The sequence below is a fragment of the Pecten maximus genome, chromosome 4 (genome assembly GCF_902652985.1).
Source record: "Pecten maximus chromosome 4, xPecMax1.1, whole genome shotgun sequence".
Lineage (NCBI taxonomy): Eukaryota > Metazoa > Mollusca > Bivalvia > Pectinida > Pectinidae > Pecten > Pecten maximus.
This window is the reverse complement of record NC_047018.1, coordinates 23,839,608-23,958,325: the sequence shown is the minus strand read 5'-3', so window position 1 is coordinate 23,958,325 and position 118,718 is coordinate 23,839,608. Positions and strand designations below refer to the sequence as shown.

Sequence of the window (118,718 nt, the reverse complement as noted above, 5' to 3'; positions counted from 1 at the left end):
GCGTGTTGTACATTGTGTTAATATCTGATAATTGTGAAAATCAAGCATGGATGCCTCCTACCTTGACTTGCAATGTAAACACTAGTTGTAGCCACACCCTGCAAATTTAATAAATTAGTTTCTATAAAATCAATCAAATCATTAAATACACACAGTCTATTTTAGAAATTATGTGCAATAAGTTGAATTCGATATATAGAAGGCTGAAATATCAAATGTATTCTAATGACATAAAACGGCAAGCAGTTTGATATATCATTTCAATATTCGTGAATATCTCAACCGGTATACTTACATCAATATAATTAGCGTTAATGTAGTCGGAATCGATATCGCCATCAGCTGTGTCCAGTACAATTCTTGAATGGTCATCTGCAGTTAAATATTGTCAAAGACCTAAGGCAATTGTTGATTTTCTTGCCAGAATAAACTTCTTGCAATCTGCATTCGCTTCGTGATATAAATAAATGTGTTTATAGCAATTACTGCGTTGTTCGCTAAGTTTGCAGCATCCCTAGGTCTAAGGAATATTTTATATTGGAACTCGAGATTTAAGGATATATATTATGTGTATCAGGAAGCATAGTAACTAAAATTAATTTCCTTATTTTAATAATTAGCAAAACATTAATTGAGGTTAGCTCAATATTTGATCAAATAGGAAACTAGCGTTAGCTTTACTTACAAGGTAGAGTGTTCTTGAACCTGTTCTTAATTTTGTTGGCTGCCCTTTTGCTCGCCTCATGAGGATATACCGTTCCCGTTGGGAATGTCTGCAATGCTTTAATGCGTAATATAAACAGGCAAGAGACATATTTTTATATAAAGTATTAAGTTTGAGATTTGTAAAACTTGATTGGAAAAGAAAAGAAAATGCTGCATCTGCATAAGAGAGGGGTCAAAGAACCCACATGCATGTCAATGTAAATTAATACACTTGAATTATGGCTTTCTTATTGATACATATTGGCCTTTCTTAAGATTTAGTTCTGGATCTTAGACAATACAGGTTCGTATACTTGAATCACAATAGGCGACATATTCATGAATGAAAATTAGATTACTACCTACAATGCAAGGGAAATAATTGTATATATAACTATTTAACATACCACGTACGTATTTTACAAGATGTACTCTACATCTCTATGATTCTTCCAAACTTAAGAAAAAAATGCTTCAAAATACCTGTCGTACAGTGCGATAATCATGCTGGCCTTGGTTATGAAATCAATATTTATGAAATTTAATATCATACATAACCTTGTTAACACGATACCAATACCTTAAATTCCTCCTGAAAAGCTGCAGCATCATTCGCCATCTTGCTGTCAACGATAGACTTGAATTCTTGTATAGATATACCGGATAAGTTGTGGGACGCGAGTTCGTCTTTGGTTTTTATAATGTCATTCGTGTTCATATACGCGAGCTCATCCTCATTCGTTGCAGCTGTTAATTAGGTCATTTAAAACAAACGGTAGAAATATTGTTATATAGGTAATTTCGTAAAAAAATTATAACGATGCATGTTACAGAATATATAGAAAATATGAACAATGTTTAACTTAATGATTATATTAATATATCAACAACAATATGTGTTTATTGTTTGATCCTGAAACATGCAATATCATGTCCAATAAATGTAACAAATTGTATGACGTAATCTCACGAGTTATACATAAGATATCAAAATTTTGTAATACAGGCGAACCTCACTATCTCAAAGGCAGTATACCTAGTAGTCGGGGTAACGAAGTATATCATATATACAGGAATTTTGAGTAATAAAAGTTCGAGTTAACACAGTTTGTCTGAATTAAATTAGGTTTTTTCCAGAATTGGTATTTTGTACCTAAATACAGAAAGATATTGAAAATTTTGATCTTCATTTGATTTCAAAAACTTTTGGACAAAATCCTGTATCATGCAAGTTCTCGTCAATTTCATTTAGCTATATCTAGCTTTGTTATGCTCTTCAGGATTGATTGTAGCGACAATGTCATTTTAGACACCTTCTCATGACCTCGTTTACAAGTTAAAATGGGAGATGGTTCTTACAGACAATATGGCACCTGCCCTGCAGGTAGGGCGTAAGAATTGTACCTGCTGCGCCCATTGCATGATCGTAACAGGCGACTGAATTTGGGATCTGATATTTTCTCTTCTTTCTTACAAACTTTCTTCTTCCTAATGTCTCCCTTGACAATGCCTCACTTTTGGCCTTTAGTTGAGCGTTCTCCCCTGTGAGAAAGGTTTTGGGTTCTGTCCTCTGGCCGAGGCATACCAGAGTCTATAAAAATGGTAATTGCTACTCCTGCTTAGCGCTCAGCATATAAGAAGTGGGACGACTGGTTCGCCCGTTGTCGGTATAATGTGACCGGGTGGAGTGTCCTGCTGAGTGTATTCGGCAGATTGCTTCAGTGAGGTAGCACTATAAATCGGCAAATGTTCCGGCCTACCAAAAGGAGACTTAACACAAACTTACCGCAGCCTCCCAAAACACACATACGCACTCACCACACGCATGCATGTCGCACGCACGGGAGGCTGTCCTTAACTGGCCTTACCTGTTAATAGGACGTTAAACAAAATAAACCAAACAATATGGTACAAGTGTAATATTATAATAAACTATAAGCATACTAAAGGGACAAAACTCTGGCCCTATCAGAAGCGACTTATCTTATTCTCAATGTTATTGTCAATACATGTTAACCCCATCTATCTTTTAACTTATCAAGGGAATACATACAATTTAAAAATCACTGAAGATACTAGACACTTACCATCGTGTGTTGTTCCCCTCGTTTGTGGAATGTTTATCGCCGGTTTTTCTACAACAGCTGGTGTCATTTCCACATTTTCATTTGGATTGTCGAGGATTTCAGGAGGATTTTTTGTGTAGGATGATACTCTTCTCCTTATAGAAATATTGAGTAATTATGGATACAATGTATTAACTGAAGTTTTCGTCTAAACCTTTAGGTATGGTATAAAGCTTAATGGTCTCTTATGTTAAAAAAAACACGATGATAATGTATGTAACTCTTAATCATTTAAGATAAAGTTGATGTTATGAAAAATACAAAGCTTCAACGTCTCTACCTTCTGAGAACGATGAAAATCACAACCAGAATCAGAGTAATCGCTACAACAGCTCCTATACCAGCCCCGGCATATGTCCAAGTGTGGTCCTGTGGGTTAGCAACCACTGCCGTTTCTAAAAAAGGAAAGTAAACAATCATACATATGGTAAACGCGCTCGTTCCGAATGAGTTTTGGTAACGATTTCAATTAATAGGTAATATACATCATAATTATATGGTGCGAGATATTAAACAGACATCAAACACTACATATATGATTTACATTATTGTATATAACTATCTTTACATCAACATATGTGTGTAAATATGTATTTACTTGTATTGCAGGTTAATCCTTCCCAGCCCTCGTTACACTCACACGTCCCGTCTGCAATATTACACACTCCACTACGGCATTGACCACATATTTCCTGGCAATCGTGTCCGAAATATCCAGATATACAAGCTGGGGGAAATATGTAATAATTTGATAACATTCAACATTAATCACTACCTATTTGTGAAATATCACATCACATAAGAACACCTCGTAGCTTAGGTGTTACACACAATCGGCTCGAGCAATTAGATGATACTTTATAGTGTGTACAGGACGTACATGTATACAAGAGACTACAAAAAGCAAGCATAAACAAATGAATTTTAACATCCTTCTTGAATTTTAAATTCCATCTTTCTGGTAGCAGATGGTTAGATGTTCCACAAAGTGGCCGCTACATTTCATAGGCACAAGTTATCATAAATCATAGTTCGATAGTTTGAAACGCACTGCAAGGATTTTGTTTCCGATCATAGTGATCGTGACAACTGGTAGAGAGCGATACAATTTCTGTTAATACTCCGTTCAATTTATTGCCTGATGTGTACATCAAAATCTTTCACTGTGACCTAAAACACAGATAGTCAATGATATGAATAAGGCACTGGTGTGATGGCTCCCTCTTTCGAGTACGCGAAATCGCAGGGTTCTTGACCAACTTAAGGCGGCTAATCAATGCATCAGATACATGGAAATACAAAGCATTACCATGGTCTAATCAAGTAACAAGTGAATGTACAGGTGTCTTACAGCAATCTGTGGTGATGAATTGCCGGATACACCCGACGTCTGTGATTCGGTAATAACAGGAACTTATGATAGCGTTTACCGGATTTTCCACGTCCTAAGTTATATCAAAGTGTAAAGCTCTATCTTTTCCTGTTTTAACTTTAGCATATTTGAGTCCATCCAAGCACTTATATCACTTTTAGGTTTCTAGACTTGGTGTTATTGTGTCCGATCTGTTTTGACTTTCTGATAATCATGTTGATTTTCCTGCCATCATTATGATCATGGTACTGAAGGATACGACGAAGGGATCTCCCCGATTTATTTAAGATAATGACAGTGTTTTCCTTATCCCAGTATGGACTCCCGAGAAACCCCAAGAAGATTTTTTTTGTCCGAAACAGTTGATTAAATGACCACGCACTTGTTATCCAGGACGGCAGCTATAACACCGAAGACACGAAACATAATGGGATTTTTGACTCAGCTGATGATTCTTTTTTCAAGATCAAGGTTAAAAGGGGAGCAGTGATCCGAGACAATGATTAAATAAAACTATGGAAAGCATACACCGTTTATAATGATTTTTTAAAATCATTTATCACCCATTGAAACAAATAAATCCATATATATACATTCGGGTATCATTAGAAGCATTTTGGAAATCTTCTTAGTTCAATATCCAGATGCTGTGGCAGGGAAAGCAGTAGTACTTATCGAATAAAAACGATGCTTGCTTTGTGTTGAGCGTTATTGGAGTCACCGCACTACTCAGATAAATTTGACGATAATGAAAAAATGAAGCCGCTCTTATACAACCGAATATGCCCTAATCTAGGGTTGTGTTTTGTCCTTCAGATACAGTTAGTCTCATATGATGTTTGGATAGTTCCAAGCATACACTATAAAACAGACATATTAAAAAAAAAAGAATAAAAAAAATAAGTCAGTGAAAATTTCAAAAAGTTAATTATTTAATAAATATCGATAATATGGCGAAAGTTTAATTTGAAACACTGCTTTTCCTTCTAACAAACTACAACTGATACTTCGAAATTAAACATATGCTCAAAACTGTACCTACATCCTGTACATATCTATATTAATACCTATACCTCTGTACCTGTACACAATCCAGTTTCCTGTCCGCACCCGTCACTACTACAATGTGCAGGACACTGAATGTTACAATACACTCCGTAGATCCCTTCTTCACATTCTGCAATACAAGTAACATACGTCAAATATACTGAAACTACCACATTAGGAGGCTTGTATTACAAATCATTTGAGAATATTATTTGTCTGAATATATCACCTACGGCAAACAAAATTTGATAAGGAATGGATTTATGTAATAGCCGTTATAATAAGTAATTGAATGTCATTGAAGAAGTCAAAAACCATATATTTCCGTACACATGTGTTTAAAGTTTAATAAAATTATGCGGTATTCCTTGCACCAGAACGATAGTTTTTCAATCAATTATGAAAGTAAATTTTAAAAAACGAAGTTCCAACCGTTACAGTAGCCGTTCAGTCTACTGCATATCCCGTCTTTACACTCGGCTGGACAGTCGTGCTCACATAGTGACCCATGTGATCCAGTATTGCATTCTACATAAAATACATCATCATAGATCTTGTAATCGTATGAAAAATAAATAATTATCATTTAAGTATACCGACATATTGGTATATTGACTTTTTAATATTCATACATTATATGATATACGTTCAATATAATGTTCAATCTGTTAAGGAAAAAGAACAACATATTTTATTACCAATCGACAAATTGTATAATAGAGTTTTTTTCTCTTCTTACCTCTATTGAAAAAAGTAAATGGCGCGAAGAAAACGTGACTTTACAATACCGGCCATGGACGTTGCATATTAATTTGTTCAAGATAATTCCTTGTTGAATAATAAATTGTGCATAAAACGTGTTTTAAATTTAAAATCAAGTTTCAGAAATTAATTTTAGCACCTGTGTCAATATTTGTTTAGTTTCATCTTGTATAAAGATACAAAATATAATATATATATATATATTTATATATATAAACAAAATGAAAACATTTGTAAGAAATTATAAAATTTGAAAACCAGTCTTTTCACAACCCTATAAAACTAAATAATGTTTACATCCATACTTGAATGAATGATTTTCGGTATAAATGAATTTTAATTAGTACACTTACCTTGACATTCCCCACTAGTTTTGTCACACAATGACTCCTTACAATTGGTAGGGCAAATCTTGTCGCAGCCAGTGTCATAGAAACCGGGGTCACACTCTAAAATATGGAATTGTAAAATTTACATGAATTTGCAGATCCTTTAATTGCTATCTATAAAATAATTTCGAATATAATTATGAATACATTATTGCTTGCATTTGACCTCTACGTGTCTCTTTCGATTGATATAAACATTTACTTTAGTTCTGTTGTAAGACTTTTCATTATATGTATATAAACAAAATAGAATATTTTTACCCCCTGTTATTCAATCGTCTAAATGAATACAATCAAGGTAAGACATATTTTGATAAACTGTAACTGTATTTACATCTTATCAGAATTACCTGTACATAATCCGTTCAGCTGATCACAGATGCTATCCTTACAGCTAGTAGGACATACTTGATTGCATGCACTGCCGTAAAATCCCGAAACGCAAGCTGTAAGATAAAAGTGAACCACAGTATTGAACCGTTCAGTGTAAATATTAGAAGTTACAAAATGTATAGCAAAAAACAGGCAATAGGCAACACAATAACGATTCGTGCAGAAGCACTGTTTAATAGTTGTTCATACAAAGAACATTTCCATATATGGTGTATTTATATCATGCTTAAATATTTTGCCCATATGTTTTGTTATCAGTTGAGTACTTAAATTCTTGCTTTCAAGGAGACTGTTGAAAAAATTCAAAGTACAGGAAGCGAAATTTGAAAATGATTCATATCTTTATATTCATATATAAAACGATGTAGCTAAAACAGCATCGTTGGATCAATAACGTGTACGTGATAAAGATGAGAATATATGTCAGCATTGGAAAGAAAAGATAAGATGAAACAATTACTACATTAGGTGTTTATTCATTTGGATACTTAAAGATATATGATTAAATGCAGTTATAGTTTTCGAAAATGTCTGGTGTAGGCAAAAGGCAGTTAAATCCTTGGGCTAATGAATATATTTTTGTATCTATTATAATACGTACCAGTACATAATCCGTCCAGCTGATTACATGAGGAGGTTTCGCAATTAGTAGAACATAATTGATTGCATGTACTGCCGTAATATCCCGAAACACAAGCTGTAAGATACAAAATTACCACAGTATCATTCCTGACCGTTTCAATATTGCAATAATATATCAAGACACCGGCAATTAGCAATACAGTAAAGATTTACGTTAGAGCATTGACTAATTATTTAAATGATTGATTATACGTTCAGAAACAAAATACAGATAAGACTACTTATACCATGCTTCGATTAATTAAAATATCGCGTATACAGATTTAAGACAATAAGTCATGTGATAACAGTTTTGTAGCTATTACGATACCTACCAGTACATAATCCGTCAAGCTGATTACATGAGGAATTTTCGCAGTTGGTAGGACATAATTGATTGCATGTACTTCCGTAGTATCCCGAAACACAAGCTGTAAGATACAATATTACCACAGTATTAAACCTGACCTTTTCAATATTGAACAAAGAATATTCAGAAACCGGCAATAAGTAATACAGTAAAGATAAAGCCTAGATCACTGCCTAATTATGTTAATGATACAGATAAGACTATTAATACCGTGCTGCAGTCATTTCAACTAACGCGTATATATATTTCAGACTAAAAGTCATTTAATAACGAAATTGTAGCTATAACGATACCCACCAGTACATGATCCGTCAAGCTGATTACATGAGGAACTTTCGCAGTTGGTAGGACATAATTGATTGCATGTACTTCCGTAGTATCCCGAAACACAAGCTGTAAGATACAATATTACCACAGTATTAACCTGGCCGTTTCAATATTGCGAAAATATATTAGGAAACCGGCAATACGCATTACGGTAAAGATTTACGCTAGATCAATGCCTAATTATTAAAATGATTGATTAAATGTGGAGAAAGAAAATACGGATAAGGCGTACATTGTATTTATATCATGGTTCCATTATTTCAATTATCGTGTATATACATTTAAGACAATAAGTAATGTAATAAAAGTGTGTAGCTTTTACGATACCTACCAGTACATAAACCGTCAAGCTGATTACATGAGGTATTTTCGCAGTTGGTAGGACATACTTGATTGCACAGATTGCCATGATATCCCGAAATGCATGCTGTAAGATACAAAATCGACACATCCAGGGTAAAACTCAAATAAAGAGTGATCACATTTGTTTTGTTAATATTCCCAAGTCCTGTGGAATTAAAATAGATAGGTATACATTTGCAATTCCATGGTACACAATCATACTCAAAAATAAAATCATACAGTTTTGACGATGCTAACCTTCACATTTTCTATAATAACAACGGGAGCAGGATGTACTTATATAACAATGGATGATAATACAATGTAGTTTTAAAAGCGACATCACTCCCGAATGAAATTATGCTCATAGTGAATGTTTCTCATTGACTGTAAGAGAGGAATGATTTTAGTTTCCCTTTATACATGTAAAACAATTAAAACATTGCTACATCATATCCTATTTTGGCTAAGATAGGGTTACGAGATCGTTCAATGAATACTGTGGTATATGAATATGCGAATTAGGAAAGTACTCAAACTCATTATGATAATAAATACAAAATTGATAAATACTTACGGCTACAATAACCGGTAGTTTTGTCGCAGGTAATAGCACCACACCCAGCCGAGCATGCATAGCAGTATTCACCGTAGTAGCCATCATTGCAATCTTATAATGTATACAAAGATAAATGTGGTCATTCATCAGTTAAGTGTTACTCAGATGAATTAAGAATTAATTGATTTATTCCTGAGTATTTCTTTATAATGTTTTACATGCGAACTATGTCTCAATTTAATGAGAAAAATATTATTTCACAATATGTCGTACATTACACCAATTCTGAAGTTTTAATCCTAGTGCCCAAAACTCACTTTCACACTTCCCGTTTTCTTGAATACATATGTTATCTTTACAGCCAAACGGGCACGATTGATCACAGAAGCTGCCATGGAAACCAGCGAGACAAGCTTAAAAACACGATACATTTTGGTATTAGGTAAATGAAGATATACAGGGATCAATCAAAGCATACGACCTTAATGTTTTTAACACGGAATGTCCTAGTTAGTGAACCTCACACTATGTATACAATATTGAACATGATAACGCACTTTTTTGCACATATTTGTTAGATTACTCGAATTGATCAATACAAGTATGTTGGTTATGGCAATTTTTATTGATTAAGAAAGACGCATCTATGACCATTGGCTCCTTTTGATGGGCTACAGCTACTAACTTCAATTCCAAACTAACTAACTATACACAGAAAAAGTTGTTTCTGGCTCATATGACTATTACAACAGGAAACACCCACTATATATATACACATGTCTTATACCTGTGGTGATGATATGTTCATGTACATATGAGTGTTTAACTAGTAGAAAAAAAAACAAAAAACAAAAAACAAAAAAAAGACAAAAACAAAAACAAAAAAAAAACAACAACAAAAAACAACAGAAGCAATATCATATGGTTGTAAGGTCTACTAATTCAGAGACATTACATCAACACCTAGGATCATATATAGTTGTACAAATGAATACTTGTAACAATGGCAGCTTTAATAGGAGTTCCAACACGAATTTTAATAAATGATAAATATCTCGTTTAATGTAAGATAGTGTTTATTAAATTACCAAACATATTACACTACGAACCTGTGCATTCACCGGTTTCTACACTGCAAGTGTTGTCGACGCAGTTTGTTGGACAAGGGCTACAAATAAGACTCGATTTATAGTATCCATCAGCGCAGTCTGTAAGAGAAGGACAGTCCACTTGTTAAAAGTCTATGTTGACGACTAGTTCTTTTATTTTGTCGATGAGAATAAGGTTAATGAATTATATATTCTATATAACAATATATTTTATCCAGACTAACATTATCGGCTTATCATATCTACTAAATCTTCTCGGATTAACATAGTCAATATTTTATGAATGCATCTCCCTTGTTATAGACAATTATAGAACATAGCACAGCAATTTCATATGAACATTGACGTACGCAGGTGGAAATGTATCCTCTGTACGCATATAATCCATGGTAAAGATATGTTTTACTTACATTTACAATCTCCCGTCGATGGGTCACAAAGGCTGTTAGCACAGGTTGCATCACAATCCAGATCACAATTATCAACACCATATTTACCCACTGGACAACCTAACATACAAAAAGAGGACAAATGCAATTATGCTCTAAGAAAGTTACTGATAATCAAAGATAAATAGAAAAATAAAAATAAATAAGTATACTACACTTACCTTGACCGTAAATGACAACTAATAAAATACAGCGTTTAAACATGTGTCGTTTATCATGTAGATAGGAAGCACACATTTGTATTAGTTTACAGTTCATGTACTGTGGCAACTGTGACCCATGTTAAAATCGTGGATATGCAAGCATGAAATCAGCCTTTGAATCTTAAAAAAATAATATAATTTCATCTTTCTACTAATTTTGTATGCTATACATCAATATGTTTTATTTTACTTGATGGTCAATAACCACAATTACACACAAGCATGTACGAGTTACATACTGTAATCTAGAACTGTTGCTGTCCTGTACCCGAATCTGTCCTGATACCTACTCCGCCAAAACGTATTTGTTTATTCAGATACTGGTAAGAAGCACATATACAAATCATTACATCCATATGCATACGTTAAGGGACATAACGTATGTGTGATTCCTAACAACAAACATACATGTAAATCTCTGCAGATGCACAACTTCAGTATGCATGTGTACCGACTAAAAAATGTAGGCAAAAACTTTCTGGTGAAAGCTTAATAAATAGTTCGGGGCAAGGTTATGTAAACAAACAAAAGAAAGGGAGCATAGCTTCATCCAAAAAGTATGCTTCAGATCTTATATGCACAACTTAACTGCATCTCCCAACTGTAATATTAAAACAAAAACCATAGGATGGGTTGTTCGGACAAGATTGTCTACAAAGGTAAACGAATCGTTGGATATACCAAGTTGAATGCGATACATGTTTTTTTTTTTCTTTTTCTTTGCTTGGGGTAAAAAAGAATGAATGAAAGAAAAAAAAAAGCTGTGGCTTCCGTCTTTACAGTACATCATTATGTGACCCGATATACAAAACGTATAATTTGTCCTTTTACATACTTGCCATGTTATAACAACATAAAAAGGTGGTCACTCCACACGCAAATGCTATAATGTGAGCAAATATGAAGAAGGTAACAACTAAAGACCTTCATAATATAGTTTAAGGTATCAGAAAGAAAACAGATCACCCTTAATAATGACAGGAGCAGTTATTCATGCCGAACTCAAACACATTCTTCTCTTTTTTTTCTAGGGGCACTGGAAAAACTGTTTATGCTTAAAAATTAAGTCCTATATCATGTTCCCTGAGTGGTGATCATCTTAACGTTATATGGTTTTACATACTTACCGTATACTAAGACCTCACATAATTCCATTATAGCTTCCGAAGAGTACCAAGGGTAGGCAGGGGTCCGTCGGTCCAGATATATGAGCAGGTATCGAGTAGTATCTGTACATGTTGTGATCAATGGAGCCAAGTCCATAGCATTTATTGATGATGTCACGTCTTGATAACAAGGTAATGTACTTGCAAATGTAGCTGATGAATTAGAAATAAGTATTTGAAAGCCAGCGAATCGTTTTTTCTGCTCTGCAATACTCTCATCTGAAGGAGAAAAAAATTAAAATAAAATGTAAGCAACACAAGACAAAACTGCAATTTCTTTTTTCATGATGTTCGTTACATTTTGTTAGTAAAACTTACGGAAAATCTTCATAATTTGACACTTTTGAGCTAAGCCGTTACTTAAAGTTGAAATCATTAATAGTTCATACTGGGTTCATTTTACACCATATAGTTATCTACAACTTCTGAAATAGTAGTTTCAAATCGATAAAGAGATCAATCTATTTTTGTGTTATGTGACATTTACTTATGTTTTACATTTCAATGTTTTTGATTTAATACCAGTTGTGTGAATATCTACGAATGAATATTTAGTAAGGTTGGATAGATTCTATAGAATTGAAGGGTTACAATAACTCTATTCTGTGGTCCCTAGCGCGATAATAAATCCTAAAGAGCAGTGTGCGTCGTTTATTGGTCTATATGTTAAAAATACAGTAGGATTGGTAAAGCTCTGCAGAGTCATAGTGCATGCTGAACAAATAAGAATATTTTCGTTAAAAGGTAACTTATTTAATAACGGAATATTTTTTCTATGTTCATATTTTCTCAGCAAAGAAATGACAGTATTATATCAATTTAATTTGTCGTTGGCTAGATAGCTAAATTGTGTAATGGTTAAATATCACAGGCTGCTGTTGATTCCCTTGTCAACGCGTTCAAACCAATTATACATTATATTTTCAGTGCTGAAACCATGAAATTTAAAGTAAGTATTTCTTGCAGTAATCTCTGATTCCAGGTTTAGATTCATGAAGATATATTCATTAACAGACATTTGATCAGGAGTAGCACCCAGAGTGGAATGAAAGACCCTTTAGCTGTAAGTTTCGATGTACTTTTTCGATGGATATTGCATAGGATACTATCTTTATATGTATACAGCTGTATTTATAGAAATACGTACCTCTATAGTAAATCTTGATTGTTTCTATAATGATCTCATCATTGAAATCAACCAGCCACCATGCTTCAAGATCCCCGTTTACTGATGTATGCATGCAACATGAAGAAGAGTATCTTTGGTTACTACAACCGTCTACCGCTTTCTCACTATAAGTATCAACATTTAGGCTAGAGCTTTGATATGTCGTTTTCACTGTAGGTTCGCGGCACGTGTTGACTGCAAAAGAAAATACGTATTTGTCATTGTAATGAATGTAAACAAAAAATCTATTTAGGCTGAGTGGTGTAATATGTCATTTTTGTTTTATTTGGCAATATTAAAAATAATAGTTATTGCACTTTGTTTTCAGTGTGCATATTACACGGACCTGGGCAAGCGTTTGTTCACCTTAGTCTTCGGTCTCGATGAAGATACTATTGACAAGATCCGTATAGTCTCGTTACACCTCAACAAATGTCAAAACATGTATATTGTTAATCTTTAGCTTTCTATACACCAAACGATAATGGTACTCAATTATTTCATATACACTATACAACTATGGTACTCACTTACCGTTTATACAATACAATTTATTGGTTCGCTATTGCCTTGTATAAACCATATTTAAGGTATGCTATATAGCTATCGCCTTATATTCACTATACTTTTTTGGATCTGCATCTCCTAATATAGACCATACTGTAATGGTATTATAAATCTTGATATAACCTTTAAGTAAACGGTACTCATCTTGTTACATACATCTCATTCCAATGGTATCCAATCCCCTTCTTTTGCACTATACATGAACGATACCATATCTCTTGATATACACCAGTACCCGGCCTTTCATTAAAGACTCAAATGAAGTAAATGTTGTTTTTTTGTAAGTTCAATATCAACTAAGGGCTTAATTTAGCTGCATACATCTCTAGTTTAGTAAGCTAGGGCGTAACATAGCTAACATACAAAATGTACATCACTATTCTAGTAAGCTTTGGCCTAACATTCATCAGTATCTTAGTAAGCTAGGGACTAACATAGCTAACATACATCACTATCTTAGTTAGTTAAGGACTAACATAGGCTAACATACATCACTATCTTAGTTAGTTAAGGACTAACACAGCTAACATACATCACTATCTTAGTTAGCTAAGGACTAACACAGCTAACATGCATCACTATCTTAGTAAGCTAGGGACTAGCAAAGCTAACATATATCACTATTCTAGTAAGATAGGGACTAGCATAGCTAACATACATCACTATCTTAGTAAGCTAGGGACTAACACAGCTAACATACATCACTATCTTAGTAAGCTAGGGACTAACATAGCTAACATACATCAGTTTCTAAGTAAGCTAGGGACTAACACAGCTAACATACATCTCTATCTTAGTTAGCTAGGGACTAACATAGCTAACATACATCAGTTTCTAAGTAAGCTAGGGACTAAGATAGCTAACATACATCTCTATCTTAGTTAGCTAGGGACTAACATACCTAACATACGTCACTATCTTAGTAAACTAGGGACTAACACAGCTTACATACATCACTATTTTAGTTAGCTAGGGACTAACACAGCTAACATACATCACTATCTTAGTAAGCTAGGGACTAACAAGGCTAACATACATCACTATCTTAGTTAGTTAGGGACTAACATACCTAACATACGTCACTATCTTAGTAAGCTAGGGACTAACACAGCTAACATACGTCACTATCTTAGTAAGCTAGGGACTAACACAGCTTACATACATCACTATTTTAGTAAGCTAGGGACTAGCATAGCTAACATACATCACTATCTTAGTTAGTTAAGGACTAACACAGCTAACATACATCACTATCTTAGTTAGCTAAGGACTAACAAGGCTAACATACATCACTATCTTAGTTAGTTAAGGACTAACACAGCTAACATACATCACTATCTTAGTTAGCTAGGGACTAACATAGCTAACATACATCACTATCTTAGTTAGCTAAGGACTAACAAGGCTAACATACATCACTATCTTAGTTAGTTAAGGACTAACACAGCTAACATACATCACTATCTTAGTTAGCTAAGGACTAACACAGCTAACATACATCACTATCTTAGTAAGCTAGGGACTAGCATAGCTAACATACATCACTATCTTAGTAAGCTAGGGACTAACACAGCTTACATACATCAGTTTCTAAGTAAGCTAGGGACTAAGATAGCTAACATACATCTCTATCTTAGTTAGCTAGGGACTAACACAGCTAACATACATCACTATCTTAGTAAGCTAGGGACTAACACAGCTTACATACATCAGTTTCTAAGTAAGCTAGGGACTAAGATAGCTAACATACATCTCTATCTTAGTTAGCTAGGGACTAACATAGCTAACATACATCAGTTTCTAAGTTAGCTAGGGACTAACACAGCTTACATACATCACTATCTTAGTAAGCTAGGGACTAACACAGCTTACATACATCACTATCTTAGTAAGCTAGGGACTAACACAGTTAACATACATCACTATCTTGATAAGCTAGGGACTAACATAGCTAACATACATCAGTTTCTAAGTAAGCTAGGGACTAACACAGCTAACATACATCAGTAACTTAGTTAGTTAAGGCAGAATAAATATAACATACATTACTATACAAGTAAGCTAGTGATTTAGATATATAACATACATCACTATCTTAATAAGCTAAGGCAGAATATATATAACATACATCACTATACAAGTAAGCTAGTGATTTAGATATATAACATACATCACTATCTTGGTCCGATAGGGCCTAACATAAACTATCTTCGTTAAAAACGTAATAACCACGGAATTATGTAACCATTATAGAATTATAAAAATATATGTCCTCTATCAGCTACAGTTGTTATTATATACTCATATTTCTACCACAATACCCTGTGTTATTCAACTCTCAGACCATCAGTTAATCATTACAGCCGTTGATTAACAATCTGTTTATACCACACGTGGTATAAACTCTGTACGCATTTCGATTGGCTGACACGCTGAACTTTGACCCAAGCTGCAATTGTTATTGACGTCATCAATAATCTAATGACGTCACATCACCGGGTCCCGGACGTCACCGGTACACTTTATTTGCATACGCGAAATTATACTTGGCCACGTTTCCCTTTGATTCAAGCAGATATTATTGTGGTAGAAACAGGTCACACGACTCGAAATTGTTGGATATGGAATTTATTTCACACTCGTAAGTTATTTTTTAAAAGTTGCAAAAAACACTCGCTAAAGCTCGTGTCTTTTGTAACTTTTAAAAAATAACTTACTCGTGTGAAATAAATTCCATATCCAACAACCACTCGTTGTGTAACCTCTATATATACAACGTCTGAGTGATTAATATGGATACGTCGGATGTTAACTGTCCTCCACTTCTTGTACGTATTATGCATTTTCATTTATACACGTTAGCTGGAACATACAGATAATTCTGCATCATACGTTTGCATGTTTGTGTGTAAACTAGTGCATGAAAAGCTGTCCTGTTTAGAATATCATTATATAAACGTTAACATAGAATTCTATTTCATCAGTGAATGCAAATTGTCTATTTAACAAACCTTGTAACATGATTGACAGTGCTCCACGGTGGAAAATGTAAAAATGGATGTTTTAATATATAATTGAAAATCTAGATCAAATCAATTGATGTATACAAAAACTGTTTTAGTTATCTTCACTAACCAATGATGCACAACAGCTCGTGCATTTTCTGCTCAGGTCAGGTCTTCAAACTTTTTCGATATAAGTGATATGTTTTTCGTTTTCAGTTAAGCCATAGTTTTCCGATACAAATTATATATATATGTGTGTGTGTGTGTGTGTGTGTGTGTGTGTGCGTAATCATGTTGATGTATGTAGTTCCATTGATTAGATATCTGAAGAACGTTAGGTGTCGAAGATATGCATGTATATTAATATATCTTCCCCACTGCTCAAATCGAGAAAACTAGAAGTTTACTGAGGGTAAAAGAGTTCCCTTTTCATTAGAATCAGTGACAACGATTCCATACATTTTGCTGACGTCCCTGTAGAATTAAGGTTGCCATGAACCGGTCATTTACAGTAATATTATATTCTGACGTCACCGTGTACTGAGGAGGATTTGAAATGTATTGCTGTATATTTCCATTTGTCTGGCATTGTCACTATAAAGTCTGTTTGAGAGCTCTGGCAATGATGTACGTTTAAATGCCATCCATCACGCGCTACACTTATCAGCGTATCAATACAACACAAACGGGAACTACAATATCCAAGATGATTAAGTTTAACGACTAATTATTTTGTTTACATTATTTGTTTTTAAAAGATATATGCCATTTGCGCATTACGTTGATAATAAAATGATAAACAGTTAAATAATACAAGTGTAGTAAATAGTTATGTTTTTTGTTGGATCAAAATATTCAATTTTAAAAGGAAAGAAGTGTGTAAGGACACGTTTAAAATGTATTTCGCGCATTTGAACGCAGCTTTACCAAACACTTCGTTGTATCTGTGTTTTTGTTTTAATCTAAATTACCATTCAAACGGTGTTTTGGTCTTTTATATGATGGTAATGCACTCGCAGACATTGTAGTTATTACATAGCTATAAACATTATCTGCGTTGTAACAATCGCGGTAAGGTTACCTCAACACATCCTTGTTGACCATCATAAGTCTTATGTGGTTTTATCAGGAGGCCAGAACACCGAGAAACCTCAAGATGACCCCCAAATCTTGACATGTCCGATCGGGGAATCGAACCCCAATCGCCTGGATTCACAGCATGAAAGATGGAAGGTTACCGCTCCATCACCCTACCATCTCGAAGTCATCTACTATAATATGGCAATGCGTCATGTTTCATTATAATAACCATGGACATCCCAGTTATACTCAGCTGTATGATTAACATCATGAAAGATATTATAACATTTTACATATTGAATACCGTATATTGTTAAATATTACCTGAGGTGTTGGAAACATTCAGTGTCGATACGATGTAAATACATCCCAACCAGACGCTATAAAGATCCATTTTCTGCAATGCTTAAGTCTCAAGTTTGATCAGGACATTAACTTGTGGATTGTTGTATGAATACCGACAAACAGGAAATGGACACAGTTCCTGTACGCCTTGCTATATCAGTAAGTGTATAAGATTAAAACCTATGATAAACCAATCTACCTAAGGATATGACATTTAAAGCAAACAACATACTGTCAGTATTATCAACTAGTCATATGTAAAATTAATATTCATACAAGATATTCCTACAATCACGTTTTTGACCATTCTTGTTTTTTTTTTGTCCAAGCATATGCCCTTTATATATACCTCCATATGACAAAGTAGTCAAATACAGGCATTAAAGCTGAAAAAAGGAGCGCAGCGGGATATTGAATTAAAGTGGCATAAAGTCCCATACTATACACTGGACATAATGTTGCTGGACTTTCAAACCAATAATGTATTTAATTTTAAATTAAAATCAACAATGTTTTAGATAAAATGAGATTAAAAGGATTAAATAAGTAAATACGATAACCAAACTACAGAGATGACACAAGGCATACATTGAGATTTATGTCAGAAATATACTATATCTTAAATGACGTTTATAGCACTAGAGTAAGATAACATTATTTTGTAAGAAATTGGTTTAATTAAGTAATAGAACAACGCATAGATATAGCAATATTTGTAAAAAAAATCTAAGGACGTGTTATCGTAGACCATACTTACAAAAGGGATATAACTCCAATGAACTTCAGTTAAAATTAAACTCCCTTCTTCATGCTGCTTGTAATTTGGTCTGGGACAAGGATGCATTGCTTTACTTACAACTGGTATGTAAGGAGATTAAGGTCGTAATTGGCGGCGCTATCAATTAGCTTCTTTCAACAAACGCACGCACACAAGCACAAGTGTATATATGTATTATTTCCATGACTATTTGAATAACTTTGAGGAAATAAAGTCCTATATATCTGATATGAAAATCCATTGGTTCAATGTGCAAGTCCATATCTCTTACAATGTGAAAAGTCACTGATGTAATCATAGTTACACCGACAAAGCAAAAATTGATGTTAAATGCGGACAGTTATTGGTGTCTGGCATAGGCTGACATTTAATGTTTAATATCTCTAATTTTAACTTAGTTAGAAATACTGTTGATCAACACAATATACAGTCTGCATGTCAGCCACTTTTGATCAAAAAGGGGCACGCAGGTAAGACCTGATCATTCTGTTGACATAAAGACCATTATAGTCATTTGCTTCTTACTTATACATAATCATCATTTGGTGCCGTTTTAGGAAAAATACTAAAAAAAACAAAGAATATGTGAAAGGTCGTTAAAAGCTTTTTATTGTTACTATAGCAAATAGACATGGTTTTATCAAACAGCATAGAATTTCATATAATCACATATGTTTTGTATTTTGTTACCTCCATGGATCATATATGTGTCTCTTCAACTAAAGAAACAATTGGTGGCCGGACTACTCAGAAGGGGAAGCAAACAAACAACAACAACAGAAAAAAAAATAATCATAAACATGTCAATTTTGATAGAGCAAAATAACATTCCATTTAATTTGACAGTTAGCTGAAATCTAGGCGAGCTCATTTTTTATTATTTCCAAGGCACACCTGTTCCAACATCACTCCTATGAAAAGGAATACAGAATGCATACTCGAACGATCTTACATTTATGGTGCTTTAAGCAATTTTGTTTGGCATTTCCTCTATTACGTATTATATTTTTAAAAAATAACATGATTTGTATCATGGTTTGGAAGCTTTCAACATTAGATTTTGATCAAATTGTCATGGTTCATAAATCATCTCGGCATTAAATTGATGGCATGACGTACACATCATCTTGTTAAAACTCAGTCGTTTGAGTACTGTAGGTTAAAAGTATGTCACGGATAAAATCTTATATTTTGTTCTGTCTAAATATTTATACATACAGGCATGAAGTATACATTGGTAAAACAAATGTTCTTAACTGGAGACGATTCAATTTGCACTACAGATGATATAAGTTTTACATTTGTCTTTTGTAGTTGTAAGATTGACGAAGAAATGTATGACCATTTGTGTCATTAATAACAAATATCACATCTCAAAACATATTCCCTATACATGAACATACATTAAAATATCTCACAAAGTAAAATGAAGAAAAAGAACATGATATGTCCATATTTTGAATCCACTTATATGAAAATGTTATATTTAAGCACACATAAAAAAAATTGGCGTTTTCACCATTTGAAGCTGCTCTTAGGCAAAACTGTAACACTATCTACGGTCTTGTGTCTAGGTTTTCGTCACTTGTGTTGGTCCTGGATCTGCCGTTAATGTGTTAACATTGTTGTGAAAGATGAGTATAATACGTCCTAATACGAGCTTGACCAAATAAAGACAACCCCGATGGTTTAAACTAGTCTAACCGCTCTATAGGGCGTCAACTCTTGGACAAGTTGTCTTTTGATATCTCAAATATCACACCAAGGGAAGTCAAGTCGTCACATACATTCACAACAATATGATTTTCACACCTTAGTTCATGTAAGAATTGCACAGCTATTTCAATGGATAGTTTGTCCAGCATTTCCTTCATATAGACCAGTAAAATGATAAACAGTATAATCTAGATACGATGTAAAATTATGAACGTTTGCAAAAATAAGACAAAGATAAAAGTTTAAAATATCCAAAGTAGCATGCTGATTCGCTTCAGTTGATGTACACGTCAGTTGAATCCAGGTATTGTCCCAGGATATCGTAGCAGTACTGGTATTGTTTCTGAAATATTACGGGAAAATGTAATCATAATAGATAGAACAAGGGAAATATCTTCCAGGAATATAAACATTCTATTTGTAGCGAGATATTTCAGAAAAAATTCTGAACACAAATGCAATAAATCATGATCACAAACATCAATAACAATTAATGTTGAGTTATAGCTTACAACATCCTCCAGCGCCTCTGGTCGTCGCTTTTTTAATATCCTTGCCGTTTGGAATATGTCTACTTCCTCGTCTATCTTCATTTGGTCTCTGACGTTTGATATACAACAGAACAGTCCACTCTGTGTACATCCGTCCCTGTAGCAGAATGGAGATAAGGTACTGTTTTTGGTATATTTATATATTATTGCAATGCCCTATATAAAATATATCATTTAAAATAGTTTGTCATTCTTAAAAGATAAAATATAACAAAATGTGAAGTAGATGGTAATGTAAGACGTGTATAAGTAATTTTCTCAATAACTTGTTAAGTCAAAATAAAGCAATTTAATTATAAGATGATCGATATTCTGCATATGCATTTTAGCAATTAGTTAAACATACGGTGTTGTATTTGGGCACATTATTTCTTTATGCTGAAGAATTTGATTTTCTTTTTAAATACTGTCGTTTCTGGTTTATTTGTTATTCAGCAATGTAACTGAAATCGTTTAACCTCTAAACCCCGATGTCTATAATCACAGTTACGTTCTTATCCACAGACACAAATTCTTGGTCAAAACGTTGTGCGTTGATTCTTTGATAAAGTATTCGAGTTTTACATTATTTTTTACAACCTTTGAGAGTTTATGTTGGAAAAGCTTCATATCAAATACTGCAATGGCGCGTATCTTGTTAGCTTTTTCAGTGCCGAATGCATTCCGCTAACTAATAATCGTGCTTACTGCAATTGTTATGTAATACTTTAGAGAAAAGTAACGTAAATGCGTATATTCATCATTATGCTGCTGTTTAAAATGTAACAATTGCTAAAATTAGTCGCAAAAGAACATCTATATCATAACGTTACCCTGTTGTTTTTTCCTTGGAAAAAATTGTTTAAAGCATTTATCTTACCGACACATGACGACCACAGGCTTCGTATTGTCGGAACGTCGACGACTGTCAACTTGTTCTAGAAGTACCAGAACAGAAGAATCGGAGGGCGGTAGTAAGGAGTCGGATGGCCAAGTCGTCAGTGTGAAGATCCTTACTGTTGTGTCCCTGCTGTTTCTCTGGGATTGTATGTGAAAGGTTAGGGCAGAAACAATGTAAATTTCTACAGGTTTATTTAATAAATTTACACGAAACAAAGAACTATTCTATAACAGTTTACACTGATACTTTTGGTTTAACACAAGCAATCGCTTCTTTATATAATCTATACAATGTATTATTTGATATGTCGCATCAGGACTCGTTAGTGATACTAAAAGCCTAGGAGTGTTGACACATTGGAGACAATGGCATTTATAATTAGCAAACAATACATTTACTACGGAAATCATATAAATAGTTAATAAATGCACCAGGTACGTTCCTAGTTGAAGTTACCTGGTTGGCTTAAAGAAATGGAGGCGAACGCTTTCCATAAGAACATAATTTCCATAATTACATGAAGAAGCATCAAATGAATTTTTTACCTGAGTGGAATATCCCTTTAATCGATCTTTTTTTTATGATTAATCATATACGCCGCATTTCTAGTATGGGTTAAACAAAAACATATGATCAACTAAGATTAAGAGCAATGCTCAATGTTCTTATGAAATATCCCATATGTGATGTAATTAGTAAAACACGGAAAAGATCTTAACTTTGATATAAGCCCTTAATCTAATTCAACCAGTAGAACTTGATAGACTGATCTTTTTTAAGCAACAGTTAAATAAATACGATTGAGTAAATGGCTTTATCTATACTAACCTCTTCAGTTACGTGGTAATCTGCAGTGGTCAAATCAGCATTAACAGATCGTTCGTTCAACTTTTTAAAGGTGAAATCTGTTGATGTTTTTGACTCGTCTTCTTCTAACCAACATACCTTAAATTCAAACCCAATTTCAGATTCGTTTTTAAAGAATTTTCAACTTTGACATAACGCAATAGCAATTATGCCTTATAATCAATATTTAGTGTTAGGATAATTGTATGGACAAAACACTAATTTCTTATTTACTTACGTCGGTCGGATGTCCTAAAACCACAAGGCTCTCGCAGCTGCAGTCAAATATCATGGTCCAGAAGTCACCCAGCGTGTTCTCAAGAGGAAACTGTGTGACAATGTACCCGGACTTTGATGTGTATGACTGAAATGATTATGACATGCATTTAGAAATGTCTTATGGAATTTTGGCATTAATTTTTAGGTTTTAATTTTGGTTCTTATTTGGATGATTAAGATGGAAATTTCAACATATCAATATTTATTTATACGATGAGAGTATTAAATTTGCATCATTACCTGTACAATGATTGCGTTGATATAATCCGTCCTATTTGCTGACTGCGACTGAAGGAAAACTCTGAATTGGTCAGCTTAAATATACAGTGCAACTTCCGAAAACCGAACCTTCTAAAAACCGAACACCTCTGAATACCGAACGAATTGTCATTGTACGGAATTGGTCCTTCTTTATTATAGTATTAAAAAACTTCCAAATACCGATCCCTCTGAATTCCGAACACCGGACTGATTTTGTGTCCGGTTCCTGTTAAAATATACCAAAAATTACTTCTGAAAACCGGCCTTACCTGAGCGATTATGACACGATGTCAGGCCAGTCAACCGTGAAACAACAACTGTGACGGGTATTGTGTGAAGCCTTATTGTCTCGGGACCTAAGTAGATGATTTGTACCGGTATCCAATATATACCCCAAGGGGGCATTATGACGGAAGGCCTAGTGTATAATCAACACGACAATTATGAAACAATGCCACACTTCATTGAAGCGCGTCGGTTCGTTTATCTTCTCAATGCAAGTAGAGCTAGAAGTCTGAGTTTCGCATTTAATTTAAATGAGGCCCAAAAGGGGTTGTTTTCGTAAAGAAGCCCGTGATGTTTTTTAGACAACAGCGATGTCGGAAATACGACCAGTATCATCTGATCAATTGTAATTGATATTGAAACAAAACATCTTCACACCCTTTGATATTATTTGATATGTTCTGTATTGGACTATCGGCCCCATCCACATGACGAAGCTTCACCGGATGTAACATAATGTAGGCCGATCGTAAAGTGTAGTTGTACATGTGAAAATGCTGTTTAAAACTATTGTTAAAGTCATTTGCCTTTCTTATATATTCTGCAATATATACATTGATTAACTTTCATAAAATGCATATTATTCAGACAATCCAAATTGTCTAAGTATGTACGTGCCGTTTTGTAATCGGGTGCATTCTAATAAAACAAACATCGTCCAACCAATTATATCCCGAATTTGACCGGTCATTTTTCGACCAACTTCTCCAAACCGAACCCTCTATAAACCGAACAAATAGTCATGTCCCATGCATGTTCGGTTTATAGAGGTTCCACTGTATCAAAAGAAAGAACCTAATCAAAACAGGTTTTGTAAACATTTATATGCAAATGTCATAAATATTTCACTTTCCCTATTTCATCTTTCTAGGCATTTCTTATCATCTTTAGTATTTTTTCCGCCCTTTCAAAGACAGTAGAGTTGAAAAAAAAACTTACCAGGTAGGATGTTCATGTTCCTGTTCTTGTCCTTATTTACTTTCAGCATTGCTGTTTTAAAGCAGCTCGGAGAGTAACTTGGGCTGAAGTCTCGTAATGCCTGTACAGGAATATATGTTTCTCCATATACAAGTGAAACATACGACCATTTCTTCTGTTAAATTCGTTGTAATAATAATCTCTTTTTGCTACAATTAATAAATCAACTGTCATTTTCATTTTTTACCTTGAATTCATGATGAATCTTTGTCTGATTTGCAGGTTTACTTGCCGGATGCATTGTGGCCAGAACAACTTGAAATTCCGCTCGGGAAATGTGTGATTCTTGTAAGTTGAAACCTTCAACCAATAACTCGTGCAGGGCAATGTATTGTTCCTAAAATAAAAACAAGATGCTAAGGCAAATTATTCATGTTAACAACCTATTATCATTAATAATGATCGAAGTATAAGAATTGTAACGCTAATCGTATGTTAACTTTCACCTACATAGGTTTGGATCATGTTCATTCTGTCCTTCCGCATGGTCGTCACATATCTTGGAATATCAACCCGTCCTGTTTCCTTGCCATGAGTCAGAAGTGCATCCAACGCAATGAAGGTTCCAGTTCTTCCTAGACCCGCACTGTCATATAATTACAAACGATCATTTATTTTTTGTACATTGCTTTCCTTTGTCAACCGGTGAACGGATTTCATCGAAATCCTTATAATCTAACAAGATCATCCGTGTTAACATTTCACATTACATAAAGATTGAAACCGAAATTTATGTATGTTTCCAATAGCTTAGGAAATAAATCAGATTTGCTTATCAATGTATATATTCATGATACATAACAAATTTTCGGCTATCAATATGTACTAAAAGAGATTAGTTAGCTTGTCATGTGACTACCTGCAATGTACCACCATCTGTCCAGTCAGTTCTGTCAGGATTGATTTTACACGGAGATGAAAGAGAACAAGTTCCAAGGTGTCAGGGATACCATGGTCTGGCCATGTAGTGAAATGAAACTGTTGTACCTGTCTCTTCTCATTCGTCTGTCCGGAATGAGAAGATCGTTATTATATTACTCAATAAGATTAATTAATTATAGTATAAATGCATAGAGACCTCGAAAGATATATCATCATATTGATACGTGAAGTAATAATTACAAAGCACCTGCATAATGCAGATGGTATAAAATGCTAATATATAGCGAACAACGAACAAACAGCACATGCTGTTAACCATTTATAATCATTTGGTGATCGCTTAGGTGTTAAGATGCTTGCAATTTTGATAATACCTTCTTTTGGGCAACAGAAATATCACGAATGACGTAGAAGGCGTATGTCATCTCTCGATCAAGTGTAAGATGAAATGTCGGTGTAGAAAGTGGTTCACCTTCATCTGGCCAATATTTGTAGCATTTATTCTGCATAATAATACGGCGAATAAGTATGAATGATTCAAGTAAAAAATGCATACCTGTTAAAACTCTAGCTAAATGTGGTGATTATAATATACATAGTAATTGATTTAATAGTCATAAAATATGATATAATTAATGAAAAACAGGTAAACGTACAATGCCTCCCTCAATTAGGTTTGTCAGCATTACAATCTTTCCGGAGCTGACTTGCCACACCATCCTCCAGAAGTCATCTACGGTATTGGGCTTTGGTCCTGTGTGTTTTAAAGTCAATTTGAAAATAAATTAATACATATTCTTATATTGGAAATCAATTTAAAAGGATCAATCTTTAGTTAAAGCAGCTTGCAGCAGTTTGCACCAAATAATGATCGACAAAGATGCACCGAGAAGCACTTAATGATTCATGCAAGTCGTTCTGAAAATATTGTTTTTTTTTCTAATTAAACAGACTTTCATGTTCATGTAAATATGCAGAAATAGCAGGCAAATTTATATAATGGGTCATCATTGATAAAACAGATATATTTGTATACGAACTTAATTGTGAAAATAGTTCTGATAATAAAGCTTTTTGACACCATCACTTCTATTCATCCCTTAAGATTTACTCGGAACTAATTTACTTTGCAAACATGTCTGTGAAATAACTGTTTATCAGCGTCTTATCACATTTCCATACACAGAAAGTACCGATTCAAATAGGACACATTGAAATCAAAACCTATTTGTATGTTACTACTAAGGATAGGAAAACGTTCAAAGTAACCAACAATACAAAAACTTTACTTTGTCTTTGAATTGCGGTTATTGTAGTTTGTGGTAAATACTAAAATATTAACAAAGTGCAAACAAGTATATAATGGCTGCTCTATAGTTGGTAGTGTTTGCTGGGCGTTTGATTTCCATACAAAAACTCAACTAATGATATATACAATAATGTGTAGAGGTGTTCACTGCAGAAGTACAAAGAGTTGTCCGATACGTAACACCCATGATCAGGGCAACCGCGAACTGTTAGGCATATAAAATTGATCAACTGAACAGTATATGTTAACATATCAGTAATGTATATCAGATAGCCGAATATATCTCATAATATCACCTATCACCCATCTATAAATGATATCCGAATATATCCACAGATATTACATATCTTAAATTCATACATGATAGCCGTATATATCTCCTAATATAACCTGTCACCGATCTATACAATTGTCATGATAACCAAATGTGTCTCCTAATATCACCTGTTACCGACATATACACGGTAACAAATATATCTACCGATATAACATATCACAAATCTATACAATGATACTATATGTGTTACCTTGACTGGCAATGTACATTTTGCTTGTCTCCACGCTCTGAAATATACATGGTTGTAATCAGGAACATATGAACGAGCAACGAAATTATGCACAATTAATAAAACGTAGAAGAATATTTTACATCAGAATGTCAATGCATGGACCGTGTACATAAACCGAGCAGAAAAAGCTGATGGATAACTTTAACATTTAGAAATTTTATGCGGACAGTACTTTATCGATTGCTAGAATATTATTTAGAAAACTAACTCCTGGATAGATGTGACTGGACAGTTTCGATATAATGTATACATTCGTACATTTATATTCCCATATGAAGACCAAATAAGGTAAAAAATATTAATTTTATACTGAACAGAATGGCATTAATACAACGGAGTATACGTACATCAATGTAATTTGCATTGATATAGGTCGTTTTGTTGTCATTTTCAATCCTTTCCAATATGATCCTCGAATGGTCATCTACAATGGCAATTGATTTTACATACTGTAGACTAACACAGTATATGCAATGGTTTACAATTTACTAACACCTATTTGATTGAAACATATAATTGAGAACGCCATTTCTTTGTAAGTTTATCGACGATCAAAAAAAATTTCAATTATCACAATTTTTTTTCATCCGACATTGTTTTACAAGAATGGAAAGTTGATTCATGACATAAAATAGTTAAAGACCAATAACATCTTAAAGCAAGAATTTGCCGTTGCATTGAGTTAAACATTCCCAAAAGTTGCATATTGTTTTCTTTATCATTTTTATGATTCCATGTGCATACATATTTAAGAAGAAATTATTTCGTACTTATTTGTTTATTTCTGTCTTATAAGCATGTTTTTCGAGAACGCTGTTGTTTCATTTGTAGAAGGCAATTATATGTTATATTTACAATATATGATAGTTGCGATTGTATACAATCATCCGGTGAACAATTTAAACTGTGTCAGAGCTGAAACATCATTAATCGAGTTCTAAAAGTAATATTTAATTTGGAATAGTAATAAGGGCATGTGCATACAAGAGGGTTGTGTTTTCAATATACAGTAGATAGTCATGAATGTGAAGAAATATACTGACAACAGCAAAGTTAAAAAAACAACTCAAATTTTAAAAAGGAACTCTTCTTGCTAAGGCAAAGATAATTTCGCAAAAGAGATATATAAGATGATATTACCTCTTAATATAAAGTAAATGCAAATCGTAATATTGAATTAACTCCTTCTCGATTTTGATGCAGTTTTGTGAGTATATGTCTTCAACAATGAGTCTGAAAAACTCTCTTAAAGGGACGCAACTACGACATACATAATCCAAAACCGTATGTACTGTAGGCTGCTATTCAGGTCATAGTTCATGTCTGTAAATCGTAGTATTAAACACATTTCAATTTCAAAGAGCATTATTACTTTAGCCACAAGAGTTCTAGTAAGTTTGCTATTGAATACAAAGTAGAGTTTTGCAATTTTGACAATACTCAAAATCACAATGAGCTTGGAATCTTCTTTAATTTCCGTTGTCGTACTTACAAGGGAATGTTGTTTTGAATCTGTTTCGAGCCTTATTTTTTGGATTTTTGCCAGCCTCATGGGGAAGTACCGCTCCCCATGGAAACCTCTACAAGCATAATGAAACGCAATCCAATCTTGGGATCTTAATTTCAAATAAAGAATATCCATACTTAAAGCCCCAATATTTGCATCAATTGACAAATCATCGTGATTTAGAAGGTTTCTAAGAAAAAATTCACTCGATAAAAAATAAATAAATAAATAAATTAATAAATTAAAATATATCATGAAACACTATGGAACATAATCATAATAAAAAATAAACCGATGCGATTCGGAGTTTCGAAAGTTGCCTCCCCCCCCCCCCCCCCCCCCCCCCCTAAAAAAGATTTAGAATAGGGGATGGGACAATGAGGTGAAAGATGCTACAAACGTAAATGATTTTCAAATCGTCTCGTAAACATGTCAATATGCACGCGAAATCTCATCATGTTACGAAAACGTCCAAAGGATTTGTTGACTTCAGTTTGTCACCAATCATAAACCGAGACACATTTACATAGTGTGAATATCTACCGCTATTATCTCAACTCTACCTAAATCTATATCAATAGATTATCTTTTCTTTTTCTCCTCCATGTTTGTAGTGAAACTTGCATACATTAGGACTAAAGATTAACAATTCCTCTGTGAGCTCGCTTGACAATAATTTAGTTCACGCTTACAATAATGACCCTATATGGAACTAACGGTACATTCATACCTTAAATTCTTCCTGAAATGCTATAGCTTTATTTGCCATTTTTCTGTCGATGATAGACCGCAGTTCATGTATAGGAGTCCCGATGGCTTCAGCATTGCTGTATGTAACATCTCCCTCCTCCGTAGTCAAACTTATGTCGTGCATGTTGACGTAAACAAGTCCATTCTCATTCACAATAGCTTTTTTAAGAGAAGAAGTAATATAGTTAATATGAACATTAGTGCCTCCTAGATTGTTAAAATATGTTGTTCAAACAAGATTGATGCACCTTTTTCCATTCGAACGTTATATTTACATATCTCCTTTCTTCTGCTTATTAAACACTTACTGCGAATACATTATTAGCATATACGCGGTGAACAAAAAAGCTAAGCGGATTCATAAGTCCGGGAATCGGTTTCAAAATCATGACGTCGCCTCTTTGTGACGTTACCGGAACGTCACCTAGACGGTGCCATTTTGAAACTACTGATCAACACAATTTCAGCGTTTTTCTTCTGGTACCCGATGGTCCCTATTAAAAAACTAACGTCAAATGAGCATTTTGTCAAATTGAATATTGAAGAAATGTGTGCATATTTAACTTCTCCACGAGTTAGGCTAACAATAAATGACTGAAGCGTACAGCTCCAAGAACATCCGACCACGTCACTACTAATTCTGTGTCAATACACGCTGTGCTTGACAACCATAGTTAATCCGAAACGGAAATTGTGGATTGTAAAAATATCAATTATTTAAAAACGTAAAAGGCATTAAAGAAATATTGATCAGATTCATTTAATTTTATTAACAATAATGGTGTCTTCACGTAGATTGACTGGAACTATGTTATCTTAGCAACAACAGCTACCGATTCGAAGTTATCAACATCGCAACACATCCTGACTTTTATTATCATCGTTAGGTATTTCAACGATTTGTTTGATGTAAACATATGCATTGAACTGCGTTTTTATTTCGTTTACGGGGCTATGAACGCAATGTAATGCAAACATATTCTTTAACGCACTATACATGTATATTAAATATGTCTTTATCCCATTGCGTTCATACCCCTGTAATGCAATAAAAACAAGGTTCAATCATTTATTATTTACACCAAGTACGCTTAAGTGTATTGGCGACAATTGTATTCCTTTTCCATAACAACATTAGTATCATCACTGTGGTAGTAATGCCGGGAACAGCGTTACCATATAGAACTTTCCGCCCTCGATATTTTTTTCTCCTTCCGACGTCACTCCGAGGTAAAAACATGAAAAAAGGCATAGATGAAATAATGTTAAAAAAATAATAATTATAAAAAAAAACATAGTGCAAGGAATGCATGCGTCCCATGATGTGAAGACACACCATACCAAATAAAGTACCTGTATTCTTTGTTTCCTTAGATGACTCATGACCTTCTAGTTTTTGTTGAGACGTTCCTGGCGATGGGCTGACATTGCTATATGTTGCTGAAATGTTACTGCCTGTTGCGACCTGGCCCTCTTTTTTGGATGATAACCGTTTTCTAAAAAAAGTGTGATAAAAGAAAATGAAATATGAATCCGTAACTACAATTATGTCAATATCTCAAATAAAATTAGAAAAATATACATAATTGTAGGCAGGAATGGGAAGAATATTAGTATGAAAGCAAACACATACAGTATCCATGAAGAAATACATCGGACACCAAAGAGTAAGACATGTAATTTATTGTACCTTCTAAGAATGACGATAGACGCTATAACAAGAAGAACGACGCCAATAACTGCTCCTACACCAACACCAGCGTACATCCCCGTATGGTCTTCAGTTGCTGACAGCGTAGCTTTTCCTGAAAAGTATGAATATTGACGTATGTGTTAGACTATAATTTGAAATTGAATTATCGATGCGAATTTTATCAGGTTTTGGGAGAAACATGATACCATCGATAGTTAAGTAAGCTTTCAAGGCCACATCGGTATGTTGGCAAGACATTAATTAACATTTTCAGGGACCAGTACAAGAAGTATAACACCGGTCTTTCGAGAAAGATTAGCGCCTCCTTCTCCAGCGACGATTACGACCTTGGAAGACAAATGAAGTGAATACATAAATAATGGACGGGATCCGTGGGGATAAGCCTGAAACAACCATGCACCTTAATATGTCATATGTCATACTGCCCAAAGAAATAGAATACAAACTCCCCGAAGTCTCCTTGAAACTCTCACACTACCATAAGAAATATAATACAAATTCCATGAAGTCTATTTTAACCTGTCATACTGTCAAAGGAAATATGATACAAATTTTCCGAAGTCTGCTTTAACCTGTCATATGTCATACTGTTTAAAAAAAAATAGAATATAACGTGACGTCTCCTTTAACCTATCACACTGCTCATAGAAATATCATACAATTTTCATACGCCATACGGTCCAAACGAATATAATAAAAAAAATCGCGAAGTCACCATTAACATGTCATATGTCATACTGCCCAAAGAAATAAAATAAAACGCGAAGGTCTCCTTTAACCTGTCAAACTGTCAAAAGAAATACATTTAAAATTCCCCGAAGACTGCTCTAAGCTGTCATATGTCATACAATCGAAAGAATATATTATTTCGTTTCGAGTGAAATATCATTGCGTGGGAACAAAATACTATTGCGCGTGTACTTTTATATATCATTTGAGAATGTTTGGCAGATTTGATGTTCATGCTTGTACTACATATTTATTTGAAATGCACTTGAAACAAAGGGAAATGGTGTCGTTACTGAAAGTCACGGTATTTATAATATCAGAGAGATACCTTCGGCGTTTGCTTGCTCAAAATTGCCTTGGGGGAAGGAACAAAATTATTCGGATAGGTTTTTAATAACAAACTTTATTCATGTGCAATTACAAGCATCAAGTAAACTACACGGGTATCGCTGGATGTATGAGAAACTACGAAATAACGGCTTCAATGTTCGGAAAGAGGATGTGCGAAAAATACAATTATTGACCCAGTAAGATGCATGAATAAAACACATTCGACATTTCTATTCAAGTCTTGATTAGATATCTCTAAATTGAGCCGTCGCCACTTCTGTATACGGTGGAATCAACAGTCATACATATTGATATTGCTGTCACTGAAGGCAAACTAAATATTCGTACAGAAACACTATTCTCATAGCTAAAATTTACGTTATACTTGAAAGTTATTTTGTACTACAAACAGGAGGAACAAATATATAGAGGATATCTAACAGTGTCTTCAGTAATACCAAATATATTTCACGAGTGGGGCTAATATTTTGATATTTTTCACGAGTGCGCAGCTCGTGAAAAATATCAAAATATTAGCCACACGAGTGAAATATATTTGGTATTACTGAAGACACTGTTAGATATTCTGTTTATTACATTTTTTATTAACGAAAAACCTACCCCGTATGCTAACTAGGCCTACAGCGAAAGTTTGCATACAAAAAAAGTAGTTCCCCCTGTCCAGCTGCTGACATATATGTCGGGCTTTCTGATTGGTCAATTATTTTGGTATTTTCTAATAATCATTTTGATTGGTCAAATCAGCAAAAGTGATATTTTTTTCTTCAAAATATCACTTTTATAGAATGAATGATTTTTGATATTTCACTGGTAAAAATGTAATAAATATGTATTCACTTTATTTTAACGACATTGTCTAACATATATCGTTTACCTGTTCATTCAGTAGTTGAATGGTTGTCTGTTTAGGATTTACTACCGCCGTGTAATAAGGTAACCACAATCTAATTTTAAGGAAATGTCATATATCCGATATAAAATGTCCGTTTATCAGTTCAACAGTTTAAAATTTGCAATTGTGCATTCTGTTTGTCGGCAATCTTAAAAAGAAAGTTATGTGTCGTCTATATTGTATCTAAATACCTTATTAACCGGTTAAGCAGCTAGGAGGTCATAGGCTATAATACAGTTTTGATGACTCCTACAAAAATCAGTACCTATGATAATTTCTATGAAAATAACATTCTCTGTCAAACATATACATTTGCAGAAATGATTCGGCTGGGATTCGTGTACTCCAGCAGTATACGCCTATTGATAAATATCTGTACGCCTACAGTAAGTTCTCGCTGATAAAATATATAAAAGCACGGTGTTCTATGTGTTATATCTCCTACCAAGTCTACGCAATAGTATACTTCGCACACAAAAATATTTTGTTCCCACGTAATAATATTTCGTTCCCAGGCAATAATATGTCCTTCAAACGTAATATTTCGTTCTCGACCAGTAATATTCCGTTCAAACGTAGCGATTTTTCTTACCCACGCAATACTATTTCGTTCAAAGGTAATGCTATTTCGTTCAAACGAATATTTCGTTCCTGACCAGTAACATTTCGTTCGAACGCAATAATATTTCGTTCCCACGCAACAATACTGTTTTATATAATGTCGAGTCCAAGCCACTGTACCTGTATATACTGTGTCAAATTTCTTCATTCATCGAGGAAATCGTTATATGGGACGAACACTTCGGTACAAAATATAACATAATGCCAACAGAATGAATTAGCAAGAATTATGTTACTATCGGAATTAAAGAAATGAATGATTTCAACCAATATAAATGTTAATGGTAGGTTGTCTTTAGCGTTATTTTGTATATAAGCGGTTGATGAGGGCGATCCTTTTTAATTGGTTTGAAATTTAATCGATGTCGTTACTACATTTCATGTTTGACATATATATTAGTACATGTATTATAAATTCATTTACTAGTAACACAAGTGTCCCCCTCCCAGCCATCACTGCATTCACATGTCCCGTTTGGCATGCTGCATGACGAACTTCTACATTGGCCACATATCTCCAGGCATTTCATCCCGTAGTAACCACTCTTACAAGCTGAAAGTATAGCATGACTTATGGAAAATGTAGTTGAAAATAGTATACCATATAATGCAGATTTTAGCTTCATTGTTATTGGTGTTTAAGCTATTTGCTCAACACTGTTTCTTTGATTTTTTATGAAACTGATTTGTATTGAAATATATTTAGATGTTTGACATTAGAGAGCAATATTTTTGCTTCGCCTTTGACAATGTAAACAGACATTTAAACGTCCTCTCATTTTGTATTAAACGAAAATTTATGATAAGCGCATATGTGTTTGACAATAAACACCGCTATCGAGGGTAAAATAGCGAACCGATCATACCCACTGACATTTTGAAGCAGTCAGCAGGTAATATCAGCTATAGCTATATTAAATTGTTAGTTAGATCCCATACCAAAGAAACCAGCAAAATGCCAACAATTTAAAATATTACTGCATTTGAGGCAGTTGGGATATACATAATTCTCTACCAAACTCTTCTACATTTACAAACATTACCTAAAAACTCATTTTGCATTTTGAAATGTTTTAGGACATACCTGGACAATCTCCACTAATTCGGTCACAACTTGATTCTCTACAGTTGATAGGACAGGACTGGTTGCATTCAGTGGTGAAATATCCCAGTGTGCATTCTAATGAATGAAAAACACTGTTTCTTTTGTTTTGATAGTGCAAAAGTTTTGTCTGTTTAATAACTGCATGTTACGGTCAATGATGCTATTGTTTCGAAGACACGTATACCCGTTTGCATTTCCCCCAAAGATACAGTATATAAAGAGTGTTTTACCTACCAACGCATTGACCATTTCTCTGGTTACACGTGCTGCCCAAGCAATTTTGTGAACAATTGCCATCGCACTTATCGCCATGATGACCAGTTTTACAAGCTAGCAGAAACAACATAAACATGTCATTAAGGCTTACACGGTTAATTTCCCTGTATTGCAGTTCGTGCCTTCACTATTTTCATAATGCTTTTCTACACAGTTTATTTTATTGATGATGAACCACGTCAATATTTTGATGATACATACGCGATCATAAGAACTTAGATCTTAAGTATTAGTGGTAGTGGTACATACTGATATATTTAGCATTGCTTTCACATCTGTCATATCACATGATAGCTTCTTTATTAGACAAGAAGCGATGTTTAACCGCTATATAAGCAATCTGAATGCAGATTTTCCCAATTACAAAAGTACATTTGTACAGAGATAAAGTTGAATATTTGTTTGTGCCTGAAAATGTATTTAGCACGACGATACCATCTTATTAAGATATGAGACGCTATTAGTAAATTCCATATTGCGGTGACATCACAATTTTAAGTTGGTATAATAACTGCATTACTCCAGTAATAAAATGCAACGAAAAATGCATAACTGTTTTAGAATGGGTTTTTTTTAAGCAAAAACCAAGTTATTCACCACCTAAAACAATTGAACATATATTTACGGATCTGTGCTAATCGTAAATTAACAGATCTTGCAGAATATACCTGAGCAATTTCCACTACTTCGATCACATTTTAATTCTTTGCAGTTGGGAGGACAGGACTCGTTACACGCAGCGCTATAATACCCAGCATCACAGTCTAAAATATAATTCATTGTTGGTTATTTGATACGCCTACAATTAAGTGATGTTGTTAAAGTTTTCAATGGAACAATGATGGTTACAATGTCTGCAAATAAACTTCAAAATTTGTATCTTTAATATCTTACATACCTATGCATAGACCACTCGTTTGATTACATACGTTGTGTAAGCAATTTGATGTACAGTTTTTGTCGCACGTGTCACCATAAGATCCCGGTTCACATTCTAGCGGATATAAAATTAGACAAATTGATCAGATTGATCAAAACATTGATAATTCAATGAAGCATTCGCAAAATATACTATTCTTATATAACAATGGTTGTTACACGGAATTTATATACCCGTCAGAAACACGCAACCTCAAAATGACCTTAATCTTGACCTTAACCTCAGCGTACAGATGCGGACATGATATGAAATGTGCAATATTGTAAATTTTATTTCTAAGAACATAAAATGTATATCTAGCGCTTTGACAATATAATGAGATAGTTGTTGCAAGCGTGGTCGTATCGTATATGCTAGTAAACTCCTGTGTGATAAACAGCAACTTTAAAGTGTATAGGATGTTCATTTTCAGTACTACTTATGATCATATCATGTCAAATTAAAAATTCATCAAGCCAACCAGTTGACGTTATTATTCATAAAGACAGGGGAATCTCAACCAGAGGGGAAGATTCTTAAATTGCCAAACACCTTGTTTGCCGAGTGTTTGACAATTTAATTATCTTACCCCGAGGGTTTAGATTCAACTGTCTCACTTCCATGGGGGCGAATTATTATTTTTCTCTTATTCTGTTTACCCTTATGTATCGAATTTTGACGTTACATCAATGCAAGGAAATGTTGACGTGACGTGATTGAATTGTCGACGTGACGTCATTTTACTGTTCCCGTGACGTCATGGTATTGCTGACGTGACGAAATGATTGAGAACGTGAAAAGGGCACGTTAGCTTGTCTTTTCCCTTGGGTGAAATGAGAACCCCCCGCTAAAACTGCTGATACCCCTGTCAAGGGCAAGAGAGATAATAGTTCCTACCTTCACAGAGTCCAGTTTTCTGATCACACGAGGTGTCTTTACATCCAGATGGGCATGATTGGTTGCAAGTGTTGCCATAGTATCCTGAATTACATCCTAAAAGCATCGATCATGAACTTAAGTTAATATAATCCATTTCGAAATACATATACAGTGCATTCTAACGTGACGTATCATACCGGCTATTATAAAAAAGATACTTTGTAGCTACCTACAAACCATGTAGACATTTGAATGTGCATTCCTTTAAAGAAAAATTAAACTTTAAAAAAAGTTTAAAAATATGGCTAATAAAAAATACTAGATAAATAAAAATAGAAGAATCTATTATCGTATTGACAACATATTATTCAAGCGCGAGCTTGTCTACGGCATCTTGTTTTCAATAATATATCTGAGGAGATGCAGACAAAAACAATCAATCTTGATGGGAAGTAGAAAAGATTGATCAGTTCCATAGAATGCAAATAAAATATGTCTATTCCAAACTATCAAAATACAAAATGTCAGAATTGATTTCATTTCCAAAAACATATTTATTCTACTATTATCAATGAACACATATACATTCACATGCACCAGAATAACTTATCATAATGTAACATTACAACTTTCCATACCTAAACATTCCCCATCTGTTTGGTTACAGGTGTTGTTTGCACAGTTCAATGGACACGACTTGTTGCATCGAATGCCATAGTAGCCATTCTTGCATGCTTTAATAGAAAAGTAATAAGAAATAAAATTCGTCTATGGATAATAGAAAAGGGATAGTGTAAATTACATTAGAAACAAAATATCCCATTAAAGATAGATATTCTTATTACTAATTAATAACGTTGATTAAAAAATAGCTTGAGTTAATTATTCATTATTGCAGATAAATGTACTTACGACTACAATTTCCAGACGTTTTGTTACAGATAGGATCGATACAATTTGAAGAGCAGGCAATACAAAATCGTCCAAAGAATTCGTCATTACAATCTGATCAATAGAGAAAATGCACACTTGATGAATATGGAAATCATCTTATTCAATTTTGCGTTGCAATAATGCATGACAAATATTAAGCATTAAACGTATTATATTTATATTTGAAATCACGAATATTGTAAAATAAGCCAAGACCATGAGACTTTTCCATATGTGGGTATAATCTATCCTTGTGATCACTCGTGGTAAAACCCGAGGCATTTTATGATCACTAATGCAGAATAAACTCGCCATACCCGATAATGTCAAGCTAATGTTGCGCAAACGTTATTGATTTTTCTTCTGTTGTTGGATCAGTTCGCTTTCAGAGTATTACGTTCAAGATTAAAACAACAATTTTGTTGACGCCTTCAACTGTTTATTACAAGGATAAACCAGCATTAGATGTGTGTGGTGATATTAGAAAAAATACAAGGAGAACAAGGCCACATCGTCTGCATGTGAACAAGGTCAAATCCAGGTCGTCATGTTCTCAAAATGAGAACAAGTTACTAATAATGTAAACAAATAATATCTCCAGAAAGTACTTCTTGACTAAATAAAAGAGACCCTCATTCAATTTTCTATGATATTTAGCACATGCATTTGTCGGCAGTCGAGATATTGGTATATTGAGAACAACCATTAAAATATCGCATCGAATGGGACAGCTACGAAATACGTTTGGGAAGTAGGGATGTTACCATCTTCAAATATGAAAATTGATTATGGAGTGCTAATGATGTATATCCCTTGGATGCATTATCTGTAAAGCTCTTCCATTGAACCAGCCTAAATGAAGCAAACACAATTCGGTATAAAGAAAGATATAGTAAGAGCAGAATAAAGTAGGATAGGTTCTCGTTATTCAGAATAACGAATACTTTTTTTAATAGTGCGTTTCCATGGGTATTGAAATATACTGTTAAAAGCCAAGCATATAACGTATTAACCAAACAATTCACCCGCTCTTATAATTCTAACTATAATTTCCGTATTTGTCATTTTAGCCATGTCACCTGGAACCAAACGATATATTGGCAGTAAATAGAGTTTGGTGGTACAACAAGTTGTCCCTATGAAATTGTATTTGGAATTTGACCTACTGGGTCTAATAGTCTTCCTACTCGAAACAAAGTTTCTTCAGATTTCACGACGAATATCTCATAAAAGTGTGCACTTCCTGGATGAATGGCCACTATCCAGTTTATTATTACAAACCTTGAAGATAAATTACAAGATCAGAAAAGAAATTAATGTTAAGCATGCCATGGCTAAATAGGTTTTGTCTGTGTTGACTTTCTGTAGTGGTGGAATGTAATTGTGAATTTTCAACCCTAACACTTAATGCATATATTTTATAACAGTTCTAATGTTATCTACAGAGGTTAAGATTATATGTATATAATTAGGTAAATGATGTTATACACTTAACATTGTTTGGATGTATGAAATATACCGCTTGGATTGTCATTTCTAGAGTGTGTTCGTAACGAATGTATGATTTATTAATTTTTTTTCATCCTTTGTTTTACAGAATTAACAGATTAAAGTTATCTAAAAGACTATCTCTTGTTGCTCGACATTAACAAGCAACCCGGTAGCTCCTGATATTCCTGCATTGGTAAATTGTTTACTATTATGGTACGTATTGTCATTGAATTAACCTTTGCCGTTAGAAAAACATTAAAAAAGGCCTACATACCTCTACATTCTCCGTTAATTCGTTCACATATTCTGTCCTTGCAATTGTCTGGGCATGTAAGGTTACAGAGACTACCATGGAACCCATCGGCACAGACTAAAAAAAAGTGTGATATAGCCCATAAAAGTAATCTTTAATTAAACAGCTAAATCGGATAAATTACATATATTTGTTTGACACAGGGTAGTTAATCAGAAGTATCATTAACACTGAGCTAGGTCTTCAATATGATGATGATGATGATGATGATGATGATGATGATGATTACTAATCACATGACATTATTGCTACTTTTGTCTGTCTTGAATAAAATCGAAAATTATTGTAAGGACACACCGAATCCTAGCAAAGATGACTCACCTATACAAACTCCGTTTGTTTGATTGCATGTATTATCTTTACAGTTCAGTGGACATCGCTGATTACAGGTGTCACCATGGTATCCATTGACGCAACCTAAAACAGTGTATACATTCCAACAATCCGGCAAAAATATATTAAACACAGTTGTATCTATGTATACATAGGTGGAAATTGAAACTTGCTGAAAGTCAGATAAAAAAGTCTATATTCGCTGCATATCGTGACATGAACTGTTCAGCAAACTCGACTTTAGATTTTTGTCATATGACCGAAATAGTAGGAAAACAATACATCGCTCATTTGATCCCCAGCTCAACAAGGACCCTTTACTACTCTCTACGAATATGATAGCACTCCATTACATTTATTCTGTTCACTATACGCCGAAACTTGGAATTAAAGCAGTGGTGTTGGTTGACTCGGTATAAAGTCTTGTCATTTATACCTAGGTCAGTATTATTCTGACGTTTAGTCTACTTAAATATCGGTCTTAATTCCTTAAATGTCAGAGCTCTGATCACTGATATTTCTTAAATGGATCTATATATCTCCTTTTTTATACACAGTTCATACATTACATGAGTACCATTAGAGAAAAAAATGCAACCACCTAACCTGGACTCGAACCCGGTGACCTCCAAACTTTACACGGACGCACTAACCATATGACCATTGGACATGTTTGACATGATAAAAAGGAAATTCATTTTTAAAATTTCCTCAAGTTAATTCTGTATGAAGAATATATATATATATATGTGGAAAGTTTTCAAAGAAGTATAAAATATAAACTATGATTACAACAATACTTATTCAAGTTGGCAATATTGGACACATTTTAAATTTTGTGAAAATTGTGCATGCTTTTCAAATTAAATGAATAACTACGCTTACCTCGTATATGTTAATATGACATACTTGATAATAAAATAACAGTAAATGTATACACTTTAAACTATTATGATTGATTTTCACATTGACATCAGCCTGTGAAACGCGTGAACCACACCTTTTGAAAGTAGAACTTCCTTTGTAATAGGATGATGATCAGAAAGAGTTAAGAGAGAAACAGAACACTCTCAAACTATCACGTATGTGTGCAATAAAGACAGCCGATGAGATGTATACGGATGGACAAAATAGTTTGGGATGAAGAAAACATGCTAAGGATAGGGTTACAATTTTGTTTTGAGTTTTATAAGAATTCGGCACAATTAAACATGCATGCTTTATACTTTAACATGTATTTACTATGATGTACACGTACCTTGACAAATACCAGACTCAGTATCACATACATTGTCCAAACAATTTTCACATGCTTTACACATAGTTCCAGACTTATAATATCCCTCCGCACAATCTGAAAGCGAATACACATTTCTTATAATGGAGAATATGTCTATTATGTTTATATAAAACAAACATCTAACACTATCACACAAGGTTAATAATTGAACGGTTAATTGACTAGGAAATCATATTGTCATTCTCGATTAAAAATCAAAGAAAGCGTAAGATAACCGTAGAATATGTATCGAGGCATATTCGGCATACGATTCATTAGTTCTTTAATAGATGTGTTCCTAAGACAACATATTTCAAGTACCTGTTTTACTTACATGTGCATTGGCCACTTTCAGGATGACAAAGGTTGTCAACACATGTTGTATTACAGCTGGAATCACAATTATTTTGACCATAATTTCCCAAGGGACAACCTGAAATGAGGTTGTAAGGACACTACATCAATACCCCTGCTATTCGTTTTTTCTAAAGCTTCATAATCAAATATCTATGTTACACACAATAAAAATAGAAGAAAGTGTTGGGATTTGATTTGAAAGAAAAACCCAGTATAACTGTTTCCGGGAAGCATATGTAGAAAATGCAGACTACATATCGGACAGGGTAGTACAGATATGATAATTGGAATCCTGTTTAATTTTTGAAACGACTAACATGAGTATGCCTTTTTATTACGCATTAAAAGCCAGGGTCTTTCTGGAAACCCAACTGAATCGAATGTAGTGGTGGTTTGGTGCATTTTTGTGGCAAATGCTGTGATTTTATCATGTAATACACTTTTCATAGATAACAATAAATAACGCTGAAATTACATTAACAGCCCTGAAAATTAGCACCGACTGGTTGACAAGCGTAAAGACATCAGTTTTAAAGTTAAAGATTGTGCTACTGACTTTCGCGATTCAGTGGAATACTCGATGGAAAAAAATCTCTTTACGTTCACTTTCCCTTGATGAATAATAAACACATAACCACGACCGGTAAAATATTAACAAAATAAATGTATGTGAAGTGCAGGGTTTGGAACTTGCCGAGTTACTGTAGTTTATTTCACTACTGTATAATGCCTGAAAGATAAGATAAGCATTGTGATTCAGTAAGCTTAGCTTTTAATATGGATTGATAACAAAGGTAATGCTATTTGAATTTTCCGATTGGAAAGAAACGTTTAAATGGAAGATTAGAATAAGTTTACTTTTAAAGCGAATTAAATACAAAACCGAATTGTAACTGATAATTGTAATGAAATATGTACATGTACGTGTATTTATATTGATTTGTGGTGACATTTGCATATTCAACTGAATGCATATGAAAAATCCTTATACTTTTAGTTATAAGAGTAATTATGTTAAAATATGCATTATACTAAAAGGTATTTTGTTTCTATTCCCACGCTAGAATTTTCTGACAAACGTATTAAAAAAAAAAAAAAAAAAAAAAACATAAACCCAAAAAAACAAAAACAAAATCAAAAACAAAAACAAAAAAAATCACAAAAAAAACCAAAAAAAAAACCGACAACAAACCAATATTGATTGCAGTGTTTATGCAATATGTTGTTAAAATGCCATCTGTCATGCAGGTAGGGCGTACGAAAGGAATTTGCTGCCCCATCGCATGATTATAAAAGACGTCTTAATTTGGGATCTTATCTTTTCTCTTCTTTAACAATTGTATTCTTCCTTATATCTCCCTTGACACTACCTCACATTTGACCTTTATTAAGAGTTTTTCCTGTGATGAAGACTTGGACCCTTTCACCTTAACGAGACATACCAGAGTCTATAACATGATGTTCTTGGGCCTTAATGGTCACCTCTTCCATAGGCCAGTGGATATAAGTCAGGAAAAACATGTGTATACTATCAAACTGCTATCACATATTGATGATTTTAACTAAGTTTGTGTAATTTCCAATAAACCATACTAATTCTTTAAGACCCTTCATTGATGAAAAGTATTTGATTCTACTTAATTTGGATCTTGGGAAAAAGGTTTTTGAAATTTCTTGCAATTAGGGCCTTTTTGGCCCCGCTAATCCGCCCCGTGGGTAAGGCAGGACCAATATGTTTAAATCACAAAAATGACACCACATATTGATAAGTCTAAGCAATTACAAATAATTCAAGTAAACAATCAACAATAGATAGTCAAAATTATAACTTCCCTACACAAACACAAACGTGAGATTCAATGGTCATGAAAAACAAAATTATGGTTAAGGACGTGAAGAACCTTCTATCTATTCAGATTTTTTGATTCTATGTTATGGCAGTTTTGAGAAGATGTTTGAAATTTTAGTCAAATTGAACCTTTTTTTGCTACCCCTCCCCCAATTAGTGGTCAATCTTCCTTATTTTGTGCTTTCTGGAAGTAGGACGACCAGTTCTCCCTTTGTCAGTATAATGTGACCGGGTGGATGTCTCCAGCAGTATGCTTCAGTCATTGCGTATAATAATGTCGCTTTCACAAGGAGAAAAAACAATAGCCTTCAAAACTACCACACTCTCAACACACACATGCATCTCGCACACAGGGGAGACCTTCCTTGAACGTAGGTAATAATAGGTCATTAAACTGAACAAAACCAATCCGATCATGTGTCATATTAAAGTGTAAAGTTATACTGCTGACAATATTCCCTCTGCACCACAAGGAAAGGCAGTTTGTTCTTTTGTCAGAACAAACACCTTAAGTATAAACTGCTGGAAGAGACAAATGCAGAATTTGCGAAACTCACCGTATACTTTTACTTCACACAGTTCCAAAATAGCGGATGTAGAGTACCAATTGTACTTTAGAGTTTGTCGGTCGACGACGATGGTGAGATATCTCGTGTTGCCTTTACAAGAATGGATTGTTGGCCTTAGGTCCATCATATTTTGCTGTGGAGTGTCGTCGGTATAGCAATTGTTAGCATTTATCCACTTTGTTGTATTTGACAAGTATATTTGAAACCCACTAAATCGCTGTTTCTGATGGTACGATTCATCTGAATAAAAACAGAATAGAATAATGTATCAAGTGTTAGAATTACATGCTGGAGATATCTTAATCAAGATTGGATCATAAACGAAAGCAATGGGACTATAATACATTTTAATACGATAAAGTACTTAACATACCAAAAGGGCCGGTATAGATCATAAAAACACTGAAAGATACCGATATTCTAGTTGTCAACTATTGTGATGTAGCGACGCTGTGTCGGGGTCATAACGACAACGATATGATCGGATGATATTTAATAAGCTTCCTTTAAGTTACCGAAACAGTTTTATCTCTAGGAATAATTCTGCTAAATATATCATCAAATATAGTCGTAACATACGACTTTTTACTCTTGCCCCGTAAGTAAGACGATGTTAAGGTAGCGTTATTAAAGTAAACTAAATATCGTGTTACACTTAATTCCGAAAAATGTGCAATTATGTGAAACTTTACCGGGATAGGGAATGGTTAACACTATCATACATTACATCGCTGTGAATCATCACGTTCACAACAGTCTATTTATAGGCAAGTGGTCACTAGACTGTCCTATAAAGTCAGTAAAAGTAGAAAATGGAAGATGAAAACTATCTTCAATTGATATTTACACAGAGTTACACAGATTGTTGACATTAAAAGGAAATGGTGGATTTCTTCTGGGGTTATCACACCTAAAATTTAACTGTTTTATAGGGGGAGGAAGTGCGCCTACACGGGAGGTAGGCTAAAATCGGTGGACACGCTGTTGTATCTTTGTTGTTGATGTCTGCACAATTCCTGTTGAGTGTCAGGCTACGAAGAAGCAAAAATATATCTATGTAAATTCCAAAAAAAAAAACTATGGATGAAAGGTGTAAATCTTTTTTCACAACAAACAAGGAAAAAATGAATATTTAGAGAAAGAAAACATCGCTTATTGTGACTGTTCTCGAAACAAAATGGCAATATTCAGTATCGTTTTGTGTACCTGGTTAACAAGATAAATAAATCTCAGATGTGTTTGGCAAGTTTGAAATGCACGAAGCTACGCATGTGGGATACTGTTGCATATATGATAAAACAGAACAAAAATCGTTATGTTTATAATTAAGATCATTATTTGTTAATTTCCCCGTCACTTCTGTTTGTTTTCTGGACCGGATTTTAATGATATGTTTCCAACGTTCTTTTCGGGATGCTTTTGTCGGTCCTCGTGTTCCCGCGTGGTCACGTTATAAACTGGTATTAGTTTTTGACGATGTTTGTCATTTTACAGCCCTTTTCATTGTTTTTGTACAATTACCTTCACGCTCTATTCTGTTTCATAATGATTGATTTTGGGTAGTTTGGTGCTCTAGGACGACTTATAGAACTTCATGCTTCAATATTGGAACTCTTCAGTGTTTTAAGTATCGAAATCGGCATATAGAAACAAACAAACGTTAATAGATGAATGAAATGGATCGTAATTAATTCAGTTTATTATTTACAGATAATTTCCAAAGACAATATGTATAGTTGGAAGTTTCCGGTTGCACATACAAGTTTGTAGATTCAACACTGTGGTAAAACCGCCGTCCTCGTCGTTCCCATGACAGCCGATCCAAGCCGCTATAACGAATGAACTGACAAAGTAAAGTATTCGACGCAAACATGCCGTATTTTCTTAATACTACATTCACAGCTCATATTAATTGAGTTGTTTTACCATACCTGATCAATTGAAATACAGTGGAACTTCGTTAACTCGAACTCGGAAAACTCGAATACCCCGCTTAACTCGAAGTACCTCGTCAGTCCCGGCCGAAATCTCTCTTCATCTTAGTAAAGAAAACTCGGAAAACTCGAAAAACTCGGATAATACGAAGTGAAAATTTGGTCCCAACAATAAAAATCCTATTTGAAATGATCGAATAACTCGAAGTATAATTTTCGTGTCCAACAACGATCGGTGGTAAACGCCGACATTTTTTTAACAGCTAAATTCCTTTTGTAATACAGTACTGAATATATCGGCACTACAAACCTACATTCTATTAGAAGTGTTTCATAAATTCATTAAAGAAATTGTCGGTGGAATCTTATAAAACAACTCTTGGTGATAAAAGTACTGCTTTACTTACATCAGTTAATTTCCTAGGCGGTCACCGATATAAGTACACACGATAGTACCCGCTCGCTCAAGCGGAACTAATCTGTGACACACCGGTAGATCTACTCGGCTGATGTTTTTACAGGTGTAGAAATGAAACGAAACAATAGCGTAATTACTGCCGAGGTGTTCAGAGTACGACTGTAACGGTCAGCGCTGTCTATTAATCGGATAAAAATGCCAACTCAGCAACAGTAACATTTTATATGCACATGTGCAGCCCAACTTCCGGTGCTAATACACATGGAAATTGCGTGGTTATCAATAAAACGTAAGTAGGCCTATCAAACATCATTTTGTATGTCCAATATAAGGTAATGGTTCTGTTACGTTTTACATACAATCTGTATTAAACTTAAACGGTTATTTGATTTGACATGAATAAATTGTTATTCTGTCGAATTCCGTTTTATCGTTATTCCTTTTGCAAACATGACTTGCACGTCAGATCGTTATTGAAGTGACTAAGTGAAAGAAACTTTATCGTGACTGTATATCGGCAAAACTACACCAAACTACAAGTGACAGAACGAAACATTACATATGTATTTACATGTATTGACCAGTCTTCATACTAAACTGATGAGCGACAGAGCGGAGTTATAATGATTATATAATGTTGACAAATATTGACCAAACTTTTCACCAAAAATGATAACTCGCTTAATTCGAACACTCGGATAACTCGAAGTTTTTTCGTGGTCCCGTCGACTTCGAGTTAACGAAGTTCCACTGTATAAGAAAACTACCAAAAACACTAAAAACTCAGAATGAAGCCTTCATGTCAGGCAGTGCAGACACAACGCGGGATCTGTAAACAATGTGACGTCGTCGGAATGTCAAAGTTGCAACAATTTACAACAATGTATATTTTACATGAATACAATTATGAGCAACAAAATGGGACGCAACATAAACCCACATGCGTTATAGTTTAACTTCCTATTGGTCCCTGCATATATATTCTCATGGTATATGATAAGGTTCTGGCCATACCAAACGGCAAATTGAAAGTTTATCGTATCTTATTTTTTGAAAAGCTTGTTAAAGGAGACTTACTCGGAAATTTCGTATTGTTGGCATGAATAAAGCAGACGTTTTTTGGAACGATACAAAGAGAGTTGGAATACTTATCAATCATAATAAAGGGTGTTTCCTAAATGGTATGATCTTCGGTAAACAAGGATTAAATGGATTGTTTTCATTTTCATTGGCTAGGAAAAGCAGTAGCTATCTACAGGTACAACATAAACAGATAACTACTGCTAGATTGTTTTAAAAACAAACAAAAAAACAAAACAAAAAAACAAAAAACAAAAAAAAAATACAAAAAAAACAAACATGAATAACTGGGTAATTATTCAAATTTTCAATTTTTGATAGCTATATAAGAAAAGATCTCGCCGATTTTTTATTTTCATTCAAAACAAAAAGACAATCATTCGTGGTGAGTTTAATTCTGTTAAGTGAATACAATGTAAAATCGTTCCAAGTAATTATGAAAGTGCAGAATCTCTTCACATTTCATATCGCATACCGTTTTATAACGATGTGGCATACTTATATCTTTGCACAACGAATATATACACAAGAGTAGGGGTACGTAATTTCGCACACTTTCCTGGCTTATTTATATCAGTTTCTATCACATCTAATGCAAATCGAGAAAGTGACCTTACATTGTTAGATGTACACGTACTGTATATACGGCACGTAACCGTATGTGCACATGCATATCACTGCACATCGGCATTGTTTTTATCTGGTGTTAAAAATTTTGTTGGAAGCCGAACGGGAACGTAATTTCGCACACCTATGTTGTAGGTAAGTATTCAGAACTTTTTGTCGGTAACCCACATCATAAACTAAGAATAAAGTCAAAACCATGTTTAAAATAATCTTAGTTTTAGATATGATCCAAGAAGTCCAGTACTCTTTTTAAACTCAACAACTTTGCAGAGTCATGGATCACGTGTGATGAGGCTTAGATTTAGATCAATATGATGGGCATGCGGAAGGCACTCGTAGTGAATCTATCTGATGCCAGATGCCAGACCAAAGATGGCCTGACTCTCTCTCAGACATCACTTCAAGTTTCGTCTGATTAAAGTTACATCTTTTTAGCCTTTTGAATTGCCATTTTTATTACATCAGAGTGTGATAAACCTTGCATTTTTGTAAGTTTTGCTTTAGGTTGTCTCTGACTCAATCTTTGGAATGTCTCGCCAAAAAACAAATTCCAGCTCTGAACCTACTAACCCCAGTGCAACAAGTGTGTTTGGGGCAGGTTTTCCATGTTTGCCCTTCCTTCCTGTATCATAAGCTACAGTCTCCTATGCAATGCAGTGGACTCGTCATTGACAGGTTATGTAGGGACAGGGACAATCATGACAAGATCTTTTCATTGCACAAGGAAATGCTTTTTACACAGAAAGAGGATGTGATAGCATAACCAGAAATTGTGTTCAACCCTAGATATTTAGATTGGGCAGGATGACACAGAAGGTGTATGCTTCTTCTCTGGCGTTAACAGCTACAGCTTGGTCGTATGGGAGATTAATAGAATCTTTCACCCCTTTTAGGGTGAGATAGGGGAATCTCACCCGGAGGGATTATTTTTCTCTTACCCTGTTTTCCAATCGAAGTGTGAACCAAATCCAAACGTATGTAAACAACAACACGTTGACAGCGGATGGCGGGATGGCATTTGTGATAAGGCTGCAGCAGACGCTTTACATTTTACGATGTTGATTTCATACAAAAGATAGTTCCGATTTAGCTTGTCAAAAAGAACACCAAAAACTCAGTTAACTCTGATAATTAACACTTATTTTAATTTCCTTCGTGAATAATATTGATATTAAGCATTCAAACGTTTTGGGTTAGGCCATAGTGACGTCACCCTATCGAGAACAAGAGCGCGTTCAAAGAGCACGTGTAGCTTGTCTTTTCCCTGGGATGTGATAAGAAAATCTCAACCCGGTAAAACTGCGGATATCCCTGTCCAGGGTGAGAGAAAAGGTTGTCCATTATGACTAAAATTGGTCTTGCTCGACCACACTGGGGAACAAACTAGTTCTTGAACCTCGCTGAAAATATTGCATTATTGATGGAATATATTTCAGGGCTTTCGTCTGATTAGCCTCCACCTTAAACTTTCTGTCGGAACGCTCTTTGAATATAAGTTGCGCAATAGCCTTTCTTAGGGATGAGTTGTGCGTAGGGACACGTTCTTAAGCCGCGACATTAAGCTTCATATCTAATTGATAGATGAACCCTTTTCCGCGTTAGAACGTGCATTGTTTTTACACTTCCAAGAGAAACTTTCTTCGGACGTAAAAGTTTTTGGCCCTCGTTCCTTTGTAGAATTGAAGTGTGCGTACATTCCAAAGGGATGATCTTTTATCGTGGATGTTTACACATCAATCTTAGATTATGCTTTTCTAAAAAAATCCACTTTTTTTACCAATGTCACAGCTTTTCTTATATCATATTTATAATTCCTAGAATAAAGCAGAAAATGCCATAATAGGTTTTATTTACAACAAACTGTTTTTTCATGAATAATATTTTTATTGCAGGTTTTTTTAATGGGAAAAGTATGTATTGTTTCAGTTAAAAACGACTGAACGCCACATATCCTTAATTAATGATCTCTCACTTCGTAATAATTTGTAAACAAGCAAACGACAATAGATTGGGTCGTCCGCATATTAATGCTGTTATTACCTATATTGATGGATTTCGATACAGTTTTTATTATAATTCTCTTGATTATTCAATTACCTGTTGTAAAATTGTCGTAGACGAGAGATATGTAGGTCCGGTGTCGTTTTCAAAACGTGGTTAATCAAAATTGCTACATGTATATTTAGAAGGTTAAGAGGGTGACAAAACCGATGTTAATATTCATCCAAAAAACAAGAAAATATAGCTGTCGGCCTATTTGAGGAAACAGAAAATAGCTCATCAGGTCTGTGAAATTACGTACATATTACCCTTGCTCCACTTCCTTTCACACGCAAATAAAAAATAAAATGTGCAGTATGTATCACAAAAGCTCACAAAGAATTGATTTCATAAGCGAAAAGAAATTAAATATTTTAACTCACCTCTGTAGACTATTTTGACATATTCAACAACCACCTGACCACCTAGGTCAATCTGCCACCAGGCTTCCGATAGCGGAGGTGTCGCTTGTGTATGTGAACAACAGCCACTCCCATATTTCTGTCGACTACAGCCATCCACTACGGCGTCACTGGTGGACGTGTCGCTATGATCTGAACTTTGGCTTGTATTCTTGGTTGTAGGATTACGACTAGTGTTCACTTAAAAAAAGAGACGCCCAACGAGCGATGTATTAATTAAGTGACGCTGTATCACTAGAATGACTATGGTTTATTTATATAGCAAGCATATATTGTATCAATAAAATAATAAAGAAGTGTTTGCTGAATTTTTGATTTAATGAAAACATATCAACTTTATCTAAAAAAATATGATTTCTACTTAAAACGTCTCTACTATGTTTCACGTCTATTCAGTCCAGTTGCATATTCCATGTAGAACAGTTTAAAATATTAACGTTTGAACAGCTATTTTTTACCTGTTGTGTCAAAAATGATTTAAAATTGATATACATTTCATTATTGAATTGTTGCAATGCATTTTCTGTCTATGACAGAGCGAGTTTGGAAACCTCCTTACCTCAAAAAGAAAAAATAGAAGAGAAAAATATGGGGAGGCGAATGTAACAGGAAACCACTTGTTTGGAGTGTTCTTTTTTTGTAAGTAAAATATAATTGACATTGATAGATAATTTTCTTTTTTATATTTTGCAACACACTGCACTATTGTATTAACAGACAAAAAAAGAAAAAGCCGATGAGACAAATGACCATATATGTGCATTATAAATTCTTACTTACTGAAGCGCGAAGGCCAACGTAAGTGATTTTTTTTAAATCTCTGTATAAATTTTACCTGAATACATCTCTGGTTATGTATTTTGTACACAGGAAGTAATATCTTTATTACACGATTGTTTAAAATCTAAAGCAGTCCATCTGTTGAAATTGGTTTAGTGGTAAATGTCATGGCAATGGGAATATCGATAAAATTTGTTTATATTAGATTGATATGTTTTAGAAATTATGGTATATTTATTCACTGTCCCTATATACCGTATATATCTTACTCGTAGATAAGTCATCCTCGCTACAAACTTTCACAGCGAGAGCTATATTTAGATGTTAATACTGTAACGTTCAAGCGATTGAAACTAATTTAATTTGAATAAAACCCGAACAAGGTAGTGTTGTATGCATGGTCAGCATTACTTGATGAACTACTGTAAAGAATATAATCGCGTTGGTTTAATTTTGCTGTTTATCGCTTTCTTAAATTCGCGGGTCTGCTGTGTATCAGTATCATTTAATACATCAGTCATACAACTCGAAAGAATCCACAGGTACGGTGTACGAAATAGCATTCTTAGTATGAGTGTGTATTAATGGATTGATCTGGTTTACCTTTGTCAATCTTTTTGTAAGAACTTATTATTGTTTTCACGTTGTCCTATTGATCATTTTACTTTTAACTAACATTCACCTATAAACTCATTCTGATTTAATGACCGTTAAGCTCATGCGAATAATAATGAATTTATCACAAAGTAATTGATTTGTTGGACCATATCATTAAGGATTGAATGTAGCTTTTTCTTCTATTTCATTGGGTGATGTCGATTTTGTTGGGAGATGAATTGAGTTGCTCCTGACACAAAAATGAAATTGACAAAGCTCTCAAATATAAAAAATACTTCTAAGAGATATTTCATCAACTCTCATCTGAAACGATAACGAATTTATGATCCTAAAATAAGGCTATCTTGTAACTTATACTGATAGAGAGCAAGCTTATAATATGATTGATACATAATTAACACTGTGATCAATTTATGATTCGATTGTTTCGCGAAATTCATGTATGTGAGGACTAGGTACCCTTCTGTAATCAATTATATTAATATGCACTTTAATATTTTAAGAGTAACATAAGTGATATTCCTACGTGATAAATGACTTGTGTCTTACATGTTTGCAATAATGTGAAACAAACACTCATATTTGAACAATAAGATCTGCAACAATCGCCAATCGACACCAGGGCACAATAGTGTATCAATCAATTTTGTATTACTCTAAAAGCTTCACGGACAGACCTGAAGCCCCGATCATTCATTTGAGGTTAATTACATATACATCTCAAAGCATTAACAGTGGACGGGTTAACCACCACCTGGCGACTTTCACCTGCAGTCCTATATTCAACTGTGTATATTATAGTTTTTCAAGTCGTAAGACATTTAACAACTGAACTGATACTGTAACTAATATTGACTATTATTGTATAGATATGCATGATTTCGAATGTTGAACTAACCACTGTGTTAAAAAACACACTGAACGTATCGATTGATAGAGTTGAAAACACGCAAAACAAAGACATTTGTATCTCTTCAGCACATGCTCACAAAACAGAAAACATACGTATCATTACCTGATGTGTTGGATATCGGCACTGTTGATAGGATACACATAATTCCTAGACAGAGATAAGTAGGTCCATCCATTATTCACGATAGTGTACACATTACGGATATAGGTGGTGTGTGCCCCGTGCTCCTGTTGCATCATGGTTGCTGACATAGCGTACAAGGAAGTACATGCACATATAACATATCTCATTTCTCCATCATAAAATACCCATAGTAATTCTAGAACGTACTACACTTTAAATACTCAGCAAATAGTTGTATACCTTTATGACAGGGTATGCGTGTTAATTGCATACGATGTATACAACATTCTGTTTTGTATTCCACTTAATTTTAGAAATGTGAAGTCACTCTCTCATTATCTTATCCAAAACATCCCGAATCTACAAATACTTGTAGAAACATATATACTGTACTTTGTCAATCAAAAAACATCATATATTGATATATTGTCGTGAACTTTGATGTATGTGAACTAAAATGTGTACATGTATTTGTATACTTTCAACAGCCTTTTCTGTTTTCCCCCATTACGGTAAGTATGATCGAACTCAGATCGTACCTGACATTTTTTTTAACATATGAAATGAGGCTGTTGAATATAATACCCTCTATTCACGCTTCCGCCATGAAATTCGAAAACGAGGCTGAGAGTGCTTCAGCTTCCGTGACAACCTGACAACATGGCCTATATAACAGTAACTTTGTCTTTCTGTATCATTACATAACCGGGGTAAATTATACTATTAGAATAAGTAAAATTCCCTGAATGTAAATTATCTAGTAAATTCGCCTATGTAATCACTGGTATGATATACCCTAGAGTGATTGCGCCTGTCAGAGATCAATTTGAAGTCATAAGTTGAGGACAGTGACATTATGTCATCAATTGAAAATAGCACAACAAAATGACTTCCTCAGTTTGATTTTGTCCTCAACATATTGTAAATATTTTAAAACTTTTCTGAATTATGGATAAAAGTGGTAGAGAATGTTATTGCATAAACTATTCATTCGTCATATTTAAATTATTAGAATACACTTAAATATATCAACACCGATATATGAACATGTTTTTGTTTCATGCCATCAGCCTTATATTAAACCTCAACAACAGATGTATGCCACATTTTATAGTGATAGCCTACGTCATTTGCAAAATTTCTGTCTTTTCTGTACCGTTAAGAACTTGATATGATGACGTTTAGTTTGGATCAATGAGGTCGGTGGGAATACCCCGGCCAATATAAGACTTGACAGTCTAAATAAAGATTCACACAACTAAATCAGCCAATCAGATGCTGTTTTTCCTGAACCAGGTCCCTACCGGAAAGGTGTTTCTGAGGTTGTTAGCTATCCTATTGAGTATTATTAACATATGAAATAGATATTTCTGAGAATAAAGAGTCTGATGACTTAAAAAATACACTGATCTGATAACAGAATGACAAAGGTCTACGGTTGAAAACAAAAACAAAAAACAAAAAAACGGAGGATTCCCAATATGAAGTTCCGCTGTTCACTGTAAATATCAGAGTTACTGTCTTTTGAGTAACCATTTGCCCTCACATGTCATTGAATATATACAATAACATATTTTATCAGGTAGCAATAACTATAAACTCAAATTTGGTATAAATTACGCATCATTTTATCTTCAAATTAGCAATGGATAAGATGAATACACTAGTAAAAGCATATAGTAAAATATTTAGCAATATGAATCCGGAATAGAAGGAAACTAGATAAAATATCGTATGCAAATTGTTGGATAATAATGTGTTCGCTGTTATATTGATGGTTCATGCTGTGATCGAAATTGCATTGCCTCGTTAGGCGTAATTCCTTCAATTTCATATTGTGCAGACATTTCCCATACTATTCGGGTAATATATCGTGAGTCTAACGTAGAACGTACAACGTTTGCAAATCGATCTTGTCCGGATTTAAGATGCTACAACTCGAATAAGAAGAAAGATCCATTGAAAAAGGCTGCCGTATTGTATAACACTACGTGGTACATAGTTAACGCTATTACGACCCTTCAGCAGAGTTAGCCTAGAGTTATACCCTTTACATGGAAATGGAATAAATAATTTATATTACGTATATCGATGAAAATTATCTTCATTTCATTACCTTGTGTGCTCTTATATACGCTGTCGGCGACGTAACAAATATCTTTTTGCGTGTAATGTCGAGTTCTATGTTAAATATGCATACCTTTCTCCGTGACATCGTGTTTGTTGTGCTATTTCTGCTGAGTATCAGATACACCTTTGTGTTATCCAATTTTTATTTATCTGTGTTTTTTTAAATCCAAAATAGAATTTACTACTCTGCTATGTTGCTGCACAGCCCAGCATATTAGATTAGGCTAAATAAATATATAGTATCAACGTCCTGCTTTTTGCGTGACTTTGTGAAAATTAAATTGTATACAAGGTTTTAAACCTGGCCATTGTATAAAAGTGCAAATAAACCTGTTACAAATAACTTCCTTATCGCCGGTATGGCTCGGTCTATTGTATCTTTAACGTAATGTTACACAAATGTAATTTTATTAAATACAGCTAATGTACGATCACAAGAGTGTTAGTATGTGTATAGTCATCAATGATCTCTAACTTCCCATTTGGAACTCCAGACTCACATTATTACCCCGATATTGCTATTATGGGGTGAACAAAACTGTTTGATACATTTCTATGTTTCAGCTGGCATTAACGATGTTAAGTTTACAATCTCTCTACATGTCTGCTTTACGTCAATCAAGTTATACTTCCTTTGGACAATTCCATACTAGGTACACTTTAGTCCTCCGCATTAGACAAATAACACTGTCACATAACTGTCTTATTATCCTTAAATCGCATTTCAAACACATCGATAATTTTAGTAAGTGCTAGTGATATTGAGGCAAATCGTGAATTGTATATTTGTCATTATTTGTGTAAGCCTGGATCATGTTCAGAGACTGAAGCTTGTTTGTTGCAAAAAGATGCCTCGCAAATTAAAGACAACAAAAATTATATTGTTGTTAAAAGGTCATTTATTGAATGACTGATGAACTCTTGCGAGTCCACAATATATCATTATTCAACATGAATAATGTTTGATGTTATGGAAAAAACAGAGTGTATTTACTGAATATAATGATGTAGCAACAAAGATGGAGTACACATGATGGCTGGCTCTAGAATAAACATAAAGGGTGGGATAAAAAGGGGTGGGTTTTACAAACACAAATGTCCACAGCATGTGAAAAACACTTGGAGACGCACGGAAATATATGACTAATGTAAGATGGCGATGCATGGCCAGAATCTCCGCTGGGCACTGAGCATCGCGGATTGGTCCATAGAATACACGCCCTATATGATTGGTCAATCGGGGCTATCACGGCAAGGGTCATGCTGACCCCCATGCACTGATCACGCATGATGACTCCCTAAGGGATAAGGCATGCATGTCCAGAGCACGAGATAGCCAAAATGGCCACAGCTGGTCAGCAACTGGGAGATGACCACGGACTGGAAATAATAACCTCTTAATCTCATAATTTAGAGCCAGCCTCATATTAATTAACCATACATATATAGATTCACACAATAGTATCAGAAATATTAAAATGTTAAAAGTAAAAAAGGGGGAAAAACCCATCTTACACAAATGTATTTATTTCCATGAAATAAATTATATTTATATATAATATTGGTTAAGGTGAATCTACACTATTGATCATAGACATGTAAGTAATATCACTGTTATTAAAGGTTTGCTGATTGACAAGAAAAGTTGGTTGTCTATAAAAATTCCTTGTTTTCGTCGTTTCTATGTAATCACAAACATAACGGTTATTATTGTATGTATTATTTCTATATTATTGTTGTATTGCTAACCAAGAAAGTTCACGGTTGATGCTATATTCTTGTAATGGACTATTACTGTATTTTGAAATGGAATGCAGCTAAATGTTAAAAAATACAATTTCCATAAGATGATTTTTACAGTATTTTATGATTATTTATCATTTTATCATATTAACAGATTAAAGAAATCCGTAAAGAAATGAACCATTTTATGTCTTTTTTTCTATTGACTTCATGTTTAACCAGCCCAAAAAATTGTGTCCACATGATTTTGATGACAATATTTATTTTCTTTCAAGGCAACTAAATAATCTTTTTGTCTTGTGTGACCAGTCATTGATTGATCATGTACTTGCACCATGCTCATATCCGATTTCCGAATCAAATGCTCTACAGCAGGGTCTGTGACAGTCAATTTTCTTATACTTTGCACTAATTTTCAAGCCTACTCCTTGCCATTGTTCAGTCTACAACATAAATACCTCCTGTCTATCCTGTCTACGCATGCATTATATCGTCTTGTATTATTCTTTACTTTTCTAAGACACACAGACGTCTCGTATTTATGTATCTTATTGTATTATCTATATAACACACGACACCTGACGGTACATCTTATACTGCATACATGTATTTTATATCATCCACATCACATATACCATTTATTGATGACGATCTTAAACCCCGATAACCTGTTTGTATGGCATGTAATAAAAAAAATGACGCAAGTGAGTTTTGTTATCTTCGTTTAATGTGTAAAATCGATATAAACTTAATTTAGATATGTGATGTATAATCGTATATATTCATTGCAATATGTATAGATGACATTACTTGGTTATCAAGGTATGGCAAATTACAACGTCTATTAGAAACACTAACGACTACCAAGCCGTATTAAACAATTCAGAATCATAACATTAAGGCAAAACAGTAATCGTAGATCAGATGAAACATGAATTGTAATGTTATGCAAATGTAACCCTGGTAAATACTAGCCGCAATATACCGCTCGGCTAGAGAGGTCTTCTCTTTAGCTCGATCGGTTGAGCGTAAGACTTGTAAGCCAGAGGTCCCGGGTTCGATCCCTAGTGGCAGCAGTGACTTAAATGTAATTATCATGCGCTCTGTTACATTGGCGCCCATGTAGGGACTCCGGAATGATACTCATTGCTGCTTGCAAAAGCATCGCTGTTACCCCTGGAAACTCGAGGACGAGTTCTTTCCTGGAGGGGTAGTATGTAACCCTGGTAAATACTAGCCGCAATATACCGCTCGGCTGGAGAGATCTCTTTAGATCGATCGGTTGAGCGTAAGACTAGTAAGCCAGAGGTCCCGGGTTCGATCCCTAAAGGGGATAGTGATCAAAATTTATATAATTCCTGCACTTACACAAATATTGTATTGAGTTATTATCACATTCTTATGAAACAAATCCACATTAGAGAAAGTCGTTAATGAGTTGATTAATCGATACATGCATTTATAAGGTTTAAACAGATAAATGGTATAACCATGGCTAATATAAGGAACTGCTATCAGATCACAGTGTCTAATACGAAAAAATGACAACTTACAAAACATATCACAATATTCCTATAAAGGCAATGTGTTGATTGGCAATCAACTGGTTATGAGAAAAGCTTTCAAACATAGAGCATGTCTGTGTGATCAAGTGGTGTCATATGTATGTGGATCCTCTCTCTCCCTCTGCCGAATACTTTCATACATTCCCAGCTCAGTATTATGTATGTTCGTGGATAACTGCTCTCTCTTCTGGACGTTTATTACATCATAGGTGTCATCTGGAATTGAATGTTCGATATCTACATTTTGTATATTTACTTTACTGAAAAGGGATTACAAAATAAACGATCCCTATGCACCAATATCATTACTATTTCAGTAGTTATTATTTCTATTTGATGGAGTATGGATCACCCAGCTATGAAACCAAAATGGTTGCTGTGTTAAGTGAAAGCATTTAGTCTATTTACATGTCAATATTTTCATATGTGTGTTTATACAACTACTTCTTATTAGGTCGATACCTGTGCCTGCCCGTTGCTCCTGTCCAATGCTAGAGAGTGATATGTTTGTAGTGGTGGTAGACCCCGAGGTATCCCGATGGCTCCTTGACAACAGTTTTCTTGCCAGTAAAAGTATCATAACAACCAGAGCAAGAATGATGACTCCACATCCAACGCCTATCCCGATAGCAACGGCTTTGTAGGTGTCTTCATTACTCGTCAAAGGCACAAGTACAACTATAATATACATGATGTTAATTGATAATTTGTGTGAATCCTTACTTTATATGTCTTAATCAACCTGATTTTCATATTGCTTAAAGTAACGCAAGTAATACTACGCTGCGTAAAATGTCATGATATCAAGGTATATTACTGTACTGCGTGTTCTTATTAAATGAATCTGGTATCATCTGGTAATATATTCTACGTATTCTAATGTTAACGTATCAGTCAAAAGGGTCAAGATGACAGGTCCAATGTGGATTGTTGCGAAATAAAAGAAAAATGACTATTGATGTTGTTATTAATAATCGAATATTGTTCGATTGTATGTAAGATATCTTGGAGTTGATCTGACAATTGCATGCTCGTGTTTTTCGTGTTTTCTGTATATTTTGTTCTGAGGAAATGAATCAATGCACAAACTGCAATGCAATTTTAAAAATATTTCTAGTGGCAAGCGCAGTCACACGCTATCTTATTTCTAAAGCTGGAAAAACATGTGACCTCAATATTACCTTTGACATCACAATTGTCCCCAGTGAGACCATCTACACAGGGAGTAATGCAGTGTCCAGTGTCCCTGTCACATCTCCCATCTTGACAGAACCTACACTTTTCCAAACATTTGTCCCCATGGTGACCGGATAAACATGCTAAAACAGCGTGTATAGAAATATGTTAGAGCAAGTAACAGATATATGGCAAAGTTCATAATGCATGGTATGAGTTTTCTACTTCTTCGTTAAACGGGTTTGTTATTTAAATAGAGGTTACACAACGAGTGGTTGTTGGATATGGAATTTATTTCACACGAGTAAGTTATTTTTTAAAAGTTACAAAAGACACGAGCTTTAGCGAGTGTTTTTTGCAACTTTTAAAAAATAACTTACGAGTGTGAAATATAATCCATATTCAACAATTTCGAGTAGTGTGATCTGTTTGTACCACAATGATAGCGGCTTGAATCAAAGGGAAACGTGGCCAAGTATAATTTCGCGTTTGCAAATAAAGTGCACCGGTGACGTCCGGGACCTGGTGATGTGACGCCATTAGATTATTGATGACGTCAATAACAATTTCAGCTTGGGTCAAAGTTCACCGTGTTAGCCAAGCAAAATGCGTACAGACTTTATACCACGTGTGGTATAAACAGATTGTTAATCAACAGCTGTAATGATTAACTGATGTTCTGAGAGTTGAATAACAGAGTATTGTGGTAGAAAGTTGCAATAACTTATTTATTCTTCACGTGTTTTGTCAACTTACATGTAAATTAATTAAGATTAAAACCATTTATATTTACCTGTGCATGTCCCATTATCTTGTATGCACTTGTCGTCCTGACAGTTATCTGGACATCTCACAGAACAACTGCTACCATGGAAGGATGGTTCACATCCTGTAGGTAATAATACAAATCTTGACACACCTGGCAGAGCTTCGAGACATACTTTATGTATAATAAAGGCAATTTTTGGACGATGTATTTAAAAAAAATTGACGATTTAGTAGTGCGTGTTTGTTACTTAGTTAAATGCTCCAGGTGTCAGATCTCTTATCAACGGCATATCTGGTGACATGTATATATTTCATATCAGTTCAGAACAAACTTATGTATCAAAACATTCACACCGCTGTCAGTAAAGCCTTGTTTTCTTAACATACCTATACACCGACCATTAGTCTGGTTACACAGGTTGTCCTTGCAGTTAGACGGGCAGATCTGATCACAGTGATCACCATAGTTCCCAGCATGGCATTCTAAAATGAACCATTTGTACTATAATTCTTAATTTCATATAGTCGACATGACTAAAATATGTTCCTGTTTATTTCGTTCTATTATTTATTTATTGTTCTGTTTTAAATTTTGGCCATTAAACATAAAACAATGTTTTAGCTATGCCTGTGTTATACTCCTTATAACCATATATGTAAGCAATATTTGGCAATTTGTTAACTTTTGGTTTTGTAATATGGCGGAAGCGTTTGCTTAATTTTCAATAACCAATTTTCTGTTTTCCTCACATGGCCCTATCGGTGTGTAGATCTGTTGGTGCCAAAAATAACTCAGCTGGGAAATTATCAAGGTACTGCTGACCTGTTCATGCTATTTTATTACAAACAGGTCGGCGATCTTCACCTCAAATCACACAATTTGTTACTCTGGACAACAGCCAATCAGAATACTGGAAACACACGATTGTTCAGTATCATTTTGTTAACAATATGGCAGACGATATTTTGAAGAAAAAAATGTCTTGTTGAACAACCGGGAAACTACTTTAGGCTTAACAAAATTATTCCAGAAATATTTTAAATTGCAAAAAGTCAGTCTATATGCCGACTTTGAACATTTTAGTCAACATAATATGGATAGGAGCCTTGAAAAATTTCTTTTTTTCTTTAGTTGTAACTGGCCATATTACAAAACAATTATTGTCTTTTGCGGCCTCGATGAACAAACTTTTGACCAGGTCATTTTAGTCTTGTGTACACCTCAACGAAAGTTGATAATTGCATGGAGTATAATAAGCACCTTCATATCACAAGTGACGACATCCGAAAAGGGACACAGAATTGCATTATATACTTCCCGTTTTATTGATGTAGCACTTTTTTTTCAATGATGGATCTTCTATGACATTTCAGTAAATTTAACTTCCGTGTTTTCGCAACGATTTATCCCTTAAAAGTATGACGAAAGTCATTTTTTCCCAGTTTTCATTAATGCCTATATTCCGGCTTTACTTTGTGAATGTAATGGTGTATGAATTGTCCGCTATAATTTAATTCACACTATTGCTGTCGAGATAATGTGACATGCCAAGGATTCGAAGGCACTATTTAGCTATTTGAAAGACATTGATTTTTTCTATGGATTTTGATGTACTTTTACTTATCTTACTCCCTTTGACATTATAAAAACCACATAGTACACCCTATCTTTTCGTTACCTCTTTTATTATTTTAAATTCCTTCTTTGATTTCAATGATATAATCATACAATGCAAATGCTTTTTGCAAATGAACATCGTTATCTGATATTGTCCTCGCTCATCACATGTTTGTTTATTAGGTAGTAAATGAGTAACCGTTGCCCTAAATGACCACAGCCACTGATGGGCTGTTACAATTAAACAAACAAATAAACAAACATTCATTGTTCAATTTTATTTTTAGATCGTGATTCAAAGACAAAATGCATTTCAAATGAATTGATCTAATAGTTTTTGTGTGTTAAAGATTAATAACAATAAAATCTACAATTAGACTTCCAATATGATTATTTGATTGGACTATATATAAAACGTTGAAGTATATCGGGAAAACAAATATGAATGAAATAGTATTTAGAAAATCAGCCGTAGAAAGCAATGACTTATAAAGGTAATGCTTCTCTGCCATAGTTTTATAGTTGTTCCCAACTAATAGAAACAAAGCAGTATTTATGATTCCTTGTAAGGCATCATAAGATATATATATGTACTAATGTAATTCTAATGTTATGCTATAATTTCAGGGTATTTTTCTCAATTGTCTCGTTTTCTCTTTGCAGGTTTAATTACATTTGTCAATAATTTCTGTGAGCATGACACATTAGAACGTCTTCGATAGATATACTTGCGTGCACAGTCATACAAATTAAAATTTATTCTGATTTTTGTATAAAATTGTCTGAAGGAAATACTAAAGCCTAGTCTATATTTCTAAAACGCTGACAGATACAATAAAACAATGAGACTACGAACGTGTAGATAATGCGGAAATCTGGTTTACTTGGTCGGTTGCTCAAGTCCAGGTAATGGAGGCACCGTGAGAATTCAGCCTATACGTATGTGATTATCAGATAAAAGAATCAAAACAAAATGAACTAGAACATATTCACATACCTTCACAGTTCCCACCGTTCTGACTGCATATGTTGCCTTTACAATTGACAGGGCACCGGGATTGACAAGTGCTTCCATAGAATCCTTGTTTACACTCTAAGGTATCATACAATATATGTTCAATTAAAATATATTACAATATGTTATCCATTGATATTCGTTAAAAATATAATTCACGCATCATTATGGCATGTTATACCACTTCATAGTTTAACCTAGTTATTGCCTTTAACAATTTCACTAAAATTGTATTTTCTTCACTCATACCTTTGTTTAACTATCATTAAAAGGAAGTAATCGACGGTATAATTGTAGCATACCAGTACAGAACCCGTTTCCCTGAATACAAGTGTTGCCTGCACAGTTACCGGTACAGGTCTGGTCACAAGTACTACCGTATAACCCGGGAACACATTCTGAAATTCGTCAAATGCAACTTTAATAAAATAAAAACGACATCAAAGTTACGTTAATCCGCATAGGGTATTCTTCCGAAATATCGTGTGTTCTTTATACCAAGTGTCATTGTCTTATTTTCAATATAAACAAAAACAAGAAAAACACAGTGGACACTACTATTCTTTGTAGTCGCTCAATAACTCAATTGGATTTTCAGATACATAATGGGCTTGGAAGATGATTTTAAGCTACTTGACGTTTTGAGTAATTGTACCTGTACAAAAACCATTGTCTTGGAGGCATAGGGTACCCCTACAGTTGGTTGAACATACTTGGGTACATGATGTGCCATGGAATCCAACATCACATTCTGAAATATACCATTGAATACTATTTCATAAGCTAAAACATAACCGTGAACATTATAAAATGTTTTTATCCTACTTCATTCTTTTTAGTTATTTAAAGATTGATGGTCATTTCTCTTGCTTGCATTGACTTGATAAAGGGCAGTGAGATTGAAAAGAGAAATTTACCTGTTTGAGAAAAGTCGACGTTAAACGCTAAAATATAATTATATGTTTACATATATATTATCAAAATATTACAAATATATTTTTACAGGAAAAACACAAATCAGCAGACTCACTTTACATACTCGTTTCTCGCCGTGAACGTAAAATATGTACGGCGAGTTCACTGATGAAGCTGGAATTCATGTCAAACAGGCAGATATAGAGTGAAAAAAGCCTGCGGTACGTATCTATTTCACTTTCAGGTAACATCTTTTAATTACATATTTACAAACCTCAAATTGTCAATGAAGTAGTATCCAGTTTAAGAATAAGAAAATAACACAAGCTATTTCCCCCTGTAATACCGTATAATGTTTTCGGCATTGGACTGACACTGGAATGGATCCTTAACCAAGCCAAATAAAGAGGCTAAACTCCATTGGCCAACAAGCTGTGTCTATTCCTTCAGTGTTGAAATCGATCAACCAAAACATTTGAAAAGTAAAGTTGACCCTTTCTAATGTCGGCCTGATGCAGTATTCATATCCATTCCAGAATCTTTTAAAACTCAATTTTGTAAGGTTTGGTATGAATGCTGGGTGTTTAGTCTTTTGGTAATTTTGGTATATTACTCAAATCTAACACCTAGCCACTGTGTCCCGAACTATCAATACACGCGACGCTGTCAAACAGCCGGGATGTCTTTAGAGCCGGAGAAAAAAGGCAACAATGTGAATTTAAGTTGCAAATTCAACAATTATTCAAATTAACCTATGTGATAATCAGTAAAAATCAGGAATCTTGTTTTTTGCTTCTTTTAATCAACGGCTATTTTGGATGTTGCATACCTGTGCAGATCCCGTTGTTCTGATTGCATACGTTATTTTTACAATGGGCAGGGCACGTGTTCCCGCAGTTATTACCATGGAATCCAACTTTACATTCTGAAATATATAAAACGATATTTAAGATGTGTCCTTAATGTTACTATGGCCAATGAGATCAAATAAGTGTGTCCTCTACTCTTGCAGTATCCTACCATATACACATTCAGTTGAGACATAATAAATCTACAATTGATTTCAGAAAGCATGAACGACTTAAATAGAGATAAAATTATAGGTATGATAAATTTTGCAATCAAGTTCATAAAGCATGAACAACTTAAAGATAATGTTATACTTAAATATATTGATTGTGTGTAATAAAATCTACATTCAAGTTCGGAAAGCATGAATGACTAAAATGCAGACAGTCTTATAGGTTATATCAGTAATAACACTTATTAAAACAACCCAGATGAAAAGACTATTTTCTGTCGCTGTACTGGTTATTGAGGTTTGATATTATGTAAAACAGGGAGTATAAACGAATATCAGTATCCGTCTTTATAACACTTACGACTACAATTTCCTGATACTCTGTCACATATAGGATTTGTACATCCAGAAGAACACGCCTCACAAAACGGTCCAAAGAAGCCATCATCGCAGTCTGACAGATTAAAAAAAGTATTTCAGTTTTTCTTATCTGATTATTTTCGGAAAATATTTGAAACTGATATATTTATTTTTTAAAGTTTCTGTATCAAACTACATGTTCATCTCACACCCCCTCCCTTCCCTTGTTTTTATAGCTGAAATCCTTCCACATTATCAACAAGTTTAGGCCTTCACTTTAATACAGACATGCACAGCCCCACGGTACTTTTGGGTGCGAAATAATTTAAAAGGTGGCAAATGCAACACTGTTGAAAAAACATTCAGTGAAAGCATTTGATTTGTTTTTGATACGGTGACCTTTGACCGGTGATCTTTTAAATTGTGTTGTTCAATGCGTTTTGATTGGCTAACACTTGAATACTTGAATAGTTTTCACGGGGTCGCGAAAATGATGACAAACAAAATAACTGAAGAGAGTGAAAGTAATGTGATATACAACAAACACTTGTGCGAGTTATATATCCCGTGTTACTTGACTCTTAGAAATAATTCGGTAAAAGTAATATCTCTTGCATTGGTACAATGTTTACTGTTACTGTTCGCATATCATCAAACCAACCTTTTGCTGGTCAAAAAGCATAACAAAACCGACATACCTCTACATTCTCCGTTATTTCGTTAACATATTTTGCCCTTGCAGTTGTCTGGCCATGTTATGTTACTTAAAGTACCATGGAACTTATTGGCACAGACTACAATCGTGTGATTATGGTAAAGAATATTTTTTAAATAAGTCATAGCACAGAGATAAAATATCGAAGTTAAGATTACTCACCTTTACAAACTCCGTTTGTTTGATTGCATGCATTGTCTTTACAATTCTGTGAACATCGCTGATTACAGGTGTCACCATGGTATCCATTGAGGCAACCTAAAATAGTTTATACATATTTCTAGGTAACACAGGAAAGATTCGAAACCTGATACAAGTCGTATACAAAAGTCTATATACCGTGAAATGCACTGTTACAGCAAAGTCGACTATAGGTTTTTGTTTTTTGACCGAAATAGTTATTCCCATTTGATCCCTAGCTCGACAAGATATAAAAGCCATGTTTGCCAGGTTGATTCCATTTGAACTGTTGTCATTTACCTGCAAGTCAGTATTATTCTGACGTTTAATCTACCGAAATATCGTCCTTTAGTCCTTCAATATCAGAGCTCAGATAGCTTAGATATCTGATATGGATCAGTATATATGTTTTGTACATATGTCAATACATAAGTAACATTAGGGGGGAAAATTGGGGGAAAACATGAAAAAAAATGCAACTACTAGACCTCGAACTCGGGGACCTCCTAACTCTAGACGGACGTTCAAATCATATGAGCAAAATTGCTCATTAGACATGTTTGAGAAGATAAAAAGGTAATTTACCGATTGAAAATATTGATTCTGTTTAAAGTATATATATACAGTACATCTTAATTTAAATCATATAACATAAACGATTAAAGCAATGCTATTTCATGTTGACAATATTGCATACATTTGATATTTTGTGGAACTGTTGCATGCTTTTCTAAGTGAATGTTTAACTATGCCTACGTCCTTTATGTTTATCTAACATATATGATAACAAAATAACAGTAAATGTATACACTTTAAACAGTTATAATTGAATTCACAATCTACATGAGCATGTCAAAATGATTAACCATTTTGTTAGGGAACCCTTTCCATCATCTTGATGTAATGCAAAGATGTCCACTGCAACTATCAGTTCACTGATATTATGATTGATCATTATGCGTTGATGGTTTAAAAATAAAAGAAATTTAACAGAAAGTCCGCGCTAACGTCAAATCGTCATAGGCGTGGACCATACCTTTTGAAATCTACGGTATATAGGGATTATATTATATTGTCACCAACGATTTCCCACTGTCTTAGCGAAACGATGTCAGTAGAACTCCTTTTGTAATAGGATAATTATCAGGAAGATGAAAGAGGGAAACAGAACACCCTCAAACAATCATTTTTTTGGTGCAATCAAGACAGCCGATGAGACTTATGCGGACAACATGAATTTGGATGAACAAAGCATGGTAAGTTTAGGTTTGACTGTTGTAAGAACAGTAATATAAAGCATGGATGCTTTATACTTTGATATGTATTTGCTATGATGGGCAACGTACCTTGGCAAATACCAGACTCGGTATCACATACATTGTCCAAACAAGTTTGACATGCTTTACACATAGTTCCAGACTTATAATATCCCTCCGCACAATCTGAAAACGAATACACATTTCTTATAATGGAAAATAGTATACTGTTTATAAAAACATATAACACGCTTACACAAGGTAAATTATTGTATATATTGTATATTGACTAGATAATGATATTATCATTCTTGGTTGGAAAATTAGAACAAGTGTTAGATAATAGTATGATCTGTATATAAACATACCATTCGTTATACGATTCATCAGTACTTTGATATATGTGTTCCTAAGACAACATATTTCACGTAGCTTATTTACTTACATGTACATTGGCCACTTTCAGGATGACAAAGTTTGTCAACACATGTTGTATCACAGCTGGAATCACAATTATTCTGACCATACTTTCCCAAGGGACAACCTGAAATTGAGGTTGTTAGGACACTACATCAATACCCCTACTATTCGTTTTTCTAAAGCTTAACAATCAAATATATATGTAACACACAATAAAAATAGAAAAAAAGTGTTGGGATTTGATTTGAAAGAGAAACCCAATATAACCGTTTCCGGGAAGCATATGTAGAAAATGTAGACTACTACATATCGGACAGGGTAGTACAGATATGATAATTGGAATCGTGTTTAATTTTTGAAATAACTAACATGAGTTTGCCTTTTTATTACGCATTAAAATCCAGGGTCATTCTGGAAACCCAAATGAATCGAATGTAGTGGTGGTCTGGTGCATTTTTGTGGAAAATGCTGTGATGTAATCATTTGATACACTTTTCATAGATAACAATAAATAACGCTGAAATTACGTTAAACAGTTAAAAGTTTAAAGATTACGCTACTGACTTTCGCGATTCTACGGAGCCCCCGAATGGACATAGAAATATATTTACCAATCTGTGCGCATGTTTTCGTAATATGTGCGCTCGTTTTAGTAATGTGTGCACACGTTTTAGTAATCTATGCGCACGTTTTCGTTATGTGTGTTTTTGTTTTTTGTTTTTTGTTTTTTGTTTTTTTGTTTTTGCACCGCCAATCCGCCCCGGAGGTAAGGCATGGCCAATATGTTTAAATCACAAAAATGACACCACATACAAGTCTAAGCAATTACAAATAATTCAAATCAAAATCAACAAGGGATAGTCAAAACTATGATTTCCCTACACAACACAAACGTGAGATTCCATGGTCATGAAAATCACTGTTATGGCTAAGGACATGAAGAACCGTTTATATATAAAGATTTTTTTTATTGTATCTAATGGCAGTGTTGAGATTTTTTTAAATCTTAGTCAAATTGAGCCCATTTTTGCTACCCCAACCAAATTATTTGTTAATCTTCCTTATTGTTTACTTTCTGGGAGTAGGACGACTAGTTATCCCGTTGTCAGTATAATGTGACCGGTGCGGTATCTTGCTGGATGTCTCCAGCAGTATGCTTCAGTCATTGCGTATAATAATGTCGCTATCACAAGGAGAAAAAATAATAGCCTTCAAAACTACCACACTCTCAACACACACATGCATCTCGCACACACAGGGGAGACCTTGCCTGAAAGTAGGTAATAATAGGTCATTAAACTGAACAAAACCAATCCGATCATGTGTCATATTAAAGTGCAATGTTACACTGCTGACAATATTTCCCCTGCACCACAAGGAAAGGCAGTGTGTTCTTTTGTCAGAGCAAACACCTTAAGTATAAAGTGTTGGAAGAAACAAATGCAGAATTTGCGAAACTCACCGTACACTTCTACTTCACAGAGTTCCAATATAGCTGATGTAGAGTACCAATTGTACTTTCGAGTTTGTCGGTCGACGACGATGGTGAGATATCTCGTGTTGCCTTTACAAGAATGGATTGTTGGCGTTAGGTTCATGGAATTTTGTTGTCGAGTTTCGTCGATATAGCAATTGTTATCATTTATCCACGTTGTTGTATTTGACAGATATATTTGAAACCCACCGAATCGCTCTTTCTGATGGTACGAGTCATCTGAATAAACACGGAATATAATAATGTATCAAGTGTTACAATAACATGCTGAAGGTATCTTGATCAAGAATGGATCATAAACCAAAGCAATGGGGCTATAATACATGTTAATTCGATAAAGTACTTAGCATACCCAAATGGCCGGTATGGCTCATTAAAACACTGAAAGATACCGATATTCTAGTTGTCAACTATTGTGATGTAGCGATGCTGTACCGGGGTCTGCTATATAATCCCGTGTAGTGATAATACACGACTTTTTACTCTTGCCCTGAAAGTAGGACGATGTTAATATAAGGTAGTCACCGTTATTAAAGCAAACTAAATAGCGTGTTACACTTGATTCCGAAAAATATTCAATTGCATAAATATATATAGATATCTCTGTCCAAACTATATCGTAGGCTGTAAAATGTGTAAATAGGGCTCCCATATAAGGCTCATGAGTTCGTTGCGCAATATTTGTTCTAATGTTAGATGACAAACGAGCACGTGTTTAAAAGAAACCAACGACATATTCCGATATAAAAGGAAACTGTAGCGGGACAGGGCTTGGTGAACACTATCATACATTATATTGCTGTCAAGCATCACGTTCTCAACAGTCTATATAAAGGTAAGTGGTCATTAAAGTGTCCAATTAATTCAGTAAAAGTAGAAAATAGAAATCTAGAGACGAAAACAATAAAGTAATATTTTGTTCTGATATTTTACAATACGGCCGATGACCTCCTCTATCTTCAATTGATATAACAGCAATACAGAGTATCGATATCAAAATGAAATGTGGATTTCCGCTGGGGTTATCACCCCTGAAATTTAGCTCCCTTTTATATAGAGACGCAGTGCGCCTACACGGGAGGTAGCGCTAGAATCGGTGGACACACTGCTGTCCCTTTGTTGTTATTATGTCTGTCTGCACAATTCCTATTGAGTGTCGGGCTACGAGGCGGCAAAATAAATCTTAGTAAGTTACTCAAATATCTAAGGACAGAAGGTGTAAAACTATTTTAACTACCAAAATGGAAAATATGAGTATTTCCAGAAAGTGAACATCGCTTATTGTGACTGTTCTCGAAAAAAAAAAATGGCAAATTCTCTCGATATTTTATGGACAGACAACCAACCGAGATGAGTACCGGCCTAGCGTAGTTGTTGCCTTACATTAGAGTTTACCGATATATACGCCGTACTTTCGTATCTGATCTTTGCTTATAGTATCGTTTGGTGTACTGGGTTTACAATATAAACAGTAATGGATATTGTTTAGTTATATGTAAGTAAACTGTATGTAACCGCATTTCAAGTAAAACTCTGATGTGTTAGGCAAGTCTGACATGCATGAAGCTAATAGTTTGACTTCTTATTGGTCCCTGCATATATATTTTCACAGTACAGTATATGGTTCTGGGCCTACCAAACAGCAAAACTGAAGTTTATTGTATCTACTTTGAAGAGCATGTAAAGGATGACTAACTCGGAAATTTCCTATTGTTAGAATGAATAAAACATACTTTTGTAACGATATAAAGCGAGTGGGAATACTCCTAATCAATGATAGTAAAGGGTGTATCCTGAACGGTATGATATTCGGCACACACATATGGATTAAATGGATTGTTTTCATTTTCGTTGGCTAAGAATAGCAATATCCTTCTACAGGTAGAGCATATGTTGATCACTACTGCTCGGATGATTTATAATAGAACCATGAAGAACAGTGTAATTTTTCAAATTTTCAACTTTGATAGCTATATACGTTTGTAGTAGGCGGGGTCAGGAGACGAGAGTTTGCCACACAAAAGACTTCGCGTTGTGTTATTTTTAGAATGTACGGTTGTACAAGGCCGAAACTTTACAAAATAGAACTTTAAGCGTGGCTAACAGTCAACTCACGGTCTCACCTTCCGGATCTTTCTCCGGATTAGTCAAAGTGTTAGGAAAGATCCACAACAACATCAGTATAAGTTTTGCAAGTTTAATTATGGTTCATGGAGGCAGCCTGTATATAAATCAACCAGTAACAAAAAGTTGTAGATAACCAAAAATAAAGTTCAACATAATAAAACTTAGGTGTAAAGCCAGTAGAAAAATAGTTAACTAAATAAAATACCAACAAAATAAACAATAAATAAACTCAGGAAAAATGGGAACTCAAATATGACCTATGTTAACATAGAGGCTGGAACAGTCACCATGCAGGTGCTTCAGTCAATACCTTAGTGAAGATTACACACCAACCATTGTCCCTAGAACTTGTGACTTGACAAAGCTGTGTCTATAACTCCTAACTATATAAATACTAAGAATACATAGCTGAGCCTACGAGACGGGCCTTACTTCCAACCCCATTCCCTGTGGAAAGACTACATGTCAAACGTTACGAAACCTACATAACTGTTGAGGCAAACAGTACCAATATCCTAATATTACATCACTGACTCCTTAATTAACTCCAGCCCAAAGCTGACGTGTTTAAAGTCCAACCCACCATTCTGTTTTCAGAGCGTAGCTGAAGTAAACCTACGTAAATAATGTAAACATGCCGAAAGCTCGCTCAGTTTTCCGAGCGTGTCATGTTCTAAAAGAGCCTAACAACAACCATTAGTCTGCTCTGTTTTCAAAGCATAAGGGTCTAAACTAGATTCATTATTCTGAGTCGCTCTGTTTTCAAAGCGTCAGAAATGCTGCGGAAACCGACTGCAACTCATCAATTCTCCGGCAGAAAGGCACAATTTTACACACGTGCTCGACTTTTATACCCGTAACCTCGTGACTCCAGTGAACCTAATTATGAGACCCAGCGACTGGCTCCACCGCCGGTGCCTCGACCAATAACAGCACTCGACACATGCTGAGGTAATTATTCACGTTTCCAAATGGTTCTGGCCATAATTTAACAGACTATCATAAAAATATGTGTGACGTCATAAAAAACAACCAAGCTGTTATTCAGGAAGTCCTATCTTGTTACCAAAACCATTGTTGTACAAAGCATCTGAAGATTGAAGAAAATAATTACCGATTTGATTACATGTATAAAATGTATATGGACTGTGGGTTGGAAATGTGCCAAAACCATGTGCTTTTTTATGTCTCTGAATTGTCCTAAAACCTATAAATTCTGATTTGACACCCTACCGAAAGTTACGTTCATGCAAAAATGACATTCAACTGCGATAGCCACCATTCTGCCGCTCGGATCCAATTGGTAGAGCCCAAAATACATGTATGTAATCAGGCGCCCTGTGCTCGACCTGTCGTTACAAATGTTTACGTAGGACTTACAATTTCACAATACTAGAAATTTGAAAATTCCACACAGCTTGCTAATATTTCGTATTACATGGAAGTAAATGTATTTCTTTATCATCTTACAGAAAGATGAACGGAAATCACTCCAATGGAGCTCGTTGGAGCTACATTGACCACAACCCTTAGGCCCTGATTGGGATACTGTCAAAAATGTCATAGTATGAAACTCTTATCCCATGGTTATAATGTCATTCAAGTTTGAATGATTTCCAGTACAAAATAAACTAAATATAAAGTATAATTTTCCTATATATACTTTGCCCCTCCTCTGGAGTAAACGTGGAGTCTTATAATTGACAATTCTGATGCATATTTCACTAATGATAGTTCCTGCAAAATTTTATTGAAATTGAATCATTGGTTTTTGAGAAGAAGTTGAAAATGTAAATGTTTTCGGACGCACGACGAACGAGGACTTTGTCTCAGATGACATAAAAAGTTGATACACGACGAACGATGGACGACGAACGACAAATCACGGCTGATGAAAACAGATGAGAAATAGTCACCCAAGTTTTCTCAGGTGAACTAAAAATAGTTACACAATATAAGTAAAATAAAAAGAGAAGCAAATAAATGTACCTCTATATTTGGATATAGTGGTAATAGGTAAAATGAATATTTTATTGTGTCAGTTAAGAAATGGTGCCAACCAACTTAACTAGATTTCCCTTATTGTATCTGTGGATGTCAAATAGAAAAGTTCTCTCATTTCTTCTTTTATGCCCATCATATACTGATGAAAAGCAAAAGTTTATACAAGATGTACAGTTTAATAATGAACATGGCTGTCACTCAAGATATAACTTTAAATGGAAGTACTTATTTTACAGATGCACAGAATGAGTATTTGTTGGAGTGTGTGCATGAGTTTATCAATGCTACAAAAAGGTTAAAGATTTTAAAATTCTAAAATGTTATTCATGTAATTTATTTTATTTTGATATTCATCCATAACATCATAATAGTGTTACTATATAACATAATTTGTAAAATATATAATCATATACATGCTCCTGAGTAATGCTCTTATGGATGTTTCACGGTCATAACACTCATCCAATGGTACATGCAGGATTATATCGCAAATTCTTCATATCATTGTAATGAGAGATTAGTTATTTTTCTAAATAACTTTATGAAAGTTGTTATTTGTGCATAATCAATTGTGGTTTTGTGTGTGTGTGTGTGTGTGTGTGTGTGTGTGTGTGTGTGTGTGTGTGTGTGTGTCTTTGTTGTTTTTGATGTGTCTTTAATCCTTTCATATAGGCATGTATATCGTACTATGTATATGCATGCAAAACCCGAGACGTTCCTTAACGGCTGGGTGTCTATTTATAACGTAAGTAGATGGTATACCTGGGCAAAAGCACATTTTAGGTCGAGATCCGCGATAACCTAACTTGATAAATTATCGCAACAGGTCGTCATAGACTTAAGTAGTGACAGATACATCTAGAAGTTGTTAAAGATGTTTAGATTGGGTAGGAGGACACAGAAAGTGGATGTTTCTTCACTGGCGGTAACAGCTACAGCTTGGTCGTATGGGAGATAATGTTGTCAATTATGACCATAAATATAAGTGGCCTTGCTCGACCACACTGAGGCACAAACTAGTTCTTGAACCACGCTCAAAATATTGCATTATTGATGTAATAAATTTCAGGGCTTTCGTCTGATTGGCCTCCCCTTTAAACTTTCTTTTGGAACGTTCTTTGAGTATATGTTGCACAAAAGCATGTCAATGCTGTTATTACCTATATTTGATCGATTTACATAAAGTTTGTTTTATAATTCGCGTAAATAGCTAATTACCTATTGTCGAATTTTCTTAGACGAGAAGTATGTACATAATAATGTAGGTCTGGGGTTGTTTTCAAAACGTGGTTAATAAGAATTGCTACATGTATATTTAGAACGTCATCAGGAAGACAAAACTGCTGTCATTCTACATCACAAAAACAAGTTAATACAGCTCTCAGCCGATTTGAGGAAACAGAAAATAGCTCATTAGGTCTGTGAAATTACGTACCCTTGCTCCACTCTCTTTCACACGCAAGTAAAAAAGTGCTGTATGTATAGCAAAAGCTCATAAAAGATTGATTGCATCAGCGAAAAGAAATTGTATATTTTATTCCACTCACCTCTGTAGACTATTTTGACATATTCAACAACCACCTGACCACCTAGGTCAATCTGCCACCAGGCTTCCGATAGTGGAGGGCTTGATTGTGTATGTGAACAACAGCCACTCTCATATTTCTGTTGACTACAGCCATCCACTACGGCGTCACTGGTGGACGTGTCGCTATAATCTGAACTTTGGCTTGTATTCTTGGTTGTAGGATTACGACTAGTGTTCACTTAAAAAAGAGACACATAACGAGTGATTTATTAATTCAGTGACGCTGTATCACTAGAATGACTATTATGTATTGGTATGATTATATGGAAAGTATATATCACAGCAGTGTTTGCTGAATGTTTGAATTAATGAAAACATATCAACTTTATCTAAAAATATGATTCCAACTTAAGAGGTCTACTATGTTTATCGTCTATTCTTCCATATAGTACAGTTTGAAATATTAACGTTTGTACAGCTATTTTGTTTTACTTGTAGTGTCAAAAATGATTTATAATTAATATACATTTCATTAATGAACTGTTGCAATGCGGTTTCCTGTCCATGACAGAGTAGTTTGGAAACTCCCTTGCCTCAAAACAAAAAATAGAAGAGAAAAAGACGGAGGTGGCGAATATTACTGAAAACCAATAGGTTGGAGTGCTCTTTTTTCGTAAAAAGTAATTGACAGTGATAGATAACTTTTTTTTTTTTTTTTTTTTTTTTGAAATATTTTGCAAAGAAAACAAAAACACACTTCACTATTTAACAGACAAAAAAATTAATAAATAGAAAGCCGATAAGACAAATGACCACATACATGTATGTGCATAATAATTTTTTTACTTACTGAAGCGCGGAGGCAAACCTAAGTTAATTACCACTTTTTTGTATCTCTGTAGAAACACACCTCTGGCTATGTATTTTGTGCAAATGAAGCGATATCTTTATTAAACGATTGCTTAAAATCTAAAACAGTCCTTCTGTTGAAATTTGGTTTGTAGGAAAATGTCATGGCAAAGAGAATATCGATAAAATTTGTTTACATTATTGATCTGTTTTGAATGAATTGACACATGTATTCACTGTCCCTATATAACTTATAATGTATACTGTTGCTCGTAGATGAGTCATCCTCATACAAACTTTCACACCAACAGCTATATTTAGATGATGATACTGTAACTTTCAAGCGATTAAAACTAATTCATTTTAAATTTAAACTAACAAATTAGTGTTGTTTGCATGGTCAGCTTTACTATATGAACTACTGTATAAATCATATTCACAGTGGTGAAATGTTGCTGTTTACCGCTTTTTTTCAATTGTGGAGTCTGTTGCGTATCGATATCATTTAAGGTTATCATTACTCTAGTTTGCTTTGCAATACAACATTCATATCACTTGAAAGAATCCACAGTACCCTGTACGCAATATCATAGTTAATATAAGCGAGGTTTAATGGGTTGATCTGGTTTATTCTTGTCTAGCTTATTGTAAGAACATATCATTGATTTCAAGTTGTCCTATTGATCATTCAATTTTTAACTAGCATTCGTGTATAAACTCATTCTGATTGAATAACATTTAAGAACATGCGAATGAAAAACTTATCACAAAGTACATATAATTAGCGATTGAATGTAGCTTTTTGTTTGATTTTATTGGTTGATAAAATTAGTTATCTCCTGGCACAAATTTAATGAAAATTGACAAGGCTCTCAAAAATAAAAACTTCTAAGACAAGTTTCATAAATTCTCATCTGAAACTTAACTAATTTAAGATCCTAAAAATAACTTATTAAAAAAAAAACTTATATCGATAGAGATCACGGTTATGATATGATTGATACATAATTAGCATTTATCAATTTATGATTCGTGTGTTTCGTGAAATACATATATGTGAAATTATAAGCAATTAACTTTCATAGAAACCTGATTATAGCATCTATTGTATAACTCTCTTTTATGGATCTTAATAAATACACATTTAACATGTAGGCATTATTACCATGTATTAACAATAAAATCAATATTCCTGGTAGACTAAACAAATGTTAATAGTAATATTAACAGAACAAAAGTAATTTGTAAAAATCTAATTATTTATATTTAGATTATATTAAAGGCATCAATTCATTTTATAGGACAAGGTATCCTTCTGTAAACAATTATATTAATATGCACTTTAATATTTTAAGAGCAACATAATTGTTTACGTGGAAAATGACTTTTGCCGTACATGTTTGCAATGATGTGGAACAAACGCTCATATTGGAACATTATGATCTGTAGCAACCGTCAATCGACACACATCAGGGCACACCTGTGTATCAACCAATTTTGTATTACTCTAATAGCTTGACGAAAAGTGCTGAATGACTCGCACTACAGGTTTTGCTTATGTGGTCACTAGTGACTTCATCCCCTCAACCGCTCATTTGAGGTAAATTTCATATGCACCTCTGTGCAAGAGCAAACCAAGACAGTCACACAGGTATTTAAAGTGGACGGGGAAATCACCACCTGGCAAGATCTGTATCTTCAGCACATGTTAACAAAACAGAAAAAAATACGTATCATTACCTGATGTGTTGGATATCTGCACTGTGGATAGGATACACACAATACCAACACAGAGATAAGTAGGTCCATCCATTATTCGCGATAGTGTACACATTACGGATATAGGTAGTGTATGCCCCGTGTTCCTGTTATATCATGGTTGACTACATAGCGTACCAGGAAGTACATGTACATATAACATATCTCATTTCTCCATCATAAAATACCCATAGTAAATCTAGAACGTTCTACACTCTAAATACTCAGCAACACGTTGTATACATTTATGACAAGGTATGAGTGTTAACTGCATGTTGTATATGCAGCATTCTGTTTTGTATTCAACTCAATCGCACTCATTATCATGTCTTTGCTATATACCGAAATTACCAATAATTGCTGAGACATATATACTTTACTTTGTCATCATATATTGATATATATATTTTTTTATAATTTTTTTATTTTCAAAAGCATTTGATAATAAAGACATATACATGTTATATCCACTCACATACAAGTATACAATTCATTCCATTATCATTCCCATCCTTCATCAAAATCACCATCTTTACATGGATGCCTTTACATGGAAATAGAATTAATAATTTATATCATCCAGAAGAAATTGTGTGCTCAACGTCTATATATTGTATGATTGTTCGTCCATAACGTCGATATCATTTCGCTTTTCATTTGACGATGACAATCATCTATATTTCATTACCTTGTGTTCTCTTTTATACGCTGACGGCGATGTAACAAAATCTTTTTGTGTGTTATTATAAGGTCTTTGTTAAATATACATACCTTTCTCCGTGATATCGTGTTTGTTGTGAAGGGAGTCTTGTTATATCCTATTTATGCTGAGTATCATATACACCTTTGTGTAATCCAATTTTTATTTATCTGTGTTGTTTTTTTAATCTCCAAAATAGAATGCACTACTCTGCCATTTTGCTGCACGGCATAGCATATTAGACTACGCTAGATAAATATATAGTATCAACGTCATGCTTTTTGGGTGACAGTGTGGGAATTAAAATGTATACAAGGTTTTAAACCTGACCATGATGTATAAAAGTGCAAATAAACCTGTCACAAATAAATTCCATACCTCCTGTGTGGCTCGGTCTATTATATCTTTAACGTTATATTACACAAATGTCATGTTATTAAATGCAGCTTATGTACGATCACAAGAGTGTTAGTATGTTTGTAATATTCACCAATGCCTTCTAACTTCCTCTTTGCCTCCCCAGACTTGCTTATTATCTTGATATCGCTTTTTTTTGGAATGTAAAACACTATTTTATACATTTCTATGTTTTATCTGTCATTTACGGTTTTAAAGGTAACAATCAATCCACGTGTCCGCTTTACGTTAATCATGTCATACTTCCTATGGACAATTCCTGACTAGGTAAAGTACATTGTAGTCCGTCAGATAAGCTGCAGAACACTTAACAGGTAGTAAATGAATCAGCGTTGCCCTAAATGACCACAACCGATGAGGATATATTTCATCTAAACAAATAAACAAACATGTAATGTTCACTTTTAATTTCAGAACATGAATCAAAGACAAAATTTATTTCAATCGTATTGATCTACTAGTTTTTGTGTGTTAAGCATTTACAGTTCATAAAATCCTAAGAATATCCGTATTTAGGCTTTGAATATGATTATTTGATTGGGCTTTATATAAAACGCCGTAGTATATCGAGAAAAACAAATATGAACGGAATGTATGAAATATTTTTGAAATCAACTGTAGAAAGGCGTTAACTCATAAAGGATATGCCACTGCTATATATTAATTCCAAACTAACTAAAACGAATCCTTATTGGTGATTCCTTGTGAGGCATCATTAGTATTGTATTTGTAGTGATGTAAATGTAAAATCACTTAATGTAACTTTAGCACAAATGGTAATAAAAACGAAATAAAAATGACATAAATATGCAATATGTAATCTTTCGTGTATCTCGTGTGTTCTTTATGCTAAGTATGGTGGCATATTTATAAGTCTTCTTGCCGAGATAATAACGCCGTGATAATTATCTAGGAAGTCAGGAACTCAGCTTTATATAGTGTTTAGCTCGGATGTGCGATCGACATGCCAGTTAGAAATCTGTTTCTAATGATCTATTATCGCCATTTTAAGGGACCTTTACAGACATATGATATAAATATATACTTATTGTAGAAGATGCCAGCATTACATTTTTTTCTGCACATGACAAGTTGTGAAATGTGTACCTATGTATAATGATAGGTGCTGTCTGTCGCAAATTATTCTGGATTGTATGGAGATATGGAGATGGAACACAGTTCTTTAAAACAGTAACTGAAATATTAACTTTTTTCTAAAATCTAAAATACTCTTAACGTGAAACGTATTTACGCCAAATCTGGTACTAACAACATAACACAAATGGCTATATGTCACTGATAAAGTAATTAATGATCATCAGATTTACGTTTGCAGAAATTTCGGTTTATTTTGTTTAACATCCTATTAACAGCCAGGGTCATTTAAGGACGTGCCAGATTTTAGAGGTGGGGGGAAAGCCGGAGAACACCGGAAAAAAAGCCACATGCCTGCGGTCAGTACCAGGCAACTGCCCCATTTAGGTTTCGAACTCACGACCCTAACACCTGCGTACAAACTCGTTTGGCCATTTTGATTAAATGTGCATCTATTGGATTTATATACCCTGATCATTTCGATCCATGATTGGGAGGCTGACAGTCTTATAAATTTACATCAAAGATGATATGTCGCTAGACCTTATGCATGATATTGTTGATTTTTATAAAACAGTATAGACATATTAAAGATGTCCAATGTATTATTTTTTTTTCAATTACATATTTAAAAAAAAAGGTTCAAATTTCCATATTTCGGTGAAACAAATCTGACCACAAAATTATTATCCTTGTAACTTCTAAGTATTAACAACAAACAATGGTAACATTTTTCATTCTTATCCTCAAATAATTTCTTTTTTGGAAGTTGCCATGGCAGATTAAAACGAGAATCAGAAAAAAGGGTAAAAATAAAAGACGCACCGAATGAAAAAATAAAATTTGGTCATTTACACAGAAGAAACTGATTCTATCATTCCGTCAGATGCTTAAAAATGCCTATGATATTCAAGTGCAAATTAAACTAATTAATGCTTGTTTCATCTATAAGCATTTCGACACACTCCATAAGTAGTCACAAAGTCGATAAATGAATTTTCCTTACATGCTTCAAATCAAAAGATCTACTTTTTAGTGGCAAAACTGATAATTGACATCCATATAGGTACATCATGATAGTCAAAAACTAAGTTCAAAGTCAAAACAAATAAAGCAGAACTGATCCGGATGGCAAAATGACGTTTGAAAGATAATTTTGTGTATTTCGCGAACAAATCTAAGCGACAAAAATAATTCTAGTTAAATGGCACAGCATTTGAATCTAATTGTATAGTTTTGGTTTATTCCGCCATTAACAAATATATTATAAATGTTAAGAAATGATAATGATGATTAAGGCCGTCTCACATTGTCAATAAATTAAATTCAAAATAAAGACACAAAACAAAAGTACACACATTACGCATGACCATTCAGGAATAATGTTGTCATCTGCAATATATCGAGTGGCCGTACGCTATAAAGAATAACTGATGGGGAATGTTTTAGGGTACATACAACTTGTTACAAACTGTCTATGCTCTCTAGTCTACATTTGTGGTCTCGTATATATTTGGAATGTACACTTCCCTTGGTCCGAGCTGTTCATAATTTCTTTCAGTTGTGGAAATATCACTGAAGTGTTGTACCCTGTTTGGAACGTTGATGTAGGAATGATCTGGAAAATATAAAAACATGTCAATTATAATAGAACTCATTTGACGTGAAAAAGAAAAATATTGAGTCGATTATCCAGGAAATAACTACTTTAATCAAAGAATAATTTTAAAAGATGAGGACTGTTTTGAACATCCTGATTTAATATTACGACGTCTTTGAGCACTGAATTTTTAATTGTTGGACCTAAGGGTCATCGATGAGTCATCACATATGTGTATTTATTACTGCATGACTTATACATTAAGGTATTACCAGTATCGCATATGAAGTTTTTTTTTCTTTATGATACCCGGGGAATAATGTAAATCTATGTCATATCTATGTTCACATCCTCGTAATGTGAATCCTTTTGGCGGAAAAAAAGACTTCGTATATCCTACACCACGTCAAAATTTATACATCACAAGTAAATCAGGCATATCGAACGAGAATACTATGTTGACCAAGAATGATTAGAATATTGTTTACCTTGGTTTCGGCTCAACGTCTGTTCATTGCTTGATGATGATACGTCTGTCATATACACTGGACTCTTCGTGTCTCTTTGGATATAAGACAGGTGTCTGACTAGTGCGACTATTACGATGACGAGAACTAGTATAATCACTCCGAGTCCGACTCCTATCCCAACTGCTGCGTCTTCATTCATTACAGTTACGACTACAACATCAGGAAGTTTCCATTTAGAAAATTAGTTCAAATTATTTCTTTCTTTCTTTTTTAATTTCAACATCATAATATTTTTTTGGGCCAGATATTACCCTTGATTTCACATGAGTCGCCTGTCCAGCCATCTTCACATCCTGACATACAGTGCCCCTTGTCCTTTCCACATTTATCGCCTTGACAGTGACCACAATCCTCGTTACACCAGCTGCTGTGGTAACCGGCGATGCATACTGACAACCAAAAATAAATATATTCAATCGGGTGACGTTAAGTGTACATCTCCAAAGTTCTTTCTTCTGTACATTCTCGAGAAGATTTGCTTTGTTTTATCGTTGCATAATGAAAGACTCGAAAATCGGATAGAATACATATTCGCATATGCTCCATTTTGACTGTTTAGATACGCTCTTGAAATGGTATGCTAGATCATTAGAGGAAAACATGTAATACTGACTTTTTATGAAGCTGTAATTCTAACTCAAAATCGAAAATATGTGCCAGATTGCGAAAAAGAATTATTTTTTTTTATACCTGGCGATTGTTATTGATACCTACCTGCGCATTCTCCGCTTTTTCTGTCGCATAGTTTACCTTGACAATTGCTAGGACAGGACAGGTTACATTCAATGCCATAGTATCCCAGTTTACATTCTACAAGCGTGAGTTATTACAAAAATAAAATATACATAGAAACCATATAACTTATGATCAAGTGAATAACTGTCGATTGTTAGGCGTCCTCTTGGTGAATGAATCTGCAAAATTATGACCTTAAAACATTCGTGGTAATCATTCGCCATTCAGCTGCATTTGCCTGATCATTTTTTTTTTAAAAAGCCTGACGCTTTCAAATGACACACACTCAGTTCTAGAGTACAGTGAGCGATACACATCGATAAGGTACGTTATTCGACCTTACCATATCTTCTTGTCCAAACACGACAAATGGGTGAGAGACAAGTTCCTACAACTAAGGAACCTTCTCCGTAACTTAGTTATAACACCGTACTAGTATACCGTGATGTACAGCACACAATTTACATTTATGACAAATAGTTTTCATCTATCTTAAATCGTAGAATAAATACTACTAGCAATATAATATTTCAGAGTTACCTCCCTTCATTCAAAAATTTGTACTACTACTGAATAGGTGATATTGTATTTTGTCATTTAATAGATAATAGTAAAACAGAAATACCGTAAAATTGATAAGCTATATACTAAAGACATTATAACACCAAATACTATTTCAAATAATAGCATACCGTCTGTGCATGTTCGTTGTATAAAATTTAAGCATATCTTATGATAAACACATGCTAGTATAACAGAAATAATTCCTCCAGCGTAGTTCCCTTCCTATTTACTTGCGATTCTAGCAATTGTTTTTCATATCTTGTTCTAATCACTATAAATTGTAAAATTCATCTTGTAATTAAAATGTATGTACTTCCTTGCTATTATTTTTACTTTATTGCCTACCTCTGCATAAACCACTGTCCATTTCGCATATGTTGTTTTTGCAGTCACCACGACAAGACTGATTACAGAATTTTCCATATAATTTGACATCACATTCTGAAATATTTAAAAGAGAATAATAATGAGATTATGTAAAATCTATATAAGAAAATAAAAATAACAGTATCCCTCAATCATGAATCGATAAAAAAACAATATCATCGAACAAGCTTGTAGTGTAGTGTTTTCAAATTGATTATCTTGATAATATAACAGACTCATTGTAAATAGTGAAATGAGCACATGTATGTCCCAATGTCGTTTATATCTTTATATTTACATTTAAAAGTTGTGATATATAATTCAAATTTTGAGTTATTCAAAAAAATACTTTTATGTTACTCATTTTATTTCACATGACCAATAGGCTAATGTAAAAATATACTGAGTATATCATTAAAAGACAAAGAGCCTTCGATAAAAATAATGTACTCACGTAAACAATGTCCTGAGGTTTTGTCACACGTGTCAGTACCACAGCCAGACGGGCATTGTGTACATGTTGGTCCGTAGTATCCGTCATTACAGTCTGAAAATAGTATGACTTCTATGATATTAAACATTGAACATTTGAATTCTTATAATCACTGAATCTATCTAGCTTTTGACAAACAAGAGGAAAGAATAATTTAACACAGACTCTGAGAGAAGAAGATCCTTCATTCCAATACATAACCAGGTTGTCAATGTGATATAACTGGGGCAATATACGAAAAATCCAAAAGGTGTTCCCAAATTATGAAACTTGTATGCATACAATCAATTGACAAATGAAGTATCATGCCATTGTTTGTTCGCTATTAAAACAACACTGATAGCAACCATGCTTACGAACAAGAAGGATATTTGAAAAGAACAAAACGACATTTTAAAATGAACTTGAAAGGTGCGATGTATTTCAGTTTGATATTTGTTAACATGATTGCGATGTTCCATCTGCATTTGTTTAATTTTACGCACATATCGGTCAATTAACATATGCTCAGTATCACACTTTGATGAACACCTTACTTTGTTTTATAGTCGATTGAAAAAGAAAACCCATCAGTTGTGAACTAACATTTCCATTGTCTACGGAAAATGTACTAATTAAACTTCATATTTTAACGAATACACACAGAAGAAACTCTTAAAACATGGACAGAATCTATTTCACCCAGAGCGTATATACTGAAGAAAACAAGAACTCTTCAGTGCGGAATGTGTCGTCTGTTCCCACTTAATTGAACGGGTTCCATGTTGAAAATGTATGTCACCAATTAAAAAAACAAAACACATAAGAAACATCATACAGGGTGTTTTAAAATATCTTGTACATTCTAAATTGACCTTTCTCTGTCACTTCCCATCGCATTGAAAAGCTTGATACACCATTTGATAGGTAATTGTTCAAGTTTTGTTTAATGACAAGTTCGGGGAAATATGACGTCATCTATGACGTCAACTATGCCGTCATCTGTGACTCATAAAACAGGCAATCTCAAAGATGGAGGTGTCTGACATACATGATCATCTGGCAGAAGAAGTAAACTGTTTTATAAGTTTAATTCACATATAAAAGTGATGAGATGTATGCATAAAAAGTATCCAGAGATGCAATCAACATCATGAGAACACTGTATACATGAAGCAGGCTATCCGAAGAGAAATGCGTGCAATATCTACTGAAACATGTTCATTAGTAATTAAGAATTTTAGACGTAGAATTGACCTGGTCGCTGCCCAAAAATTGACGTCATTTGGAACACTTTGTATAAAAAGTACCTTTTATTGACCAATAGTTAAATGTTTAATACCCTATTCAGTATGGTCAGTAAGATATGAGAATAAGACTTAGAAAAGGTGTTTTGCTGTGGTATATGTATTATTTTCCTATCATTAAAATGAAATAAGTAGTCGGGATTTTTAAAGTATCAGATATTTTGAAACACCATGTACATGCTTTCTCTTGCCGATTGAATGATTGATGAAGTTTGAAGATTCAAACTCAAACTGTAATTAATCATGCTAAAGCCACATTTTAAGTCACAAATTGATGTGGTAAGCGGCATGGGAATTAGTCAGGAAATGTGTAGCCCTAAAGTACCGTTTGGTTTTAATTAAAGAACAGCTTCATTAAGGATACCAACACTTATACTGATAAACGTAATCAGTTGACATCACATCTAGCATTCCGACATATTAATCTAATTTGATATTTACAGAATGGATGATATTTTCTATCATCGGTGATGAATATTTACCGTAACAATGGCCATAGGTTATCGGACAGTTGTCATCCCGACAGTTGAGGGGACAGCCACATTTTGTGCCTGTATATCCCATAGAGCACCCAGCTAAAACACACAATTGGAATTATTAAAGTACTGTAATCACAAAACCTCACCACGTATCTATTTTACAATTCGGAACATGTTTATGACATGCTCAATAGGGAGCTTTTCAGTGTTATGTCTTCATTCTTGTAATACTAAAAAACTTGTTATGTAGTGTGATATAAACTTAAGTAAATTATAACGCATGTAAGCAAATAGTATAAAATACGTAAATACTGACTTACCCAAACAAGCTCCAGTTACACTGTGGCATACGTTCCCAACACAATTAATTGGGCAAAGACTGCAATTTACATCTATTTTATAGAATCCAGCAGTGCAAACATCTGGAATTTGAGCATGGATGGATTTAATAATCGTTAAAATGTTGCTTATAGTCAATTTAATGAGCAAGCGCTTGATAATACATGTAATTCGCACACAAGCAATACAATTACATAAGGATGTGGAGACCTTTTCACGAAAGCTTGTAAGTTTTACACTTACGATTATTCTTATGATTATCGTAAGTGAAATCTTAAGTAGTATATGACGGCACTCGTAAGCTAATTTTTTTCCTTCGATAATTCATAAGGCTTACACTTACGAAAGTTACACGATTACACTAACGAGTAGAATTTTCCTTAGTTTATATCATTCATTCAGTTCCATTCATATGGTTCATGTTCTACTAGGTTCACTGAAATCATTTCTAGCGGTTTATTTTATGAATTACAAAACATTACTTTTTTTATATTTTTTTTACAGAAATTACAAATACAGTTCAAGAAATTGCACTCTTTTGTTTAGGCAACAAGCGCGTGACTTCCTTGACACTTTACAGCGCTGGCCAAGCAGCCCCAGATAAAGATCCGAGATGTGTGGACCGACGCTTCCTAACTGTTTCGGTTTGGATTTCTTCTGGAAGCTGAGAAACGGTTTGGTCTATGCTTTCGTGGTGTTGTACTTCGGAAAAACGCTTTACGTATATTGTTCAGTGTGATTGATACCAACTACTGCAAGGAGATACAGCCTCAAAATTGCACAAAAATGGCTGTTCATGGGATATAAACCAAACAAACAAACATACCTTGCGTTTGATCTAAGTGTTTGATTAAGAGATAGGACAGTTTGGTAGGTCCTTTTTCCAGGCCGAGACATGTTAAAAACGGTAAATGATGATATGTATTTGACTCCTTCAAAACACATGATCCCTTTAATAAAACATCTATGACACCCATTTAAGTAGGTACAATGATACGCCTACATGCGTTTATGAGTTAAGAAACAAGTACAAACCAAAAATCATTGTTGTGTACGCTGTTGTGAGATTGGACACTAACAGTTGAATTTATTTCTACACGCTATGGTTGAAACCAAATGTATAAAACTACATGTACTGATATCTTTGTTATCGATGATTAAATCTATATATTTAATTTTCCTTCATTTGGTAAAAGTATAATATAGGAAAAGTATGCTACCGTATGTCTTAAATGCGTATAACGGAGGAATACTTACAGCATGTACCGGATGTCGGATGGCATATGTTACCCAGGCAGTTTGTACAGGGTTTATTGCAATGCCCAGTCCCGTACCTTCCGATCGGACAACCTAAATTAGAATAAGTTTTCATTATTGCAACTTCACTTGTGGATTCAAGTGCATTGGTACGCATAAAAAGATTACCAAGAGTGAGAAAAAACATTGAGAAACATGAATATTAGAAAAAAAGATACATTTGTAATTTCCATATGGAGTTGTTCGTCGTAGTGTTATTTTACCAATTGCCTATCTTTCCTTGCCCTATCCAGTCGCAACAATTAAATGACACGTGTACTGTTATAAAGTTAACCAGATTTGATCAAATCAAATTTCATGATTATAATGTTAACATGTCAGATCATAACGGTGAGTTATTAAAGATTATTCCTCTGTTGATATCTGGTTGTACTATTAGTCGTAATTACCTTCTTCTAATCTATACATATGTAAACGTTGAAAATATCACACAGATTTGTGCATCTGTGGGTAAGCTCACATTTCGCAACCATTCGTTTTCAAGTCATTCAATTGATCATAATCAACATTGATCAGACAATAAATCGAGAATTAATAGTACTTTTATTAACAAGATTGATATACCTTAACATAAGACACACCAACAAATAGTATATTTTATATAAATATATATTAACACAAGACAGACAAACAAATAGTAGTGTTTTTATTTAGGTATACACTAACTTAAGGCTGACGGACGAATAGTATTTTTACATAAACATACTTTAATATCAGGCAGACGGACAATTTGTTTTCAAAATATGAATAAACAGTCAAATTTCGTTAATACGAGCTCGGAAACTCAATGACCCCGTTAACCTCGCAGTAAATCCTTATTTTTCTTAGTGATAAAACCTGGGATAATTCGAATTCGGATAATTCGAAAAATTCGATTATCCCGAAGTGAAATAGATGTACCTTAACACAAGACAGATAGAAAAATAGTCATTTTATTAACAATGCATACGATGTCACATTGAAGATGTAATATGCAGTTTAACATTCCTTATTTGACATTTACTGTATATGATACTAATTCGCATTTTAAAATGATGTTAATTTAAGTGTCTGCTGTACCATCCTTCCCTCATTAACACAGTAGTGTTCATTGATGACACATACCTATTTTACTTTACCTAAATTAGTAAAGCAGAGTAAATTAAATACCACTGTACACCACGTGGATCTTAAAGCGTACAGGCTATTTAGCTAAATTCCAGAGCGTCATGCTAGAAGTCATTATACCTTTCAAGAAATTAACTTTCTCGGTTCCATGTCACACGGTTAACTTCAAAGTTCTGGGTTCAACGTTTAGCAGAGGTAAAGGAAGATAGCATATGACGTCATTATGAATAAAAGATACTATTTAGGTGCTAACACACACAAATTGTGTGTCAAAGATCGCTATAAAATTTGCACAAGTCATCAAATTTTATGATAGACATTTTATCTATCCCTATAGTAATTTTAATAAAATAGTCATTTTAGTAAAGCCGAAGAATGTACTTAACTTCTATAAAATAATCATTTCAGTAACGCCAAGGAATATATGTAATAATACTAAAATAGTCATTTCAGTAATGCCAAGGAATGTATGTAATAATACTAAAATAGTCATTTCAATAAAGCCAAAGAATGTACTTGATAACACCAAAATAGTCATTTCACTAGCGGTTAATGCAAGGCTATCTAATACCAATACAAGAATAACTCAATATCATTTTAAAGCAATTTGTTTTGCTAGTACCGAATCACTTTATAATGCAAGTCGGTAGTTAACTTACCATAGACGTACACCTCACATAGTTCCAACACAGCGTCGCTAGAGTACCAAGCTTCGGTTGTTTCACGACGGTCATTATATATTGTCAGATACTTAGCGACACCAGGACACGTAACAACTGATGAAGCAGACATGGCTCCCAGGTTAGGAGTGGTGTCTTTGTAACAGCGGTCATCTAACTCCCACGTGGTCGTGTTTGACAGAAAAATCTCGTACCCTGCGAGTCTGTTTAGGGTGCCCTCCTCTGTAACAAAAATATCATTACTCGTTTAACTTAGAGTACTTGTGTATTACATGAAGGCTATGTCTTATCACACGGACGGTTTCTGAGAAGAAGTTGCTCTTGTAATTCCTAATAATTAAAACGCATTTATCATAAAGTCAGTCTAAACTATCATTTGTTTTGTAATAAACAAAAGCAGCCATGGTTATTTCAATAAAAGATGTAGCGATTTAATGTTGTTTTTTATATATGTATAACAGACATGCCCGGGGTAATTGTTATTCTATATTGTAATTTGGATATGAAATCTGCAGCCTCACGGAAAAGCTGAATATGGCTCATAACAACGCAAGTTTTGTTGGTTTGATTAGACCAGAAATGACATTACTACTAGAGATGTAAATGTTAAGCAATAGTAACACCGGTAGATACGTCAACAAAAATCTTTGTGGGTTATTACTTATTTGTAAATAACGACACGTTAACTCAATGGGTCTACAGGTGTTATATTGTGCCTCTTTATTAATGAACGTAATCATATTAAATTTCTGTCAGTTCACGTATAACATTCTGATGTGCTAGGACTGTATCGGGAATAATTTGTTTAGTCAGTGTCTTCAATTTCAATTTCAACAAATTTTATTGCCGTGAATGGAAAGTCAATATGATTAGACATCAGGTATAGCCTGTATAAGTCTTCTCCTTAGTAACAATAGGTAGTACGAAATATTGACAAATATAATGTATATGTACACATTGCTATGGCCGATTGACTTAAGGGGAAGTAACTCTTTGATGTTGTTATACTTATTCAATGTTGTTAAGGAGAATAACCATTGGCCTAGGGTACTTAATTTTTAATACTTGATTATTATATTATCAATGAATATAAAACAAAGCAATAACATATTAATATTCATATAAGTATACTGCTGAACATAAATATGTGGTGATATTGAATTTATCCCCCAACAGATACAGGCCACACGGTCCATATGCATCACACACTGGTCATCAACTGATGAGGATCAAAAGCCAATTTCAAAGAAAACATATTAATAACAAGTATCAAATCTACTCAAAACAAAATCCATCCAATAGATATTAAACAAGTGTTGTAATTAAATTAAATTTACCCAACATTCATTGATTTAACTGATTGAACTGAATGGTTTTGAATACTTTACCGATACTTAACTTAACTAACCATTGCCATCTTACCTCTGTATATTATATGCACGGATTCGATGACGAACTGTTTCTGAAGATCGACCTGCCACCAGGCCTCTGTCTGTCCCGCCTGAGTGTGTGTACAACAACCAGACGCTATTTTTGTTATGTTACATCCGTCTATAGCTTTAGAGCTGTCAAGGCTACCGTAGACAGAACTTTGATTTGCGGTTTTTGCACCGGCGATTATTTCTGAAAAATGGTATAACGTATTTCCATTCATAATACCGACATACTGTGTGCTATAGTATACATGTACATGGTATCGCAACACTACATTTCCCATGGAATTTATGTTCCTGTTAGTAAAATATACTTGTATCCATGTACATATTTCGATTATTGATAAGAGTAATGACAGGACGGACAAAAGATTTCATTCAGTTATTACAATGTCGTATATATATATAAATATTTAGTAACAAATACACAATATTGGTATTGGTTAGGTCATACTAAATGGGATATTACCTAGAAAAATCCTTCCGTGATTCCTATTACTACATGATACAATATGTCAGTGTGTGATTCAAATATTAAGTGACAACATTAATTGGCATCAGATACGTCATACGAAGCGGGCCATGGCCCAAAAATGATAACTATTGATCTTATACTTTTTTTTTAGTTTGTTAAAACGCTTATTGTGATCAATTCAAATTTAATATTCAACATATAATCATATCTTTATGTCTGCAATCCGTAACTTTTATACTTCTTAGTTTAGCGAGATGATTTCCTTTCCACACACTGTATGTGTTATTTGCGATGAAAATATAATGACATGTTTAACTTCGATCATTAAGCCAATTTCGTAAATTAAACAGTTATGTAATAAGATAAGATATATTGATAGAGGACTAAATCAGATAAGGAATATTGCTCTTCTTCTTGTCATTAGAAGAAATTAATTACTTAAACTTAGACATGTAAACACAAAAGATAGGGAACGCTTGGATGCCTTGATCTAAAAAAGAAAAACTAACAATTAAAACAAAAACTTAAAGCTTATCACACAGCTAAGTTGCAAGATGTCTCTGCTATTAACGTAAACATCAACGTTCCATGGGATGCCATTGGAAATCCTGTGCTGGTCTAAACTCTGCTTGTCATATGATAAATTATGATAATGCTGGTTCTTGAAGAGCATAGGTGTATTGCGACTACGATGTGCATATCAGAAAAAGCGGTATTTCCTCTGCTCATGTAGTTTACTTGTCTACAATATATACACATGACTACACGCATTAATACATGTTGATCTTAATCAGTAATATTTGACCGATATTAAGTCACTAATAAAATACCCTTTGATCTCAGCGATGTTTACAGATAAAAATAGATCCATCTATAGCGTAAAATTTAATGTTCTCTTACCTGATGTTTTGACCATCATCAGATTTGATATTACTGACCAGGTTACCAGTAGGTACTGAATCCACTCCATATCTCTACCACGCCATTTGCCTTTCCCGTAACATAATTTCTGAAGAAGGAAGCTTTTTATGATATAGCAATGTTTGCCTATGAATCATTTCAAATATTTGGATTAGAGCATTCCTTAAAGTGGTGTTTGGTCAGGTATCGTGTAACATCCCAGTATAAAACTCATTGTAAGCCCCCTAAACAAATATTTTTTCATTTAAATATATTTGATGTTAAATAAAAATGGAATCTAAAACGGTATTAAAACACATTGTAAACACCTGTCTTTTTAAGCACCTTTGCTGTCATATATATATATAGCTGCAAAGCGTCTGAAGATTTCCGATCCCTGCAGTTCTTTTCACATTCAACTTTATCTTCGCAGTGATCTTTTACACCGACGAAAACTTACTAGATTATCATTAAGTTAAATTCTTAATCGTCAGTCATCTCTAGGTGGATTTTTGTACATTTCGATAAACTTTGGCCTACCCAAGCCACAAAGATATAACCTTTAACGTTCCCGTGCTGATGTACAAGGAGTGGAGGTCAGTGAGGTGTGTATAGAGTTTATAGAGTATCAAATAAGTCGCACTCATTTCTCTTGTATCTCGCAATGTTGGATGAAGTTTGACCATGTAAGTTAGCTACATTTGTATGTAGGATTAATCGAATCTTTCACACCTTATTTGGTGAGACAGGGGGATCTCAACCCGAGGCGGGAGATTGTTAGATTCCCAAACACGACGCTTGCCAAGTGTTTTTGAAGTTAACAATCCCCCACCCCCTCCGAGGGTTGAAACAATCCTATCTCATCCCTAAAAGGGATGAATGATTATTTTTATCTTGTCCTGTTTTCCAATCGTAGTGTGAACGAAATCCAAACGTATGTAAACAACAACACGTGGACGGTGGATGACAGTTGTGATAAGGCTGCAGCGGACGCATAACACTTTACGATGTTGATTGTTTATTTGACCCAACTGTTACCAAATCACCGATTTTGAACATTTTACTACGTGTTAAATCTTCCTCAAATAGTATGCACGCAGGTAAACAAGCAGACGAATATATGCATATGTGTGACCCGATAAAAGTAGTTCCGGGTCAGGTCATAGTGACGTCAACCTTTCTAGAACAAGAGCCGTCAAAAGAGCACGTGTAGCTTATGTTAAACTGCGGATATCCCTGTCCAAGGTAAGAGAACAATCTTTCTCACACCTGTGCATATATAAGATACATTTGTCCCATGTAGAACACCCATGTTGGATATCTCTTTCCCCCATAAGTGCACCTAGTGACCGCAGGTCCGGGACAACTTTATAACTATGTGACATCCCTGGAAAAACCCTTCTGTTTGTTTATATATAATAATAACTTTCACAAATACACTGTACCATTTTTCCTTTGTGTCATTTGAACAAATTATTAAATGTGATATTTTGATCGATTTTCCAATGCGCCACACATAAAAAGTGTGAGAAAATAGTCCACCATATATTAGATATATGGAAAACGGAAATTCTACCCTTGGATGTAGAATTTTCCTATCCCACATACCTACATATGATGGACTCTATTATTTATGAAGATTCGTCGGTAAAATAAGTACATTTATCAAATTGATATTTTCACTTCAGCGATGAGCAATGATAGTATTCGATATTGCAGTAAACGTTTGTGTTCACCTCATTGAATCTTGCCGATTTTCCCAATCGAAGCAAAAGATAAAAGGGCTATTTTGTTGTATTTCTGAAATAATCGGCTAGTTTTTGACAAAATTTTCACTTGACGTTAGCTTTTATAGCACAGATTCTCCGATAACAGCAGAACACGCTAAATTGCGTTGATCAGTCCCTTAAAAAAAGCACCGTCAATCTGTCGTGGAGTAATTTCACAAAGAGATGACGTCATAAATTACAGTGTATGTGACTGATTACGACACTTGTTGACACTACTAATTTATCGATGTTTTTAATTTTATTTTTAAACATATCAAATGCAATAGAAATCAAATGATCGTCGTTATCGACTGACCTACCTTTGAAAAAATAAAATACCCGTATCGAGTAACTGTTCCGCGGTTTCACACATGAAGTTTCCAAAATCGCCGTGACTACATTACCACCCAAGAAAGCATCGCCGCGGCCGATATCGACTATAGTCGTGATGTCATGCAGTGACGTAATATTTTATACGTGTGACTTTGGCAATAAACAGTTTGTTCCGTAAAATGATCGAACACGTCGAAGTGCAAATCAAAATATATGTAAAACTGAAAACTTAATTCCATGTTGATTTTTCAAAGTATTGTTGATAGAACTTCTTTTTCTTGGATGTTAGCAATTTAAATGTGGCTACATCAAATGTCGGTCAAGTTACGCCAAATTTTATCTGCGAATTATTCATTTGTTCATCACTGAACCATGAAAGGAAAGAAATGTGTGTGCCAACCTACATTTTACCATGACCTCTCAGAATATCAAAAGTACTTTTGGTGACTGTAGTCAAATGTTGTAAACCATTGGAAGCCTCGGGTTTCACCACATGACTCCCGGGTGGAATATCCCTATCCTACATACTTTCGTATGAAAGAGTCTCATAATATTTTTTACTCAAACTGCAGGGTTTATTCCTGTCGGCGGGATTATGTTTTTTACGTTTTCACACAGTTATACATCGATGGAACATTTGTTGTAATATGTATATCATAATCTTAGCATTATGCTGACTGCAGTCTTTTGAACTGGAGACGTTAAGCCGAAAACACTCATTCAGCTTGAATGACCAGTACGCTCAGATTAGTAGGAGCTTTCTTTCGAGAGCAAACGCAATAAATCAAAATATATAACAATTATCGCTCCGAGCACACTTTAATAGTATGCGGATAATATTTAAGCAAACAAACAAACAAAAACACAACAAAACCCACGCTTAATTAGCTAAAATAAGCACCTCGTTGAACGAGCCGGAACTAAATTTATAAGACATACAGGTATCTATAAACCCATCGCAACAAAAAAATAATAAATTAGGATACACATGTTACAACAAATGTTTCATCGATGTTTTGGGACATTTGATGCGGTGAGGTCAGAGAACCGCCTAAAATAGGGGAGATTCCCGAGAAGGATTCCCGGTGCTAAATAACACCATAACAGCTTCATCAATCATTTTCTTCCTATATGAAAACAATGCACGAAACTGCTTCTAACTGTTAAAATGTATTCTTAAGGAAAAGCAATAAAAATCATTGCTGTGGAAATCAAATGTATCAAATATTACATATAATACACACTATTAGCATGAGAGACAGGTTATACAAAAATTGATCAGACCAACAGACTAACAGACAAAGTGTGTACCGTATATTTATCTGTTGATTGGGGGACCATGTTGAAGGGTATATACACTAAAACGGCCCTGACCGGGCCTCGGACTCACGATCTACAGCACCAAATTGTCTTCCTTTGTCAATTGTGTTCTATATCCTATTATTAGAACGAATCCAGGCGGTTCTCTGACATCACCGCATCAAATGTCCCATTCCCTTGTACCCTGTCATGATTTCCAGTGATCGTTGGCGACCTGCGTCAGGCATTTGATGGGTCCGTCGGTTTGAACGCAGGGACTATTTGCTATGAATCGGGTGATGCTGATAGGTTGGATAGTAGGTACCGGCCTGGAGGTCTTATTTGTTGGAAATGTTCGCTGAGGGTTCGAGGGAAATTGACTCGTTACAGCAGTCATGTGGAAGCTTTGAGTACCCCTTTGGATAAAGCTATTTAGCGCTGCCCGATCCGTTACTGCCAGATTGGATATCGAATACAGCCAGGCCCTCCATGTCCTCTCGAGACGCTGTTGTCGGAGCTGGTGTGAAATCTATGCAGGCGGAAATGACATTTGGTGTCCGCAAATTTTTGCCTCCCCATGTGAAGTCCCTGTGGGATGAAGTTAGAAGTTGAGTAAGTTAATGAGGAAAGTTAGGCCCGTTATTCAGACCGGTTGCTCAGAGCCTGTAAAATTGCTGTGTGAAATGACACCCCTTGAAACTGAATTTTAAGGTCGTATCACTCCGTTCGTCTTGAAAGAGAACGGAAACCGATCTTTGCGGTGCTTCGCGAGTGCCTTTCGAATCTTGATGCAGTTACTGATTGAGTGCTGGTGCAGATGGTTTTACGGTATCCTGATTTCGGACTGGTTTCACACATGGTCAGATGATCAGAGAGTCACTAAATACCTTATGATGTTGGCATGTTGGACTTTTAAGTCATATTGACAGTTATTGCTACTCTAACATTGAAGTCGATGTTGTCTGTGACTGATGGGCAGACAACTGTTGAACGTCTTCCTTGTTCGTACGGATGCCGATCATTCAGTGTGTCGATGAGTGTGGTTAGGACTCGTATTCCGCCGCCTGTTCTATGTTGGATTGGAGGTCAAACGTTTGGTAAAGTTGTTTACAAAATTGAAGGGTACGCGAACATTGAGCACGAAAGCCCCATTCGTGTAGCCTACTCCTAGCTTCATTTGTGGCTGATTATACGGATGCATTTGAGATGGCTTATTTATCAATGCTTCCGGGAGATTGACTGAGGGTTCTTAGCGATGGTTCAACCACCATAGGGCATTTAGTATACCGGGTGTATATTTATGATGGGTTCATTAACGAAGTGTTGGAGTGGTCCTGGTCCGACATTATCTCGTGCATGTGGCGACCGTGTGGTTCCGGGGGTAGTATCGCTTGTGCTGCAAATTTTCCAGAACAATTGGTACGCTAATGTCCCTGTTTGAACCTAAAAGCTCAGGGATGACATCTGTCATGGGGTTGTAGTCGTTATTCTGGCGCGGAGGGATGACATGGTATACTTCATGGCTTGGCAGTTTTTGATTGGTGACAGTGGTGACGATAGCTGGATTGGCACATGCAATGCTGACTTGGGTCGACCGTATCTTTGCCGAAGAGAGTTCTGGCTGAAGATTGGGGTTGAACGTCCGTTCTTTCTGCGGAAGATTATGTTAGATGGATCTTTGTTATTCATGTTGTTCTACGGTGAGGTCAAAGTTGAGCTGATCATTCAAGCTCAGGTTCATTTGCTACATTTTGTAAGAGCGCGTTATAATAGGAAAACAGTGAGGAACGAAATAAATGAGTGAGGTTTTATGTCAGCTTGTCCCGAAGGTGATGTTCGGCCGTATGTTATTACAATCGGCGTAGTACACACCTGGTAAAGCTTATATATAGACACATTCACATATCTGCAAGAATATATATTATCTTATATAAAGATATTTAATAAAATAACTCAATTCATTCTTCTATAACCTGTCTCATTTAGAACAAGAAAAGATCATCTGTACATCAGGAAAAAAACAGCTTCTTAAAACAGATTTCTGTTGTGAATACACTTTTTAGTTTTAAAGCCCACACACACAAACACCCTAACTAACACATAGATACGTAACTGTCTCCTGTATTATTTAACAGTATAAATGCATCATACCCAGCATGGGTTTTTCCTTGACCAGCAAGTACATGATTACATAGACAAAGAGGATTTGATCAAATTCTATACAATTCAGACTCATCAAAGAGAAAGCGGGTGATTTGAACAAAGGAAAAAATGTTCGAAAGAATGCAACATATATCCCGAATTTAACTGTGTTTTTTTTTCAATATACATAACAGATCTTTATGACAGATTTTGTTTGATGATATCAAAGACAAAACTTAAACTGGTGTACAGATAGTATGATAATCATTTGCCTTTTTGTTTTCGATGATAAATCAAAGCTTATTCTTCTTTAGATAAATGGTGGCCGATATAACGTAAGTCAAAATATAGACGTAGCTGGAAAAATACGTGCTACTTATTCAAACGTGAGATATATGCATATGTACATCGGACCAAGAAAGTAAATGTGAATGCGAAGACACCTTTGTAGGAAAAATATAATATCAACAAAAAGCACCTTAGGACACCTGAAATCAGTGGACCTGAAAACTCTTACACATCAACATGAAGCCGTTGTGTTTCCTTAAAAAATTGAAATACGAAAAGTAAAGGCTAACACCTAAGCTATATGATACTCAAGGTGATTCCAATGTGCTTACTGTTAATTTTCAATTTCTTGTCTGCTCTCTCAACCTATGTTTTTTTGTTTTTGTTTTTCCCTTTTTCGGGCCGATTTGGTCATTCAACATGTTCCAGATATCGTTGATTGATGTTTAATTGAACAGAGCAACCTATGACACAAGTTTATATATAACGGTTTGGCATCTTAATTATGTATCTAAAAAAGACAAACTTCATTTATTTTACATTTATTGTGAAACAAGTTATATCGCTTATATTAACCAAGCTTGCTAGCCTGCATTTTGAGATAGAAATCTCAATAGAAATTTCATTTTGAGATAGAAATACGGCCTCACTCACATGCTGCTTGTATTTTCTTAGTATTAGAAGGAACCGATACCGGATATGAGGATCCAGTAAGACACGCAGATGGTAACTGAATATCATCCTCAGATATTAACATTAACTGGTTATTTCTTTGTATCCTATTATTTCAAACAGAGCACAGTAACAGAAAAGCACAATTGTTGATAGCGTGTGTAAACTTCAAATGATACATTTGGCTACAGTGACATGATTGCTAGTTACAAATATTTCAGATATAATGAAGACTTTTAAAACCTCATATTCCTACACACCAGCGTAAATTGATGTGTAAAGAAGTTTTGAAGCAAAACGGCAAGTAGTTATATTTAATGTCATAACAAACAGGCAATACAGCAGTATAAAAAATGCCAAGATTAATTAATACATACGATTGCTACAGTGATGACAAAGCGTGTGACGGCATAATTAGATTTTAGTATTAATTACCAGAACATTCGACCGATGACGCCAATACTCGAATCTATCGAAGGTATGCCTAATGCAAGCGCACCAGGTAAGGTTGACAACTACTTATATCATAACTGGGTAGGGTGATACATTAAATGCTATTTACTAACTGGGTAGGGTGATACACTAGCTTGTTATATACTAACTTGGTAGGGTGATACACTAGTATGTTATGTACTAACTTGGTAGAATGATACACTATTATATTATATACTAACTGGGTGGAATGATACACTGGTATGTTATATACTAACTGGGTAGGGTGATACACTAGTATGTTATATACTAACTGGGTAGAGTGATAAACTAGTATGTTATATACTAACTAGGTAGGGTGATAAACTAGCATGATATATGCTAACTGGGTAAGGTGTACACTAGCATGTTATATACTAACTGGTTAGAGTGATACACTAGTATTTTGTATACTAACTGGGTAGGGTGATACACTAGTATACTATATACTAACTGGGTAGAGTGATACACTAGTATGTTATGTACTAACTTGGTAGGGTGATACACTAGTATGCTATATACTAACTGGGTAGAGGGATACACTAGCATGATATATACTAACTTGGTAGGGTGATACACTAGCATGTTATATACTAACTGGGTAGTGATACACCAGTATGTTATATACTAACTTGGTAGGGTGATACACTAGTACGTTATATACTAACTGGTTAGAGTGATACACTAGTATTTTATATACTAACTGGGTAGGGTGATACACTAGCATGATATATACTAACTTGGTAGGGTGATACACTAGTACGTTATATACTAACTGGTTAGAGTGATACACCACTATGTTATATACTTACTGGGTAGAGTGATACACTAGTACGTTATGTACTAACTTGGTAGAATGATGCACTAGCATGTTATATACTAACTGGGTAGGGTGCTACACTAGCTTGTTACATACGAACTGGGTAGAGTGATACACTAGCATGTTATATACTAACTGTGTAAAATGATACACTATCATGTTATATACTAACTGGGTAGAATGCTACACTAGCATGCTATATACTAACTGGGTAGGTGGGTACACCAGTATGTCATATACTAACTGGGTAGGGTGATACACTATTATGTTATGTACTAACTTGGTAGAATGATACACTATTATGTTATACACTAACTGGGTAGGGTTATACACTGGTATGTTATATACTAACTGGGTAGGTAGGTACACCAGTATGTCATATACTAACTGGGTAGGGTGATACACTATTATGTTATGTACTAACTTGGTAGAATGATACACTATTATGTTATACACTAACTGGGTAGGGTGATACACTAGTATACTATATACTAACTGTGTAGGGTGATACACTAGTATTCTATATACTAACTGGGTAGGGTGATACACTAGTATGTTATGTACTAACTGGGTAGAGTGATAAACTAGCATGCTAAATACTGTGTATGGTGATACAATATCATGTCATATACTAACTGGGTAAGGTATACACTAGTATTTTATATACTAACTGGGTAGGGAGATACACTAGTATGCTATTTACTAACTGAGTTGGTCGGTACACCACTATGTAATATACTAACTGGGTTGGGTGATACACTAGCATGATATATACTAACTGCGTTGGGTGATACACTATCTTGTTATATACTAACTTGGTAGAGTGATACACTATCATGCTATATACTAACTGGGTAGAATGATACACTAGCATGCTATATACTAACTGGGTAGGTGGGTACACCAGTATGTCATATACTAACTGGGAATGGTGATAAACTAGTATGTTATATATATACTAACTGCGTTGGATGATACACTAGAATGTTAACTACTTACTGGGTAGGATGATACACAAGTATGTTATATACTTACTGGGTGGGGCGATACACTAATATGCTATTTACTAACTGGGTGTGGCGATACACTAGTATGGATGGGCCACGAACATGTTATATCCTGACACAGTAGGATTGGCCACTAAAATGTTATATCCTGACACAGTAGGATTGGCCACTAACATGTTATATCCTGACACGGTAGGATGGACCACTAACATATTATATCCTGGCACGGTAGGATTGGCCACTAACATGTTATATCCTGACAAGGTAGGATGGGCTACTAACATGTTATATCCTGACACGGTAGGATTGGCCACTAACATGTTATATCCTGACACGGTAGGATGGACCACTCACATGTTATATCCTGACACGGTAGGATTGGCCACTAACATGTTATATCTTGACACGGTAGGATGGGCCGCTAACATGTTATATCCTGACAAGGTAGGGTGGGCCACTAACATGTTATATCTTGACACGGTAGGATTGGCCACTGACATGTTATATCCTGACAAGGTAGGGTTGGCCACTAACATGTTATATATTGACACGGTAGGATGGGCCACTAGCATTTTATATCCTGACAAGGTAGGATGGGCCACTAACATGTTATATCCTGACACGTTATGATTGGCCACTTACATGTTATATCCTGACAATGTAGATCGGCCACTAACATGTTATATCCTGACAAGGTAGGGTTGGCCACTAACATTTTATATCCTGACACGGTAGGATGGGCCACTAACATGTTATATCCTGACACGGTAGGGTGGGCCACTAATATGTTATATCCTGACACGGTTTGATTGGCCACTTACATGTTATATCTTGACACGGTATGATTGGCCACTTACATGTTATATCCTGACACGGTAGGATGGGCCACTAACATGTTATATCCTGACACAGTAGGATGGGCCACTAACATGTTATATCCTGACACGGTAGGATGGGTCACTAACATGTTATATCCTGATACCGTAGGATGGGCCACTAACATGTTATATCCTGACAAGGTAGGATGGATCACTAACATGTTATATCCTGACACGGTAGGATGGGCCTCTAACATATTATATCTTGACACGGTAGGATGGACCACTAACATGCTATATCCTGACACGGTAGGATGGGCCACTTACATGCTATATCCTGACACGGTAGGATGGACCACTAACATATTATATCCTGACACGGTAGGATGGGCCACTAACATGTTATATACTGACACGGTGGGATGAGCCACTGACATGCTATATCTTGACACGGTAGGATGGGCCACTAACATGTTTTATCCTGACAAGGTAGGATGGGCCACTTACATGCTATATCCTGACAAGGTAGGATGGGCCACTAACATGTTTTATCCTGACAAGGTAGGATGGGCCACTAGCATGTTTTATCCTGACAAGGTAGGATGGGCCACTAACATGTTATATCCTGACAAAGTAGGGTTGGCCACTTACATGTTATATCCTGACACGGTAGGATGGGCCACTTACATGTTATATCCTGACACGTTAGGATGGGCCACTTACATGTTATATCCTGACACGTTAGGATGGGCCACTTACATGTTATATCCTGACAAGGCAGGATGGGTCACTTACATGTTATATCCTGACAAGGTAGGATGGGCCACTTACATGTTATATCCTGACAAGGTAGGATGGGCCACTTACATGTTATATCCTGACACGTTAGGATGGGCCACTTACATGTTATATCTTGACACGGTAGGATGGGCCACTAACATGTTTTATCCTGACAAGGTAGGATGGGCCACTTACATGTTATATCTTGACACGGTAGGATGGGCCACTTACATGTTATATCCTGACAAGGTAGGATGGGCCACTTACATGTTATATCCTGACACGTTAGGATGGGCCACTTACATGTTATATCTTGACACGGTAGGATGGGCCACTAACATGTTTTATCCTGACACGGTAGGATGGGCCACTAACATGTGTTATCCTGACACGGTGGGATGGGCCACTAACATGTTATATCCTGACAAGGCAGGATGGGTCACTTACATGTTATATCCTGACACGGTAGGGTTGGCCACTAACATGTTATATCCTGACACGGTAGGATTGGCCACTAACATGTTATATCCTGACACGGTAGGGTGGGCCACTAACATGTTATATCTTAACACGGTAGGGTGGGCCACTTACATGTTATATCCTTACACGGTAGGATGGGCCACTAACATGTTATATCCTGACACGGTAGGATGGGCCACTAACATGTTATATCCTGACACGGTAGGATGGACCACTAACATGTTATATCCTGACACGGTAGGATGGACCACTGACATGTTATATCCTGACACGGTAGGGTTGGCCACTAACATGTTATATCCTGACACGGTAGGGTTGGCCACTAACATGTTATATCATGACATAGTAGGGTGGGCCACTAACATGTTATATCCTGACACGGTAGGGTTGGCCACTAACATGTTATATCCTGACAAGGTAGGATGGGCTACTAACATGTTATATCCTGACAAGGTAGGATGGGCCACTAACATGTTATATCCTGACAAGGTAGGATGGGCCACTAACATGTTATATCCTGACAAGGTAGGATGGGCTACTAACATGTTATATCCTGACAAGGTAGGGTTGGCCACTAACATGTTATATCCTGACAAGGTAGGATGGGCCACTAACATGTTATATCCTGACAAGGTAGGATGGGCTACTAACATGTTATATCCTGACAAGGTAGGGTTGGCCACTAACATGTTATATCCTGACATAGTAGGGTGGGCCACTAACATGTTATATCCTGACACGGTCGGGTTGGTTACTAACATGTTATATCCTGACACGGTAGGATGGACCACTAACATGTTATATCCTAACATGGTAGGGTTGGTTACTAACATGTTATATCCTGACAAGGTAGGATGGGCCACTAACATGTTATATCCTGACACGGTAGGGTGGACCACTAACATGTTATATCCTGACACGGAAGGATGGCCCACTAACAACGTATATCCTGACACAGTAAGATGGGCCACTAACATGTTATATCCCGACACGGTAGGATGGGCCACTAACATGTTTTATCCTGACAAGGTAGGATGGGCATCTAGCATGTTACATCCTGACACGGTAGGGTGGACCACTAACATGTTATATCCTGACACGGTAGGGTGGGCCACTAACATGTTATATCCTGACACGGTAGGATGGACCACTAACATGTTATATCCTGACACGGTAGAGTGGGTCACTAACATGCTATATCCTGACACGGTAGGATTGGTCACTAACACGTTATATCCTGACACGGTAAGATAGGTCACTAACATGCTATATCCTGACACGGTAGGATTGGCCACTAACATGTTATATCCTGACACGGTAAGATAGGTCACTTACATGTTATATCCTGACACGGTAGGATGGGACACTAACATGTTATATCCTGACAAGGTAGGATGGGTCACTAACATGTTATATCCTGACACGGTAGGATGGGCCACTAACATGTTATATCCTGACACAGTAGAGTGGGCCACTGACATGTTATATCCTGACACGGTAGGATTGGCAACTAACATGTTATATCCTGACAAGGTAGTGTGGGCCACTGACATGTTATATCCTGACACGGTATGATGGACCACTAACATGTTATATCCTGACACAGTAGGATGGGCCACTGACATGTTATATCCTGACACGGTAGGGTGGGCCACTAACATGTTATATCCTGACAAAGTAGGATTGGCAACTAACATGTTATATCCTGACAAGGTAGTGTGGGCCACTGACATGTTATATCCTGACACGGTATGATGGACCACTAACATGTTATATCCTGACACAGTAGGATGGGCCACTGACATGTTATATCCTGACACGGTAGGGTGGGCCACTAACATGTTATATCCTGACAAAGTAGGGTTGGCCACTTACATGTTATATCCTGACACGGTAGGATGGGACACTAACATGTTATATACTGCCACGGTAGGATGGGCCACTAACATGTTATATCCTGACACAGTAGGATGGGCCACTAACATGTTATATCCTAACACGGTAGGATGGACCACTGACATGTTATATCCTGACACGGTAGGATTAGCCACTAACATGTTATATCCTGACACGGTAGGGTTGGTTACTAACATGTTATATCCTGACACGGTAGGGTGGGTCACTAACATGTTATATCCTGACACAGTAGGGTTGGCCACTTACATGTTATATCTTGACAAGTAGGATGGGCCACTGACATGTTATATCCTTAGAAGGTAGGATGGGCCACTAACATGTTATATCCTGACACGGTAGGATGGGCCACTGACATGTTATATCCTGACACGGTAGGATGGACCACTAACATGTTATACCCTGACAAGTAGGGTGGACCACTAACATGTTATACCCTGACAAGTAGGATGGGTCACTAACATGTTATATCCTGACAAGTAGGGTGGACCACTAACATGTTATATCCTGACACGGTAGGATTGGCAACTAACATGTTATATCCTGACAAGGTAGTGTGGGCCACTGACATGTTATATCCTGACACGGTATGATGGACCACTAACATGTTATATCCTGACACGGTAGGATTGGCAACTAACATGTTATATCCTGACAAGGTAGTGTGGGTCACTAACATGTTATATCCTGACAAGTAGGGTGGACCACTAACATGTTATATCCTGACACGGTAGGATTGGCAACTAACATGTTATATCCTGACAAGGTAGTGTGGGCCGCTGACATGTTATATCCTGACATGGTAGGATGGGACACTAACATGTTATATCCTGACACGGAAGGATGGGACACTAACATGTTATATCCTGACACGGTAGGATGGGCCACTAACATGTTATATCCTGACACGGTAGGATGGGTCACTAACATGTTATATCCTGACACAGTAGGGTTGGCCACTTACATTTCATATCCTGTCAAGTAGGATGGGCCACTGACATGTTATACCCTGACACGGTAGGATGGGCCACTGACATGTTATATCCTGACACGGTAGGATGGACCACTAACATGTTATACCCTGACAAGTAGGGTGGGCCACTAACATGTTATATCCTGACACGGTAGGATAGGCCACTGACATGTTATATCCTGACAAGTAGGGTGGGCCACTAACATGTTATATCCTGACACGGTAGGAAAGGCCACTGACATGTTATATCCTGACAAGTAGGGTGGGCCACTAACATGTTATATCCTGACACGGTAGGATGGGCCATTAACATGTTATATCCTGACACGTTAGGGTGGGCCACTGACATGTTATATCCTGACACGGTAGGATGGGTCACTAACATGTTATATCCTGACACGGTAGGGTGGGCCACTTACATGTTATATCTTGACACGGTAGGGTGGACCACTTACATGTTATATCTTGACACGGTAGGATGGGCCGCTAACATGTTATATCCTGACACGGTAGGGTGGGCCACTTACATGTTATATCCTGACACGGTAGGGTGGGCCACTAACATGTTATATCCTGACACGGTAGGGTGGGCCACTTACATGTTATATCCTGACACGGTAGGGTGGGCCACTTACATGTTATATCCTGACACGGTAGGATGGGTCACTAACATGTTATATCCTGACACGGTAGGATGGACCACTAACATGTTATATCCTGACATGGTAGGATGGGTCACTTACATGTTATATCCTGACACGGTAGGATGGGCCACTAACATGTTATATCCTAACACGGTAGGATGGGTCACTAACATGTTATATTCTAACACGGTAGGGTGGACCACTAACATATTATATCTTGACACGGTAGGGTGGGCCACTTACATGTTATATCCTGACACGGTAGGGTGGATCACTAGCATGTTATATCTTGACAAGGTAGGATGGACCACTAACATGTTATATCCTGACAAGGTAGGATGGGTCACTGACATGTTATATCCTGACACGGTAGGATGGGCCACTAATATGTTATATCCTGATACGGTAGGGTGGGCCACTAACATGTTATATCCTGACACGGTAGGGTGGGCCACTTACATGTTATATCTTGACACGGTAGGGTGGATCACTAGCATGTTATATCCTGACAAGGTAGGATTGGCCACTAACATGTTATATGCTGACACGGTAGGATTGGCCACTAACATGTTATATCCTGACACGGTAGGGTGGGCCACTAACATGTTATATCTTAACACGGTAGGGTGGGCCACTTACATGTTATATCCTTACACGGTAGGATTGGCCACTAACATGTTATATACTGACACGGTAGGATTGGCCACTAACATGTTATATCCTGACACGGTAGGATGGACCACTAACATGCTATATCCTGACACGGTAGGGTGGGCCACTAACATGCTATATCCTGACACGGTAGGATGGGCCAATTACATGCTATATCCTGACACGGTAGGATTGGCCACTAACATTTTATATCCTGACACAGTAGGATGGGCTTCCAACATTTTACATATTGACCCGGTAGGATGGGCCACTAACACGTTATATCCTAACACGTTAGGGTAGCCAAGTGTCATGATATAACCTTGAGACGGAGAGTTCGCGCTGTAACCTGTTTTATTATCACTTATTGGTGCTAATCTTGTCGAAATTTTATTCGTATCATTTGTATATATGATTAATAAAGTTTAATCTGATGATGATTTATCAAATATTTAAAATGATACGAATAAAATCTCGACAAGATTAGCACCAATAAGTGGACGATATACAAATGCCTTCTAAATACTTGTCACAATATTATAATTATATAGAAGCGTGTCTGTTCTCAGTGTTAATCAAATACATACTATGATATGATATGATATGATATGATAAACAATGGATGCAGGCAATATACATCTATATCCATATCTCAATTATTCAATAAAATGTAAGTGTTTCTTCAGGAAATTGTGTTATAACCCACCAAATGGTTGTATTTTAGTTCAAGGTCATTCCATTGGATATCAAGGTTGATTCCAAAGTCTTTTATCGTTGGAGAAACAACAACACGTTCGGAAAGACTGTTCCAGATGTCCACGATTCTAACACTGAATGAATGTTTTCAACCTCGCTCTTGCAGTATTTCTTCTTAATCTTCAGGATTGTTTTTATTCGGTTTGATTTTTCAATTTTAAAAAATCCATTTGTGACCCTGTGGTCGGGCTCCTTGTATTTTTCTTGACTTTCTTAGTTAGAGGAATACATCCAATGTTTCTCTTCTTCCATTGTCTCTATTGTGGAATATATTTATCCATACATGTGTGAAACAGTTCCAAAAAGTTATTGTACATTGTGTTTACGTCCCCTTTCAGAATCCCGCCACAACTAATAATGTTCAAATCTTTTGCCAACTCAAGTTTCTGACTATAATAGATAAATTTGTACTTCAGAACAAAGTGATCCGTGTGGCCGAGTGGACTTTCGTGTACTATATATTTTACCATTTGCGTTAGTAATTATTAAATCAAGTACAGTTGGTTCACATCCTATCCTCATTCTAGTGTAGTTCCTTACATGTTGTGTTAAATAATTGTTTCTTAACCACTCTACAAAATGTTCACTTTCCTAGTCATTACTTAGTGAATATGAATTCCAGTTTATTTTGGGGAAATTAGAATCACCCATGATACATTGACAGTAGTATTTAGTAGAAATAGTTGAAGTGGAATTTATCAGATTATATTTTTTTTCTCAATAATTTGCTTATCGGTATTAGGACTTTTATATACTGAAACGAAAAAGAAACGCAACATGGAAAATTGTGATTAATTTTGTATTAAATATACATATCTGTATAAAAATCGCGGAAATAAACATGCACCCTGCCTAACACCCATACCAATCTTCAAAATCACCCAAGTGTGACTAGAGACCTATGCACTTCCGGCGCGGTAAAAACATCAAAAACCGTGCCTGTACAAACATATGCGTTCTTTTTTCATTCAAACCAGTATCAATTCATCACTAACATTGAGCCACATCATCGCCAATACTTTTGCAAACAATAATTCCTTTAACAATTATGCCACGGTTATCAAAGGTTGATAGAGGACGTGCTATAGCGATGCTTCTGGCAGGGAACACGCAACTTCACGTCGCTCGACAATTCAGAGTTCACAAATTGACTATTAGTCGATTAGTTTCACGTCTTAACGCAACAGGAAGAGTCGATGACCAGCCGAGATCAGGACGTCCACGCGTAACGTCGCGACGTCAAGACCGGGTTCTTAGGTTGGCACACCTGCGTAACAGGAGATTACGGCCGCTGAAACGGCAAGGAATACGATTGGTAATCATAACCGTCGAATTCATCCCCAAACAGTGATCAACAGACTGCGTGAGGCTAAGTTGCGTGCAAGGCGACAGTACGTTGGTTTACCAATAACACCGCAACGTCGAGCACGTCGTATGCAATGGGCAACGGCACATATGCCCAGACGTTTTCCTATGAGACGTTGGAGGTCTATGCTCTTCACCGATGAATCTCGATTCACGTTATTTCGAGCAGATGGCCGTCAACGTGTGTACCGGCGTCGAGGCGAACGTTTTGCTGACGCCTGTGTTTTGGAACACGACCGATTTGGGGGTGGATCAGTTATGGTTTGGGCGGGAATCTCCCATGGTTTGAAGACGCCTTTGGTGATAGTCAATGGGAATTTAACGGCCGTACGCTATCGGGATGAGATCCTTAGGCCCCATGTTGTGCCGTTTGTTAGGCAGCATCATCTAACCTTTCAGCAAGATAACGCGAGACCACACGTTGCAAGAGTCTGTAGAGACTTTCTTGCGACACAGAACATTGTTCCTATAGATTGGCCTCCATATAGCCCCGACCTGTCCCCAATCGAGCATTTGTGGGATGAATTAGACAGAAGAATTCGAAATCGCCGTAACCCCCCAAATACCCTCCCTCAGTTAGCAAATGCACTCGTCCAAGAATGGAATAACATTCCAATACGGAAAGTCAATGCCCTGATGAACTCAATGCAACAAAGAATTAGAGATGTGATAACTGTTCGAGGAGGACACACACGATATTAGGGCACGGTTCCAAAAGTGCTGCCATTTCAACTTGGATTCACGTAGGGTACTACCAATCATGACCTTCTAGCAAAGTGACCTGTTCTTAAAAATCTCTAAACATTTAAAGGATGTTACATCAATATTCAATATTAACTATTACATATGAAATTTAAACATAATGCTCACAAGTATTATTTTATTAAACCTACAATTTGAAGTTGCGTTTCTTTTTCGTTTCAGTATATATACAACCAATTAAAAGACAGTCGTTTGCAGAGAGTTTGATCTTGGCCAAAAATACTTTCCGTAAATGAATAACCCATATTTACTTCGGTAGCTTTGCGCTTTTTTTTCTTACGTAAATTGCTACCCTGCGATGATAAGAAGTTTTATTTAGAAATCGATCGAATCCTTCTATGGAGAGTCAGCCCTACCAGGCAAAAATCTGCTGTTTTGGGGATATGTTATTCCAATTATATCTATACTTTTTTCAGATTTAATTATTGTTTTAAGCTCTTCTTATTTGTTTAAAAGACTATCCGCGTTGGTATAAAAGCACACGTAGTGTTCTACTAGGCTTAATTTCTTGTCGTAATGATAAGAACATTTGGGATTTTTTTTTTAGATCTAGACTATCATGACGTTATGTCGTATATATGTGGAGTCTCCGGTTCTCTTGGTCCAATGCGTTCATAATTGTCCATATTTTGCGACTCATTGGCTGTGGGTTGTCCACTCGACAGTTCGTCGATAACATCATAAGGCCCGTCTAAAACGAAATGGAAAAGTTACAATAGAACAAACGGGTAAATCAAATGTACTTAAATTTCTATTTGCTTTTTTTTTTAATTGCGATAAAAATTGCTTTGTAATAAAATATATAGCCTGTACAACCTCTATCTGTTCGTCGCCCCTGCGACAGGGACATGTCCGCTGTTGAGCTCGTTGTGTCTCGCTGAATCCTTGACTGATGCCTTCTTGCCTGTACAATCAAAACGATGATCAGCGCAACAATTACTATTCCACTTCCGATGCCGATCCCAATTGCAACAACATTGACGTCATCTTTCTCACCCGGTAAGTAAACAACTACAATATGAGGTATATTAAATTAAGATCGATGTCGTAATTCACGAAATAAAATTTGAAAAAATGAATAGATGCCAATGCAAGTGACGGCTGTTCTTCATAAATATACAAAATATTTGAAACATATAAGGGACCTCATCGGGAACATGCTAGTTCATCGTGTACTCAAGTCGATAGTAGGATAATCCTATATAGTCAAAAAAATACTTTCTCGGACGATTTAGTAACATCGTATAACGTCGACATCCAATGAAAGTTTTACTTTAATCAAAGTGACTAAGTAAGCCCATTAATGGTCAAAAGCATATCGATTTTTAAATCCTTCTCGTTGGTGAACATGATCCCTGTAATTACATTATAAACTCGAGGGCACTTATTTCAAGACATTCCACTAATATCCTGACTAGGAAGTTTATTAAGCAAATGATAAAATAGTCAGTTTTATATCGACTACGTTTTACAATACCATATTTTCCTTGGATGCGAGCCTTAATTATTTTTTATGGAATTATTATGATGTCTTTTGTAGTGATGAGGGTGGACACAGTGGCGAACTATGGAATGCTCTGGTGACAATATAGTACCTGTGCATCGACCGTCCTCTTGCATACACATTCGGTCCTTGCAGTTAGATGGACAACCCTTAGAACAGTTGGTTCCATGGAATCCCGTCTCACATTCTTAAAGTAGACAAAAAGTGCCACATATCAGAATCATCTAATGATAAGTGTTGTGTGAGTTAAACAAAATATTAGAAAAATAATAGATTCATCTCCATTACTGTTATGGCTTGGGAAATCAGTTTTGTATTACCATTGGAGCTCTAAAAGAATGTATGTTTCTCTTGGTGTGTTATAAGTATAACTAGAATTATTTGAGTAGCACTGTACCTGTACATCGACCACTCGCCATGTCACATAGGTTGTGCCTACAGTTGGACGGACAAATCCGATCACATTGATCACCATGGTATCCAGCTTCACATTCTACAACAACAACATGTTGCAATGAAATACTAACAGTTTTGCTTTCATGAAACGATCTGGTTTGTAATAGCACGTTTTCCAGCCTTGAAGAATAAAAGAAGCTTTTAAGCTATTGAGCAAATATTTGTTTATCTGATATATCGAGGATATTGAATGGTTTCCCGTATCCATATATCTATATTTTATTATTTTTTTCTAAATATAGATATTTTACACGGGTGCGAATCGAAACAATATTGTGAAATAAACGAATTGAAACAGACACGTACACAGAGAGTGTTTTGTTGTTTGTTTTTAGTGCATACACTTATATATAAAACACTTTCTCGCCGTTATTGCGACTTTTAATTACGAAAGAACGTCTAGAAATCTCATATTAAAAATGTCTTTATTGCTCAATATACACAGGACGTAGTCTCTTGGATGTTTCGATACAATACTACAATACAAATTTATTCAATGTTTAGTTGCAATTAATGCATCTGAAAACAATGGGTGAAAGAGAAAGTTCAAGTCCAGATTCGAACAACCCTAATTTAAATATTCGCAAAACCATTAATTATTTCAGTTCGTAAGGTAAATGAAGATTGTGATCTAACCGGATACCAATTATGTTTGGAAATTGGAATTTTGAGTAGCCGATCTTAACGCAAAAGGGAAATGATAACGACGATGACGTATTGTAATATCATGACCTTAATGATGCCGGAGGCGAGGCAAAAACAAAAAAATGATTAGTGTATTAAATATGAACTTTCGTTTTATAATTTGCAATGGGCGACTTGTTGTGATAGCGCAGATGACATCGTGGTTTGGTGGTATATTTCATGTGAGGTGATAATAACAGAAAGATGAAAACCAACAGCTAAGGTCAAAACACAATTTCATGAATTTCAAAACTAAGCAATGAACAGGGATAATGCATAGTTGAAATTAAGGATTGATATGTTGGTAGCCTTGTATTGAAGGAGGTACTCAATGCTGTTCTTTTTAAGCCCTACTATTCTCTGACTATATCGGGCCTTATTTCAAAGGACTGGGCTTATTTTGTAAGTTTATTTCGGCGAGGTAGCACTCTAAAGTAAACAAGACAAGCAGCCTCTTCTAAAATGGACAAAATCGATGAAGGAACAGTGATCCTTTATTTGCATCAAAAACGTTTTACACCTAAGGATATCCATGAGCAACACTAGGGAAATATTCAGTGAAAAGGTGGGTGGTGGAATTAAAGAGCGGTCGACAGAGCCTTGAAGTTGAGCTCCGTCCTTGAAGGTCTGTCAAAGTTGTAACCTCAGAAATGGTCAATAAACGAGACAGACATACGAGTCACAGAAAGATATAAAGCCATTTCACAGGAAAGACTTCGGCATTCCATTATGACCGAAGAGCTTGCAATGAGAAAGCTTTCGGCCGGTTGGGTACCAAGACTTCTGAAAGTTGAAGCACATCAGGTGTACATTATCGCGTGCTAATATTAACCTTTATGAAGAAGATCCTATCAACTTTCTACAGAGATTTGTCACTATAGATGAAACATGGGTCCATCATTTTATCCCAGAGGCCAATCAACAATCTTTGGCTTTTTAAAACTATGTTATCGTTTAAAGGGAAATACAATTATTGTCATTTTTGTCAATTAAAATAAATTTCTTTTTTTCGTAAATGATGTTTGATTTTGCTCTGATCATAAGTGATATGTTTCATGAAATGAGATTAATTTCGAAACCATACAAACAAACATTTAAGAATGCTGCAAAAATATTGATATATTTATATATCAAAAGATGGGCATTTGCATGAATGAGCTGAGCAAGGTTTGCTGTCATGAGATGTGTTTAGTGGAAATGATTGTTATTTTGCAAAATTGATCCCGATAAATCGAATGAAGAATTGTATTTCAGAATAAAAATTATAACACGATGCAAGTACTTCAGCTCACTTAAGCAATTTCCAGATCCACTGTCACATGAATTTCCGGCGCATTTTATCGGGCACAGAATGCAATGTGATTTGAATACAAGGTAAACATAATTGTAAAATATTTGACATTTTCGAGACGGTATAAATACGACACCAGTTTCACATCTTCCCGTTTCATAAAAGATATATGGCTGACGTATGTTATGACCATAGTCTTTGTTAGACTTTACCACGTGGACCGGATGTTTGATGAAATATGTAACGGGAAGAGGTTATGTAAGATTTACGTACCACATGTACCAGATGTAGGATCACACAGGTTTCCAAGGCAGTTTGTGCAATTGTTATTGCAGTTTCCATACCCATACATCCCAAATGGACAACCTAAAATAAATTTTGAGACATTGAGACACTATAACCATTTAGAGTTCATGCATCATTGCCGAGTATTGATTTTTAACATGAATTCGAGATAGGTCATTAGGTGCAATTTTAAGGAAATTGGTATTTTCCATATATGGATTAGACCCTTTCCTTGATGCATCTAGGCCATCCTGTTACAGCAATCCAAAAACGGATCAATGTCTAGTGATCATGTCAATGTCAGAACCTCCGGGCCTGTAAAGCGGTCTACCCTCTTGGTTACTGAAGCAGATAGGCATGTACAGTGTATCATGTATGTCTTGCTAGAAAATGAACACATAACTTTAAACGTCAACGAGTTAATTGTATATATTAAGATCATAACTCGTGTGCCGATATAAGAGGTAACAATGGCTCTGCGGCGAAGATATAGACCTTTCGATACTAAAACAAATATATAACATCGTAATTATAATGCATGCATTATATCACATAAGTGTACATGTATATAAAAGCACGTGTTGTCATTAATCGTCCATTTATCGAGAGATATATGTTATTTATATCTCAGCATACGTAAGATTTTAGCGTAGACGAAATGACCTGTCGATATAGATCTATGATCCCGTGAACCTCATATCATTCTACATAGGCTTCAACGGTCACGTCACAGCTAAAAATCCAATACATGGCGTGTTATACCAAGGATATTCACATATGCGAAAAATACCTCTTAGAGTGTTCTATCAGGAAAATCGAGTTAAAATAAGAACGTGTTGAAAAAAAAATAACAAAACATGACGTGATTAGTCATCACTTAGATTGTCATGAACGAAGTACAAGAGCCCACGAATCATCTTGAAAAGTGCATGATGCAATGTAACCAAGTGATTCAGGTATTTGATTCTGGTGTTTACAAAGGTCCCTTTCTTTTGACAGCAGCTCTGTGAGTGATTCTGGTGTATACAAAGATCCCTTTTAAAAACAGCTCTGTAAGTGATTCTGGTGTATACAAAGGTCCCTTTTGACAACAGCTCTTTCTAGTATTGAATACGCATAATATAAAGCGCACATTTGCTGATTGGCATATTGGCTCGTGACAATGGTCCTTTCGCTTAACTTTATTTCTTAAGAATATTGATCATGAAAGAAATTAATCTAAAATGAGTGTAGTAAAATATTCCGAAATATTTTTACTTTTTTGTAGAGACTGTTAACAACTAACAACATTTTTAACTACTGTACAGACATTTATAGATAGTTAACAGTGATGAAAATACAGGTGTTTCGAAATATTGGCCTGCTATGTCATGTTCATAAGTATAAGGCTGAAATACATAAGATGTAATCCCCAAATTGTTCAGTAGCTATATGTTCGTTGGGAAAAGAAGGTTCCAGCTGTTAACTGTATGCATAATCCTTGATTTTCAATATTGACCTACATATTAAAATGAAATGTATATTCATAACTTTGACAAAAAATACCCCCAAGCTTGAAGACACATTACAGCATACTAAACATACTGGTAAGTAATATGTATGTTGTGGTGGTTTTTGTTGTACAGTGATCGTATTTGCAACTACCGGGTATGACCATATGGAAAAATGGATTCTTTTTATAAAACTTGGAAAAAAAGTAAAATATATTAGCAAATGCATCAATGACATCTCCAGTTCAATATCGTGATAGATTTGTGTTTACTCACCATTAACGTATACTTCACAAAGTTCCAAATAAGCTTGATCCGAGTACCACGTGTAGGCTTTTACCCGCCGATCACTGTAGATGGTCACATACCGGGCGACACCTTGACACGTTACGGACTGTGTCGCGGACATTGATGCTAGGTTAGCAGTGGTGTCCTTGTAACACGGTTCTCCTGATGTCCAGTCGGATGTGTTAGACAGGTATATCTCAAATCCAGCTAGTCGGTGCAAAGCTCTCTCATCTGCAATTAACAGATCAAGTATGTAACTATTTAATTTCAATTAATTTTTTATCATCATCGACAACAACTACAATGCAATATTTGATTATTAAAAGTAACATTGGTTTACTTTGTTTAACGTCATATTAAAAGCCAGGGTCATTTAAGCAAATGCCACTTTTTGAGAAATCCGGAGTATCCGGAGAAAAAAACACCGGCCTATGGTCAGTACCAAGCAACTGCCCCACGGGTGGTCCCCAATTTCACGCACTCACATTATTGTAGACAATACTATGAGTATTTGACATGCCTATGTCATATTTATTGGGTCGCTCTTTAATCAAATTTATAAGTACACATATTTGATCAATTTCAGTTTTGCAGTTTTGCCCTAATGTGAATAGAGATTGAATAAAAATACAAGAAAGTAAAAGAATAAACGTATGATGTTCATTTTTCATTTTGCAGATGTTCCTTTAATGAGAACTGTCTAAGTTGCATGGTGTTTATTCGATCATGAAAGGGAGAGGAGTGAGGCGTTCAAAGTTGGATTCTATATGCAGTACCATAAGTTCCTCAGGCACACCGTTATCGTGGTGGGAATCATGGGACAAATAAGGGACTGTCGTCGTCGCATTTGGAGGACGTTGTGACGAAAGTTGCAGATAAGGTTACCCCATGCATTTTTGAAACTGTATCATGTCATAGAGCCAGCTACAGCCGCTGAACCAGAAGACAGTTTTTGTTGAGCCATGGTAGTAATTCTACCCAAAACATGAATTATCCCTCGCAGTTGGTTGTGTCTGATCATAATGCGGATTACAGACGTTAATTCAGATTTAGGTCACATCATCTCTCAACAAATAAAACAACAAATAGTCGACAAAGAATTTGTTGATTTAAGTCAAATGCTATTTAAGCTCTCTCTGGTAAAAAGTCAAAAAAAAACATTCTTGCATTGATCATTTGTGAAAATCAAAATCAAGTTCCCAGAAAAAAGTCAACATAGACATGCGGACTGATACCTTCATAGTATATAGTTCAATATATACCTCTGTCAATTCCGGAAAAAATATCTTGTTTGTTAAAATACATGCATATTGTTTGCTTATGTTCCATACGTGTTGTAGGTCTTAGATGGAAATGCTGTGATGACCAGTTCAGGCTTAAGAAGGCCAGAATTTGCTAAAGATACAAACTAGATGCAGGTAGGGTGACAGGACCCTTTGATGATCTCCAATTGCCTACTCTAAAATTGTCTCCAATTAGGTTTTGGTCTTTATTGGTTATTGTAGTTTCCCTGAGAGACAGTGGGTAGACAGAGATGATTTTCAGCATCTTAGCATATCTTTATATTGAGTTCAAAGCTGCAGAACAAAAAGATCTTATTGTACACTGAGAATGAAGGACTTGTTTTGAACAAGAAAACATCTATGTAAGATAGAGTTATGAAACTTATCCGTCCATTTTTCCTAAGTGTATGGTGCACAACATTTAGTTTAAGAACTGTTCATATTTCGGGTAAGTTGAACTCAATTGGGTTGGAAGCTTGTCCTCATGAATTCATTAACCAATGTTCACGCTTGCACAGTAAGGCCCACTGGGGTTTTATATCTGTCACGCCGACAATGCTTCAGTAACTCATTATCAATTTTCAGCTTTTATGTAAAAGTCTTTTGCTGCATTAGGGGTGCCTTTAAGTGGTTACAGAGTTGGGCGGGTGCATTTGCTTCAATACATTCTAATAATGGTCAGGTTGTTTAGCTTTCTAAAATTTTGCTTATGTGCTAGGTATGCATGTTTGATAATGGTGTGGTATATTTGCTGAACTTTGAGATACGCCAAATCGCCCGAATTGTTTGTCCAAGTCGGCTCCCTATCATATTTGCTACAATTTGTAGGTTTTTGTGGGGTTTGACCTACACTCTCAGCCTGGTCTCAGTAGTTTTGCACTAGAAATTTGGCATTTTTTTTATTGGTAGGCTGCTTGTTGCCTGGCTCCCTTGTGACATAATTTCTTTCCTGGCGAGGGGCATTTTCGTATGCTAATTTTATTGGCCAGACTTTCTTTTTGCATTCTGTTGTGGCGGTGGCATCTCTTTAATTCATCACACAAAATGTGGAGACATTGCAAACACCATAGCGA

At 35.2% G+C, this 118,718-nt stretch overlaps 4 protein-coding genes across 5 annotated transcripts in view; all 4 read right to left on the bottom strand.

The window, feature by feature from the left end:
- Nucleotides 1-19,472: 19,472 nt before the first annotated feature.
- Nucleotides 19,473-36,926, bottom strand: LOC117326450 (receptor-type tyrosine-protein phosphatase epsilon-like). The gene is made up of 24 exons (XM_033883199.1): nucleotides 36,893-36,926; nucleotides 36,283-36,378; nucleotides 36,053-36,148; nucleotides 35,343-35,438; nucleotides 35,088-35,183; nucleotides 34,428-34,556; nucleotides 31,387-31,501; nucleotides 31,050-31,192; nucleotides 29,677-29,855; nucleotides 28,932-29,019; nucleotides 27,787-27,863; nucleotides 27,398-27,434; nucleotides 26,218-26,315; nucleotides 25,936-26,064; nucleotides 25,539-25,684; nucleotides 25,130-25,265; nucleotides 24,867-25,016; nucleotides 24,641-24,740; nucleotides 23,396-23,469; nucleotides 23,115-23,240; nucleotides 22,859-22,975; nucleotides 22,010-22,167; nucleotides 21,112-21,247; nucleotides 19,473-20,942 (listed from the first exon to the last, which is right to left on the bottom strand). The coding sequence occupies exons 1-24, from the start codon at nucleotides 36,924-36,926 to the stop codon at nucleotides 20,874-20,876; spliced, it is 2,625 nt and encodes an 874-aa protein (XP_033739090.1). The 3' UTR covers nucleotides 19,473-20,873.
- A 245-nt stretch (nucleotides 36,927-37,171) lies between these two features.
- Nucleotides 37,172-78,006, bottom strand: LOC117326449 (multiple epidermal growth factor-like domains protein 10). Its single transcript, XM_033883198.1, has 20 exons — nucleotides 77,887-78,006; nucleotides 75,317-75,535; nucleotides 69,606-69,857; nucleotides 68,169-68,267; nucleotides 67,814-67,909; nucleotides 66,450-66,545; nucleotides 65,574-65,666; nucleotides 65,021-65,116; nucleotides 63,932-64,027; nucleotides 63,579-63,674; nucleotides 63,259-63,354; nucleotides 61,031-61,126; nucleotides 60,669-60,764; nucleotides 59,881-60,018; nucleotides 59,162-59,377; nucleotides 58,787-58,915; nucleotides 41,511-41,606; nucleotides 38,095-38,187; nucleotides 37,821-37,916; nucleotides 37,172-37,296 (listed from the first exon to the last, which is right to left on the bottom strand). The coding sequence occupies exons 1-20, from the start codon at nucleotides 77,978-77,980 to the stop codon at nucleotides 37,172-37,174; spliced, it is 2,418 nt and encodes an 805-aa protein (XP_033739089.1). The 5' UTR covers nucleotides 77,981-78,006.
- Nucleotides 78,007-81,600: 3,594 nt separating this feature from the next.
- LOC117326448 (multiple epidermal growth factor-like domains protein 10) lies at nucleotides 81,601-97,510 on the bottom strand. Its single transcript, XM_033883197.1, has 9 exons — nucleotides 97,338-97,510; nucleotides 96,276-96,409; nucleotides 89,592-89,834; nucleotides 86,173-86,265; nucleotides 83,891-83,986; nucleotides 82,961-83,056; nucleotides 82,498-82,635; nucleotides 82,205-82,396; nucleotides 81,601-81,734 (listed from the first exon to the last, which is right to left on the bottom strand). The coding sequence occupies exons 1-9, from the start codon at nucleotides 97,508-97,510 to the stop codon at nucleotides 81,601-81,603; spliced, it is 1,299 nt and encodes a 432-aa protein (XP_033739088.1).
- Nucleotides 97,511-110,532: 13,022 nt separating this feature from the next.
- LOC117325561 (cell death abnormality protein 1-like) overlaps nucleotides 110,533-118,718 on the bottom strand; it is a 20,394-nt gene continuing 12,208 nt past the window's right edge. Inside the window, exons 3-8 of one of the 2 annotated variants that reach the window (XM_033881872.1) lie at nucleotides 116,351-116,593; nucleotides 114,573-114,665; nucleotides 112,266-112,361; nucleotides 111,960-112,055; nucleotides 111,181-111,375; nucleotides 110,533-111,055 (exon numbers count right to left, since the gene is read on the bottom strand). In XM_033881872.1, coding sequence (XP_033737763.1) covers nucleotides 110,922-111,055; nucleotides 111,181-111,375; nucleotides 111,960-112,055; nucleotides 112,266-112,361; nucleotides 114,573-114,665; nucleotides 116,351-116,593 — 857 coding nt within the window. In that variant the 3' untranslated portion in view covers nucleotides 110,533-110,921. The remainder of the gene's footprint in view (nucleotides 111,056-111,180; nucleotides 111,376-111,959; nucleotides 112,056-112,265; nucleotides 112,362-114,572; nucleotides 114,666-116,350; nucleotides 116,594-118,718) is intronic. The other variant, XM_033881873.1, reaches the window with a different exon arrangement.

What these genes read in the sequence shown, in the direction of transcription:
- LOC117326450 (XM_033883199.1), bottom strand. Translation starts at nt 36,926, where the DNA reads ATGGAAGTGAGACAGTTGAATCTAAACCCTCGGG. An exon ending in AACGAGTGGTCTATGCATAG is followed by an intron (nt 36,149 to 36,282) that starts GTATGTAAGATA and finishes ATTATATTTTAG; the next exon opens with ACTGTGATGCTGGGTATTAT. An exon ending in CATTTCAGGAAGAATTTAAG is followed by an intron (nt 29,020 to 29,676) that starts GTATGAATGTAC and finishes TTATGCTTGTAG; the next exon opens with AGGTTTCCATGGGGAGCGGT.
- LOC117326449 (XM_033883198.1), bottom strand. Translation starts at nt 77,980, where the DNA reads ATGTGTACACTATCGCGAATAATGGATGGACCTACTTATCTCTGTGTT. An exon ending in TGTCAAAATAGTCTACAGAG is followed by an intron (nt 69,858 to 75,316) that starts GTGAGTGGAATA and finishes GTGTTTATTCAG; the next exon opens with ATGACTCGTACCATCAGAAA. An exon ending in GGGAAACGGGTTCTGTACTG is followed by an intron (nt 63,355 to 63,578) that starts GTATGCTACAAT and finishes ATGATACCTTAG; the next exon opens with AGTGTAAACAAGGATTCTAT.
- LOC117326448 (XM_033883197.1), bottom strand. Translation starts at nt 97,510, where the DNA reads ATGAATAACAAAGATCCATCTAACATAATCTTCCGCAGAAAGAACGGA. An exon ending in ATTCGATATCCAATCTGGCA is followed by an intron (nt 89,835 to 96,275) that starts GTAACGGATCGG and finishes TTTTTGTTACAG; the next exon opens with AGGAGGGCACCCTAAACAGA. An exon ending in AACCTATGGCCATTGTTACG is followed by an intron (nt 83,987 to 86,172) that starts GTAAATATTCAT and finishes TAAATATTTCAG; the next exon opens with AATGTGATGTCAAATTATAT.